The sequence below is a fragment of the Camarhynchus parvulus genome, chromosome 3, assembly GCF_901933205.1.
Source record: "Camarhynchus parvulus chromosome 3, STF_HiC, whole genome shotgun sequence".
Taxonomy (NCBI): Eukaryota; Metazoa; Chordata; class Aves; order Passeriformes; family Thraupidae; genus Camarhynchus; species Camarhynchus parvulus.
Genome location: NC_044573.1, coordinates 99036147 through 99180325, shown reverse-complemented (window position 1 = coordinate 99180325; position 144179 = coordinate 99036147). Strand labels below are relative to the sequence as shown.

Sequence of the window (144179 nt, the reverse complement as noted above, 5' to 3'; positions counted from 1 at the left end):
AGGCGGTGATGAGGGAAAAGCGCCGAGTGCGAAGCCGCCGGGAGCCTGTGGAATGCATCGCGCCGGGAGCGCAGCGTGTCTGCCGCTGCTCGCCCACCGAGGCGACACGCCAGAATTGGAGTTGATTCAATGTTTAAGCCCGGGGGGACTTGGACTGCAGCAGGTCACTGGAGTGCAGAGTGCTCAGCTCCCTTTTCCAACAAGATGCCTTATTTCACAAAACTCTTTTTATTAATCTTCTGCTTAGTTCTTCTCGTGGAAAGCAGAAGGCACAGGAGGAGGAGGTGGACGACCCATCCGGATGTGCAGAGGGCAAGGTAAGGGTTACTAAGCCATGTCTGTATCTTTTCCTGCAGCGTTACAAATACATTGCTACAGGCATATTAAAACCTACTCCGTCAATGTCTTCATGTATATTGTGTGTGCAAGCAGCTTTACAGATAATGTTTTTGTAACAGTCTCTGGTAGTATAATCAGTTTTGTGGGTAAGTGGACGATTCTATGGCTAACCTTGATTAACTGTGAGTGAGGCAGATTTTGCAGAGAAGTTGACTGCTTCGGCATGGGTTGTGGTAAAATTATTCTTAGCCATACCTGCAAATTTCTGAGGGAATTCAGAGGAGTTGCAGTTAACAGAGATGGTCAAATGTGCATACTGTTTAATGTTTCAGCACTGTTTCGGGGCAGGTTATTCACCTGCTTGCTGCAATGTCCGTGTTACTTATGTTCACTTGCCCATTATGCTCTGGCAATTTGAGATGGGGATGTTGGTTAGCACACATTGTGGTAATTGATAACAAATTAAATCCTGGAAGTTAGCCAGGGATTGTAAAATTAATTTTTTTTTAAATAAACACATGGAAGCATAAAAAAATTATTTTAAAGTTAAGTGAAAGCACAAGAATGAGTTAAAGGTCTTAGTAAAGTTTATTAGATTTACCGCTGCTGAGATTTGTCTAGAGGTTTACATTAGAAAAGATAATCTTCCAAACCTGCCAGACAGTCCAAAGTATGTTATCCTTTTTTGTGGTTATGTCATCTAGTGGCAGTTATATCTTACAAGACTGTTCATTGTTTGAAGGGCTCACAAATAAAATTGGGTTAATCCATCTTATTGAATGGTTTTACTGTGGCTGTAAACTTCAAAATTCTCATTTATTTTTGTGGACTTTTTGGTTTATCTCAACACTTTTTATAGAGAGTGTTGTTACTCGAATGTTTTGAAAAGAAACATGATAAATTAGAAGCAAAGAAACCATTATATGCTATCAGATTTACACTACTTATTGAAAAAATACAGTGGCATATGCTTTTAGTGACGTAAATGTTAAAAAGCTGAAACAGCCAGGGCCTGATCCTGAAATCCTATAGTCAACTGAAGTTTTACCATTGAAGTTCACAGAATCTCAATTATTGAATGAGATCTTTCATTGAACTCTGAAAATATTCCAATGCCTATATTCTGAGGAATGTGGGGGCTTGAACAGTAGCACTTCCTTGCAAGCCTTTCTGTGTAGTAAAGATCACATATTTTGAAGTAATAAAATAGTGTAAATCCTTCTTTAAATATCAATTTACCCTGAAGTAAAAGTTTCTCTGCTTTAAAAGTTTTGTGCTTTATTTGAACTTGGAGAAAAGTTCTACAGTGCCGATATTTTCATGAGTTGTAACGGAGTGAAAGTTGCACTGCTAAAATTATTTTTATAAATATACTACAAAGAGTAACAATACTATTTTGTATTCTGTGGTGTAATGATTTAAATGAACAATTTTCTCTCTAGGTAGGATCTGAGGACTATATAGACACACATACATATGATTCTTATGCAGTGTAGTTATTAAAAATTTTATAAAATCTTTTTAGGGATTTTCAAATGAGAATGACATTTTAAATACAGAGAATGATGCAATGTTACAACAAAAAGAAGTGTATGGAGCAGTGTTGTTACTATTTTAATTTTCCTATTCAATTATATTTCAATTTTTATATTTCAATATTCAATTGTATTTATTTTAAATTTCATATTCATTATCAATTAAGTAGATAAAATTTAGTTGTCTCTAAAACAACAATGAATAGTGGACTATTCTAGTAAAAGGAAACTAAAACTAGTTCCTAGGCTGGTTTCCTAATCATGTAAGAGAAATTGAAAGAATGATCTTTTAAATAATTCCATCACATTTTCTGCTTAGTATTTCTCTTGCTGACTTATCATAAGAAACAGTAAATTTTACAGTAAACTTTCCTTATTAAAGAAAATTTATTCCTATATTGGGGAATCTACAGCTGGTAAGTTTGATATTTTGTGTCCACTAAGGTGATAAATCAGTCCGATCTAAAGATCTTTATATGGACTTCAAGAAAATCGCTTGGGTTGTGCAGGTGCAGAACTCCAGTGCTGCAGTTTCTTGCTCGGACATTGCACAGGGGTTCCTGGGTGCAGAGGTCCTTCCCTCGGAGCTCTGGGCACTTGGGGTGGCTGGTCCTGAGCGCTCTGGGACAGCTCTCTGCCACCATGCTGTGGAGAAGTTGTTGAGCCTGTGCCTAAGTGGGGAAGGAACAGAAAGTCAGGTTAGGAAGCCAAATTAAGAATTGCCAGGTTAAGTTGCCTGTGCATCCTTAATTACTCTTGGTTGTTTGTGTTCATACATTGTAACACATTATTTTTTTCCATGTCCGCTGCCTCGCTCAGCACGCTGAATGGATAATCCTTGCTTGATTAGAAACTGCCCTGCATTTAATTTTCTCTTACTCTTGCATCCCCCCCTCACTGATAACACATCTCTGCTCCTACAGATTGAGATATAACATAAAGAAACAACTGCCTGGGTGCATCACTGCCCTGACTGTTGCCCGAGACTGCCTCATGTTATGCTCTGGAGAGCCCAGGCTTTGTGTAGGAAATTGGGGTGTGCTCATTGAGTAGCAGCTCCGGCCTTCATACTTTGATAGTAGTTTTTCACAATTTCCATGGTGTACAGTCCCTGCCACTTAGATTGAGAAACTGAAGGACATCAGTGATACTTGTTTCTATGAAGCTGAGTGTTTCTTGCTGATGTGCAAGACGTACAAATAGTGCATGAAACCAAGGGCTCTAGAACTGTAAGAGCATTGTTGGTTAAAAATTTTGCATTTCCTTTTGTTTGGAGAATTCAAGTGAAAAATGAATTGCGAAGTACAACATTTTGTTGGAGTCACCTGTGACTGCTGGCAGGGCACGTTTGCCCCAGCCTTACCTGCACACCAAAGAATAAATTTACACAGAGGAAGAACAGCCTGGTGCTGAAGGAAACTGTAAATATGGAAAGCTGCAGGTGTGTGTGTCAGATGGTCTGTGTTGCTAGGCTGATATCTCCAGGGAGCTGTGTACACAGTTTGAGCTTGTGCTGCCAGGGCTGGTCAGACTTGCTGAGGGTAGAACTGGCTGTACAGTGTATGTAGCTGCGCTTGCATCTTCCTCAGAGCATCAGCCTTATCCCAAGTGCCAAGCAAGTGCTGCTGGAACGTCCAGCACTGAGTTTTTGAAACAGTTTTGGGTACTCTTCAGTAGCTCAGCAGTGGCTGCCTCTACGAAATGGTAAACAAATGCTGGCAATCCTGCTAGATTATCCAGCTGGACAGAATTTCCAAAAGACAAAAAGAAACAAAAGACAAAAATTAGAGGTTTTGTTAATAGTTAGTGCTCTATAAAAATTGCTGGTAATGCTTTCGGTAATGCTTATTGCTCTGCATAAATTGAGAACTCAGGAGCCATTTACCATCTCTGTTGTGCCAGTGAATGCCATGTTTCCAGTGACCCATGCCCACCCTACTCTGAGTCTGCCTGTTCCTCTCTCCTACCAGCCATGTGAAGCCTCGTGCTTCAACAGCAGAAAAACTGCCTTTGATACAGAAGTGGCTTTGGCCTGTTCTTAGCTAAAGACTTCCTGCCAAGGTTTTTGGAAGTGATCAGTCCTCTGGAGAATCTCATTAGAGATGCCATTGTCAGGGCATGCTACATGCCAGCCTTAGGCTGGGACCCAGAAGCAGAAGGCAATCACCAGGACACGGCAGCACAAGGCTCAGCACACAAACTTTTTCCAAACATCATTCCACTGGAGCAAGCAGTCTGGTGATCCCTGCTGAAACTGCTGCTGCTGGCAGTGACTTCCCTCTGTTGCCTTGTGGAGCTGTGTTTTTCCCTGTTTTTCAATGGATACTGCAGACACATCCTCCAGCCTGTGGTACTTCCCAGCCCTCACAGATCCTATTTGCTCTATTGGCAGTCTCTCAAAAATTTGGAGTTTGTTGGTGCTGCAGTGATTAAAATGTGATAGCCATTCTTTACAGGTGTGTGGCTGGCCTGGGGCTCAATCCAGGGCACTGCTGAACCTCTGGTGCAGGGTTTCATGTCTACTGAAGCTTTTTTCCCAACACTGCAGCATCAGCCATGGCCAAAGAACAATGTGAAACAAAAGCAGGGAGAGAATGTGTATGATAGCAGTGATTGTGCCCACCCTTTGAGTTTGTTTCCATCCTTTTTCCAGAGTCAGATTTAGTTTTTCCAGAAATCTGGCAAGGAAAGTCACTTTCCTTTCCTTCCTGCTCCCAGCATAGACCCACAGATGAGCAAGTGTGAAGCGTGTTACGTCCAGAGGTATGGGAACAGAGTCTGTCTTTCCTGAGACTCTGGAAGCAATAGAGACTGCTGTGGCCACCCAACCCAAGGCAGACCTATCTTGTGGAGATGCCAGGCCTTCCTGGGCAGCTGGGGCTCCTAAAGCACTTGAACTGGTGGCCCTGACAGGCACTGGAAAGAGACTTCACCTAAATCGAGGATCTTGATGTTCCCCGTTTGTCAGAAATTTCTCAACCATATCTGATCCCATATGATCCATGCATAATAAGATTAAAGATGCACTCATAACACAGTGGTGAAAATATATTTGGAATTCTCATCTAGGAGTGAGCTAATCATTATGACAGTTATAAACTGTTCTCGTATCTTCTCTTTTTAGTTCAGCTTCTAGGGCTTTGTGTTGCAGCAGTCACATGCTTTGGTGGTTAGAAAAACAGGAGGCCTTGTACCTTCCTAGGTGCTGGGTTTACACAGTGTGCATCTCCTGCAGCTAGCTGTGGCTGCTACAAAAAATAAATGATGCCTTCACCTAATGCATTTTGGGTTTTTTTTTTTCCCCAGAGAATATGCTGAAGAGTTGTAAGATTTTCACTGAAACTGTAGAAGTACTTCTCTGCATCCCAATATGTAACTGGAACCAAGGCCCCATGGCCATGAGTTACCATCTTGTGACCAAAATCCATCCTGAATTCTCCAGGGGAAGGTGCAGAAACCTGCCAGACTCTGGCTGCCAACAGCTGAGCCATGCTCAGGGTGGAGACCATGTTTCCTTTCAGGCTCACCACATGAGCCATTGCCTCGTGCCCTACAGCACAAGGAGTGTTTCCAATCTGAAAGTTCTTCATCTGGCTCTCGAAAGGTCTGAATGTCTGCATAGACATCTGCTCTTTTTTGAATCCTGCTGAGCTCTTATCTGTAATTTCTCATGCCATCAAGAATTAATTCTCTTTGATAGAAAAAGCATCTATTTTATGCAGTTGAGACAATTCTGAATAAAAGTGACTGGAAAGGAAAATACATTTTAAAAAATTAGGGCAATAATACAGAAGGCTTTGCAGAAGCTCAATGAGTTGTTGGTCACCTTCTCTCCTCTTTGAACAGAAACAATTCTTCACAGGTCAGACTTATCAAATTTATGTCAATTGAATGAAATAAAAACAGCAATAAAATTATATATGAAAAATGGGGAAAAAAAGACAAAAGGAGATGGGTGGATTTAAACGAATTGTAGTGAACTGCAGAGAATGCATAAAGCCGAAAGAAACCCTGACAAACCTATAATCAGAAATGCTAAAGACCATAAGTACATCAGGGAGGATTTATGAGATACTGGTGATCAGATTGTCAGTAAAGGCACCCTGTGGGCAGCAGTGTTCAGAGCACCCTTCAGCTCCACAAGAGCACTGGCAGCGGGTGTCACCTTTGCTGCAGGTAATGAGATGCTCCCTATGCCAAACAGCAGTGGGGCTGGCATGGGGTACTGCCAGAGAGGGGCAGGAGATACAGCACAGCTGATGTCAAATGCTATTATAAAGAAATTTTTTTTCAAACAAACTTGGTCTTGAATTGGATTAAATAGACAAAAGTAGTAATAAATTTTAAAGGCGGTGTAGACTTCCCATAATTAAAAATATTTCAATACACAAACACTGTAAATGGATTAAATTGATTAAAAAGGGACTGTCAGAGCTCTTTCTGTAAAATCTGAATTGGCCGTCATAATACCTGAAGGATTGGGCATGAACTGATGATTAAATGCAACCTCTGGCTCAGGATGTGCCTGAAAACCTCTTTTCTTCCTAAAACAGTATCCATGTCCCCAGCCAGCCCTCTAAACCTCTGCAGCCACAGACTGCTTTCAGCAACTCTCCTGTGTGCTCTTTGCTGTTTGATGATTTTTAAATAATTGATCAAAATGTAACATTTCAGTGAGGCTGAGCCATTGATTTGCAAGATAATACTGCCAGGGTTTTCCATACTAATTCCTTGTACAATGCATTCCAGTGTTTTATTGGATTTTTAATTTGACTTTTTCACCTCCTTCTTTGAGGAGAGAGACTTGATTGAACATTCCCTGGTAATTTGGCTTTTCCCTGATAATTCAAGTCGAGCAGACACAGGAAGATCCCTTTTCTGGACTTGCAGCTTTTCGGGCACAGAAGCCGTGCAGTGCGTGGTGAAGTGGAGCGCTTTGGCAGCTGCCCTAACTCTGCAGCAAACAAAGCTTCCCCCCTGCAGCAGGCAGTTAAAAGCCAAGCTTTTGCCTCCGAGCATTCCCATTAATGGCTGTGCTTGGTTTTACACCCCTGCTTTTAGGTAACCATAATGCAGCCCTGTCGGGAGGGCGCTTGCCCCGGCTGGCTCTTTCTCACAGCCAGCAGGGAGAGAAGCTCTGACATCCCAAGTGAAATAGGAGCCCAGAATAACCTGAGGGACATTCCACCCTTCCTATGTAGCATGTGCCCTGGGGTACAAGGGGTTATAGTCCTTCAAAACATCTATTTGATACAAGTATTTTTAAATTCTGTTGCTTCCTTTTCATCTCCTTATTGGAAGGAAGTGGGTTTTTGATGTTAGCTGCAGCTATCAACACCCTTTAGGTTTCATAATTTCTTTCTTGAACTTAGTGCTCTGGTGGGAAACTATCCTTCTGATTTGTGATTTATGCTCCCTTTGGCTCATATTTATAGGGCTTAATATTTTAATGAAGCTAAGAACAACCCTTTCTATACCCACATTTATGAGTGGGGTGATTGTTTTGTATTCTGAGTTCTTGTATTCTGAATTCTTGATCAAGACTTTAAGCCTAAGTAGTCTCTTTATTTTTCCTCTAAGATTTTTTGTTCTTTATTTTCAGTCATATCTTTTCCATACAGGAAAAGGAACCTGAACCTTTTGTATAAAGTTCTTTCTATTTATCATAATTATTTCCAGTAAGTTACTGGAAACCAGCTAATTGTAGCAGTACTTACAAGGTCGTCAGCTCTTATGTCCAGAGCAAAGGGATTGAGGAACCTTAATGTTCCAAGTCTTCACCTCACACCACTGCAGAACAGTCAGGGATGCTGATCTGGATTTTTTTCCAGAAGTGCATGCAATTTGTTTGTCTGCTGGTTAGTTACCCCCTTATAGGATTTTAGTGACTATCTTGCACTTTTCTCAGGGGTTTGTTGTCATCCCTGTTCCACTGTTATCATAAAATATCCCAAACAAAAAGTTAGAATTTTTCCTACCTTAATGTTCAGGAAAGTGAGGGACTGAAGGCTTCGTTAGATAAAACTCTTCTCTTCCTGCTGTTGTGGGGAGGAATGGGTGGTTTTGTTGCCACTGAAAGCCAGAAGACCCTCTGTCCACACAAACTGAATTGGTGAAGTTAGTGGGCAGTTTCCAAGTGGTGTATGACATTGCGTGACCAGCGCTGCAAAGAGCTTTTTCATGACAATGTTGCCTTGGTACCTGGCCAAATCCTGGCCAGGTAACGTGGGGCACCCAGCTGCTTCCCCTGGCGCCTTCTCTCAGCTGCAAAGGCATTCCCTGCATGCAGCCCCCCTGTGACATTCTGTGCCTCGTGCCTCCCTGGGAGTCAGGGTGTCTGGGGCAGAGGGAGCACCACGTCCTTGGAGGGGGCAGAGGGAGCAGGGCTGCCTGTGGGGCACAAAGGTCTGAGCTGATGCTGTGGAAAGGCAGCTCTGGGTCTGTGTTTTGGTGCTGGCAGTCTCCCCACAGTCCCTGGGGTTGTGCCTGCAAAGCTGCTGCTCCTGTGGCTCCAAAACTGGGCTGGCAGTTGTGGCACTTGGGCACAGAGACATCAGAGCAATGCTATTGCTGTCTTTTGCAGTCACATCTTGAAGAGGAATCGTGACTTGACCAAGGCCTGGAAAGGAAAGACGGAGCAGCTTCTCAGAGTGGACGAACACGACTTCACCATGAGGCCGGCCTTTGGAGGTGAGGATCAGGTGGTTCTCTTGGGTCTGTGCTAATCTAATTAAGATTAATCTAATTATCCAATTAACAATCTAATTAAAAACCAAGCAAACAAACCTCTGACCAGATGCATCAGTGTGAAGGGAAAAGAGTTGGTGTCAATTCAGAGAGGCCTCATGCTCATCCTCCTTGCCCTCCGTGCTCTGTACATTTCCTGCATTCCTTCCTGTTGCTGCAGTTGGCTCTGGTTTTGGCTGGCGTTCCCCAGAGTTTGGGATGGACCCTCCCAGTAAGTGTTTCACTCTGTTGAGAAGAGGGACAAGCTGCAGGTTTTAATATTCACCTATGGTTGTGAAGTTGCAATGAACTTTTCAGCTGATGTGATTAAATTGCAAAGTAAAGAACTCATTGGGTGGATCACAGCCCACCATAACTAGAAGAAAACAGAATACTTTTGTCCAGAAAAAAATCTTGTCTCAAACTCTCATAAGCAAATAAAAGAGTGGGAGGGGAGACCTCTGCCAGCTTCACTTCTGCCTCTGGTCACACCCAGTTACAGGAGTGTGCTTGCCTGACCTTTCTAGACTCACTACTGCAGAGAGAAGACGGTACCTGAAAAATACCTGCTGCAATACCAGTATGGCAATCCCTCTTCTGATTTCATCAATAACCAAATCCTCCCAGAGCTAAGGGCAGAGTTTTCTGTAGTTTTCACTGAATGACAAATGCTGCATCCTCTGTCAGTTGCCATTTAGGGTGAAGGGCTACCTCTCCCTGCCCAGGGTGACACAGATTGTTGTGCCCTTTAGCCCTGGTCCATAGAACAAAGCTTCTCAGACCTGCCCATTCCTGGTGTGGCTGAAAAGATGTTTCTTGCCCCTCAGTGCAGGTGTGCCATTCTGAGAGCACAGTGCTGACCCCTGCTCACAACTTAAATATATATATATATATTTTCAAACTCCACAATTCAAAACCTGTCATAACCAGAGTTTCCTGCCCCTACAATGTTATTTACCAGCAAGTGCAGTCCAGCCCAAACATTGGAGGTAACGTTTTTCTAATCAGTGTTGACTTGGTCTGCTGCTTCTGGGGTTGAAGAGTTTGCCTTAAATTGCCCTCTGGGTGGAGCAGGGGCAGATCTCCCTGGGGCTGGGGGGAGCACACCGAGCCCTGGGTGCAGCTGAGGCTCAAGGATGAGGTCTGGGAGCTGGCTCTGGAGGCACTGGGTTTCTTTACGAATTGGCTGTAAAAGTGTGAATTCACCAAAGTGCACATGCCTCCCTAAATCCCAGGTATGCCCTCCCGTGCTATGAGGTCAGAGGATGCTATCTTTGGTTTTATGACCTTTTTTTTTAATTTATTTTTTTTTAGCCAACCTCAATTTTTATATCTTGGCTGTTGTCTTCTGAGTGCCTGATATGGACAAACTGAAGGTGCTGATCTGTCCTCTCTGCAGCTGATCTGTCCAGGACAAAAGACCTTTTGGTCTGATGGGTGGGATGATAGGGCTTCTCTGGGAGGAAACCTGGGCTCCCTACCTTGCCTCAGTTGGAGTCAGCTGGGGAGCCATGGTGATTTTTGAACATTTTTCCCCCTAACTGGATGTATGTCAGGGCATCCTGCCTGTTTTGGGGGGAAGCTGCAGGGTTTTGTTCTGTTGTGCTGATGGTTTGACAACCAGTGACACCCTGCACTGTAATTCTGGAAACATCTGAATTTTACTGTTTTCATCAGTGTCACAGGGTCCTTGAAGAACGCATTTGAGCACAGGTCACACCAAACAGACACATGTAATTACACAGACACTCTTCTAGTGTTAATGGAACTGCATTTTAATCTCTCTTTTGCCTTGTTCTCCCATGCTGCCTCCCATCATGGCATCAAGACTCTTCCAGAGCCAAAATTTGGAATAATGTTTATAAAACTGACAAATACCCTCAGAGCCTTTGCTGAGAAGGTTCCTTTTTTAATAAAGGAAAAACATGATGGGTTTAAATAATTTTTGTTTAAAACCTCCTTAACTTGCAGAGATTCTTGGGACAAAGATGTGGCACTAGCAAAGTTGTACTGAAATTGCATGGGATGAGGAGCAAAGCATGGAAACAGCTTTGCTGAGGCTCCAGCCTTGGAAATCCTGACTCAGATGCACAGGGACAGCAGGTGCCACAGGTTCTTGCTCACTGCAGAATTGCATGGTGTGTTTTTAGTGACAGATGATAAGCATAGTGGAAAAAAAACAAAGGAAAGGGAACAAAAGTCTGGCAAGAGGTGATCCTCATAGTTTTGTCTGTAATGTTATTCATCAGGCAGTCACAGTGATTTGCTGTGCACCATGAGTCCTTCCAGCTTCTGGCTGTGGCAGGGTCAGTCAAATTGATGTGGTCTGACCTGGAGAGGATAAAAAGGCTTTTGTACTGCCAAAGTGGAGAAGAGGAGCCTGTGGGATACACATGACTGTAACTGGTTGCTGCCCTAAGACCCTCTCTGGTCTAACTGAGATTCCAGTTCTATGGCATTGCACTGGGCCTGTGATGTTACCTTGCCGGTGGGAAAGGTGCCTCAGTTCTGGAAAATTAAAATAATACCATAAGTAAATGGTGAGTGGCATTAAGACTAAAAGAAAGTCAATACTGTTGATGGTTCCCAAGTTTGGTGGGCCAGCCTGCAATTCCACCTTTAGCTAGAAAGGGGATGGGGTATGAGCTGTTTTATGGTGGCCAGGTGACACTTGCTGGTCTGCAGAGGACAGCCAGCAGCTGCCAGCCCAACACAGCTGTGACCACTGGGCAGAGCAGGCTGCGGTTATGCAAGGTGGAATGAAAAAATCTCAATGTTAGACAAAGGTGAAGGGTTTTTCAAGAAAAAGTATCTTTGTAAAGAACAAGTGAGCAAACAAATGTTGTGTAAGCTGTGTTATTAACAGCCCAATAAGCATGGCTGTCTTGCCTGCCCTCAGCCCATTAGACAGGCAATTGGGCACAGAGGCAATGACAAAGATTTTTGCTTTGATGATGGTCAAAGACCATTCATAAGCTGAAAGGGACTGCAGGGTTTTTGACCCTTAGGGAGTTATCTCCGTGTCAGTGACCTTGTTCTAGGTAGCAGATGTTCAGGTATTATTTACTATTATTAATATTTAAAGATTATGTAAATGTTTGTTTTGTTGCCTTCCTTAAACACCCATTTTAAGCATTTCATTTATGACATCTCGTATTTTACAGGGAGCCTGTGAGTAAGCAGCTTTAGTTGATACTTAAAATAGCTGTATCTTCTTTATTGAGGACCAGCCTAATGCTTTAGTTTTATTATATTTGCTCACAGCCGAGTAGCCTAACATCAGCTGGTCCTTGCTGCCCTTTCTGGGCAGTGCTTTTGCCAGGATGGATGAACAGTGGGACGAATAAAGCACCAGTAGTTCACTGGCTGTTAGTGACAAGGGCTGGGACAGAACTTGCTCCCCTGCTGATGAGCAGCTGTGTGTGAGGCGCAGAGGGACGCAGCCCTGCAGCCAAGACGAGGGTGATGAGCATGTCCTGGTGCTCCTGCCTGGGAGCTGCCCACACCTAAGAGGTCCCACAGTGGTTTGCAGTCTCTCTGGCTGTGCACAAGGTACCTGTCAGTAAGGGAATCTCAAACCCACTCATTTCTCATGTACATGTTTTTATCTTGGGGTCTTCATCTGCCTCCCTCCTTCAAAGATAGATGAGTGGACACTGTCTCAGAGAGAAACAATGAGCCTTTGAGAGAACTGCCAAAGAGAAAAATTGAAGAGGTGTCACAAAGCTTTAGTCTCAGAGGTGGAGCGGAAAACTGACTTCAGGCATCTACATGGCAGCACGCTCTTCCCTCTCTTCCAAAGTCTGCTCCAGTGCTCAGAAATAAAAACCACGTTTGTGCCCAGTTCTGACTGGGAACTGACTCACACTTTGAAGCTTTCACGTTGCTCACTGGTTGGTGTTTTTAGGTGTGGAGGCACACTGGGATGTAACAGGCTTCAATGTTGGGCTCCTTCTGAAGTTGCTCCTGCATGGGACTTGTGGAAACCTCCTGGGTTCCCTGGAGAGGTTAGCCCAAGGCCAGACATCCCATTCAATCTGGGGCAGAGTTTGATACTCAAACTGGAGTTTTTGTAATATGAAACAAGACACAAAGTCTTCTTTTTGTCAGAACCAAACCAAAATTCCATTAACTTGGCTGATACTTTACAGAGACTCTACAGTATGGCTTGAAAAACTCTGCTGGATTGCAGGCTTTGAGCAAAGCAGCACTGCTTCCTTTTACCAGCCATATTCCCAGCTTTCACATGGATCCATTTAGCTTCCTGTCCAGCAGTGAACATCCTGGAGAGGAGCCCGAGCTTTGAGATCTCTCCAGTGTTAACATGTTCAAGTCTTCATTTGCTTATAATTCTCTAGGATGATCCTAGATTTTCTATATTGATGTTTTTCTATATTTTCTCTTTCTGCAGAAAAAGTGAATATAGATAAAATATTGTTTATGACAAAGAAAGCCTGGTTGATGAGGGCTTTTTTGCATCTAATGCTGTAACCAAAGTTAATTGTTCTGTCTACCAGATCAGTTTGTCATATACCATCTGAGCTGTTCTTGTTCCCTCACATTCACACCCTCCTCATACTCTGCTCCCTCTCAATACAGAGGGTTTTTATTTTTGCTCATCCCTAGTGGCATTTGATGAGGAATTTGGCAAAACACCCTGAGCTTCCATGGTTCAACTGTTCAGTTGCCAGAGGGACAGGATTAAAAAGCTAGCAGTTCCTAATTGACTCCATGGGTTAGAGAGATCAAAGATCTCCTGACATTTCTCTCTGGGTGATCAACAGCCATTTAATTCAATGGTATGTGCTGCAGCCAACATGACCTTTTAAGGAAACCCAGGGTTTGTTTCTGTGGTTTAAAGAGGTCATTTCTAGACAGGGCTTCTGCTTTGCTTCAGAAGCAGCATGCACTTTCAATGTTGCTTGCATCAAGTACCTCTACAAAAGTGCATCTTACTTGATGTTTTGTAGAGTGATGGGCAGAGTGAATATACAATTATCTTTATCCCTTATGCTTATTGCCAGGAGCAGGACATGGTGATCCTTTGATTCCTGTTGCTACCCCACAAACAGCAACATTTGCACTGGCCCTTCACTCACCCTTCCCTGCTCAGTCCAGCTTCTTCTCCAAAATATCTTTGTGTCTCAGTGGATCCTCATCCCATTTGTGTGCTCTCTCATTGCCTCAGCCCCAGGTGCTGAATGAGAAGCAGGAGAAGGAAAAAGCAGTGATTACTCCTGCTGATTGTAGTAGGAGTTTGCCCCAAAAAAGGGAGAGTAAATATTTCTGCTGATAAATTGGTTTTACAGACTCATCTTTACATTTCCGTTAATCTTTACATTAAACACTAAACATTTCAGTCCAATGTTAAAATAATTTCTCCCTCTTTCTATTACAACCACTGTTTTATCATCCCCCAAATTTGTGAATAACTGGAGAAAAGACGCCTAATCCAGCTTTGGACCACTTCTCTCAAGAACTTCCCAGACCATCCAGCTTAATGTGGAACATCCTTTATTTTGGATTTAATAAAGCTTTGTGTCAGTTCCAGACTGAACCTTAGGCTTTGTCCTTGCAATGAGATAACTGCTGATTACTGAGTGTTTGATGCAGGAACATGAACAAAGAAAAGAACATGGTATTTTATTTTCAAGGGCAGATAGGGAAGGAATAGGAGAGTGGGACAGATATCAGCCTGGCAGTGTTCTTAAGTTTATGGGTTTGGTTGTTAGCTGTTTGTTGTTTTTCTGGGTTTTTTTAATCTGTGATTAGAGTTCAGAGAAGCATAGAAATCACAGTAAATAGACTTTGTGTGGGTGTTGATTTCCTGAATCAAGGCTAAATTAAGGATTCATACACAGAGAGTCTGGAAGTCGTGGGGGGCTGCCCAGCATGTGTTGGGCACACAGCCCTCGGCTTGAGCTATTTCTCTGTTGATTGTACTGCACATCAAAGTGTCTCTTGTCACCACAGATACAGTGCTTTTTGCTACCTTGTTAGGTACCCAACAAACCAAATCATGTTTTACTGAGCAAGAGAAATGCCACAGAAAAATTCTTTCTCTTGGTTGCAAATGATTGCTGGCCATTTTTTGAAGTATGCAGTGCACAGCTGTGTGTCTGAATGTGACATGTAGGTGTTTGTAAGCATCTGGGAGTCACCTCAAAGTGCTGGGTTAGACACGTTTGAGCTTCCCTGCTGGGGGCAACAGCCACTTAAACTGGAATTGGTGGTTCTGGGGAGCCTGGTCCTGCTCCACAGGGCTTGTTCAAGGTGCCTGCTCCCAGCACTGCTGCTGACAGGCACCGTGGGCAAAACAAGCTGGAGCTGTGTGTGTGGGAAGGGGACAGTGCCATCACCATCAGTGTGCTCTGCTGTAATCAGTGGGGCTGGCTTACCCAAGCCCTGGCAAACCTGCACTGGGGCTGCTCACAGCTTGGCTCATGGCCATGGGGATCAGCCTTTCCCTCCTGAGGCTGAGCTGGTGCCTCTTTCTCCTCCAGCAGAGGCAAACATAAGGCTGTGTTCAAAAGCCCTGAGGACGTGTGGGAGTGTACAGAGCATGATGGATAGCAGCTTGCAAAATGTGCTGCTCTCTCAGCAACATTTCTGCTCTCTGGTTGGACTTGTAGTGCATTCAGAGCTTTGATGTGGTCTCCAGAAAGATGCTACTCCAGCTAAATGTATGCATGCAGCAGGCCCTGCTGTTTGTGGCACTGCAAATATGGGTCTGAGTCCGCAAAGGGATTGTGGTGCACCTTACATATTATCTGACTGCTAATAAGGTTCAAAATCCAGGAGATAAAGGTCTTTGCAAACTTTCATGGGGGCCATTGTGGTCCTTGGAAAATTAATTTCCGCTGGACAAGTCTCAGACATGTCTGCAGAGCTTCTGCTTCCTTTGGCATGGTCTGTCTCACTGACAGTGCCCAGGCTGAGGCACGCCCTGGACATCATCAGTGTGAGCCCTGTGAGTCCCACTGCCACACCCTGGGAGCACCAGGCAGCACTGGATCCACCGGGACCGTTCCTGCTGAGCTGCCCTGCTGGGCCATGCTTGCTGTGCTGGTCTCAGTAGGCCCTTATCTCCAGAATTTGGGAAAAGCTGCATGAGGGCACACTATGGGGATCTTGAGCAGGTCCTGGTCATTAGTGAGCAGCAGTCTACAGTGAAGTTTTGATACAGGGTTTTTAGTAATAGAGGAGTGTCCATTTATTATTTGATGTTTTATGCTTATTTGCTCTTTGTGAGCTCTCTGATTGCTAATTTTAAAATTATTGTGGAAAACTAGAAATATCATCAGTGAGTAATAGGAATCAAGATGGTGACAGGCTCTTGAGAGATTAATGTGGTTTGCCTTGTTCATAAAAAATGAGAAACCTCCAAGGAAGAGCTCGTTGCTTGCCATGTCCTCATCTCAGTCCCCTGTCCTTGGGGCTAAATTTGTTCATAAAGGCCTACAATTTAAGATAGTATGGCTCAGTTTTTAAAAACATAGGCAAATGTTTCATCCAAGCTCTGGGCTAACTAGCAAAGTGTCAACATTGCAGCATATGCCAAGGGGAAGATAAGTCAATGTTTCAGAAGTGCCCTTACGTGGTTATTCACTAACTCATTCCCAGCCCCTTCCTGAAGAACCATTGACAGAAATGCACAACATAAGCTCAGAAATGTTTGCATGTCACCTTAGAAGTGCTAATTAAATGCAGATGATATGAAAGAACATTTATTTGCATATCTAAATCTCATTCTCTTTCAGGCCCTGCGATTCCTGTTGGGGTGGATGTGCAAGTTGAAAGCTTGGACAGTATTTCTGAGGTTGACATGGTACGTAATGCTCTTCTAAGCCTCAGCTGATTCTCGTCATAAAAGACCTCCTGACTTGAAACCCATGGGCTTGCAATCGTTGGTCAGATGAAAGTAATAGCAGCATCTCCAAAATTCAGAGAGGCTGATAATCAGAACCAAAGACATGATAAAACCAGAAGATCAAAGCCTTACCTTTCTACCTCCAGAGGAAAAAGATTAAAAGCGTGAAGAGAAAAGGGACCTTGAATGGGAGAGTAATCAGTGCTGTGAAAGATCTATCACAACTAAAATTTAAGCAGCTGCATATGAAGGTTTGAAGCTATATGGTAAAATTCACATAAGCTGTGTTTGCTGCAGGAGTTTTCTTCCTTAGGGAACCATTCAATTCACATGAGTGTCACAAATGCTTTACTGTGTGGTTTGGGGTTGTTTCATGGGTTTTTTTTTATTTTTAATTGTAGGAAATTGAATAAAAACAATTGAAAGAGAAGTGGAAAAGGGAACATAGAGGAAAAGAGGAAGCTTCTGGGCTCCTTCCTCTTTCCTCCCTGTTCTTGTGCACCTTTTGTGGTCTACACAAAATGTAAAGACAAAGGAAGAGCTTTAGGTTGAGTGTTTTTTAGTATGCAATTACATCTTCATGCCATTTTGGAGGGGTTGGTTTAGATGACCTTTAAAGGTCCTTTCTAAACCAAAATATTCTGTGTTCTGTGATTAAAACCAGGCAGCTTGCCTGCCTGGATAGTGAAAGAGGGAGTTTGGGGGTATGCATGCAGTGAGGTGTGTGGGAGGGGAGCACAGGGAATGGCTGCCAGGAGGAGAACTGAGGCTCTAATATATCAAGAAAATGTCAGAGCAGCAAAGAGGCCTAATTAGTGCAAGTAAATAACTCACAGTGCTTTCTGTCAGGATTCAATGAAAATCTTGCCTGTCAGAAGCCTTGGAGGTCAGTTCTCTCCCTTGGCTGTCGACAGTTCCTATTTTCCCAGCTCATGACAAGCACTTTCTACAGCAGTTGCTGACATATATTGGAGTGGAAGAATGTTCTCCCAGTTCAGTCTGAGTTATGTTCCAGCAGGCTGTCCCAGCATGGGTGTTTGCAGGGAGGAGAGTGGGCAGCAAGCTCCCTGCATGGCCAGGGGACAGGGACTGGCTGTGCCTGCAGCAGGGAGCCCTCCTTGTCTCCTCTCTGCAGGCAGGGCAGAGCTGCAGGCAGGGCTTGTTTCAAACTGCCCTGAAGTGGCCCTGAAAATCAGCTACCCTGGGCTGGGCTGGCCTCACCTATCACTGCTTGAGCAGGCTCCTGGTGCCCCAAAGAAGGACTGGACTGAAGCATCACCAGCTCCAACCTGCTGTGCATGACAGTGAGAGCAGCCAGGGGCTGTTTAAAGCATGTGGGTTTAAAACCAGTGCCTGTCTGGTTGATGTGGATGGGCTGCTGCTGTGTGCAGTGGCAGGACATGCTCTAAAGGCTGCCTGGAGCTTGGAACAAACGTGAAATAGGCTGCCAAAGTTGAGGTACTTTTGTAGACTCACTGGCTGTGCCTCTGGCAGGTACTATCGTTCTCCCAGTTTGTTGTAAACCTTGTTTTCCAAGGGACTTTCCTATTTGTGGGTGCTGAACTAAACCCCTTTTCTTGCTTGTAAATAGTGTGTGTGCTGGTCAGAAAGGAACAAGCGGTCAGCACACTGCCTCTTTTGCATCATGCCATGAAAAAGCCTCCTTAAGTTGGATTTTATACTTAGAAGCTGTTGTCAGCTGCCACTTTGTCTCTGTGTTGGCCACATTTGGTGCACCAGGTTGGCCATTGGAGGGAGAGGAGAGTTGGCCATTGCAGAGGCCACTGTGTTGGCTGTTTGGAGAGAGGGAGGGGCTGAAGGTGAAAGATGAGAAGCTCCAGTTGGGTAGGACAGGGAGAGAAGTGGCCTGCAAGCAGTGAGTTCCCCCCTTGCTGTGCCTTCAGACAGCCTCTTCCCCCTCCTCAGGAGTGGCTGTAAGCAGTGCTGAGGGTGCCTGGCTGGTGGTCCCCACTCCCCCATGCTCTGATGATGGAGCTGCCCAGCGGCATTTTGCAGCCACAGCCTCAGGCTGCCTGGCTGTCCTGATTCGGGCTGGGATAGAGCTAATTTTCTTCTTAGCAGCTGGTACAGTGCTGTGTTTTGGATTTAGTATGAGAATGATACTGATAACACAGTGTTTTATTTGTGGCTCAGCAGTGCTTACCCTGAGTCAAGGACCTTTCAGTGTCCTGTGCTCTGCCAGTGAGGAGGGGCACAAGAAGCCAGCAGGGAGCATGGCCAGGACAGCTGACCTGAGGTGGCCAAAGGGATATTCCAGATATTCCACACTACAGAACATCATGCCCAGTGAATAAACTGGGGGGAGTTGGCTGGGAGGGGCTGATCACTGCTGGAGGATTTGCTGGGCATCTGTTAACAACTCTATTGTGCATCACTTGTTTTTCTGGAGTTTTGCCCCTCTATCTCTTCTCATCTTCCTTTCCATTACTCTTCTTATTACTATTTATTTCAATTGTTAAACTGTTTTTATCTCAACCCAATTTCTTCTAAGTCTACTCCCTATCAGATTGGCTGGAGGTGGTGGGAGGGAGGAGTGAGCAAGTGTCTGTGCTGTACTGAGCTGCTGGCTGGAGTTAAACCATGAGAATGGTGCTCCTCTCCTGCAGCCCCATGTCCCTCTGTCTCATGTCATGGCCAGGCAACTGGCAATCCTGAATTGCCAGGCTCTTCTTTACTCCTTTTTTGAGTTTTACTATAACCTGCTCTGACCCCTAAGAAAGCAGCAATGGTGCCTCTTCCTTGGTGTTCTTTTTCCCAGCTCTAGTCAAACTGATGAGCTTGATGTCCGGTCCCTGAGGCTGACTCTTCCAGCTGGGCTGTAACCTAAGCTCTGCATTGGCAGTAGTTGCTGGAAGTGTTTCTTTGGGACTGTAGATGTAAGGGGAAGGTGGCCAGTGTCCAGTAGGGAGCAGGAGCTGGCAGCATCCCTGGGATGAGCAGTGAAGGAGCCTTGGACCTGTCTGATGAGGTGGGGACTTGCAGGTGGGTGAGCAGAAGTGTCCCCCTGGCCAGTCTCTGCCATGGCCAGAGAGGTCTGGCCAGCTCTGTGCTGTGCCAGGCATCAAGGTGGGAACTGGCACCAGAGCCTTCTGTGACAAATTAATGAAAAACCTACTGGCAATGCATGGCCATTGTGAGACAGCCCTTTGAAGCAGAGAGTCAGGGTAACTGATTGTCACTGTCACCAAACTGATTGGCTGTGGTTTGAGAAAGTGGGTTAGAGAGAAACCCTGGCCTGTGTTGCTGCCTGCTCAGACTTAGCAGCTGCAGCTCCCATAACCACTTGCTTAATTTGGAATATAAAGAAAATAAGTGTATTTGATCTCTCGGCATGAGAGTAGATTCAGCTCTAAAAGCAGCAACTGCCAGGTTGGGATCAACAAACAGATGTTTTCCTTTATGTCACTGAAGTTCCTGCCCCATCAACAAACCTAAAAGGGAACTGTATTTACACACTTACATGGTAGGAAACACAGTTCCCTCACTTGGTTGCTGTTTGCAACAGTTTAGTCCTTTTGGGGATAAATTGCTTAGTGTTTAGCATGATCATTAAGCTAACTTTCAGTTTTTCCTCTTGATCATCCTATTGCTACCATAGTCCTGTAAGATAATTTTGCCAGAACTGAAGAATCATTTCTTCAGGGCATTGCTTCTCTTGGGGCATATTTATATCCTGGGGTACTGTAATAAATTCAATAGTTGGCTATGCATTGTTTTGGCTGAAATTATTTTGTCAGGAAAATCTACTGACAGAGAGCATTGGCCTAGGAAAGAATCAGGAGTTGAGACTGGAGAGATCTCATCTATCTGGTGGGAGTGAGTTTTCTTTCTGGTGTGTCCTAGTTTAGAGTGCAGCACTGACAGACCTCTCTTCCTTTATTGGTTCTCTTCCCTTTTTTGAAGGATTTCACCATGACCTTGTACTTAAGGCACTACTGGAAGGATGAGCGTCTCTCATTTCCCAGCACCAACAACAAGAGCATGACCTTTGATGGCAGGCTGGTGAAGAAGATCTGGGTCCCTGATGTCTTCTTTGTGCATTCCAAGAGGTCCTTCATTCATGATACCACCACAGACAACATCATGCTGCGAGTGTTCCCCGATGGGCACGTCCTCTACAGCATGAGGTACAGAGCAGCCCTGGGGCTTTGCTGCCAGTTTTGCTCTAGGCTTGGCTTTGGTGATCACCAGGACTGCTACTGCCAATCCTGCTACTCCTGCTGCTGATGCAGAGCCCTGTTTCCAGAATGTCCAGTACAAAATGTTGTCCAGGAAACTCTGAGAACCCATGCTGTGGGCAGTAACAGGGTAATCTCCTCCTGGGGGAAACATGCCCCCAACTCTTTGCACTCAGTGGAGGGCTTAGTCAAGCAGGAATGTTCATCCCAGGGTCAGTGTGTGATTAAACTGGAAGCTGCTGATATACCAGATGGTGACCTCTATAATTATCCTATTTTTCCTCTTGTTTGTCTAGATTTTTTTTTCAGTTGTGGTGCTTTCCTGTTGATGTAAATGTTTGGGTTTATTGAAGCTGAAATGGCAATATGAAAGACATCCTGGTTTTCTAGTAGATTTGTTGGCTGGAGGAACACTGAGGGATGCCTGTCATGACCTGGAGGGTATCCATCCTGTGGGTGTACACGGATCCTGACTGTGGGTTTGCAGGATTCTGTAATACACAAGGACATGGAGGCTTAATCCTCTAAACTTCTCTACCTTTATACAGATTATCAAAAATACCACAAAAATCACCACTAGCAAGCAAACTACCACAAAATCACCACTGACAACTGCAACCATGATTAATGAAGTGACTGTATATCTGCATCACTCTATTGCAAATTGCTGTCAGCAGTCAATAATTTAGCATCTGTCAGTCATGTGGTAACAGCCAATAACTAACCAGGGTATTTCCTGTTACAGGTTACTTTACATTACATGAATTTGCATTTAATCCACAATATACCCTCAGGTACCCTTAGGACAGGTTGCTTGTGCGGGTGCACAGCACTGGTATCAAATGATACCACCATCAAGCGATCCAAATCATCCAAGGGATGGAAGGAAGGACAAACTGAAACAGCCTCCAAAGTGGGCTCAGAGGGGACCAGTGAGACAGCAGTGTCTCATTTCAGAGATGCTCTGAGTCACAGGGTGTGGAGTCAGCCAGGAGTCCTTGGTGGGTGTCCAAGAGCTGGTAGAAAGTTCATGCACCGAATTCAACCTTCTAAGGAGCAGAAAAGTGTGTGGAGCATGGAAAGGTCTCAGAGGAAGGCTTCATTTTGGATAAAAATTAAGGCCTCCTTATATCTAGAGAGATAAGAGGGTGTAGGATGCCACCAATTTGAATAGGCAATAGATGCTGGTAATTTTTATTTTTCACCTGTAACAGCCAATAGATAATGAAGTTTTCTGTTCTCTCAGACCCTTTTTTATTTTCAAGATAATTTCCTACCTTTTCTAACAATAAAGTGCCTGTTAAAGCACATTTTTTTGGCAGTTATTGATGGTATTTCAGGATGCCTCCAGTTTCTAGGTACCCTATCCGCATGTCAAAGAGGCCAGCTGAGCTTCTCAGGGATTTGTCTTGTTCCCTTTCTCTGTCCATATTTTTCATCAGACATTTTTTGCTCACTAGTTTCCCCTTCTAACCAGCCCACCTTTATGACTGCTCACATCAGCATCCCAGCAGATTTAATTTCCTTCAGCAAAATGAAAAAAGAGAAGCAGAGAAAAACACACTGCCAGAGGAGAAAAGCTCAAGAGCCCAAAAAAATGGATATTTCCCCAGGACAGAAAATATGCTCTGAGTGTACAGTGACCTTTGAATATTTGTAACCAAGGATTTCTGTTCTAGGATCTTTCTGAAACTTATTCATTTCAGCCATGGTAAAATGATTTTCAAAAACTTGGAAAGGTTTTCTATTAAGTTTGCTTCTGTGGTCTGTTGAGGAGGTGATGTGACTTTTTAATGCCAACCACAAGAGAGAAGTCTGTGAGTTAACCACAGCCAATTGCACAATTGTTAAATTGATAATTTGATATGTAAAATCCAAGGAAAAAGAAAATCTCCATGGTATTTGGGCCTGTTGGTTTTTAGAACACTCAGAACAGTATCCAGCTGAAAAAGCATGGGTGTCCAGCAGTGCTGGGAATGCCCTCAGGTATCTTGAGACATCTACATGGGATTGGCAGTGGACTGGGGAGCATTTCATTCCTGTTTTGGGCCTTGGGCCTTCAAAGCCACCTGGACACTGCACTCTAATTGAGGAATATCATACTGATGAGCCGAGTTTCTGTTCTGCCCCTGACTAACAAACTGTTATTGACCACAGGTTGTGCCACAGTTCAGGTGACGCCAGAGAAAGAAAATAACACACTTTAATGAGACTGAGTTATAAAATGCTTAAATGCTGCACACAGTTAGGGGAGGCCATCGTTGCAGGATACCTTCTGGAGCATATCCCCAAAAATATTCTTTAAATTTTGCTCAAATGGCGAAATTTTGCTGTAGTTTATAGTCAAAATGAACAGCATGTGCCTTTCAAGGGTGATGAGTGTGTAGGTCAGGGTAGGATTTGGATCACAATCCCTGGAACAGAGGAAAAGTCCTTTATCAACATCTGGAATGCATCTAGAAAATGGTCACAACCAACGTAAGTTGGCCTCTGAAACGATGAGTCACAGCTGATTTGCCCCTCCTAAATCGGGAGCTCCACTGCAAATCCGTCTGCAGGGAAAGTTCACTGACCCACTGGAAAACTTCTTATGTAACGTTGTGCACAACTGGACTAGTTTAAAAACTGGAGCTGTGATTGCTGCAGCTTTTTAGCTAAGACAAAAACGTAACAGAAGCAAATCTCACTTGCTGAAAACCAGCTGCACCCATCTTACAACCCCTGCCCCAGAAAAACACCCCTCAGATTAAAAGGGTTTATTGAGAGCTGTAAGAAACTGTTTTTGCCTTAATAATATATGTACTGAAAGAATTGTGTGGCTTGCAATAAGGATGGTCATATTCCTCAGGCTTGGGTCATTCTGGGGGTGACTATGGTAGGAACTGAGCCAAGAGGAAAATGTGGAAACCTTAATTAAACTGCACATAAGGGAATAGTCAAATGTAAATGGTGAAGTTACTTTACATTGTAGTCTTGTAGGAAATAGTTGGATATAAAACACAGTGGAAATATCTATACTGACATTATTATAATAGTAACATCCAAGATTGTGCTTTAGTTCCTTGATATTGAAATTGCATTTTTGGAATTTCTGTGTATAATCCATCTAGCTTGAACACAGAGAATTAGGAGGCATTTTCCTGTGGATTTTTTGCAAACATCATGCAATATTTCTGGCTTAAAAGTTGCAGAATAATTATCTGTGATAACATTCTCTCTTGATTGCTCCTCATAGAGACCAGCTTTTCTCATTTTTGATTTCTAGGGTCACAGTGACAGCAATGTGCAACATGGACTTCAGCCGCTTCCCCCTGGACTCTCAGACATGTTCTCTGGAGCTGGAAAGCTGTAAGTTTTATCCGTGTTTCTCGCTAGATGTTCTCCATGGCTGGCTGCACAAACATTTCACTGGACATGTTTCAGAATACTGTCTATTTTAGAGCCTGAAATAATAGCTCATCAGAGTTCCTAGGAGTCCTGTTGACTCAGCAGTATTGTGTATCTAGTCCTTGTGCTGCAAGACCAGAATTTGTAAGGAAAACATCCTATGACATAATCCTGATCCTGCAAACATTGTGATCTGGGCTCAGCTTCTTTGGTGGAGAAAGCAATGTGAACAGTAGGATTTTTTTGTAGACTTTCTCCAGGGTATGACAAGACTAATATCTGGTTGTTTGAGGTCCTCCCAGCTATTTAACTGAATGTTCCTCTGCAAAAATCAGGATCAGAATCAGAAGATAATTTCCACTGGCCTTGAGGTCAGCTGCTCCAATACCCTGCTGAGAGCAGGGGTTCTTCATGATGGGTTGCTTGGAGCTGTGTCCAGCTGGGTTTTGAGCAAGTTAATTCAGCCTCCACAACTTTTCTCTGCAACATGCTCAAATATTTGACAGCCTTGATCCTGAAAATGTTTCCTTTTACCTGCTTGGGAACAATCCTCTGCTGAGACTTGCAGCCTTTGCCTCCTGTCTTTTCGTTCTCCATTTTGTCAAAGCATCTGGGAAAAGGCTGCTGCCACCTTCTCCATGAGGGTCAGCAGTTCAGCAGCTGGACCCCACCACAGACTGCTCTTCTCCCAGCTGAACAAGTTCCCCCAGCCTCTTGTCCCTAAGCCATGTGCTCCTGTCCCTGATGATCTTAATAACCCTCTTCTCATTTCCCATTCCTGTTACTTAGTGAATAAATTCTCTGTGTTCTTCATTTACAGTTTTAACATATTTATTTTGCTTCTGACCTGTCCCTTTTGCTTTTATCATTCTAAGACAGTTTGAAGTGTCCACACTTCCTCCTTCCTCTAAATTAAGGTGTTTTACCCATTATTATTTCCTGAGCTATTATCTATTTTTAATCTGTGATGTTCAGAAGAGTGCCATTCTGTCATTTCAATGTGAAGTAAAAAGAGGATTTGTTTTCTTGAACATTGAATCCAGATTTTAGTTGTTATATTATATATAGTAGATATACAGTATATTATATGACAAGATCTTTTGAAATCCTTAGTTGTTGGCAAACTTACCTGTGGCATTAGTTCATGCCAAAGGCTGGATGTATTAACTTTTGTTGAACCTCTAAGCTAAAGTCACATCACACGGTATTTCTTCTTTCACTTAGATGCTTACACTGATGAAGATCTGATGCTGTATTGGAAAAATGGGAATGAATCTCTGAAAACTGATGAAAAAATTTCTTTGTCTCAGTTTTTGATACAAAAATTCCACACCACATCAAGACTGGCTTTCTACAGTAGCACAGGTATTGGCCTTTCCTGATGTCATACTATTGCTAAACCTAATACTGTATTAACTGCTTTTGAGAGGGCTCTTGGGATTATGTCACTGAACTGTAGGCTCCACAGTCTGTTTGAAAACCCAGTTTCTTGTTTTACTAGTCTTAGAAAGAAAAGAACCAAAGAAATATCTTGTCTCTCTGTACCTGCTGTCCAGGCTGGTCTCACTGATTCTGCCTTTCCTCCTCTCTCAAAGGTTGGTACAATCGACTTTATATCAATTTCACGTTACGCCGACACATCTTCTTCTTCCTGCTCCAAACCTACTTCCCTGCCACTCTCATGGTCATGCTGTCCTGGGTGTCCTTCTGGATCGACCGACGAGCAGTTCCTGCCAGAGTCTCTTTGGGTGAGAACAACTGCAACAAGCCATGGCTGTGTGAAAAGCTTTGAATGTGAAGGTTTTGGCAGGAAAGGGAACTGCTTGTTTTGATGGTTGAAGATATTGTGCAAGCAAATGGTGGTTTTACCTGATGATTAATACAATGTATAACTTGCACTTTGTCTTGAGTCCTTCATCATTTAGCAGTCTTCCTCACTTATATGTAGCTCAGGACAGAAAGTGGTGTGGTCTTAAAAATGAAGCTGTAACACAGAATGGTACAGCTAGGAAACAGGAGTCCTTGTCACCACTGGTCTGAGCAGACCTGATCTTAGGATTAGGTGTGTAAACGTAAGTTTTATCAGCATTGTGTTTAAACCCTGCAGTTTAAGGAGGAAGTTAAATGCTGTTTGTTAAATGCAAAATGTTGACTGCTCCATTGCTCCTCAAAACTCAACCCATCATGAGCACAAAAATGTAGGCAGGAGAACAATTCTGCATTAGCTGAAGAGATACTTTACACACATTTATCTTGTACTGAACATCTTTCAGAACATCATGTAGGCCATAATTTCTGTTTCTCTAGAGACAAAATCCCTCATGGACTGTATCAGTCAATAACATTTCTTTCTCTTGGTTCTCTCCAGGGATAACCACCGTGCTGACCATGTCCACGATCATCACTGGGGTGAATGCCTCCATGCCTCGTGTTTCCTACATCAAAGCAGTGGACATTTACCTGTGGGTCAGTTTTGTGTTTGTCTTCCTCTCGGTGCTGGAATACGCAGCTGTGAATTACCTGACAACGGTGCAAGAGCGGAAGGAGAGGAAACTGCGGGAGAGGGTGAGAAACACTTTTGTCACTCACTTATTCCTTTTTTTTTTCCCTTACATCTGATCTGTCTTTATATTGACTGTCTGTTAATGGGAAAACATTGACAACCATGTGTGTAATTGGGTCTGTTTAGACAGCTCCACCTCAGGCTGAATTGCTAACACAGAAAAACAGGATTTGATCTTATGGATCTTCAAAGAAACATCAGAAAAGGGAGTGTGATCTGAACTGGCAAAGAGTGCAACCTGGAAATGTGAGGGAATGGCAAGAGGGGAAGGTATAAAATCTGATGCTTTGCTGCAGCCACTATTCTTGTTTAGTAAGATAAAGATCTTATTTGGTGCAAATTACTTTCCTTCCTCTACAGGTAGCATTTCTCTGGGAACTGGATTTAATGGATGTAGTAGTGGAGGTGTTTCCCATCACCACTATTGGAGGTGTTTCCCATCACCAAGCACAAACAACAGTCAGCCAAGTTTATGCTTGTACTTAATGTGCTATAAAAGGTCTTATCCTGCATCCCAGGAATGTTTCAAGACCTGATACATCCTGACCATCTTGGCCCTGCTATAAGCAGGACGTAGGACTAGAGATGCCCTGAAGTTCTTTCCAGCCTGAGTCCTTTCCAGTCCTCTCCAGACCTCTAGGCCTTCTTTGTGATTAAACAAAGTGCCATTGCCTTTTGAACACTAACGCTTAGAACCAATTTTTTTTCAGTCCCCATACACCCAGGACATCACCATGTTTTACAGTTTCCTTCTTCCCAGTAGGAGCTCACCACATTAGTCTACTGGTAATACTGGTAACCTACTGTCTATGAATCCTGGAGAAATTTGTATAAGCTTGTTGGAAATGCCAATGCAGACATCATCTTTCATACAATCTAAGCATGCTATTTCCCTCTATGAACTACCCTTTTAGTTTTGCATGTCCTTCTCTTTCCCTTCCTTTTCTCCCTATGACTTTCTTGAAGAACAGCACAAGCCCCATAACAGCCCAGCACCCTTCTCAGTTGGCATATCATAAAAAAATTGTAATTAGATACATTTAAAAAAAAAAACTGGATAAATTTACCAGACTTCTGTGATGAGATTTTACCTCTCCTCAAGGCCTTCTCAACAGCATTATAATTCTGAAAAGCTGCCTAAACAAGTGCTGAGTGTCTCAGTTTATCCATGTCCCTCCTTGCCCCCACCTGGGGCCCAGCAGTTCTCTGCAACCCAAGGCAGAGATGCTCTGTGCAAGCACAGTGACTCCCAGTGTGTCTGACTTGCTGCATGTGAGCAGTGTTCTGTGGCATTTTAGCCAGCCCTGCTCAGGTATCCCATGTCCAAAGAATATGGTGTCTTGGCAGGTCATGGGAAGTAACAAGAAATATCCTTGCTAAGTTTGACTTGCCTAGAACAAACATGTATTTTTTTAAAGATGAAAGCTCTTCTCCTTTATTTTTAACTGTACTGGGGGGATAAAATGAACTTAAGAGGGTTCGTTAATTTTCTGCTAAGTTTTCTGGAATGTTTTGCCACATCCAGTGATGGTGTAGCTTGTTATTTATATAATAAATCTGCCTTTTATTGAGTCTTGTGCATTGAATTCTATATTCAGCAAATGCCTTTTTACTGCACAAGGGAAAATATTGTACTCAGTCTTCAACCTGTGACAATATTATTCTTCAGTAGGGGACATGGGAACAGAGATAATAAATAGCATTATTTGAGGAAGAAGCTCTTGAAGAAGCAGAAGAGACATTTCTCACAGTAGATGTAGATCTTGTCAGCCAGAGCTGCTCCCCTATGAAAGACCCCAAAAGTTCTGGTATGAACATGTAAGGTTGCCCAGAAGCGAGCTCTATGTTATGTCTACATTAAGAAATTAAATATGCCAGGGACAAAGACAGGCAGTAACTAAAACTAAATCTTCTCTCCCTGAAGATCACAGGAGCTGCTGTGAAATGCCTGTGGCAAGGGGTCTGTGGCCCCATGCTTATTGCCAGCTCATACCTGGGAACTTTTCAGTGCTTGCTGGGCTGAGAGAGACCAGACACCTTTCTGACACTTTAATAGTGCTGTCAGCTGCATTCACATGTCCAAGGAGGCTCTTTGGCAGTCTTTGAATTATTATTGTAGACAGAGGCTAAAAGTCCTGGAGGGTGAAATTACGTAGTGCACCTCTGCATGTACGCCCATGTGAGGATGAATGCAATTTTAGGGTCTGTGGAGGTGGGTTTCTAGCATGTCAGACTCTCTTGTCCATAGAGGTGGCTGTCATCACACATGCATGAAGCCATGGGAACTCTAATTTGACCTGGGGGCTGACAGTAAATCTGCAGAATTGCTTTCTCTGCTGAGTCCTGCAGCGATTGGCTTGTTATTGTAGCTGCTGTCCCTCACACACAGCCACCATCTCCTGGACCTGTCAGTTCCTGATAAAGAGCCTGATGTGTAATTCTCCCCTGTGGTTTTTGTGTTGTTTGGTATTATTCTGGTTTGGGCTGGCATTGTGTTAGTTTCTTTTCAGTAGCTGGTACAGTGCTGTGTTTTGAATTCAGTGTGAGAATAATGTTGTAACACACTGATGTTGCTGCTAAATTGTGTTTGTCCTGAGTCAAGGACGTTTTTGTGCCTCATGCTCTGCCAGTGAGGAGGTAAACTAAAAAGGCTGGGAGGGAACATGACCAGGACAGGTGACCCAAATGAGCCAAAGGGATATTCCACACCATAGAACACATTTCAATTATTAAACTATTCTTATCTCAATCTACAAGTTTTACATTTGATTCTTCTCCACAACCTTCTGAAGTTCAGAGGGAAAGGTGGGTTGAGTGAGTGACTGCATGATACTTATTTGTCAGCTGGGGTTAAATCACAGCAGTCTTTTTTGGGGAGCTGCACTCTAGTTTTGTTCTGTTTTGGTTTGGTTTTGTTAGTTTTGGGGTGTGCGTTTTTCAAAGTGTGCCTGCTTAGAATAAAATATGTCTTAAAACCCAGTTGATCTTCAGTTGTACTCATGGAGTGATCAAAAAAAGTAAAGTAAGAAGGATACTAACTTCTCATGTTTTCCTGAACATAACATGCTGATACCAAATCTTTTGGTTATGCCAAGAACACAGAAAACAATCCTTAAGTTGATTTGAAGGTTTCCAATAAGCAAAATTATCTTGTTTAAATAATTCCAGGGAAAACCTTGACTGCAGGGTTTTCCAATGGCATCCTGAATATTACATATTGATTTTATATACATTTTTACATATATATGAATTCAGATATATACATTTGTTTTAGCTGAACTTATCCTTGAAAACTAGTTCTTGGAAAACCCACACATCAAAGCTGGTGGAGTATTATTGAGTAAGGAAATTGGTCTGTGGGAAATCAGAAAGGAACTCCTAACAGAAAGGACATTTTGGAGTCCATTTTCCTTGCATGCAAATACATAATCCATATTGCTAGGAAAGGAAAAGGTTTTGAATGGTCAAAGACTGCATCTTCTATTCAAAATTCTATCTGTATGCATTGGAATTTTTTAGACTTGTGGGATGCATGCTGGTGCTGCTGAAATCAATACAAGTTTTGCTATTAGCTCCAACTGGGATTTGACATTATGCTTTTAGCTGGCCCTCTCCTTGGTTTAAAATCAGATTTATGAAAAAAGCATGTGTATCTGTAAAACCAGAACTTGGCCCTTTTCTTCCTGTAACGTGTACTGGATAAGCCATTTCCACAGATTAAACTGCATCTTGTCCATGAATATTTATAAACGCAAAGAATGAATAATAAGGAATCTCAAGACAGTAAGGCTGAACAACAACTACCTAAGAAAACCTTTTGCTTAGACTATATGTCTGCTAAAGCATTTTTCTAATCTTTTCTGAAACTGTTTGTCCAAGCAGTGGAGATAAACCCTGTTTCTTCCTTTTGAAAACAAGCAAAAAAAAGATCTTTTTGTTCAAAGAGAAACTTAAAATATCTCAATCAAAATTTTGAACTCAACTGTTACAAGCTGTCTGTTAATAGAAAGGCATAATTTCAGTTGCTTACATGTTTTTCCAATATTCAGCTATATTTCTTGTTTATGTCTCCAGTTTTCATGTTCGTGTGGAATACCTCACTCGAAAACTATGATGCTGGATGGAAACTACAGTGAATCTGATGCCAACAGCCTGGCAGGGTACACAAGAAACCAGATGGCACCAGAAGAGGAAAAACCAGAAAAGATGGTTGTGCATCTAGCCATGAGCAATGAATCTAATTCATCAAGGAAGAGAGGCCTTAAGGGCCACGTGGGCTTGCGCATCATCCAGAACACTCATGCAATCGATAAATATTCAAGGTTAATATTCCCAGGCACATATATATTTTTTAATTTGATATATTGGTCTGTCTTTAGCTAAGCATGCTGGCACTTCTGAATCAGAAGATGTCAACAAAACACTCTTTTGTTGGTACTTCTTTTTTTGTCTAATCTGGACACAAAGCTAGAAACCTGATTATTGTATTGCTTCTTTGAAGTGTAAATGGGAGGACACATCACTCAGGAGGCAATTCCATGTGCAGGCCTCATGGAGGAACTCTCTGTGCTGGTTGGTTTCCAGCCCACCCCTCTGCTCCCGTGTGCTTTATGACACATGTCATTTCTCATACTTGAAAATACATGTCCACCATACAGCCAAAAGGTGCTGGGTGCTCGTTTGGGGCTGGCCACACTGGTGGTGCCTGCTGTGCAATGGACAACCAAAGACAATGCTCCTGTGAGCTCTAAAGAATGAATTAAATGCAGCTTGTGTGGAGAGGTCTGGACAGTGCTTCTCCTGTAAGGAGACTGAATGCTTTCCTTTACTTTTGAGAAAATTATTTTGTTTTTTCTTTGGCATGTAAACAATTTTTTCCCATTTTTGTGAAGAACACCTCCTTTAAGGGTATAGATTCTGCTTTCTGTCTGGACAGGACCTTCATCAGTACCATTAGGACAGCTGGCTGGCCAGGATCAGCTGGGCTGGTTATAGAGCACAGGTGGGATGTTTGAGTCAGGGGTTTTTTTCTAGATTACAAAGTGCAGCCCACAGACAAACTGTCCATCCCAATGTGCCTCTCCCAGTCAACACAACGCCCTTCTGTTCAGGCATTTGGGATCAAAAGGGATACATGTCTGCCAGAACCTCTCTGCAGAAACAGAGGCATGTCAGAGATTAAATGGCCAAGGATAACACTGTGGGTCTAAGGTTGATGTAAGTCCTTTGAAGCTGCTGCACAGGATTGTAACACGCTTATGTGCTTGGCAGTTCTTTTCCTATCCTATGATATCTCCTTTGCTAACAACACTGACAGCAAAACCCAAATGTAGAAACATGATAGGAACATGACAGCGATGCTCAGGTTTGTGTGCTCCTTATTTTAAGAAAACACCATGACTTTTTGGCTGTTGTGGAGATTGTGTACATCAAAACACTTGTTTACCAAGCTGAAGCTGAGCAGTGGGGGCAGAGCTTGAAGTGTGAAGAGCCAGGACTGAGGTTACAATAAAGAAAAAGCAAACAAAAATACTGCTGTAACCATAATTATTTGTCAGCACATGAAATTTTCTGCTTACATAGCAGGAACTCCTACATCCTAAATCTCAGGGGATGCAGAAAGTAGCAGAGAAATGTCAACTCTTCGCTGTAAGCAATACCCAGGTTTTCCCTTGTGCCTCAAACATTACTGCCTAAGTCAAGCTGATGATAGCACTGATTTAGAGGAAACAAAATTGATGAGAGAAGCTAAAATTAACAACTATGTTCCCCTTTAATCAGCCATGTTAATAACTGACATGAATGGAGTTCTGTCTGATCATAAAAGTAAGAAACCACAGCCCTGAAGTTGCTGGTGAGGAGAGGAAGGACAATGTCTGAGGGGCAGGATTGCCTAGCCTGCCACTTGTCTCCTGAGCCACCAGGAGAGTGCGTTTACCACTCATTGCTCATGGAGCTGAAACCTGGATACTCCTCACATTGACAGGTGGAGATCACTACAAGAAAGACACAAAAAATATTAAAGAAATAGACCACTCATCTTTTGAGAGGTTAAACCCAGGGCATAACTTCAGCATTAGGTTAAAGCATTAGTGCATTTTTCAGCATTAGCAGTTTTGAGTGTAAAACAGGAGCCAATGTCCCAGCTGGCAGCAGGACAGCTGCAGCAAAGAGACCTTTGCTGGGGAGAGGCAGCACAACTACACCATGAAACCACCAGAGAGTTCAGGGGGTGAGAAGCTTGGTTCCTGTGTCCCCCTGTTTTGCCAGTCTTTGGGCATTACCCATGGCACGTGCCATTTAACCTCGCAGTACCTCGGCTCCTCCATCTAGGAAGTGAGGAGCACTAGGATTTGCCTACCTCATAAGGGGCTCAGCAGGCTTAGATAGCACGTGTGTGGGGCATGCCTATGATTTCTGAGCAGGCCACACAGTGGGAATCCAATTTTGTGTTAGTTACCAGTGAGTTCTTCAAATGCATGCTCTGAACCAGTCCAGCTGGAAGAAAGCAGGTATCTCTCCTGCCTTATGCTGCTGTTAGAACTCCCCTGCATTACAATGATATTAAACCAGGGATAAGTGTAGACAAACAGCCCAAAAGTGGGTGCTGTCAACGAATAATGACTCTTGGCATACAAAACCCAGGAAGCCCTAGTGCTTTACTTTGCCATTTCTTTTTTTACACCTCCTGTTCCCTTAGAAGTTATGTGAAGGCAAAGATGTCCTTTAGGTCCTATCATCTTTGCACTAGCATTCCCAGTAGTTGTAATGTCCAATAGGCATCTTTTGGAGAGGATACCTTACTGTTATTTTATTTGGATGTGTATATTGAATATTATCCCAATATTACCGGATGGAACGTGCCTGGGCTCGTCTGACCCTTGCTGCTTGACCAAAGGCGGCAGCTGTGGTGTTTCACCTCAGAGACACCTTTGGCTGGCTGGATGCTGCAGCTAGGCACTTGGAGCAAGTCCAGGCATGCAGGAACTCAGTTTTACCTCTGATGGAAAGGCTTTAGGCGAGGTGAAGAGGAAAAGAAGATGGATTCTGCCAGAGGGTTAATCCAGAGTTTTATTCCAGGGTCACAGATCTCTGAATCTTGGTAACAGCTCCAACAGAATGGCAACCGCGTGGTCTCAGTGTCCTTTTAAGCTCAGGGGGAGGGGGAGGAAAGGGGCAGGTATGGCACCAACCAGGTGGGAGGGGGGAAGTCTCAGGGGACAATGACACCTAGACGGGCCAATGACACCTAGATGACCCCAGGCCTGAGAAGCATCTTTTGAACTTTAGCCAACCACACGACGCCCTTGCTGGAATGTCAAGATTAACAGACAGCACTTAGCAGGAGGCAAGGGGAGGGGAAAGGAGAAGGTATTGCCACACCCAGGAAAGGACTGGGATAGCTAAACCAGGAAATTGCATCATACCACAACATGTGTACATAAGTGATAAAAATTGATGTCTGCTTTTTTCAGCCTATAAAACCATCAAGAGGGTGTTTTTCCACTAAAGTGAAAAGAAAAATCCCTCCTCTATTTTAAGCATTACTTAAGCTCATTGTTAAGTGAAACAGCAAATTAAAAGTATAGATGCAAATAAAGCCAAGTCTTCTCCTTCAGTCAGCATTATGAATTGTATTTTTCTGTTTATTCAGAGGAGAGTGGCTAGGCATGCAGTTAGAACAGATATTTGAAGTCTGGTATTGACAATGTATTTCACCTTTGATTTCCCCTGGATTACAAGGGACTCCATGAGCATTGTCTAACTTCCAGTTGCTAGATCCCAAAACCAGTGTTTTGAGAGAGTGCCTGAAGCTGGGCTCTGAATGCTCTTTGATGGATACAACCCAGTTCTCTGAAGCACTGAGCAGATGGACAATGAACCCACTGAAAGAGAGGATTTTCAGAAGTGCACAGGAGATTTGGGCAAATTGAGGTCACTGATGAAAATGCCTTCTCTGGACAACTTGGTCCAATTACAAAGACAGAAAATGTCAGCTCTGCTCATTCTAGGTTGGCTCCATTGTAATTTTATTTCAAACCAAATAATGTCTTTGAGAAAAAGTAACTATATAGATATGTGCACATATGAATAATGTGTGTGCAAGCATAATGTATAACAAAGGAAAACACTGGGATGTGTACCTATATTAAATAGTGTCCATATGTGAAATTGTAACATATTGTATGTAAATTACCATTTATTATGCCCAGAAAACTTACTATGTTGAATGGAAAAAAGGCTCTTATTGTCAATCAGGGGCCAAGAGATGAGGTATTGGCAAAAATATGGGTTCTCTTACATGATTTTTCTGAAAAAGGAGGTATTGAGAAGGATACAAGCAATGCTGATGCTAAACTTGTGCAGTGGGTACAGTCCACTGTGCTGATTGCTGTAATCAAACCTGATAATAAAATAACAGATGGAAAGGGTGGATAAGAGTCAATTTCATGGTGTGAACTTTAAAATGTGATTTTAATTCTGTTTGGAAATTTGTTACCTATAAGCTGATACCCAGGGGCAAAGGATTTGAATAAACACCTCATTTGTAATTGATTTCAAGTAAAAAACCATTTCAAAAGGTGAACTGTAGTGGAAGCATGCGAGTACTTTGAAGTATGCAAAGTTCTTTGAGAAATGGAGCTGTTAATCACAGTTATAAACTATGAAGACCTTTTGTGAAAACTGCAAACCACAACTGAAGAAAGTTTAATAATTGCTTTACAGTTAATGGCACATTTTCAAAAGAGCAAGTGGCAGGTATGTATCTCAATCTCCATCTGACTACAAATGAGAACTTGTCATTTAGTTCCTGCTTTGTGCCTTTGAAAACATTGTCTCCACACTTCCCAATGGAAGATAAAACTGCTCTGAGGTCCCAGTTGCCAGATCTCAGCTATTATCCCTAATGCAGACGTATGGAACTAAAATAAATGTGCATGGGTGAGGCTGATGCCTGAACCACTGAATAATGGTTATTGTCTGTCATATTTCCACAGTGGAGAGATTACAGCAAGGTACAGCCTAACTAAGTGAGATACTGCCCTGCTGAAATGTAAAAGAGCAGGAAAATTTATTTAAAGAACAGCAAGAATTTAGCACTATTAAAATTAAACTGTAATCCCGTCTCACATTAAGCTGATTAATTACTTTGCACAAATGACATTTGAAATAATGTATCAGGGTCATTACTTTCCTGGTCAGAGGAATTATCTTTTCAGATGAGAGAGAAGGGAAATTGCACACAAGCATGGAAAAGGCGCTGCTCTTGGCATCCAGCTCTTGTGGAAGGACAGGAGCAACAACCAGGGTGAGCAGGACCTGCTGTGGAGGCAAGGGCGAGGGCAACAAACTTTCCCAAGGTACTCAGCGCCTGGGAATCACACATCACATGTGGCACTCTGATTTGGGCACAAAAAGGTTCTCCTCTGCCAGAAGGGGTGGGATCCCCAGGAGCCGTAAGGCAGCCATGAGAGGTGGCGCAGTGCAGGCGGTGCAGCCATTCTGGCCAGAGGTTTGGGCTCAGTTCTGGCCATGTGTGTCACCAGCTGGTCCTTGGTCAGGGTTTCACACAGAAGCCCCAGGCAAAGTCCCGTCCATACCAGACAGAGACACATGCCCAGCTTCCAGGTGTGCCCCCTGCAGCACTGAAGAGATGGGGACTGCATGGCATGGAATGCGTGCCCCAGCCCTCCCTTTGCAAGGCAGCCAAGGATCAGAACAGTCCTGCACTGCCCACTCCCCCAGAGCAAGCAGCAAAGCCCTTAAAAGATAATTTGACACCTGATTTTTAATATTTCCTGCCTTTGAGAAAATGCTGAAGACTCCTTTTGGCCAGTTGTCCAAACTGGACTTCTTCCACAAGTGTTTTAGGGGTCCCTGAGTGTGCATATGTGCACTTCCAACCACAGAAATCAGCTTAGGAGAAATGCCTGGCAACTCAACCCGTGCAAAATGCATATAAATGATGTGGAAAAAAAGAAGGAAAGATTTTACTGCTCTACTTGTCATGCAGATTTATAGAAGAAAATTGTGTGTTTAGCTTAGAGGCAATTCAGAGCAGGAAATGAAAGGACAAGTTAATTGTAATGACAGTTTGAATTACTTGAACAAATATATTCTGAGAAAGGGGACAGAACATTAGAGCTGTAAAACTCTCTAGCCTCCTGGTTCTTTCTATTTTATCTGGATTTTTAATAGGGTCCAAATTAATTTCAACCATGAAATTTTAAACCTTTCTTATTAAGCTGCATAATGACCACATTTTTATTGATACAGATGGGAGGAGACCTTCAGTGCTCTGCGCAGACTGTAATTGCAGCAGCCTCCAAGAAAAAATACTGCTCATTTTGCATCTAGAGTTTCAGGAGAGCTGCTGTTTCACAAAAGAGGAAAGGCAGAGTTATTCACCTGTTGGGCAGGGACACAAGACACTCTCCAAGGAGCTGCACAGGAGAAAGATCCCATCATTTGCACCAGAAAGTGGCCTTGACATTTAACACATATTGCAGGGTGCTCAGGGGTAGTGCTGGGGGGGACTTTGTAAGACTCTCTGAAGAGCAAAGAAAAGGAAACTCCTGCTTGGCCAGATCTGGAGGCACTAACCACCAAGGTGGTCATCACCCTAACCACAGCCCCCATCCATGATGGCACCATGGATGCAAACTGCCACTCTGGAGAAGGTGACAAAGGATGTTTCCTCAGGGCTTGGTCCAAGTTCTGTGCCTCAATGAGATACTTTCTTTACGGGGTCAGTGTCCCCTTTCCCCAAAGGTCTCTGAGGTGCTCCCAGGGCGGCACACTGAAAGAAGTTTCTCTTATACTGAGGCTGAGGTGGGAGCTCTCTCTGTGTGTTCCATCCATGAGGGAGGTTGGTGCTCAATCTGATAAGGTGGTGTCTGTTTGCAGGATCTTCCTGTCAGATTCCTGCTGCATCAGACCTTCCTTTCATCAGTGGTGACCTAGGAGAGGAAAAGGAGGAGAAGCTCTTGCTTCGAAGGGTCCCTTTGTTTTGGAGAAGGGCTGGTGTATGAACAGAAATCAAATGAAAAGATTGAAATGGGAGGCCCTGCTGATTACTTGGGGTCCAATGATCTGCCCCAGGCTCTTGGGCACTGTGTGCCTTAAATGATAGAGAAGATGCAATTCAATTTTAAACTGAGCTGCTAAATGGAAATGGCCCTTGCTGAGCTGCCATGAACCTTCACCACTTCTCACACAGAGTAAGGCTGGGGCAGGAGCTCTGTGTGGGTGGTTCTGTAGCTCATTAACCTGTACAGGAACGCCTGGAGCTCTCTGGTGGTGATGGTACCCAGCAGTGATGCTGCCCAGGAACAATGCTGTCCATCAGCTTCCCCTTCCCCATGCTCAGCCTCCCATGGAAGGGGTCTCCCCTCCTCTTACCCACCCTCCTGCAGATGCAGCTGTGCAGTGCTTAGCAGAATATGGCCTCCTTTCAAAAAGAAGAAAAAGTAGGGAAAGAGGCAAGAAGAGGAAAAAACTCTTCCCTCAGAAATGAAAAGAATTATTTTTGTGACTGTGTCAAAGGCAGTATTTTGCCAAGACATTAGCTGCTCCTTGGTTCTCCAGCTTTTCTTTAATCACAGCTGTAACGTTAACACTTTCTCTTCCTCAGTTCTGTGGCAGCTGACATAAATATTACAGAATTCAGTATTCTTCCCACGTCTCAGCTGGTGACAAAAGACACCAAAACAAGTGACTAACAGCTCCAGTGCAAAACCTTTGTACTGGTGCTTTGCCAAGGGAAGGGACCATTGAGGCTGATTCACAAATACAAACTCTATAAGGTTTCCTTATGATATGAATCCAATTAGTTGAAGCAATTTAATCAGGAAGAGGTAAAACAGCCTTGTAAAAATAATAAAAATTAAATTTTTTTTTGATTTCACAGAGGAGGAGGCAGCCTCAGAAAGAAGTCCTAGTCTTATTTTCACTTCAGGTCTCAATCAAGGCTGTGTGGATGCACAACACACAATGGTGAGAGGAGTCATGGCCTGGCCAGATGGTGGGTGTAGGTCCAGGAGGCAGCCCACAGGAGGACCACCAGTGCACCCAGGACTGGTGCAGCCACCCAAGGTGAACCTTAGACCCAGAGTTTCATTCCTCAGTCACTCTATCCCATACTGCTAAGCAGCCACCTAAACTATAAAATGCTCACAGTTGCTTCCAGGCACATCCATTTCCAGGATGGAGGCTGCCCCAAAACTTCATGGCCAGTCCAAGGCATGGATTTGGACTTGGACTCCAGTCTCTGGGGCCTGGCTCAGCCTGTATGGAGCAGAATGCCTCGATATTAATATCTCATGAGCCTTTGGGCTCACCTGCCTATCCAGACACTCTGGTGTTAAACTGCCCCGGTGTCACTTCCCAGCTGCCTCCCTGAACCTGGAGGTCCCTCAACACCTCAAGCACCTCACCCATCTCTCATCCCAGCCTCCCCACCTTCTGCAGTCAGTAGAGCAGCTCATGGAGTGAAAGGCTTCATGTGCAGTTGCTGCCAAACAGACACCCCTACAACTGTCTCCTGGTGTCTACCCTGATCCTCGTTTCTGCTCCCCATAAGGCTGTGACAGGAGATCAGGAGTCACCCAGAAACAAGCTGAAGAGAGAAAGGGGCTGAAAAATGTTTGTCAATGATCAGGAAGAACAAGGAGGGTGAAGCTGCTGAGCTGAGTTCCCCGAGTGCTTGGGTGGAGCACACACACTTGGCACTAGGGCTCAGCCAGGTCTCAGGCACAGCACAGAGAGGCTCAACACAGCTCCAGTGCTGACACCTTTTTGGCCAAGGACTGATGGTCCTGGGGCATGTCCCCACCACCAGGACAAGGCTGCCTTGCCAAGTGCTGCCACAACACTCAGGCCAAACAGGGCTGGGAGGGACCAGGCAGCCAAGGCTCCTGTGCCTGAAGGCATCATTGACCACATTTAAACCATTTCTGGCAGGGGCTTGTGCAGACTGCTCTTAAAAACCTGCAATGCCACCGCCTCCCCAGGGAGCTTCTACCAGTGGTTAGCCAGCCTTAAAATTAGGAAGTTTTCACTGATAACCCAGCTGAATCCCCCTTGCTGGGTCTGTTAAGCCCTGTGGGTATGAAGTAAAGTTTATGTACAGTTTATGTACCTAAATTTGTGCAAATACATCTCATGTTTCTCCTGCTCTTCACTTCCCTGGACTAAGTGGCCTCCACTTTGTCTGAGATCCTCCTCAGAGTTCCTCAGTTTGTTTACAGGAAAATCTCACAACAGCTTTACTTCAATCACAGAATGGTTTGGGTTGGAAGGGGCCTTAAAGACCGTCTTGTTCCAACTCCCCTGCCATGGGCAGGGACACCTTCCACTAGACAAGGTCACTCAGAGCCCCATCCAACCTGGCCTTGAACATCTACAGGGTTGGGGCATCCAAAACTTCTCTCGGCAACCTGCTCCAGTGCCTCACCACTCTCACAGTCAAGAATTTCTTCCTAATGTCTAATCTAAGCCTACCATCTCTCTGTTTAAAAATGTTTCCTCTTGTCCTACTGCTATCAAGTTATACAAGCCCTGCTTGCATCCACCATTTCCTTCTCCAGAAGAAGTGGCATGATTTAAGATTGGAATTTGATTTTTTTCTTGGTTGATTTTCTTTTGGTTTGCTTGGGGGTTTTTTGTGTATATGTTTTTCATCTATTTCATTAAATGTTTAATTATACTGCAGAGAGGTGGTGACTCTTTCATGAACAACAGTCCCAGCTTTTCCATAACGCCTGTTAAGATTACCTGGTAGCCCAGAAGGGACTCATTTGGCACATCTAAAAAACTCCCACCAGGCAGAATAAACCAATGACCTGACCATCAATGAACTCATGCATTCCATAAATGCATAGAAGGGCTTTTCCATGCCTACAGCATTGCTGCAAACTTTGATTCCTGACATGGAGGCAAATAATGCTCCCAAGTATAATCCAAAGCAGGACTTTTTACAGACAGGTCTCTTTCATCAGCTGGACTGCTGGTGGGCTGAGGTTTCACCCTGCAGCCAGGCAGCAGGGAGGCAGGAGGATGGCTGAGGCCCTGCCCTGCCCTGCCTGGCTGCCCTCACTCTCCTGCACCAGCACACGCGTGGGCAGACAGGAGGAAAGCTGGGCCGCGTGAATGCCTGGGATATGGATAAGTGCATTTTCATATTACATCTAATGTAATAAGTCAGTTAAATGCCCCTAGTCCAGAAAAGGCAGCATGTTAATAAAGGGTCTTTACCAGCAGCTGACAGTTGGTTAGCACAGATTAATTCTTAATGAAGAAAAAAACCCTTTATGTAATGTAATGCTTCTGGCTGGGGATCAAGGGTTGCAATCATCCACCCACAGCAGACCTTTAAATCCGGCTTTGTTTCTCTGTGGGAAAAATAGACAAAAAACCCAAACCCTCCTATTTTTTAAAGGTTATGATTCAGCCAGCATCACTCAGATTCTAATTCCAGGAGTGCTGAGCTTGTTTCCCGAAGAGTACAATATGTTACACCATGGCCTGGTGATGCAGATGCGGCAGAGGAGGTGGTGTGAGACAGGAGAAGGGCACTGTGTGGACCTTGTGCCCCAGGGATGCAGAAGACGTGTGGGGACACACCAAGGCTCTCACAGCTGGAGGGATGGTGCCGACCCCCTGACCTCAGCCACGGGGGTTTGGGGCTGTCCCATGGGTGTTTGTGTTACAGGAGAAAGGTGCAAGGAGCAGGAGTGCAGCTGAACCGGGCTGTGAGATGGGCTGTGAAAAGCAGGAGGTCAAAGGCAGCTTAAGCAGCAGAGGTTTTGGCAGGGGACAGTGCAACTGCCCAGATCCGGGCAGCCGATGCTGCGGTGGATGCACACAGAGACTTTCACCCTTGCAGCCGTCAGGAGGCTCCCGGGACCTTTATTTCCACTTGCAAGGCAGCAAGGTATTCCACTGACTCATGGATTTTCCTCTCCCTCCCTTGAGACATTCCCTGAGATGATGCCTTAGGTGCTGGCTCCTGAGCTACTCCACAGGTGCCACCTTCTCTCCAGGCTGTGCCAGCGTCATCCTTGTTGAGGGAACATGCAGAGGTGCTTGCACCCACCCCAGCAGAGGGTCTGAGATATTCTGCCAAAGTCATGGGACAAAAAGCTAACCTCACTGAAAAGCTAAATCCCCTGGAATACAAATAAATAATGTCAATAATTACCAGTTAGAAAGTAAAATCACTATAGTTTACCCTGTGACCTAAGTACATGGATACAATAAAGCTGCTTCACATGCAGAAGGTAATTTGTACTTGTGAGGTCTGTTTTTCTACTACATCTAGTTTTATTCATTATCTGATAAGAATCTTCCTACTAATTTACTGATGATCTGAGGTATTTTAAAATAATGTCTTAAAGGAAGAATTATTCCATCTTACTTCAGCATCTTATCTTTTATGGAACACTGACTTACACAAAATAAATGTGCATAATGCAGGAGAAGCTCCACAGCTTGTGACGCATGAGCAGCAGAAGGCAAAGGAGACCCATATCTCCTGAGCAGCAGGGATGCTCAGCAGGTAAAATGGGATCTCTCAGATCCTGAGGTCTTCTTTCATCTATTTTCTGTTTCACCTTGTGTTTCTGCAGTGATGACAAGCTGCAGAAAGCAGATTAAATCTGTAAGAAGTGTGAGAACAAAGTAAGTTCTGTGCGGGCAAAGGACTTCAAACAGGGAGAAAGGCTGGTGGCAGAGATACTGTCATAGGCAGAGACTTCAAAAGAGGCACAGCAGGTGATTGAATTTGCAGCTGAGCAGCGTGGCCAGAGTGAGGTACACATGAGAGAGGCTGAACACTGCAGATTTCTATTTAAAAGGCTCCTTAAAGATTTTGCCATCTATGTACACTGGTGTTAAGGGGACCTGCAAGAGCCCTGTCTCATGTCTGGGAGCATGATGTTGCCCCTGAGGCCATCTCTCCAGCTCCTGAGGATGGGAGGACAGGGGCACCACCAGCTGTACTTCCAGTGCAACAGCCCAGACAGCAGCACCCCCAAACTGCTCTGCAGCTTAAACTACACACTGTGGCAGATGAGAGAGGTGGAAAGAAACACCATGGGGCTGCTGCCCAGGGAATACGTGGCCAGAAATCCCTAACAACCAAAGGTCTGTCAGCTGACAGTACCTGGGTGTGCAAAGGAAGCTTCCCAGTAGGCTGCCATGCAAGCAATGTGGGTTGGGTACTAATGTGAGCAGATAAAGTGGTCAACAGCCCCTCTCTGAGCCTTTTTCATATGCTGTTTTTTACCAGTTAAGTCCCTGAGCAGCTTTATGCTTCTTAGCACAAAGCAAAATCTAACTGTGCTTTACTCATGGACAACTCTGCATATGCTATAATGGAAATTACAGGACACATTTATAGCCAAGAGAAAATTTGTGACACCAATACAAAGTGACCAACGAGATGAAAACATCAAATTATTGACATCAGAGATGAAACAGCCCCATTAGATCATCTTAATCATCTCTCAAAAATGCTGAATATTTTCAAGTACTTTTTCTGGGCTATGAAAGAGGTTACTGTTAAAGGGATGCCAGTCTAAAGATAGTTCATGGCTTCTTTTGCTCTGGCACACTGGACAGTCTCTTTAATGTCAAATGGAGAGATAAACTCTCATAAGTAGCTACAGAAACCATGTGCAAAAAAGCACATACAGATTAATAACAACCTCCAGCACTAGAAAAAGACAAGAAAACCCCAGACAACCTTTTTTAGAAATCTCAACATAATCTTGAGTTTTGCGATTTTGAAAGAAAGAAGTCAAAGAAAAGTTCACCAACATATTCTGTCTTGAAACATGCTGCTTTAGATATGTCTTCTCTATATTTTTTGTCTTTTATTTAGTTTTTTTGCCCAGCCTTTACTCAGAAGCTGGGGAAATGAAGAAAATCAACAGAACAAAAAAGTTTGAAAAGCTTTCAAGAAAAAAGCTTGAAAGAAATATTTTATTGTAGAGGGGAAGATTCCTGGACTGTTTCTGGGCTAACATCAGCATGCTGTGCTGCAAAGCCATCAACTTGCTACTACCCATGCTAATAGTCTGCTTTTGGGGTCCTTGCCCAGAACATCTTAAACCACTATCTCCCCTTCTATTAGCTCTGGATTTCTCTCTGAAATAACGACATTATTTTCCTTTAAACATAAACCATTCAAATACTATTAGTATCAAACCTCTGATAACAAATTCACAGTTGCCAGAGAAGGAGTAGGAAGGATTTAGCCTAAGAAATCAGAGCCCATTTTCTGGTGCCTGAGAGTTCAATGGAGGAAAGAAAAACTGCCATTTAAACCAAAGCCATTAATGCTAGGCAGCTTTCCACAGCTAGAGAGTGATGCCTTTTGAAGAGGGAGTGAGGAAGGAAGGATAGATATATTTTATTTTTGAGGTTTTTTGCATCTTTGGGTGAGTTTTGCCACCCATGGGAACCACTCAGCTACTCTCCTGAAGCCTCCAGTTACCCACACATTGGAGCGAGTGTGGACTGTGGCAATCTGGATCTTATTTCACACTTCCCCCACCCTGGGCAGCGCGCATCCTTTTCCAATCCTCTGCCTAGCCCCAGAGGCTATTGGGAAGACATAATTTTCTTCCAGATACAAATACACATCTGTTTATAGTCTCTTTCATGCTGGGATAAACTCCCCTGATACACCAAACTGCAGAACACAGACCTCCCCACTGACCCACCCTGGCCCCAGGGCTTCACAGTGTGGTCACTCCTGTGAGGTCCCCATCTGCTGGGGTGGTGTAGGGGGATACAATATGGGTAAATGAGGGTGGTACAGAATGTAATCTTATCCCCTAAAGAGTTGCAGCTGAACCAATTACTAAAGATTAGGAGCAGGCTTGATGTTAACAGGCCACACCTGTCGCCAATAAGAAGAGTTTTATAAAAGAGTGGATTTCTGGGAACTGGAGTCAATTGGCTACTGTGAGGACAAGGAAGAGTCAGTGCTAGAGGAGCTGCCTACAAGAAACATCAAGGAGGTAAGAAACTAGCAATATGGAACCCTTGCAATATAATGAAGGTAGAACTCTTGTAACGTATATGACAACAGGGTGGCGCTGGGCAGCTCGGACAAGTGGCTGTGGAACTGCTTGTGGCCAGCAGGTGGGAGTCTGCCTGCCTGCCCTGCCCTGCCGCTGCCTGCCTGCCCTGCCGCTGCCTGCTTTTGTGCTGCTGCTACTTCCAGCACTCAGCACCACAGCCACTGCCTACCCGACTGTCACCCTGTCCCCACTCCTTCCCACGTCCCTGCCAGTCCCACTGCCTGTATTATGCTCCAAGAGGCAGAGATCTACTCTTGGTGAGAGGTGTAGCTTCCTAATGCAGCTGCCTATTGCAGTCTTTGAGGCTCTGGCAAAGAAAAAACGGATTTCTGCAGAAAAACACATGAAGAAATAGAGTGAATGACAGCAAGATTTTCTTCTTTCTTTTCCTTAACCTCCATGTCTCTGTGCTCCAATGGAAAGAAAAATTGCAGGTGATTTTGTTCCCCTGACTGCCATTCCAGGATTTGATCTGTCTGTGCAGTGTTGGGCGTAAGGCGCACCCCCATCCTGCCTCATCCCCGAGGTCAGTCCCCAGGTGGGACACAAGCAAATGGCACTGGTGGCAGAAGTGGGGCAGTTCTGATGTGGACACAAGTCCTGGGGACAGGCAGCTGCTCAGGGCCGTGCTGTCCTGCTGCTGCTGCAGCTTGTTCACTTCTGCTTACTCTGGCTTGCATGTGCCATGGAATGAGAGCAAGAGGTTGAACTAGGGAATGTGCTGGCTGTGAGAGGCTAAAGAGGATAAATGTGTGGAAGAAGAAATATATGCAGAAATCAGTGATGTGAGAAACCAAAATGGTCATAGCAAGGACGGTATTAATTATGTTTGTGTTTTTGACAAGGCTTTCCTCTTCTATGGTCTAATACTTTTTAAAGTCTGCCATCTGATAATGTGCTTGCATCAAAGTGTACATTCATTTTTTTCTATTTTATCTGAAAATAAAGCCATGTAAAGACTGCCTCTTCCATCTCTTCCACCTCAGTGAGCTGCTGAGACTTTTCTGATAGATCTTTTGTGCCTCAGTCCTCCTGGTGATGTGCCTTGTGCTTGCTTATATACTTCAGTGACTCTATTCAATGGCCACCACACATGATGGCATTAGTCGTACATGCATGGATTCATATAATTGGCATTGACCTGGTTAGGAAGGGGGAAAGAAGAAACCATGGTGAAATTGTGTGGAAAATGCTAAAAAATAAAACAGCGGACTTCTTCTGTAGCACAGCTCACCTAACATGTTGCAAGCCTGACACTGCACACCTTCATTTTCAGTATCTGGCAGCCTGTTGGCATGTCTGGCACCCTGCACATGATGGCATGCCATACCTTTTGATGGCTTTCACTTTGTAAAAGATTGATTTTTGAGTTGTCATTTTCTTTTTTTTTTTTTCAAGTATCCATGCCATGTCCTTCACATCCTCCCCTCAAAGTTGTGTCTTCTTCCTTTTTTGGGTTTTTTTCAATTGCATTTCCTTTGCTGGGATCTCCATTCCAGAGTGTTTGTAACTCCTTCTTTTCTTTTCCCAGGATTTTAATGGATCAGTTTTGGCAAGCTTTGGTCCATGTCCCTGTACTTGATGGCATCCCATGCCTTTTTATGGCTTTCACTTTGTAAAAGATTTTTTTTTATGTATCCATGCCATGTCCCTCATATCTTCCCCTCCAAGTTGTGTCTTCCTCCTTGACTTTTCCCCCTGCTTTTGCAACATCTGTCAGGTTAGTTTTAGCATGTTTTGGTTCTTTTCACTACACCTCATGTAATCCTAGTCCATTTTCTTGTAGTCAATAAATCTCCTGATTTTTTTTTTTTTTTTTTCAACTGCATTTCATTTCATGGGACCTCCATTCCAGAGTGTTTGTAGGTCCTTGTTTTCTCTTTCAGGATTTCAATAGATCAATTTTGGCAAGCTTTGGACCATGTTCCTGCACTTGATGGCATGCCATGCCTTTTGATGGCTTTCACTTAGGGGAAGATTGATTTTTATTTTTAAGTATCCATGCCATGTCCCTCATATCATCCCCTTAAAGATGTGTCTTCTGCCTTGATATTTTCCCCTGATTTAGCAACGTCAGTGAGGTTAGTCTTTGCATGTTTTGGTCCTCTGCAATGCACCTCATTTTCTCCCAGACCACTTTCTTGTAGTCTCTAAGAAAAAAAAGTAAAATGATATCTTCCCATTGTCATAACAATGTAATGAGATGGATGCTGAAAACTAAAACATCTCAAAGCAAGTCCTTAGCAGTGCTGTCCCGTTTGTGATTTGTATATATACACCCAGCCGATAATGCTCTGAGCTCTGTGGCTTTTGAGACCCTAACCCTAGGCAGTAACAGCAGCCTTGGGCTAAGACAGGTTGCGAGGAAAAAGCTGTGGAGGCAGGCGTGTTGTTGCAGTTTTGCGCTCCCCTTGGGATGCCTTTTGCAGCTGCAGTGTGCCTGGAGCTCAGGGCTTCCTGGTTTAAAAAACCCTAACCCTAGGCGTAACACTAACCCTAACTCTAACCCTAGGCAGGTAAAGAGGCCCAGGGTTAGTGATGGTCCCAAAGAAAATGCTGTGGAGATAGCAATGTTCTGGCAGTTTTACGTTCACCTTGGGATGCCTTTTGCCCCTGCAGAGTGCCTGGACCTCAGGGCGTCGTGGTTTAAAAGACCCTAAGCCTAGGGGTAACCCTAACGCTAGGCAGGTAAATCAGCCTAGGGTTAAGGATGGAGCCATAGAAAAAGTTGTGGCGGCGGCCATGCTGTGGCAGTTTTACGTTCCCCTTGGGATGCCTTTTGCAGCTGCAGTGTGCCTGGAGCGTTGGGCTTCCTTGTTTAAGAAACCCTAACCCTAGGTGTAACCCTAACCCATACCCTAGACAGGTAATAAGGCTGGGGTTAGGGCTGGACTCAAAGAAAAAGCTGTGGCGGCAGGCATGTTGTGGCAGTTTTGCGCTCCGCTCGCGATGCCTTTTGCAGCTGCAGTATGCCTGGAGCTCAGGGCTTCCTGGTTTAAAAAACCCTAACCCTAGGCGTAACACTAACCCTAACTCTAACCCTAGGCAGGTAAATCATCCTAGGTCTAGGGATGGTCCTACGGAAAAAGCTGTGGAGGCAGTCATGTTATGGCAGGTTTGTGCTCTCCTTGGGATGCCTTTTGCTGCAGCAGTGTGTCTGGAGCTCTGGCCTTTGTGGTTTCCAAGACTGTAAGCCTCATTGTATCCCTAACCCTAGGCAGGAAACGCAGGCAAGGCCTAGGTCTGCTCCCAGGTAAAATGCCGTGGAGGCAGCCACGTGTTAGCAGTTTTGCGCTCCCTTTTCGCATGCCTTTTGCAGTTGCGGTATTTCTGTCCTCTGGGTTTTGTGGTTTCTGGGATGCTAACCTTAGGTGTAACCCTAAGCCTAGGCAGGAACAGGAGCCCTGGCCTTGGGCTGCTCCCAAGGAAAACGCTTTGGAGGCAGCCAAGTTGTGGCAATTGTGCGTTCCCCTTGGGATGCCTCTTGCAGCTGCGGTGTGTGTGGAGCTCTGGGCTCTGTGGTTTTTTATTTGCTAACCGTAACCTTAGGTGTAAGTCTTCGTTTTGTATTTCACTTCATTTCGTTTCCCTTCCTGAAAGGAAATGTTATTTTACTTCCGGAAGGGAAGCTAAATCTTGTGATTATCGATGGGGATCAATTGGGCAAGCTTTAGTTTGTGTCCCTGTACTTGATGCCATGCCCTGTCTTTTGACGTCTTTCAGGATTTTTTTTTTTAAGTATCCATGCTATGTCCCTAATACCTTCCCCGCAAAGTTTTGTCTTCCTCCTTTATTTTTTCTCCTGCTTTTGCAACGTCTGTCAGGTTATTTTTTTCATGTTTTTGTCCTTTGCACTACACCTCCTTTTCTCCCAAACCACTTTCTTGTTGTCACTACATTTCCCCATATTCTTTTTAATTTTCCTTGAATTGCACTTCATTTGATCATATCTCCTTTTCAGAGTGTTTGTAAGACCTTCTTCTCTCTTTCTGGGAACTTGATCAATTTTGGCAGGCTTTGGTCCACGTCTCTCCACTTGAAAGTATGCCATGCATTTTGATGGATTTCAGTTTGGCAAAAGATTGATTTTGATTTTTTCTTTTTTTTTTAAGTATCCATGCAATGTCCCTTATATCTTTCCTTCAAAGTTGTGTCTTCCTCCTTGATTTTTTCCCTGACTGTGCAACATCTGTCAGGGTAGTTTTGGCATGTTTTGGTCCTTTGCACTGCACCTCATTTTCTCCCACATTCTTGCAGTCACTAAATCTCCCAGTTTTCTGGTTTTGGGGTTTTTTTTCAATTGCATTTCATTTGATCATCTCTCCTTTCCAGAGTGTTTGTAAGCCTTTCTCTTCTCTTTTGCAAGATGTAGTTTCCCTTCCTGACATGACTGGAATGGAAGGCCATTTGAAGTTCCATAATTTTTCCTTGGAACCAGCCTTAGCCCAAGGCTGCTTTTACTGCCTAGGGTTATATCTAGATTTTCTCTGCCTCTGCACTAGAGTCTTGGAGAGGGGATTTGGGGAATAAATCTAGGATTTGTAAGCTCTGTAAGTAAGCCCTGTAAGTGGAGCCAGAGAGATTTAGAGTGTCACCGGTCAATGTGACCATTGTTACTCCCCACTTAAATAAATTAACATTGAGACCATATTCCAGCTAAAGGAACCCTTTGAACATCTCTTCCCTGCATAAGTCATGCTTTACTCACTTGAGAGCCTGCAGAAATTTAAAGGCCAGCTCAGAACATTTACCATGGTATTTATAGTAAGTTTAGAGGTATCTGTACATTTTAGTCAGAAGTAAAATCCCGGTATAACCTGGATATCAAGCTTTTAAAGAAGTAATAAAAAACAAGGAGAACTGCAAAACAGAAAAAAAAGAAATAGGAATTGGGCTAGGAATTACACCAATAGACTACAAGAAAAGATTTCTGAAAAGGTCAGTTCAGTGAAGGAATAGAGTTAGACAAGGGGAAAATATGTGAGTAAATATTTTGAACAAACAAAAGTTAAAAAGTCTTTTGAGAAGAACATTTTAAGAGGTGAAAAGACCAAAAGTCCAAGATATTAATGCAATATATTTGAAGACTGAATTACATGAGAATTCAGTCAGGCTGATGATGCGTGCAGTAAGATTGTCAATTAACAATAAGAGCTGAAAGAGAGCTGGAAGGAGGGAAGGGACCTTTTGTGCTAATCACTGCCATCCACAGAGATCCAAACATCCCAGACATGAAGGATGAATGGGGTTTGAAAGACAGACTACATATCAGCATCACCATATTTACACTTTTATTAGCAGATGTAGTTAAACAGAGAACAACTGGGCTCTGGCAGATTAGCATTAGGCACTCTGCTAGCTAATATAACAAAAGTGGGAGTAGCAACTGTGCAATCATACATATTTAATGCAAATAAGGATTTTGTGTGTGTGTCTGTGTTGACACAGGCAGGCAGCTGGAATAAGCAGAAAACCACAGTTAAAATGCAAAGAGTAAATTTATTGCATTACCTTGCTAACTGGAAGATCCCAAGGCAACACCCTGGCAGAGACACACAAGCAGGAAGGCAGGCACTGTTAGGCTCAGTCCATCGAGGTGAAAGGCAGGCCTGCTGTTTGCACCAATTTATCAAGGGTCCTGCACTTGTAGTTTACCAGCATGCTGTGATCTCCTCTGGGCTTTTTTTATGATCTCTGAGCTTTGACCTTCTCTCTCCCAAAACCAGGGAGCTTAAGCATGTCCATGAGAGTGCCTCCAAGTCTCTCAAAACACCCATCTCTGCACAGAAAAGCTTCTCAAAACAGAGTATAAACAGTAGACATAATACACAGGCCTCCTCTCACTTATTGTCCAGGCCTTGACACTCTCAGCTGCAACGTCACTCGAGTGAAGTCCTCATCCTCCTCCTCATTGCCATTCTTCCACTTTTAACCCTGTCCTCCCAACAGTGCATTAATTAAGCAGCAGAACAGTTTGGGGTATGCTGAATTGGACTGTGTTTGCATGGGATGATGGGGGCAGCTTGACAGCTGAGCATATGGATGTTGTTGTAGAACATTTGTGAGGTGGGTCATTACAAGATCAATAATTGTCTTAAAAACTACTTCAAAAATCAGCCCCCAGTGGAAATGTAACTGGGAGTCATGAAAATACATTTAGAAAAAAGTAACCAAAATATAGTGCAAAATATCACCATCTGTAGGTTTCAATAGATGCATCAGTAAGAAAGTTTGAAATTGGGGGGGAGGGGTTTACCCCAAGGTGAAAAATTTTCACTTGTCTATTTGCTTTTCCCAAGAAAATGATTTTTGTGTGAAAGGGTTAAGGTCTTGAGTTGTAAGTTTTATTTAAGTGTAGTAATATAGTAATTAAGTCTAGTAATATAGATGTTAATTTTGATTCTTAATTTCTGCTGGAGTAATCTTTTTGCAATGCTGTTAGTGCCACCAGTTAACTAAAATTTAAAAAAACAAAAACTAAACAAACAAGGTAGATCTTCACCTACTTGCAGGCAATTTGGGGATTAGTATTCAGCAAGAAAGGAAAAAATCCCTAGAAGTAAAATAAACAGAAGAAAACAACATATGTAGACATAGCTGCTGACCTGTCAAAAATCAGCAGCACGTGGCTCAGTAGAATTAGCGATGGACAGCAAACTGCAAGCCATGGTTTGCAAAGGTGTGGTGCTGCTTGTGTGCCAAACCCTAAACCATGAGTAGAAATGAAATTAAATTAAAATGAAAAGCATCTCTGGTTTCTGCTGTGCTCCTCAGCATTGATGTACTTCTTTCTCCCCCTCTGGGCCAGGCTGGGTACAGCACTCCGAGCAGATGTGGGACCTGATGGAACTCCTTGACCTGCTCTGGACAGTGCGTTGCCAGTCTCTGTAAGATCTCTTGGGTATTAACACACTGGTCAAAGGCAAAAGCTCCATCTTCTTCCAAAAATTAGGAGGATTTTGGCAGATGTACTCCTTACTCCTAAGCAACTCAGGCGGCAGCCAGGTGATGAAGGGAAGAAACTGTGTGGGATGAGCAGTGGCTATTTGGAAAAACGTTGCTTCAGGTTAAAGCTTACATATATATACACATATATGTATATATATATGTAAAGATAAGAATTTGCGGTTAAATTCTAAATATTACAAAAATATAAATACATAAAAATATAAATAGTATGTTTTGCCCTGGAAAATTACAGAGGAGTCTTGGAGAATGAAACTTGACTTCCTGTCCTGCTAAAACGTTCCGATACTGCCGTGGCAGTGGTTTGGCCCGGACCAAAGAGGAGACGCCGCAGAGAATCAGCAGGAGCACAGCAGTACGCACTGTGGGCAATGTGGATGTGGCCACATGCTTTGAAGGTGGAGTGGATTTTCCCTCTCACCTGAGCTCAGCACCACGTTTGATCTGTTGGTGCAGAGGCAGGGTTTGTTAAACCTGCGCTCTGTCAGATCTCCCAGGGCAGGGTTTGTTAAAGCCGCGCTCTGTCAGATCTCCCAGGGCAGGTTTGTTAAACTCGCTCTGTCAGATCTCCCCGGGCAGGGTTTGTTAAACCTGCGCTCTGTCAGATCTCCCAGGGCAGGGTTTGTTAAAGCCGCGCTCTGTCAGATCTCCCAGGGCAGGGTTTGTTAAACCTGCGCTCTGTCAGATCTCCCCGGGCAGGGTTTGTTAAAGCCGCGCTCTGTCAGATCGCCCGGAGTGTCCCCCGAACGCGGGACTAGTCCGTGTCCTGATCCATCATCCTTTCGCTGCTCTTAGGAACCTGGCAGCCTAAACTACTGATTTTCCTCACTTTGTTGGCACAAACTGTATGCCAGTTCTGATTTCCCGCTCTTACGCTCCGAACTTCCTGCAACATCATAAAACAACTTCCAGGGAAAAATTGATAAGTTGCACTTTGTGGCAGGGGCATAAAACAACATAGCTCAGCTGCGGCAAAATTGCCAACACAGCGGCAAAACCAGCAAATCCTGCAGTTCTCTTGGAAAAGTGAGAATATTATAAAACTGTAGAACAGTGGAGAATGTGCCAGTGCCGGAAGGGGCCGTGTCAGGTGTGGACACCTGCCAGGATCTCCCAGCTCGTGCCGGGGCCGCCATGCCGGGTGTGGGCACTTCCCGTGCCGGGGCCGCCATGCCGGGTGTGGGCACTTCCCGTGCCCAAGCTGCCATGCCGGGTGTGGGCACTGCCAGCACCGCCCCGGCATCGCTGCAGCAGCCAATGGGCGCCCAGGAGGCGCGGCTCTGTACGGAAGTGGGCGGGGCCGGTGGAGCGCGGGAAGCCGGGGCGCGTCGGGCGGGGCGGCGGGAGCGGGGCTTGGAACGGGGCTGGAGGCAGTCCCGGGGCGAGGGACATGGAGTTCTCCAGTCGAGCGAGGCAGAGGCTTGCGCGGCTGGCTGGAGACCGGAGGGAGCAGTACCCTCACAGCCTGCAGTTTTACCTGGAGCCCCCCACGGAAAGCATCTCCCTGGTGGAGTTTGAGAGCTTTGCCATCGACCGCCTGAGGCGTGAGTAGCGTCTCTCTCCCTCCCTCCTTCGCCTCCCCCTTCTCTCGTTTCCCTTCTCCTTCCTCCCGTCCCTTCCCTCCCTCGGTGCTGTGACTCCTTCCTGGGGTGGCTGTGTGTATTCCTGGCAGGCCTGGGAGCTCTGTTCGCCTGACACGAACGGGAGCTGAGCTGGCTGCTCCTGCTCCCACCACCTCCCTCCCGTTAAAGGCACGCGCGTTGCTTTGGGCGTTGCGGAGAGCTGAGACCGATTTCACAATGAGCGTTTATTGTAGCTCTCGGGACTGCGTTGTTCTGGTTTACACGGGGGGGGGGGTTATGAGCGCGTTTCACATTCTGTAGATGTTGTGACATATTTGGTGTCTCAGTGTTGCATTTCAGGTCATTGTGGCTGGCAGCCAGGAGTTCCTCCGCAGTCCTGAAAACTGGATCCAAATTTCCATTAGAGTTGAAACCGATGTTCTGAGACTGGTCCATCAGAGCTGGCTGTCTCCCTTTCCTTGTTGGCAGTATGGATCCCAGAATTGGGCCAGCTGTTCAGGACTCACGGGCCACACTTTATCCTCCCTATTTCTCACCCTTTTGCTCCTCATGCTACTAAAAGCAATTCCTGTGGCCTTACTCCAGTTTGTGCCTTTCCCAAGCTGTCATACATTTAGTTTGATTTCAGCATGTTGTCTCTAACATGGACGTTTTCTTTTTCTGCCCAGTCCTTAAGGTAGTTGAAAATCTCGGTGTGAGCTATGTAAGAAGTTCTGATGAATACAAAACTAAGTTGGAGTTTGAGCTCCGGAAACTGAAGTTTCCCTACAGAGTAAGTAAAGATCAAGACACAGAATTCTCTTGCACTTTATTTTCTTTATACCGTTCAAGAATAACAAATAAAAGTAGAGGTGATGAAATGGTGTTCTGTCATTTTGTCAGAGGTGTAGGTTTTCTTTGGAGTTTTTCTTCCTTTAGGGTAACCACCTTCCTCAATGAGTTGGCATTTATTGTCTAAAAGATGGCTATTAATACACTGTTGAAAACAGCTGTAAATTGTGAATTTTTTAATCTGGGAGAGTAATAACCATATGTTCTACAGGCTTTGGCTGAGGATGATTATGAGGCAAGAAGAAAAGATCATATCTCTCATTTCATACTCCGCCTTGCCTACTGCCAGTCGTAAGTACTTTGTGGATTATGCTGTACTCTTGTTATTAATTTTAAATGTATAGAGATACTGTAGTGCTTTATTATAGACATTGCAGATGCTGTAGAGTTGTATGGCTACTAAAGAGAGAGGTAGGCTCAAGGGGAATTTTTTGCTATGAATCTGATGTCAACTGTGATGAAAAAGGATATGTGTAATCAATTAAGATCTAGATTTTGTGCTAACTAATAAATTTACAAACTTTTGGCTTTTAAACACATGCAATTGGTTTGAGTCTCTTGATAGCTTTTTTCTAAATGAATGCACATTATTAACTGTTTGTCACACACTTGCAGCATAGTTTAACTTCTCTATATACTAACTGTTGATAACTGACCAGAGACCTGACTATTTAAATAGGCTTTGTACTGCTGTATAGAGAGCACTATTTCCGACTGACTAAAAATATCATCTGAGCTTGAGGTTTCATCTACTGCCGCTGTTTCTTGTCCATAGTCATTGCTGTGGCTGGTTTCACATTATGTGAAATTTCATGCAAAATATCGATTTTGTAAAGTGCATTCTTTTGTTTCCCCTGTAGTTTTTGGATGAAATTAGAGGTTGTCAGTGCTTCATGTCTGCAAGTAGTTTTGGTATATGTTTGTGTGAACTTCTTATCACTGTGGTCTTTTTAGAGTTAAAACTGGCAGATATGAAGTGTGTTGAATTGTTGATTCAATTGCACTTAAGGCTGCATTACAGTTCATTTTAATTAAGTGACTGTGATGGAATGCATATTATGATGCTGTGATAGCTGACATGACTGAAGTGCTGCTATGGATACAGATTTGTAAGCAAAAACAGGCAGGAAAGCTGAGTAGGAGGGATTGTGGTCTAAGCTGGGATATGGAGCTGGAATGGATGGGGCTTTTCTTTGCAGTGGCTTTGGCTTCCTGCTGCAGAACATCCGATCAGAGTAGGAAGTAGCAAAGGTCTCAAAAGTCTGCCTCCAGATGGATGAAACCTCACCATGACATGCCCTGGGTGACTTTTAAACACTCTGAAATCTTCCAGATCATTCATGTCCTATCCTGTTGTCCTTTCAAAAGGCGTCTGGGCTGTGCTGAAGACAGTTTGGCAATGTGTGATCCATGAGCCTGCTAGATCCGTGATGCATTTACCATGAGGAACAGGTTGTGGGTAGAGAGATCAATACCAACCTTCACTCCAGTGTCTCTGATAGCGTAACTCAAAATCCTGAAAGAAGGGAGCAGAACGAATAACAGAATTGCAACTGAAATCCTTTTGTATTCTACATGTATAATTTGTGATTGTGAATAATAAGTGTAATATTGCCTTCTTTCTAGTGCCCCGGTTTGTTACATTTTTATAAACTCCCTTAATCATACTAGTCCTGCTGATTTTGACAATATCTTTCTTTACATGTATTGTAAGTTTACCAAAACCCCCTGAAAGGTAGTATCCTCAAGTAGTCTGGGGTCTAAAAGGCCCCTGAAAACATAGTGGTTTGTATTAGTGGCATTTTGAATAATCAATTTGACTTAATTACAAAGCCAAAACTTTACTTTGAACATTTTTTTATTATTTAGACCATTACTTTTTTTTGTGGGAGGTGAGGTGCTTTAAGGGTCTTGGTAGTTGATGAAAATTCTGCTCTTATGGAAGGTGAGAATTTGATTTAAGTTCTCCCATAGTAAATAAATTGCAGATACTGTTCAAACCCTGTGTTTCGGGAAGTATCTTAAAAATTAGACTATAGGCAGGGCAGAGATGGGCAGCTTAATGAAGGTGAACTGCTGTGCAGAAATGGATACAAGCTATTCTGGGCCACAGGAAAGATCCTGGCTTTGTAATCTGGGGGAAAGATGTCTTTAGAGGAGGGGTTTTGAACAGAGCTCTGGAACACTGTTTAGGCAGCTTGCAGATGCCATTTTGTGTTCCCATTTTTATGTACTTGCTGCATTTTGATAAAGCAGCTTTTGGTCAGCTTTTTGGCTTTCTACTTGTACTTTGAAAAGGTGGATTTAATGCTTACTCATAACATCAAAAATAGAATTCTAAAAACTATGAGGTGAGCCTACAGCCCAGTGTTCTCTATTCTGTCTTGAAAAGCAGCTACTGTGGGGATATTTCTATAATCTACAACTGGCAAATTCCCAAAAGATAAAATTGGGAGGCAAATAGAATATACTGTACTTCAAGTTTTTATCATACTAGGTCAGAAAAATAAGCTTGGCACAAATCATTAGGTTAATGGAAGAAATTTGAAGAAGAAAGTAGGAGTGATTGAAAAAGTGTGCTGAAATAGACATAACTGTAAACTAGGTTGAATTCAGTTCCTGAGGCAGCTGTGTGTACATGTGCTTACATTTTCCTGTGACAGTGCTTTTTAGTTGGCCAACAGTGCCATCCAGGGGTAAAAGTTTATATCAATTTTTCTTTTCTAGTCTCTATTAGTCCTCATTTGGAGGACTAATAAACTGGATTATTTTGAATTGGTTTTCACGTGATCTGAAGTGACCAGCTCCACCATTCTGGTCAGTTAAATTTGTAAGGTAGTCATTATCTCTTGGCTTTTCTTCTGCTTTCTGAAATCCAAGACTTGAAAGCACATTTCCATATGACAGGGTATTTACAGTCTCATCATCTTTCACACCTCTTCTAATGTCACTTAAATCTGTCAAGAGCAGGAAATAGAATAATCTCAATTTACTTTCATGGCAGATGCAGATGTAAAGATAATTTTATTTGCATGTGGATGGGAGTGTGCATTTTTGCTTTACTGCAGCTCTTGTTACTTCAGCAAATCAGCTATGAAGAACCTTGAAAGTCACAGAAGCATAATTTTCACTTTACTTTCTTAAGATGGAAGAAACAAATTTTACCTCTGCTCTGACAGCAAAACTCTTTTACCCAGGAAACTTTCAAACATATTTTTGTGCCTTTTTAAAGTTTTTTTTTGTTTGATTTGTCTGTGTCACATAACAAGGACATAAATTCTGTTCTAGACTTAGCAAGGCCTGTTCACTGCTCCCCATTTTTTTTCTAAATGATAAATTAGACTTCTCTGCTGAAAAAGCTCCCTCTGTATGTTGAGTAGCATTTCCTTTTGTGTGTTATCTGTACCCATGTTCCCCTTGCTGTCTAGTCTTTAAAACTTAAACTCTGAGTAATGCATTAGTGCTGATTGCCTAGTAAAGCAGTGATCTGGCCCATGCCCAGAGTTTTCATAAATCACTGTTAAGTTGTTGGAGCTCTTGTATTAATTGTGGAATGGGAGCTACCAGTCTTAAATTCCAGATTTACCTGCATTTGCATGCCTTCCCTAAAGTACTTATATGTTCATGCTTCCTACCAATTATGCTGATTTTTCCTACCCCTCCTTGGGGTGAAGAGTATTTCTATTCCAACCCCAGCCCCTCAAGTGCTGTTCCCTATGTGAAAGAGACTGTTTTCTTATATTATTTTTAAAGTTGGGAATCTATGAACTGGTTTAAACTGCTAAGTAATCTGCACACCAGAAAGTTAAGTGGCAAAAAGTGAGGAGTATTCCTAACATCTACACTTCAGTGACCTGCTAGTCCCTTAACTAACCAAGCTGCTGCTGAAGCTAGCTAATGACAGTGACATCGCTTTTCAGTTAAGCGTGGGGTTTTGATAATAAGTATTATTCCTTAGTATGAATTTGAGATGAGAGTGTACAATTTTTTTTCATGTAAATAATGAGTGTAAAATATAGTTTGGCTTTAGAAGTGATGCATAATGCCCTAATGATGATGATCTTAGGAAAGCCAGTTTAAAAGTATTTGCTGGACATACACAGTAGTGTGAGGTCAGCTTGTCAGCTATTTTGTCAGCTGTAGGAAGAATCCACATAGGTGTGTGTATAAAAGATAAAATAGTATTTTCTTGTTATGGTGACTTAAGTGGATAGGTGGGATTACAGCCTTTGATCTGCTTTCCTGAAGGAAAGGAACAACAGACTGGCTGACCTCCAAAGAAATTATATATAATCATGTTTGTGGTTGGTTTGTTTGTTTTTTTTATGTGTGTGTAGTTGTGGTGTTGTCGTTTTGTTTGGTTCCCCCAACAGGAAAACAAATCAAGGAAAGTGGAAAAAATTATCACATCCCAGGATTTAACTACAGTCCAAGATAGCCACAGAAGAACTACAACAGATCAGTCATTAAAGCATTAACTTCCATTTTTAAGTTGCACTGATTATTATTACATCCGAAGCACTGAGACTGTCCACATGATTATATTTTACAAAGCATCTTAACAGCCTTTCTGTTTGGCTGTTCTATGTAATAATTACTTTTCTTCGAGCCATATTTCAAGCAGAGGTTTATTCCACAAAACCACAAACAACTCTGTTGTGATTCACATGTTCCCTGTGGGAAAAGATGCTTAAATGTTGTAAAGAGAAGATATGTAAGACTGCAGTATTTCTGTGCTCTGTGAATTCCAAGGGCAGTGGCTCACAGGGTAGCTCTCAGAGGACAGTTTAAGAGAGTGCCCTGTGGCAGTGAGATGCAGCATCATCTGCATTCCGTGCTTGCACATGTGGGGTGGCTTTTTTTTTGGGTACCTACTTACTGTAGCTTTGAGTAATGTGCTGGTGTCTGGGAATCTGAGCACTAGGATGTGAAGAGTTCCATCAGTACTTAAAGTACTTGGATTGGCTTCAGTGTTGTTTTATTTTGTCTTCTGACTCCTATCCCTGTGTTCCTATTTGTTCTTCTACTTGTTCACCTGCAGTTGCTAAACCCCTTTTTCTCTTCTGTCAGGAATTAGATGTTATATTTGTGTTCCTCACCCAACTTCATTGCCATATATTTTCCTTTTGCCTGTTTCCAGGCTATTTGTTGCCTAGAATAGAGTGTCAGCTGGAGATACAGCAAAAATGAGAATTAAAAGAAGTAGCCTTCAAAATATATTTGCCTCATCACATTAATTGTGATGTTGATTGTACAATGAAGAAATATTGTGCCATGTTGTAGAAAAAAACTGTCCTTTAAATACCAAGGGAGAATGTTACCTACAATTATTTTTATCCAAAATGAGTAAAAAGTATTGTCTCTCCACAAGTCTTTCCTGAGTGTGCATTACTGAAGGTTTCCTGCCTTTACTTCCAAGCTTCTCAGTGTATGTGGCTCACATGCCTAAGTCAGCATTGCTGTTGTGTTCACTAGGTTTTGGTCTAGTTTTCAAGCAAAAAAAAGTACATTCAGAATTTTTTAAATTTTTTTTTTTTCAGTGAGGATCTCAGGCGTTGGTTTCTTCAACAAGAAATGGATCTCTTCCGATACCGCTTCAATGAACTAACTGAAAATTTAATGCAGAAATTTCTAGAACATGTTAACTTATCATTTGAAGCTGTAAGTATGTTACTTTCTCTATTTATGTTGCACATGTCTGTTGTTTTTTAAAATTCTCATTACGATAGTTTTAGCAATCACATTTTAAAGATAGAAAGTGCAGTTATAGTTTTAAAAATCCTAACCACACAGAACTTCTAAACTTGGGGAATAGTGTGTGTGAGGATTAAGTGATGTGGTTTTGTGCTACAACAAGAGAAGCTCAGTCTGCTTCAGTCTACAAACACAGCTGAAAAAATGTGAAATTACACAGGTAAGTTAACAAGGTTTACTAAAGCTGCTAAGCATTTTTGAATCAAATTTTGGGTGGATTAGATTGTAGGTCATAGAATGGTTTGGGTTGGAAGGTACCTTAAATATCATCTGGTTCCAGCTCCCTTCTGTGGGCAGGGAATCTTCCCAGTAGACCAGGTTGATCAGAGTCCCATCCAACCTTGCCTTGAACACTTCCAGCAGTGGGACATCCGTGGCTCCTCCGGGCAGCCTATTCTAGGACATCACTGCCCTCACAGTAAAGAATTTTTTTCCTCCTCTAAACTTACTTCTAATCTAAATGTACTCTCCTTCAGTTTGAATCCATCCCCCCTTGTCCTGTGACCGCATGGCCCTTGTGAAGAGCCCCTCTCATTCTTTTAGGCTTCCTTAAGTGCTGGAGGCCACAATTAGGTCACCCCAAAGCCTTCTGTTTTCCAGGCTGAACAATTCCAATTCTCCTAGCCTTTCCTAACATAAGAGGTGTTTTATTTCTCTGTCATCTTTGTGTCCCTCCCCTGGCCATGTCCTTCCTGTGCTGAGGAGCCCAGAGCTGGATGCAGCACTTCAGGTGCAGAGTGGAGCAGAGGGGCAGGATCACAGAACTGTTAGGGTTGGAAGGGACCTCTGGAGATCATCCAGTCCAATCACCCTGCCAAGGCAGTCACCTAGTTACACAGGAACCAGGTGAGTTTTGAATGTCTCCAGAGAGGGAGACTCCACAACCTTCCTGGGCAGCCTGTTCCAGTGGTCTGCAACCCTCAGCATTAAGAAGTTCTTCATGTAGAGTTGAAACTTCCTGTGTTTTAGTTGACCATTGACTGCTACCCTTTGAAAGTAGATGTCCAGCCAATTCCTTGTCCATCGAATGGTTCTCCCACTGCATCCATTTCTCTCCAGTTTGGAGAGGTGGATGTAGTGGGGGACTGTGTCAAAACATTACAGAAATGTAGATGTCATCTGTAGCCCCTTTCTTGTCTGCTCATGTAGTCACTCCATCATAGAAGGACGCTCGTTTGGTCAGGCAGGACTTGACCTTGGTGAAGCTTTGTTGGCTGTCCCAAATCACTTTCCTGTTACCCTTGTGCCTTAACACAGCTTCTAGGAGGATCTGTTCCATGATCTTTCCAGGCACAGAGGTGAGGCAGACTGGTTGGTAGTTCACAGGGTTTTCTCTAAGCTTTTTAAAGATGAGTGCAATGTTTGCCTTTTTCCCTTCACCTGGGACTTCTGACTGCCATGACTTTTCAAATATCACGGGGAGTGGCTTGGCAACTACGTCATCCAAGTCTCTCAGGACTCTGGGATGCATCTTAGCAGGTCCCTAGTTTGTGTTCTTCAGATAAGAGCATAGTTTGGCTTCTTCTTCTAAGTGCTTACCTACCTTATCTGGCCATCTGGACCAAATTACACTGATGTTAAAAATACCTTGCTTTCTTGGTGAATTGTGTGATAATTCACCCTAAATGTTTCAGTAATAAGAAAAGTCATGGCTGCATTTGATTCTTACTTGAATTGAATGTGCAGTCTGTTCTCATTACATTATTGACTTCAGTTGAAAAATAATTGTGGTTAAAATATGTTTTTATTCATAAACTTTGCTCTAGAACCTTTACAATTTTCTAACTATTAAGATGTGGCTTCTTGCTATAGAAACCACAGCAAACTACAGTGACCTGGGGACTTTGTGCATTGTTCCTTTTGTAAACACTGACTTCTGGAAACTGTATGGGAAAGAAAAAGAAGTGCATTCAATGAATGGTTATGATAGCTGTTGAGAATGTAGTTAAATTTTATTAATCCAAGTATGAAAATCCTGTATGGATTGCTCAAAAATGTAGCTTTCTGTGTTACTGTCACCATGGGGACATGCAATGTTTGTGCGTGCTAAAAACCATTTTGACTCTTCTTGTTTGTGCATATTATGGAGTTACTGGAGCTATAGATATAAAGAGCTATAGCTATAAAGACCATGAGTTAGCTTAAATAACACAAAATTAGAGGCTGGTGTTAAATACAGTAGCTACAAATTGTGGTTAAGGATTATTTATATTTTATATAAGGATTATTTAATGTTTATAATTTTAAAAGAAATTATGTACAATTATGTTTCATTGTAACTTAGACTTTATATATGCACATGCATGTAAATTATCCTATTTTCTTTTAATAGACAATTTGAGTTTTGCTCATTAACTACGGGCTATGGAGAATGCAGAATATAAGTTGTCCTAAATTCTGTGAATGCTCTCATTCCACAGTTGTTGTTTTATCATTATAACTTAGATTTAAAACTTCTTCCCGTTTGACTTAAACTTATTCTATTTCTTTTGATGAAAAACCTTGAAAATGCAAAATCTGTTTAGACAAACAACTATTGTTGGTATTTTAGGGATATTACAAAGGAGTTCCTGCTGTTATATGCTGTTTTGTTTGTCTGAGTTGATGAAAGGAAAATGTCTATTGCAGTGTCTTCAGTAATGATTTTAACAGTGTTTTGCACTGCAGCTATGAACTGTTTTGTTGGGAAACTCCAGCTTTGCCTGTAGCTCTCCTTGTAAACTTGAGTGAATAAAAATTAACGTGCAGTCATCACTCTACTGAGAAAGCCTTTCTCTTAAAATGCTGCTTATTAGAATAACTTAAATATTCTGAGATATGTGGCTGATGTCTTTCTGGACTGAAATATCTGGTGTCAGTGCATGTTGGTAAAATAGGATTTGTGGAGTGTTAAGAGTAACAGAGGCTTTCCTGTGTCTTTGAGAGACTATTAGAAATGCCATTCTCTGGTTCAAGAGACCTTTCAGTGAAAGGTGTCTTTGTGGAGCTGTATTTTTGTTGCTTATTCCCCAGCCTCATATTCTCCTGTCACAGTTTCGGCATTTGGGCTTGTAAGAATAAATAAATGTTTGCAGGTTGGTGGAAATAGCTGGGAGTATGGCTTGATTCCGTGCTACTGAATGTGCCTTCAATATGTCAAAATGATTAGGATGGTGTTATTTCCTTACTCCTGTTGAGGCAAAAAAGCATCATTTCATTGAAAATCTACTTCCCTGCTTCTGCTTTCACCCTCTGCTTCCAATTCTCATGGAAATTTAGGCAAAACTAATCCTTCCTTGCACTATCATGTATAAAACATTTGACTATTACTAATGAGTTCCATATGTATTTGGAACAGGTCTAAATGCTATGGAGCTATGTAGAGGCCACTACAAAAAGTAAGGCCACTCTAAAAGCAGTATTATTTTTCTCAATGTTCTATTTGTAAAAGGAGACTCTTCCTTTGAAAAGGAAATTAGGATGAACTATTCTCCTCATGCTTCCCTGTTAGAATGTTTTCATGCCTTATTATGCATAAAACAAGACAGAAATCAAACTTTGGGCTCTACCTGTTAGAAAAAAAGGTGGTCTTCAGAAAAAGGAAGTAAGTTCTGATGTTACAGTCTGTTTTCTACAGGGGTAAATGGATAGAAATAAAACTTCTATATTTCAGTTGCTTATGATGCACTAAGAAACTTGTAGTTAAATTTCTTTAACCAGAAGAGAGGTGCCTTGCATTTTCTAGATACTGGTTCTGGTTTCAGAACTGTAACCTGAGAAAGGTCACAGCTCCTAAAGCTTGACCTTGGTCTAGTCTGGCATAGCAATGTTAACAATTCGAAGAACCACTGTAAGAAGTGATTCTCAGTATTTATTAAAAGAGTCAGCTCTTTTGTGGGGAGGAGGAATAAATGGATTGTCTTGTACAGTTTTGTCACCATTGTCATCTTTTACAGCACCAACCAAGTGAACCTAAAATTGAGAATTCAATAACTGCCCCCTCTCACCTTTTCTTATTTGCTTACATGCATGAGAAAGTGATACTTGCATACTTATTTTGCAGACTAATTTCTGAGATTTTTTGAATTGTGGATTGATAATTATTGCTTTATAGAATCAAGAAATCTTCAATCCCACTTTTGGATAATACTTATGAAGTTGTTAGAATCTTTCCGTATTAAGGGTCTTTGAATACTTAACGAAAAGGTCTTATTTAGCAGATTTTGGAAAGAGTGAGATTGTTATCAATTAGAAGAAAAAAACCCCAGATTTCCAAAGCTTTTTTATTTGATAGTAAGCTGTAGAGGGTTTGACACGATAATAGTTCTCATCTCATGGTTAAAGAAATTTTTAATCAAAGAGCAAGAGCTTTCTGTAATTAAAAATAGAAACTGAGTGTAGGGAAAACTAATGTTTTAATTTTTTAATAGGATTTCTTTTGTCTAGTGGCTGACATTTCTATTGCTGATGGAGCAAAATATATGCCACAGTGTTTATTACAGTTAGTAAATGCCTGCTCTGGGGAGCTTTACCTGATTATAAAGATGCCCTTCACTTGAAAAGGGAAGGCTGTAAACTTTGTGATAAACAAGCTAAACATGATGACTTCAGTATGATGAATATGTCTGAACATGCATAGGATTATTACAATTCAAAATTTTTACAATATTTGTGAAAATAAGCTTCTCTATATTTAATATAAATTATGGAAATTTGAAGGTTATGTAAGTTCTTCATTGGAAAGTTTTTACAAAGCTGGCACTGGATTAAGTTAGTCTGTCTTTAGTATTCTGTAAGAAGCCTCTGGGACCTGGATTTCTTGGGGAAAAAAAAATGAAGCTTGATTTGAGTTTGAAGTTGAGATACTTTTTTGAACTACTAACATGTAGATTGCATTTTAATCACTTGTAGGAAAAGCTTTGGCCAGCCTGTTCTCTGGCAAGTATGGAAGATGCCTGGACTGGTGCTGCCCAGCCTAGTGGAACATTGCTTGGGTGCTCAGAATTCTACAGTACTCTGAAATATTATTGTTTATACCTACCAATGTATGCCAGCGTGAGCAAGAGGTAGAGTGCATGATATTGAGTAAAATGTCAAGAAAGGATGAGGGTAAAAGGAAAGCAAGAATAAATCTGTGCTTCAAGAATATTTTCCCCTGATATGTTGATTGGTTTTCTATCACAGTAAAAGGAGAATAATGGAGTGGTTCTGAAGGTGTTTCAGAATGTTTTTAGTCTGTTCTATACTTTAAGTATTAAAACAAGGAAAGATAAAGGTGTTTAATGGATAGTACTCTCATCATCTAGATAAATATGGAAGCTTTTTATGTATGGCATATTAAATAGTCTATGTGCAAAGTCAGTCACGGAGGGAACATCAGAAATCCTTAAGCAGGACTCAAGAGGAGTAAATGCTGACATTTCAGGTGACAGAGCCCATCAAAGAGAATATGCAAACACAGGTGTGCAGTTGAGATTTACATCAATTTAGGAGATTAAAGTATTAAAATCTTACTGAAAATGAGTAATTACATCAATGATGCCTGACAGTTTCTGGCAGTAAAATGCATTAACAGATTTAAAGATATTTAAAAGAAAATTTGTGAATATTTTAAATATTATAGTCATGGAAGAAAATGTTTTAATCTCAGGATATGAAGGAATTATATAAAATAAATGGTTTTACAGGTAACTAATACTTGGACTTCAACTACAAAGCTGATTTTGGCATGGTCAGAAATACCTCCTTTGAAGCCCTCAGAGTTTCAGCCTTTTGTCTGCTTTGCCTCGCATAATTTTAAGTCTCCAAGACCTGCCACTTCTTCTTAGATATCAAATGGAAGATTTGTCCTTTTAGCATCTGCAGCTGTAGGTCTGTGATACATCTTCTGCTGATTTGGAGCATCTAATGAACTTCTGGGTCTGTTCCACTTGGTGCTTGTGAAAACTTGCCACAAAACCTGTTCAGGTTCAGCAGTCACACTTTCTCAGGGGATGGTCTTAGGGTCTTTTCTGTTTAGGTGGACAAAATGTTTGGTGGTTACTTTCAAAGTTCTGGGGGGGGGGGGTGTTTGGGTTTTTTTCCCCTTCAACACTTTTGACAGCATTTTGAAAATGACAATAGTTCCATTTGTCTTGTCCATGAAAATGTCACAGCTTTGCTTGCAAAGTTCCCTGCGTCTGTATCTTCAAGTCTCACAGTGGTGGTCATCATTCTGCTGCTTTAGTTTCCTTTTAACTTTTTAAAAATAATGTCAAACCTAACATATTTCTTCTTATTCTATCCACTAGTTGAGAAGGGTAGGGCTTTTTTTTTTTCCTTTTAGTTTGTTTGTTTTTTTCCTTCTCTTCATATTTGCCTTCTATCTATCATTGTACTTTCTTGTTTCTTATTTAAGCCTTTCTTTGTGTGGTGTTTTGTCATTTCTGTTAGTGTCCTTTGCCATTTTTACAGCCTTCAATTTTAGATCAGATTTTTCTTCTCTGATCCCATTCTCTAGAGCTCTTGCAGTGCCTCCAACCTCATGGCATTTTAGTATGTGATCTGCTCCTGTTTTAATATACAGGTTAGGAAGTTGAAGTATAATTTTAATTTGGTTGTGGAACTTGGCTTAAGACATCCTTTTTCTCTTTTGAGGTAAATTCTTCTACACATGTCTTTTCCAATGGGTTTTGAACCCAGGTATAGAAGATCCACAGGAACTGTTTGGTCATTTGCATATGCAGGTGTATTCTGATGACTTCAAGGGTGTTGACACAATATGATACCTGCTTTTTTTTATGCCCCTGGGGTCTGTGCACTGTGATAAAGGCTGTGAAATCAGCTTAACACAGTTGGAATTTTTGGACACAGGTGCATTGCTGCTTATCTCATTTTTTTTCCTAAGTATTATTAGATGCTTTGATTTGTTGCCACACCTTTCCAGGAATTTAACTTGCATACTGGAATATGGAGTGGAGTAGAATGCAGAATTTAATTTTGAATTTATTTTTTGGAGTTATTCTGGTCATCATTTTGAATGTTCTGGTTTCTTTATCTTCAGACCGTTAGTACCTCTTTGTTGCTTCCAGAAGAAATGAAAATTAATAGGCATTATCATGTCTTAATCTGTGGTATAAGGATGTTGTATAATTGGATTTATATTTCCTGCAGTGCTTCTGTTCACTGTTATCTTTCTGCATTGTGCAAAATAAAAAAACTTCTAAGTGTAGTATATTTCATTTTGAATACATCTGCGTTGCTGTTTTCATTCCACAGAGCAGAAAAAAAATAATGTTTTAATTGAACTTTCTTACTTCTGAATAGCCTCTTGAAATTTAAAAAATATTACGACGTTTTAAGGCATCTAAACTAGAAGTTATTTATTTTTTGGGTAATAACCAGTTATTGCAGAATCAGATGTCCTAATTTTTAGATGCTGTTATAAGGCACAGTATTTTAAGAAATGATTTGGATCATAGTAATGGGGAAGGAATGGCAGATGGGAATAGTCAGCTGGGGGAGCTAAAGGTCTTCAGTGCATCTGCAGGCATTTGAGAGGAAGGAATGAGAACTGCAAAATGAAATGGAAAGAGCAAAATGCATTAGTGATGGAATTTTTTTTTTCTACAGTAGCTCTTTGATGCAGTTGAAGTGCTTTTTTAGCTGCTTTAAGCAGTAGAAATTAAACTTCTTTAATTTCCATTTTTATGATCAGAGTAGTCCTGTGAGAGACTTTCTGATATCACTATTATGCTTTCTTCAAAAACATTTATCTTGGTAGTAGGGCAGTTGTATAAATATTCGTAGTTCAGCTTCTTGGGAAAATGTTTTGACGGCCTTTATTTGGTACAGAAGATCCTAAAGTCAGATGTGGATTAATGAGAATGGGAACTAGTTTGTGTCACTATTAAGGACAGATACATTTGAGAGAATACTCAATATCATGTCTAACCATTAAAGGACTGTGACTATATCCATTTTGGAACAGGTGTTTAATCCAGAATGTTCTTCTGATAGGGTTTATGGCTTTTCATTTCAGGGGCATCAAATAATATTTCTTCCTTTCCCAGACAGGATGGGGAAAAGTTGAAACTGTCTGGAGTCTATATTACTGTGGGGAAACTTATACCAAGATAAGACAATAACTATGCAAGCAGGCTATGGTTTACATTTGCTTAGGAAATGGTTCTGAATTGTATCTTGCTTTTCCACTACTTAAATCTTGTATTTGTCCCTTTGCTTGAAAACCAATGATGCTTATATTACAGTCGACAGCAAAAGTCATAAGGGATGCATACCTAAGTGGGAAATGTGCCTTACTGCCAAAAGTATGTATTCTGTCGTTTAACTTCATGCTTAGAGTCATAACAGAAACAAAATTGTATGTGGAAAGGCTTAGGAGTAGGGTGGCTTTTTAAGTGCTAGAGTTTGGTAAATAAGACAGTGAGACATACACTATTAGTGCTTTAACAAACATAGTGAGTTATTCTCATCTAAAAGTAATTGGGTTGATTGCCAAGCAGCCTGGGTATTCTAGTGAGCTAACATTTTGAGGGATGGGTAGATGGCATGAGGTTTGATTAAAATATTTAAGTTTAAAATAAGTGGTAATGCTCTCTCACAGACTTCTAAAATAAAGCTTGATTTAAAAAAAAAATAAATTATTTTTTGGTGCACTGGCAGGATGTATGGGGGCTTTACTCTTCTTGAATGGATCCTAGGGCTGTAAGAATTACTTTATTATTAGTTATGGAGAAAAGTGGTGCATTTTGCTGCAGTAATTCTAGTTGCATGTATTTATTTGCACATATGGTGTTGGTGAAATTCTATGAAATTGTAGAATTGAGTAATAGATGTGATTAAAGAATGTATAGCTACTAGGGATGTCCTTTTTCACCTTCATAAACTTAATGAACAACAGTTTGTAAATGATGCAAAATGCTAATTAAAATTTTAATTTGGCAATCATCTCAGTTTGATTAGAAGCAGATGCTGATTATCTGCAGAAATCTAAATGGACCCTTAGAAGGTCTTCCTTGCTGCTTAAAATTGACTTGTGGAAGTAAAGTCAAACTACACCACAAAATGTGCAGTTACTTAGGCCCATTTAGAGCACTGGGGCACTATGATTCTCACTAAATAGCTTTGTGTAATTCATCATTTGAGTTAAATAGGAACTTTACAGACCACTGTAAGGCTGAATCCTTTTGCCCTAGGTGCTATATATGCTCTTTCTGGATGAAGTACATTTCTAACTGCTTTGAAAAAGTTATGTGCTTTGAAATAAAAGTTGCAGAAAAGGCTGCAGTAAAGATAGGATGAATAAAAACATTCTTCCTCTTAATCTAGCTGAAAGCAGCTAGACAACATTTGGAATACAGTCTGAATCCTGAGGCAGATGTTCTGCTGTAACTCTGGATTTCTAAAGTAAAATTGAAATGGCAGCTGTGCCAAAAATGTAGTGGAAAATAGGATCTTGTACACCAGGCTCTTGAGCTTAAAGGTAGAAGTGGAAAGGGCAACCACATTACTTGTGTGATTGTGTGCTCTAGCACTCAGTAGTTGAGCAGATCATACGTGACTGCCATTTATCTAAAGGCTTGGAAAATGTGAAAAAAATAGCAAATCCTAACCTCATCCTTACAGATTTTCATTTCTTAGCAGTTGGTAATTTTGGATTCTTGGAAGTAACTTAGTATAGACAAGCAGAAAGGTGTCAAGTGTCTTCTCTTTTTTATATAAATATTTTAGAGATTCTTTTGGGAATGAGAAAAGAGAAAATTGGGAAATCAATAGTATATTTTTAAAAGTGATACCCATATGTTGTACAAGAAGAAATTTTTTTTTTAATAATCAAGGTGTTAAGTTCTTTTGTAGTGGTTAAAGTTCATCATGTTTGAAAAATGAATTTTTTTTTTACATAGCAGTGAATGCAGTAGCTTTGGAAATGTTAATATCGTTCCTTAATACAGCAGCAGAAAAGCTGATGGGATGGTTTCTGCAGGATGTAATTACTCTGCAAGTAGAATTTACTAGCTGCTGTTTGGGATAAGCTTCAGAAAATGGTCTGCCAACTTGGAAACACTCTTCCTGGCTAATCCTGTGATTGAATCTAGAGAAACATTTGTTAACAAGTTTCTTTAAAATTGCATCTGATGTTACTATCCGGATTTTTAAATGAAAGAAAACTTGTTGATATTTTTATCAGAAGAGTCTTCTGTTAGCTCTACAGTCATGTGTGACTCTAATTTGTATGTGATAGTGTTTCTAGGTAATTCTGTAGTAATTGTTTTGTTCAGCTTTCCTCTAAATGGATATTAGGAAATGTTTGTCAGGAATGTAGGAACCTGTATCACTGAGTTTCTCTGTCATTGTGGTAACCATGAATGAGCTGCATAGTGAGGCAGATCATAAAATGTTCTTTCTGTGCCCACTCTTGACTCTAAAAAAAAGCCCAAACGATGTTTCAATTGATGGATAAGAATAGATAATTCCAAGTACTGCCCTTTATATTTTTATATTTTTAGGTATGCCAGCAAGCTGAACTTCAGCTAAGATATAAAGTTGTAGTATTTTGGAAGATAAAATTTTCTTCTTAATTTGTGCTTGGCCAAAATGAAATTAATAATCATCAGGTTTGTGAATGACAGATTTACAAGTCTCTGGAGTGTTTTCTTTAACGCTCTCCATCCTTTTAATTGGTGGGAGAGCTGGGAATGCTGTCCTTTGCTAATCAAGCAATTCATTAACTGGCTGATTACACTTTATATTCTCAAATTTAATGGTATCTAGGTTAAAACTTTGGTATTCTAGTGCTAACTTGGTTTGTAGTGTGATGTGTGGCAACAGAGAAGATTGATTAGGAAATTATTATTTTTTCTGCTTCGTGCCTAGAGTTGCAATTCAGCAAAGTACAGATTGACAACACTTGTTTTTGGGAAGGGTGTTTTGCCACTTGAGTGTCAGGGGCTTTGTAACTAAAAGCAAATTTTAGGAACTTCACTTTCTAAGGGCACTGATGGCATGTGCACATAAATACCTGAAGCTGAGTCTTGGAAAGGGAAAGAACTTTGTGCATGGAGTTCTTGTTCCTTTCTAGTGTAAGTAAAACTGTGTTGCACATATATAGCAGTATAATGTGTGCGTACATCTTTATCTCTTCATTAAAACAGAGTAGTGATATCGAATTTATTTTGAAGTTTTTGGACTACCTCACTGACTGTGTTTGTTTAACCAAGCCCTGCATATTAAATTATTCATATTTTAATCTAAATTTATGTGTCTTTGTGTTTCCAGGACAGTTCTGTGATTAAAAGTCAATGAATAAACTGCATGTAGAAAGCAAGAAAACTAGAAATAATGGAACTTGTCCTGAGTACTTGCTTCTTTTCCTTCCTCTCTTTTTCTATCTTTATTTTACCAAAGTCTCAGGAATTTGCAATGAATTGTTGAATTGTGTCAAGCTATGATACCTGACCCATGTCACTGAAAAGGGAAGATCCTTTTCCTGGTATTCTTTGCTTGTGCAAAGCAGAGTCTGACACAGTGATAAGCAGCTTACTAAACTGGCTACAGAGCTACAAGGCAAAACTAGTGAATTCTTTTCTGTGAGGTGAGTTTAATTCAGTTTCTCTGTGGAAGGTCAGATGATGACCTGGTGAGACCCCCAGAAGGAGTCTATTTTTTTATTAAAATATTTTGAGCAACAGTGTTTTATCTGGTGAAGATCACCAAGTTCTGTCAGAAGTTAAGCAGCTTGTTTATCTTTCTAATCTTGATTAGAATCCTAAAAGCTGTATTTAATTATATCTCATTTTTTAATGATTACTGGAATGTGTATTTGCAGGTGCTATTTTAGGATGAAATTATTAAATATACAAACTGTAGTACTCTTATTTAAATAATTAAAAACCCCAAAAGCAACAGTAAAAAAGAAGCTTTTCTAGCTTCTGTGAACCAAGAAAAATTGGGATACATGTTTCATGATGCTCTGGATGCAGCAATACAGGCATGGCCTAACTGAAAGCTTGAGTCTGATTTTAGACTATGAGTAGTGTATTTCTTTGCATTGCACCTTCAGTCAGTCTGATGTGAAAATGGTGAAATCATTAATGCAAATGGAAGGTTATTTTTTGTGTTTCAGTCTTTAGGGAAGTCAGTTTTATTTTTGAATGCCTTCTGGAGTAATTTTCCAGCTTTAGGTTGGGGCTAGGATTATCCTTGTTTCTTCTTCCTCTTTCTCTCTATTAGCTGAAAACACGAAGGCATTGTGAATTTGGTGAAAAGGCAAGGAGCAAGGTGGTTGTGGGGGTGCTGAGTGTTTGCCTAACCTATAAGATACTTGAGCCTTTAAGAAGTAAATGATTTAACAGCTTTATGTGTATCATTTATGTATATCATAAATAGTGCTTTGCAACAATATTTGTGTTAGTTAAAAAAAATTTCGGATAAAGATGTATTTTTGGTTACACTGTCCACAGTCTTATCTAAATCTTTAGTCTTGGCCCATTAACCTGTTTTCTGTGAGGGTTCACCAGAATCACTTTTACCTCAACAATGTTAAATTGTTTGCTAGTGACATGCAAGAAAATCTAAAATGACTGTCACTGTATCAGTACAAAATTGATACAGTCAAATTCCTAATAAAGAAGGATGTAGTCAGCTTGTGAGGTTTAGAATAAATCCCCCTTGTAATCAAGTGTAATACTGAAAAAAATGGCTTTGTTGATGAAATTAAGTTAATTTGTTTTGGAAGAACAAAAAAAGGAGGAATCCTTGCCTTTCCCTCTTTTTGTTCTCCCCTCAATATTGCTGGTCTGTCTGTAAAACACTTTCTAGACTCCTTTAATAGCTCTCTGGAAAAACACTCCACGCTGTCCTTGGCTTGGTTTGATGGAGTTATTTTTAGTAAGATATCCTAGAAGAAATAGTGGAATTGTAACCACCATTGCTATACAATGTGTTATACTGTTTTTATTTGGTCAGTGTATTTACACAGTCAGTGAGGGTTGGGAATGACTTGGTGGGCAGGCTCTCCTAAGGGATTTCTAATAAGAATGCATAAAGCTCTTACATTTGAAAATGGAAACCACTATTTTGGAATGAAAATGAAAACTTAGGTCTCTGGTAGGTGAAAGGCAGGCTACAGGCTGCAGTGACTTAGATTTATGCTTACTTAGACAAGAAATAGATCATCTGGAAGGAATAATGGAGTTTTGGTACCACTGTGTGAAATTTGTATATAGTTTCAATGTGTCATGAAAAGCAGGAATTTTTCAAAGTCTAACAAGAATAAGACTGTAAATGAAACGAGAAAATACTTTCTACAAAATGCTCTCATTAACAGAAACACATGTAATTGTTTTGATACAGCTACTTTGTTAAAGAAGAATGCTTTCTTTACAGGCTGCTGAGCTTTACATTTTTACATGCAGAAATATAAGTGCTATTGTGTATTTCCTTTCTCTTCAGAGCTACGTTCTTCTGCCTTGCTGGCATCTTTATTATTTTTTAAAGCTAATTTTCCTGGGAGAGTACTGCAGATTGCATCAAGATGCAGACAGGGTAACCAACATTGCTGCCTTGGCTATTTCATATGCATATATCAAATCACTGTTTTTCACTGAGCTACTTGTCCAAGTTTGAAATTAAATGGTCCTTCTGTGACTTCTGAGACAGGTGGGGTTTGTTTTTGTTTTCTTGGGTTTTTCAACTGAGAAGGAAAAAAGTTTTGTTGAAATGCCCATTTAACTGTGTCAGTGTTGGTCAATAAATTAGATATTCTGCTCCATTCAGAGAATAAAACTGCTTAAGCACATCCCCTCCCATGGAGAGGAAAGACATTGGGTGACTTTATCTTGCATTTGGAGTCTGCACATCTGTTGCATGTGGTGGCCTGGGCTTGGTTCCTGACTAGTCTCTAGAAACTGCCTTGACTGCAGCCTTGTATCAGCTCTCTGAAGGTGTTGGAGCACACATCCAGCTCGTGGAGAGCAGTGTCACGCAGTGTGTGATGCTTTGGTGATGCTTCTGTCTGTCTACGTTTTGAGAAGGTATTCTGCCTTCCTTAACATTTAAAATGCTTGCAGTCAGGGACTACTCCCATTATACTTCATCAAAAGCACGTTATGCAAATGTGTGTGGGTTTGGGTGTCACAATATAAGAAAGATATAAAGTTATTAGGGAGTGTCTGAAGGAGGGCCACGAGGATGGTGAAAGGTCTGGAGATGAAGCCATATGAGGAGTGGCTGAGGTCACTTGGTGTGTTCAGCCTGGAGGAGACTGAGGGGAGACCTCACTGGGGTCTGCAGCTTCCTCCTGAGGGGAAGAGGAGGGGCAGACACTGCTCTCTTCTCTGTGGTGAACAGTGACAGGACCCAAGGGAATGGCCTGAAGCTGTTTAGGAGGTTTAGGTTGGATATCACAGAAAGGTTCTTCACCCAGGGGGTGGTTGGGCACTGGGACAGCTCCCCAGGGCAGTGGTCACAGCACCAGCCTGACAGAGTTCAGGAAGTGTTTGGACAATGCTGTCAGGTACACGGGATGACTCTTGGGGTGTCCTGTGCAGGGCCAGGAAGTGAACTTGATCCTGATGGCTCCCTTCCAACTCAGCATATTCTGTGATTCTATGATGTGTATTTATGCATATGCACTCTTTAAGTGTTTTTATTATGAAATGTAACATTGTGATTTTCAAGTCCTTCAAGTTGTTAAATTAGAGCATTGCTGCTTTACTTACTTGTTTCAAGAACTGCAAAAGCACTAACCCTTAAAGGACAATAAAGATACCATTTTTCTCACTCCTTAGAAAAAGGAAAGTTAAATTCCTGAATATAAGATTAGATATAGTTTTGTTAAATCTGTATTTAAAAATAAGCGGAAACTGTTCTTTTTGTTAAAATTTGATGAAGTCCTTACTAACTCCCATTTATTCATCTTGCTTTGTTTTAATGAATACCTAGAGACAAGCAAAGATTGTCACAAGTTTTATTTTACAGAAGTTGACTTCTAAAAAGTGTGTTTTACAGTTCTTGGTAATGTTTAAAATTATTGTAGTTTAAAATCTGCCCTTCTACTTCAGAGGTAAGGTTGCTTAACATTGACCACTTATGTTTTGCTGGTTTCTGCTTAATTAATTATTAGTGATCACTTACTGAATATGTAGCCCTTTTTTCAACTAAACTGATAATATTACAAGTTAAGTAATATTTTAGATCATGCTAATAAAATAAAGAAGCCTTTATCCTGAAGTATTTTAGCAGTTTTAAAACAAATTCTTAATTTTAGATTGGTGAAGACCTGAAAAATCAATTGGCTGATGAGCTGAGTGCGTCAACTCCTGGCTTCACTCTGCCTAAAGTAAAAGAACAAATGTTCTATAAGGTAAGTAAAAAATTGCTGAGTCCCACAGATCTGCATTCATTTTCTCAGTTAAATGCAAAGTTACTAATTTTAAGTTTACCTAATAGCCACAGTAAATAGACGAATGAGAGTTCCTCTACTTCATGTGAGTATAAGGGTGGAGGGAGGGACTGGGAAAATGAAGGAAGCTTCAATCTACTGATAATGTCTTCTGTCCTCTTCTGCCATCCCTTACTTTTGCCACAAAAATGATCTTAAGTTTTAATGTTCCCAGACAAATGACTTAATTTACCTGGCTGTCAGATTGTTCAGGATGAAGACATTATCAAACATCTGTTGCTGAATTAGGTTTGGTCTGATTGTCTTAGTCAGAAATTTGTTTTGCAAGAGAGCAAGGGGAGAGGAAAAAATTTGTAATGTGGCCCATTGGTTCTTTGGAGTGAAGCTGGTTGGGTGCCAGAAGGGCTTGCAAAACCTTTTGTACATAGCTTATGTGAATCAAATATTTCCAGATGTTAGAAACAGAAATCCATTTTCAAATATCAAATCAGTAAGTAATGAAAAGCTACATAATTGGATCAATACTTGTAGACACAAAAAACTTTGAAGAACCTTATTTTGCCTAGTTGCATGACTCTGTAAGCAAGCAATATTTTCCCACCAAAATAATGATTAGCTATTCCTAAGTCAAGATTTAATTTCACAGACTTTTGAGTTTTGCCTGGAGACAATGTTAAAAGACAGAAAATGGCTTAAAGCTTTACTGGTCCATCTTGAATCCTAGGGCTGTAAACATTCGTACTGTGTTGTTTTGCTATTCCACAATGTGGGTTTTTTTCTTCCTTCTCAGGTTGGACTTGCAGATGCTGTGGATTTATTTAGAGCCAGAAGAGTATTTATTAAAGATGGCTTTGCCTATGTGCCGTTTAAGGAGATTGATGTGATTGTTTTGAATAACTACAGAACAAAATTGTCTAAAGCACTGGCGGTAAGTCAGATGAAGTCTGATTTTCACAACTCACGTGGTATTGCTTGGTGACACTCCTGGACAATAGCCTTTTTGGGTTTAAAATGTATATGTTTCCATCTGGAGAATACCAGAAACCTTAGTACAAGTACTGGTAGCACTAAAACACGTTTATCGTGAGCTGTGTCATTAATTTCAAATGATGTTTAGCATATAATGTGCATTCTAAAGAAATTTGTGTTAGAGGATTTTAGCAATTGTTTTGCACAGAGATAGTAACATGCCCTTTTATTCAGCATCTTAGCTTTCTGCACACAACTTTTTTCTGCTAGTATCTATCTTTTCTTCCACAACATTTTCCAACAGTTTTTTGTTGGAACAAGTGAAATAGTTGTGGATTTTTACTCTATGTTCTGTTAGCTTACTTGGTTGGAGCATGGTGCTAATAATGCCAGGATCATGAGTTCAGTCTCTGTACAGGTCACGCATCTAAGAGTTGGGCTTTGAGGTCCTTGTGGGTCCCTTTTAACACTGAATTTTCTATGAGCTCAAATGAGGATAAGCCAGAATATGTCAGGCAAAGGTAAAGTTTTTGTTGCATGAACATTTGAGTTATCATATCTAGTTAGAATGTCTGTGGTAAACACTGTATGTGAATGTCCTTCTGTTAGTAATTTGGTGATCAGTTCAGGAATTTCTTGTTCTACAATATCTGAGACTCTCCACAGGGTTTAAAAGGGGGTGATCATGTCTAATACACAAAATTTTAGTCATAGAAAATGCAGCATTGCACACGAAGGCAGATTGGATTGCTTTTCAGAAATGTTTTCAAAGCCTTGTATTGTTATGTTACATTAATGCCAAGGTTGACTACAAACATTTAGTAAACAAACAGTGGGAAGCAAAAATGCATTCCTTTATCAAATTAGAAAATTAGCATACTGCAGTCTTATCAATTTTGAATATAACTAGAGTTTGTGTAATTTTTTAATGTACAGTGAAAATTTTGATACTCTTATATGAACGTTTTCATTAGAACTCTTTAACAGAACTGCAACTAGAGATGCCTGTATTTGAGTTGATGCATAATGTTTTTGCTGAAAGCTGATAACACTTGTGTGGCATTTAAAAAGAAAGAATGTATTCCACAGAAATGTAGCTAAGTATACACATGATCTGCATATATTCAAAATACTTTTGAGAAGCTTGGTGAATGTCTGAAATTTGTGTGTTGTGTGAATAGCTGAGAAGTCTGAAAAACAGTAAGAACTGCAATGAGTAGGCCCTGACTTAGTTTGAGGAGAAATCTGAGAACACACACACACTATCTTACATATTATTCATTTCACCCAGATTGCTTCCTTAAAGGCAATAAATGCATTATAGGAGAGAAGTACTTCTTTATGTAATATTCAGTAGTCATGGTTTAGAAATTTGAACACTCATGACCTAGGAAAATGATCTTCTACAGAATTGCTGTATTAGAAGTTATTGCAGTGCTTCACACTGGTCTTGGTTCACATTAGTCTTTTAATATGTCAGCTTTGTTTATTAAAGTTCACCATGTTTTCTAGGTAAGGGATAAAAGATTAGTGATTTCTGTCCTATTCCAAAGCTCCTAATTGAACTTGGACGGTTTTGATTACTAATTTACTAATTTAGAAACTGTATTTACCAAACTGTTTCAGCTAATTTTAGCCAGGAGAGTGCCCAGCTGAGAGATGCTGGGGATATTATTGAATCTTTGGAAATGAAGGCTGAAGTTCCAGCATGTTTTACTGAGGTCAGTCTAATGTTAACTCTGTTACACCAGAGGCTTAATTGAAGCGTGATACTTGTTAGCTGGATACCTAGTGTAGTTTTCACTGGAACAAAGCTACAAACATAACTACATTTCAGTGAAACTGTATGAATACACTTTTAAAGAAAGGATTGTGTATATATAAGTCCAGAGAATAATCTTAACAATTTTCCTCAGCTATATCTCTACTGAAGAGGCAGAAGTTATGACACAGTAGCACAATTCAAGTATTGTTTGTGAAAAGTAGTTGTTGAAATACTATTTGATCTAGGCCCAAGTTCTGCCTAGATCAAATAGTACTAAAAAGTACAGCTGGTTTAGCTGTGCTTTTTAGGACATGGGTGCTTTTTGGTGTCCACTGCAAAAGAGCAATCAGCCAAGAGAAATGCGTTTCAGTTCATGTACTCTGATGATACAGAGGTCTTCATAACTTTGCACAGAAGTTGTGCATCATGGCCAGACTTAAGTAATAAAGCCTTGAACATCATCACCTGTTTTGTTGTTTAATTTGTCTCTTAATGAATATATCTGATAACATTGCCACTTTGGTAAGCATTACTTCTGTGTTCTTTTTGGAGTTGTTTTAGTGGTTTTGCAGCATCTGGGTGTTCACGCTTTGTTCTCAGCATTTTCTTGTGGACAATCCTTGTATTGGAGTTTGAGAATTTAAGACTGTAATGGTGTCACAATCTGAATTAGGTATATGCTATTTCTAAAGAAGGGGTTTGTAAAATTAGGTTAAAAATTTTGTCTTTTGTTACATATTTTGATGTAACTGGCTTAAAAATTGCCTGGACGGCTGGGTCCCAACTGTGGTGGTGAACAGAGCCAGATCCAATTGGTGTCTGGTCACTAATGGTGTTCCCCAGGGCTCAGTATTGGGCCTAGTCCTGTTCAACATCTTTACTGATGATCTAGATGAGGGACTCAAGTATACTCTCAGTAAATTCATGAATGGCATCAGTTGGGTTGGAGTGTGATCTGCTGGAATGTAGGAAGGCTCTACAGATCTGGGCAGGCTGGATAGATGGGTGGAGATGAGTGGCATGGGGTTCAACAAAGCCAAGTGCTGGATCCTACACTTGGCTCACAGCACCCCCAGGCAGTGCCACAGGCTGGGGGCAGAGTGGCTGGAAAGCTGCCCTGCAGAAAAGCCCTGAAGGTGCTGGTTTACAGCCAGGTGAACATGATCCAGTGTGTGCCCAGGTGGCCATGAAGGCCTTGGGCATCCTGGTTTGTATCAGCAATAGTGTGGCCAGCAGGCCCAGGGCAGTGATTGTCCCCCTGTACTCAGCACTGGTGAGGTCACACCTCGAGTCGTCTGTCCAGTTCTGGGCCCCTGAATTCAAGAAAAGACATTGAGGTGTGTCCAGAGAAGGGCAACAGAGCTGGTGAAGAGTCTGCAGCACAAGTCCCACGAGGAATGGCTGAAGGAGCTGGGATTGTTCAACCTGAAGAAATGGAAGCTCAGGGGAAACCTTATTGTTTTCTACAACTGCCTGAAAGGAGGTTGTAGCAAGGTTGACCTCTGCTTCCAGGTGATTTGTGACAGGACAAGAAGACATAGCCTCAAGCTGCACCAGGGGAGGTTCAGGTTGGATAGCAGGAGGAATTTCTTCACTGAAGGGGTGATTAGATATTGGAGTGGGCTACCCAGGGAGGTTGTGGAGTCACTGTCCCTGGAGGTATTTAAGGAAAGACTGAACATGGCACGTGGTGGCATGGTCTGTTTGATGAGGTGATGTTTGGTCATGGGTTAGACTTGATCATCTCATGGGTCTTTTGTAGCATAATTGATTCTGTGATTTTGGGCAATACTTCTGGTTTTGACAGTCTGCTGCATACTTCTAATGGACAGAATACCCTGGTTACAGATATTGGGGAGATGGTTTTTCAAGCATGTTGTTTCTTACAGCTCTCATTAGTGGCACAATTTTTCAATGTTAAAGCACTATAGTTTTCCAGTATGGGTTGTTTGTGCACTATTATTGATTATTGGTACTTGATCCATGTTTTACTTCATGGAGCTGATTTGGTGCTACTCTTAAGTAGTCACATGCACAGGTTTTTGGAAGGAGTTATGCCTATGCAGAAATGATATTATGATGCCCTGCTGTGTCTTTTCCAAGGTGTTCTGCAACACCTTGGAATGTGCTTGTGCTAAAGATGCTCTTCTTAGGTCTCCAAAGGATTGAATAATTTGGGTGCTTGCCTAGCCTTGTTACATTGCTCACTACATTGCAGATGTATGTCACCATCCTGCCTACTAGAGTGATTCTAGTTGGGGTTGTAAGGGAGGAATAGAATGAGAGTGAATTGATGTGGTGACACTGAGCTTTGAAAGAACAGTAAATAATTCATAGCACTTACTTTTTAAAAAAGTTTTATGTTGACACTGGCAGAAATTCAGTTCAGTCAGTTACACTTTAATCACTTACTTGTCAAGCCCATGAAGCATTCAGATGTTCTCTTTCATCATTTAAAAACAAGTTTGACATCCCAACTGTGGCTATTTCTTGAGGTTTCATAATAAGAGGAATTGATATTAGTCAAGCCTTCTTGGCAGTTCCAAGTACAATTGAAGATGTTAATTTTATGTGTGAAATAAATACTGCAAAGGCCTTCTGTATGTATTCTCTGACCCATTTGATAGTAAATAATTTCCTTGTGCCATTAGTGTTGATTAAACTGTAGAAACATTTTCTGTAACATGTGAGCTGTAATGTTAGCTCAACAATTGTTTTATAATGTAACACAATTTAAATTCACAGAAGTTTGCTTAATGTTTTATTCATGAGGGTTTCACTGTGTTTAGACTAACATACAAAATTATGCATCTCATGTTTGAGGAAAGTAGTTTTAAATTTTGATTAAAAAAAATCAGAAGATTCAGCTTAGTGTCATGGCTCAGACACTAATCACAAACCTATATCAGAGCTGTATTGGACTCAGTACTGCATAAAAGAGGATTGCTCCAGAGAAATCTAAAGTGAGACAAAAGAGGGAGAGGATGGAAGAAGCAGCTGACACATGGACACAGGATGGAAGGAGGAACCCACACAGAAGCAGGTGGAGAGTCCTGAAGGAACCACAGCCTGTGGAGAACCCATGCTTTGAAGCATTTTTGTTTTCCTGAAGGACTGTATCCCATGAGAGAAAGCCCATGCCAGAGCAGGGGATCCTGAGCAGGCAGGAGCCGTGGAGAGGAGCTGTTCTGGACCTGTCACAGCTGCCCCTGCTGCCCTGGGGGAGGTGTGGGAATCCGGGGTGAAGGGGCACAGTGCAGCTGAGGAGAGAGGGAAGCAAAGGCCTTGTCTCGTTTGTCTCTGCTCCTCACCACCTAATTGACAGTAAATTACATTTGTTTCCCTCACATTGAGTGTTTCACTTGCAGTGGTAATTGTTTATCAATCTTTATCTATCTTTATCTGTGTGGGAATTTGGCCCTTAGGTTGGGGTGAGTTATCTGTAGCCGTTGCAGTATTTTGTCATTTTGTAGTTCTGCTGGGGTTGGATACTGGCGGGAAGAAGGCTCGGCACTCTGGTTCCAGCTCACACAGCCATGTTAGCTTCTGTGTTTCCTGGGCTCTTTCTCTGGAGCAGCTCCCTGATAAATTCAAGATGTGAGGATCTTACGTACTGAAAAACCCGACTCTGACTGGGATGCCTCCCAGTAGTGTTTGAATCAAATAGATCAAATCTTTGTTGTTTCACCTTAATTCAGAAAATGCTTTGTCCTAAAGTTTTAGTGGTTTTTGAACAACATATTTTAAAGCTGTAAGCTGATGCTTGAGACTGTGTAAATATTCCTGCTGTGTGAGTGCTTTTATGGTGTGTTGAAGAGTTTATTTTACAAAGACTTGAAATTATCTATGCTAGCATAACTGAGACATAGATTTATTATACTTGTTTTTAAATACTTCCCCTTTTTTGCCTAGCAGTTGCAGTAATAACTTGGCTGGTCTCTAAATTACTGCAAAAAAGTTGCTTTTGTGAAAACTCTTTGTCAGAACATCATATAACATCTTACTGTTTGCAAATTAAAATAGAACCTCGAAACAGCACTAATTGGTGCCATAAGAAATTGATTCAATATTAATGCATACAATCTTGATAGAGCATTTTTCTTCTTAATTTAATACCAGCACTTTTTTACTTTGAATTACTATCTTTTGTAATCTGAAAAAATGTCTACAAATAAAATTGCTGGGTTTTGAGGCCTCGCTGCAAAAGGAAGACCTCACTGGTGTTTTCTAATTTTGTACATTTTTTCTTGATTCTGTTCCTGATTTGGCATGTAATCTTTTAAACAGTTAGAGATGGGAATCAAATAAGTTGCATTACTAATATTTGTAATGATTTGTCTTTTAAAATGAAATATTAGTCAAACAAATATTCTGTTTTGGTTGACTTATGCTGTAGTTTCAAAGAATCTCCTAATTCAGAGAAGTATCAGTATACATAGCACGATCTGTGAAACATTTTCTTCCTGAAACACCTATATTTTGAAGCAGTGGAGCAGAAGGCTTTATGTGGTGGCATTAATGTTGAGAAAGTATGATTGATGATGGTTTTGTCACTTGAAATTCATTTCAGGTGTTGTGTTCCCAGTGTTAACTTAAAGTAATTCACTGTAACATAAATGGATGATTTTTATAATATGCACATACAAGGTTAGTGAGGTAATAACTTAGGCAGTGTAAGGTAAAACGTGATTACAGTGACTTTGTCCTCTGAATCTTTCAGGTAAAGTTTGCAGTGAGAATTTTGCAGAGAAGCAGCTGGTCTTGGTTTCTGAGTATTACAAGGTCATTTTCTAAGGCACAGGTCAACTGAATAAAATGGTGATATTTGGAGTGGGAGAAGTGATCTTCAGGGATATTATTTAGAGAGTGAGCGTGTGTTAAGAAAAGACGGAAGCTTGTATGTGGACTCATTACTGGACTTTCCTTTGTGGCTTTTTTTTGGCCATTGTCCCATTGCTATTTTCTGAAATACATCCTTCAGTGTTTTATCTCCTCTACTAATTGAAGTGCATGTGTTCCTTCTAGAGACCACATAGATTGTTAGCATAAAGTAATTATAAATAATATTAGGAGGCTAAATGAAATTTGACTGTATTCAGTATTTTTTCTATTACTTCTCTTGTCTTCTTGCATCTTTCATACAGATTATAAGAGTTTGTTAAATACAAAATTTGCAGCATAAACAATTGCTGTGGTCTCTGCACAGTCCTGTCTGGTTTGATGTGTATGAAAATGCTTCAATCTTCAAATCCACATGAATATTTCGTTATACTCAAGCTAACAAAACCAGATTTGCAGTATTTGAAGCATGTGGAAGGCTTGCCTAACTAAGTAAATTGTTTCCCAAATTTCAGAAAACATTTGGAATTGAATATATTAGTTGCAAGTGCAATTTTATTTCTGTGTTGTGTGGTAGTATGATAATGTGGAAACTCATCAGTTAATGTGGCACTATTAAATGTCATTTATTAATATGCTGGTAACAGTAATTTGTGAATTATGCACTTTAGTCAGTGAGAAAGAACTGCAGTGGCAATATGCAGTTGGTGAGTAAACAAAGCCTGTATCTCAGGTTGACACTGTGCTACAAATTTGCATTTTTCCTGATTATTTTCTCATGGTGGCCTGTGACCCACAGCCATTGGCTATGTGAGAACTGTAGCAGTATCTGTCTGGAGTTAATTTTGTCCACTGTGCTCTGGCTTAGCAAGTTTATGGAGCAGGCAAAAAGAAATGGGTTGAATCACTAAAAATTGTGATGACTATGTCTCCAATTACATGGGTTTTTTTTTTCACGCATTTTGTAATAAAATATGGAGAATGGCTGTTCTCCTTAGTAACGTGTTATGATCTTCTAAGTCAAGGAATGTACATTGCACATGTGACATTAACATGTTTGTTGCCATTGCTACTAATGATAAAGATTGGCTGACCTTTGGGGAAGGGCTAAATTTTAAATTATTTTTTCAGTCAGAAGGAAAAATTGGAAATGACTGTCAGTAGATCAAAATCAGACTTGAAATAAATTGAACACCTGGTAGTCATCTCAGGTCTTGGCAGATGAACTTAGAGAATCTTTTTAGAGGTTGGAGCACTCCTTAAAGCAGTGAGTGTCAGAGGGAAATATGCACAAGTTTTATCTCAACAATGCCTTTGCCAAGATGTGTTTAAAAGAAATTATACTATAAACTAATTTTAAAAAGCCCCACTAATTTTACTGATTACACAACTCAAGTGTTTTGAATGGTTTTAAGAAAAAAGTAGCAATATGCTTTTCGAACTTAATGAATATTTATTTTCAGACTTTAAATATAAATTAAGTGAATATTTTTAGAAATGCTTGTCACTGTCATTGCTACTGCAGCTAACTTCTGGGTGGCCTCATTGTATGACTTTCCATTTTACTGCAGTTTCCCAAAGGATATTTTATCTGTTAATGTATTGCTTCTTCAGTTAATTGCTAATTTGCATACCTGTGCTATAGAGGAAGTGGACTATATAAATAAATAGAGATTATTTTTCAGAATAACTTTTTCCTAATAATAGGAAAGTAGGGTATATTTCAGAGGCTGTATATTTGAACAGAATTTTTACAACAGAAAATATTCCTGAAACATGATTTAATTAGGCTTCAAATATGAGCTAGAGTAGTTAAACTTGGCTTTAGTAGCATTGGAATCCTGTCCCCCTCCCTTCCCACCTGTGGCTTCATTTTGCACTCTGGCTTGGAAAGCAGCAGGTCCCTGCTTGGATAATGACTTGTCTCCAGGAAAGCATCAGATGCCTCTGCACGGCCTGTGCTCTGCTGCCAGGCTCCTCCTGGATCATCACTTTCCTTCTAGTGGCCATTGGCTCACCTGCCTCAGGAGTGTACTGCTGTATCCCTGGATGTTTGGACTGCAGGGATGTTTTTAAGTAGGGTAATCATTGATTTGGGGCTTCTTCTGATTGGATTTCCCTTTGGATTATTCCATAGATCCTACATGAGTTTTGTACATTTGATAGTGTCAACATACATAAATGTTTTCTATCAGCTCATTGGTCTGATGATATCTGTCTGAGGGAGGAGACAGCAAAGTACTATAACATAGATATTTTGTTGTAAAAATGGATTTTGGAAGGTGATGATGTATTTAAAAGCCTCCAGTTCTATGTAAAAATTTGTAAAATCTTGCATGTGCTCTGTAGATTTTTGCAGGGACACTGAATTAGCTGTCCAGTGTCTGAGTTGTAGGAATGCAGAAAATAAGGTGAAGTCTCAGGGAAAAACAGTCCAATGAAGATACTCAGTTCCAATTTACATGTAGCTTGTGAAAGATCTTTTTGGTTGTAATTTTTTTCTGTATTTATGTAAACAAATTCCTTTTCATGTAAATACTAGTATTTCTCTGTTTGTAAGGATTGATGTTGAATTTAAATAATCTGTATTCATGAACAAATATCAGAAAGCAAAGGTCTTTTTATTACCATCTGTTGCAAGTTAAGCAAAATGACTTGGTTTATTAATGACTGCAGCCTTTGCTATGTATGTACACATAAAAAAAAGGAGTAAATTTGGATGTACTGCTTAGAGCTTTAAGTAACAGAAAAACCAATGCATTTTCCCTGGTTTTTGTAGCTACGATGGCAAAGTGAGATGAAGGTTGTTCTGTTACCAGATTTCTTAATCCCAAACGCTATTTATGTTTCTTTTTACTCCATCCTTTTGATTTATAGACAGTAAAAATAAAATTTAAAAATGTGGAAATCCTAACACACTGCCCCCCACCTTCTCTCTTTAAAACTGAAGTATGAATCAGGAGAATCTTCTTTGGGGATGGTGGAAATGTAGAATTACTTTTTTTCAAAGTGAGAAGAATGCCACCAGTTGTCAGAGTAAATGAATAAAACTATTAATCACTTCTTACTCAAGATGACAGGCTTTTAAAGTAATTTTTGGAGGAGTTGAGTCTCCCAGGCAGTATTGTAGAATGCTAGGCATGTGACACCCCTTGTTGACAGAAAGCAAATACTTGTTTTTAAATAAAAGTTGATGATAGCTCATATTGCATGAGCAAGTAAATAAAAGAAATGTAATAGGAAAAAATAAAAGCTATGAATTAATTTAGCATATATTTAAATTTAAAATCAGTCTCTTATTTGTCACAAACAATACATTTTGTTGTGTTAGACACTTTAATGTGTGATTTCAAAGGCAAATTACACTATTTCTTTTGAAATATGATTCTAAACTTCACTGAAATTTTTTCTCTAGATTGTTGCTGCTGAACAAATATCTTGGGGTGAATCTGCTTTTAAATTTGGTATGATCTCTGATGTTACTGTCTAAGAAACAAAAGGATTTGGAGAGCAGGCATCTTGATGCCCATAGTTACCCTTTCTTTCTTCCCTGTCAGTGCTTCATCACTCGTAGTACAACTAGCCAGTTTTAGACTAACCAGTTTTAAATAGCAAATCCAGCTGGACATTTGATCTTAAGTTATTTCAGGAGGAATTAAGAGGGGAGTTTAGTGGTTCATCTGATGATGTGCTTTTGCCAAAATTTAGGCTGGGGAATAATCCCTGGTTTTCGTCATTAGTGCCCTTTCTAGTGGAAAACTATTAGACATTTTTATTAATCTATGTATTTTTTTATGTTAAAGGATAATTGCTGTTAGAGCCTGCAATAAGAACAGAGATGATTGAACTAATAATTAGTGAGGCAATAATAAAAAATATTCAAACTACCTGTTTTTCAAACCAGCACCATCTTTAGGTCTGTGGCTTTGGGAATTTATAATAACTCCAAGGCAATGGGTAATTCTTATGAAATGAAGTTCACAACTTGGTACTCGGCTTTTAAGAGAGTTGGATTTTGTCTGGCACAGATGTGGGATACTTGAATTCAGTTGGTGCAAGGGAGAATACATCATATAGGGTGTGAGCATAAACCTGTGCTCTGCTGCAGAGGGATTCAGCAGTACATGTGCAGTAGTGGAGGATGAAAGCTCCTGTCCTGCTTGGTGCAGGGTGCTCTGCCAGCGCTGCTGGCAAATCTGTGCAGAAGCTGTGTGAGGGTCATTGTGAGCACTTCCTTCAGGTGGACAGCCTTTCCTCAGGCATGAATGCTATTACAAGCAGGAGAAGGATATGGGATATTTGAAAAAAATAAATACATTTTATTTTCTTTCATAACATCCTTTGCCTTTGTGACAGTGTCTAGAAGCCATAGAGAATGTCTCTGGGAAAGAAGCAGCTCTTGGTTTTGTATGTGTTGTTTGGGTTTTTTTTATTATTATTTTTAACATGTGGCTCACCACAGAAACATAATACTTTGTATAGCAAATGGTAACATACTCTCATCTGACAAGTGATTACTCTGAGCTCAGGATTAGTTCTTCAACTCTTTTCATTATTTGTTTTTTTTCTGAATGTTGGATAGCACCATTGAAATCTAAGTCAGTGTCACCAAGATTTTCACTGGTCACTGATGTGTGTTCCTTCAGCCTCTTAAATAGCATAGCAAAAGCAACCACAGTGGGATTATGTGATGCTGTTGCTTAAACTTTTAGTACAAGTGTTGCAGTTTGGACTGAGTGTAGTTCACGTCTTAGCAAGCAGTATCAGTGTAAGCCAACAAAGCGCCCTGGCAGCAGAGAAGGTCGGCAGTACCTTGGGCTGTATCGACAGAAGTGTGGCAGGTAGGTAGAGAGAACCGATTCCCCCTTTACTTTATGCTTAATAGACCACATTTAGAATATTATGTCTAGTTTGGGGGCCTGCAGTGCAAGATGTTGATAAACTGGGGCAAGTTTTGTAAAATTCTACCCTCTGTGTTTTCTACCTGTCTTTACTGCCAAAGTTGAACCTACTGCTTAGCAGATTTTCAGCTCTTTTCTGGAAGAGCTGTTCTCCAGTGAGTTGGCCATCATCCTGTGTAGGGGACTTCTCAGTTGTGCTTGGTGAATTTCAATTGCAAATAGTCACCTGAATTTCTCCTGCAGCCAAGGAATATGGTTGGCACAACATAAGCCCAGGCAACACGTACAATGCAGAACAGTCCAGGCTTGGCTTACTCAGGTTTGCTGTAAATAGAATCCTTAGCTGCTTGCATTTTACAGTGAGCAGTTAGCTGGTTAGCATCACTCCAGCCTTCCAACAGCTTTTCAGCCATCTAATTTAACCTGGACTATAAAGTTGCAGCTTAAATACAGAGATCCATTATCAAAAGTCTTGTCAAAGCCAAGGCAAATGAGATCCGCTGCTCCTTACTCACAGATTTACTTGTTTTTGTGACAGAAGGCAACCATGTTGGTTAAAAACAAATTCATTGTAAGTGCATTTGCAGAATTCTAAGCTCTGTGACTTTCCCAGGGTCTAGAGGGAGTTTGCCTGGCCTGTTCCCCACTCATCCTTACTGCTCCATCAGAAGATGGATGGAGGACTTGCCCTTAAGTCATAGGGAGCCTCTCCTGATGAGTGTAGCCTTCCAGCAAAGGTGGAGAGTGGGTTCATAACTTCATCTCTCAGTCCCCCAGGTACATCCTGTCACGTTTCACAGACTTGGCATTAGATGACATTTCTTGGTAGATCTCTTACTGAATCCTTTTTGACTGCTTGGTAGTTCTTTGCTTCCTTAAATAATCTTTATAAGATATCAATGTCTGGAAATTTATCAGTAAAGATAAGTGAAAAATGTGATGGTTAGATTTGCTCTCAAACTTGCATTTGTCTCTAATTTGCGGCATTACCCTTAGAAGCTAAAATACTTAAAATCTAATTGATTTCTGTTTACTTTTGGAAATTTGGAAAGTCAATATGCAGTACTCCTTTTTTTTTTTTTTTTACTATGTCCTGTCACTTAGCAAACGTAATTAAACTATGCACTTTAAATATTACATGGAAATGCTATAGCAATTAAATGTCAGTGACTGCATAATTGGACTCAAAAGTTTCCTGTATTTGCAGGATTCCAAAGGCAGAATGTGGGAATTTCAAAATACTTTTTGGATAATTCTGTCAATTTTCAAGTTAGATTGTTTTGCCTTCTGAAGTCTTTATTCAGCTTGTTAAAGTGAGCTTTGTGAACGCACTGTTTTCTGCATTGGGCTTGAATTTAAGGAAACTTTCAGAAAAGCAAGCTCAGGCAAAACACTAAAAATCAGATTCTTTGTATGAATTTTCTCTCCAGGCTGCTGTAGTCCACAACCTACATCATGTGTTCAATTGAACATTTTTACACACCGAGTGTGGAGTTTGGAGTGGCTTCCTCAGTTTCATGTTTTGTGAGCTGACTCTCTTTATAAGGCACGGTGGCAGGTTTAGTTCTGGTCAGCACACGGGTGATGTGGTGAGGTCTGGGAGCCTCTGCCTTTGAGCCTGGAGTGGCTGCGGCAGAGCCTGCCCGAGCGCGTTCCCCGCGGGAGGCCCGGCGCGTTCCCAGCAGAACAGGGAAGCGCCGCGGGGCTCGGCTGCGGCTGCAGTTGCCGGGCGCGGCCGGCAGAGGGCACGCTGGGGCGGCGCTCCCCGGGCCTTGGCGCATTCGTCGTCTGTGGCTCCATCTCTGACATCTGGGACAGTCAAAGTTTGCAGTGTCCTAGGTAATATTTCGTTTTGTCCATGATGCTAGGACTATACAGGTTAATCTTGCAGTCACTGGACTTCATTCCAAAAGACTTAGCATCAACTAAACCAAGTATCTGACCATAAATGAGCAATGATATTTTTCTTGTTAATTATTGTTGAGACTGCTTGCCATTGATTTCTGCGGTCAATTCCTTGTTCTTATTTTCTTTCCCTAGTGTTTTAGTTAATTTTCTTCCTGATTTCATAGTTTTTTTACTAAATGGACATATGTTCCTTTTTTAATAATCTATGTAAAAGCTTTTTGTAATTTTTAAAAGATGGGTGGTTCTTTCTCTCTGAGTATTTTTCTATCAGCTAGTGTTGATCTTGAAAAATAATGCTATGTGGATTTACCAAAAAAGCAGAAAACTGTTACTACTTAACTGGCTATTCATTTTTTTTGAAAACTGCTTCTGTTTGCCTGTCTTTTCAGCTTTCTGAGGTCATTGCTTGAGCATTTTCCCTCAAGTCCTCTCTAAGCTGAAATATTGCAGATGTATCATCACCAGAGGACAACTGGCTGTAAAAGTCATCCTGTCTTCAGATCATTGTTTTTCATCTCAATGTGGTTATGTTCATCACACCTCACCTTAATATGACCAGTATTCTAGTTTTAGATCTGTCTTTGATCTTTCCTTGCAAATATTGTGTACTGGATTTCCACAGATACCATTTTACCAGCTGGATATTTAGAGCATTGTCCTGCATTCAATATTGTAAGAAGAGCACAGCCTATTCCTGGTACTCTGGAGCCACAGTGGCACAGGGGTTCAGTCACAGATTTTTGTTCTTGTCAGCTATGAAATTGTGTGTCAAGTTCCTTGTAGAAAAGACATATTCCAGCTTTTAGCTAATATCCCAAGGTTATGTCTAAAACTTTTCAAGGAGAGGATGTAGCATCTTACAATCTTATTTCTCCCAGACTTGTATTGTTGAATTCTCTTCATTGTCAAATCAAGCTTATGTTGAGTTGTGTGTTCCCTGCCGGGCAACAAATCCAATTCTTCAGCAAGCTTAAAAAAACCAAACCACAGTTCTACTATAGGCTGCAATAAAAGAAAATAAAGAAACCATATTACTTATTCTTTGTAGAGCCGCAGCCTTAAAAAATGGTTGTGCTAGGTGGTAACTGTGCAGCTTTCTGCAGAGGTAACAGAATTAGTGACATGTGGCTCTATTACCTTTCACAGCATATCTGTGTTACGCCAAGCTATGACTGAGAAGTAGATGAAAGTAACAACAGAGTACCATGCTAACATGATTTTATCCTTAGGACTTGTGGTGGTATCCCTAGTAAAAGCTCTGTGTGTTGAGCACATGTGGAGGCATGTACATTCTGAAAATCATTCTACATAATACAGCTTTTCTGCTTGTGAACTTTAATACAGCGCAAATATGGTTCAGATTTGCTTCTACTTCAGCTCACATCTACCTGATTTAAATGGCAATATAAATTTAGGTTGTCTCACACATCAGGAACAGGCTGAAACCCTGTTACTGTCTATGTTCTAGCTGGTAAACCAATGAAGAAATAGAGACTTGAGTGAAAAAATATATCAGTTTGGAATGCTTCTGCAGTTGTCTGCTCTTGCTGCAAGATAAAGCAATAAAATAGCTTTGAAAAGTATTTGACACATTTTCTGACATAATTTGTCTGTAAGCAATGATTCCTATATAGCTCAGTTTTGCTGTTTTCCTCCTGTAACAACATTTCTTCCTGCAGTTTGCAATGTCTTTCTCAAAATAATAAAACTAATAAGAGGTATAGTACTTCCTGAGTAGTAGAGAATAAATCCTAACCCTGTTAGTGATACCTTCACAATAAAAATTGTTTTCTGTGTTTTCCTGGACTGGTCATTTTAAGCCTTGTTTGTGAAGTTTCAGTCAAAATAGCAGTGCTGTATCCACTTGTGTGCTGTGTTGAATTTAAAATATAGTTTAATCAACTCTTATGATCTGGTTATGCAGCATTAAATTAATCAGCCCCACAAGTGTTTAAAAACAGGCATCTGTTTAAAAAACCACAGATAACTGAAGATACTTTGAGCACTTGTAAAGATTTTTTCATGCTTCTTGCTGACCACGGACCCATGAAACTGCAGGTCTGTAATGAAGAACAGTGTCAGGTATACTTACTTACTTGCTTTTCTTTTTAAAAAGATTTTATTTATCTGCAAGATGAAGTAAAAGATCTTTGGTATATGAAGTGATTCTAAACCAACCTTAAAACTACACTGTGAATTGAGACAGGTATTCTGTTTCTCAACTTAGTCCTAATAAATTATATTTCTCTTACAAAAAAGTTAATTGCTGTTTGTTGGTGTATCTTACAGTGCACTTAAATGCTTGTAATGACTAACTGAGTTTTTAATATATATGTGTGTATATATATACACACATGCAAATATCATATTTTATTCTTGTGGTTTAGTATTTAAAACTTGAATCAAAAGAATATGTAATTATGTAATTTTAGGGAAATTAAACAGACCTGTCAGTGTTGTCACTGAATTTAGTACGCTGTTAATTAAAGTAGAAGGTACGTGTCACTGCTGTGGTCAGACAGTCATTATGGAGAAGTCAAATTCACTTAGTGTTTGAATATTGAAGTTCTGGATTTGTCAGTCCTTAAACAAGATTTACCTCATTAATGAACCAAGGTGACTGGTGAGAGTGGTTTATGTTTTTGTTGGCTTATTTTACCTTTTCACATTACCCATCAATCCTGAGTATTTTTCTCAAAAAAGGCGAGGATTTATTCGGTCTTTTTTATATCAACTAAGTAATTAAAAATTCTTAGGAACACATAAGGAAGATTAAATCCAAACAGACTATTTCAAACAACCATTCCAACATAGTTCATTCTGTGAACTTAAAGTTTGTGGGGTTTTGATTGGGATTCCTGGTTTTTTTTTTTTTTTTTTGGTGCGTAATAGACTGTTATGTAAAGCTCATTTTGTTTTGAATGGAGGGGTTTTTGTTTGGTTGGTTTTCTGGTGGGTGTGTTTAAGTGTACTTGGTTAACCATTAGGACTATATGAAAATTATAGTTGCATTTTTATTGAAAATACATATGGGAATTGACAGAATCTTGTTTCTGATTATTAGGTGATATGCAAAAATTAAGCATGCTATTTTAAACATCTTTGCTGTGTTTTGGTTCAAAAATACTTGAGATGTTTTTAGGATTTGAAATGTAGTATTTGAGTTAAGCAATGATGTTTTATGGATATTTTCTTGGTTTTTATTTTAAATTTTGTGGCATCTAGACTTGACTGTTCAGCCTGGTATAACTTGTGTTCTATCACCTTCTACCCAGAAGCCCTGATGGAATTCTGTGATTTCCTTGCATGTTGCTTTTGGTCTCTGATCTCTTTTGGTCTCTTAGATCCTTGTTTGGTGCAAGGTGTGCACATCTTGCTATCCAGTTGTATTTCCATAGTGGTGATATTCTTGAAAAATATTGTTCTGGCCAGTGGTAGCTTCACACTGTTGAAAAATGCTTTAGCAATGGTCAGCTTAAGAGCAAGGCAAATGCTCCCACACAGTATCACTTTGTGCTGTAGATAAAGGGGCCTAGTTTGGTGAAAATTGTGATCCTTGTCTTTATCCAAGCTTCAGACTGTCTCAGGCAAACAAAATTATATAGTTCATGTACTCATTGCCTTCTTCATCTGGAGTACGTTATAGGTGTAACATTCAGTGAAGAACAACTGAAGTGGCAGGAGGTGTCAGAGACTGAGCTGAAGTGGCTCTTTCTGAAAATGAGGTATTTGGCCTTGGCAGAAAGCAGCTTCTTGCCAGATATTACAGAAGGGCCAGTGATCTTTAATACTGCTTCACTGGTAGTAAATTTTCTGTACTTTTTGTTCATATATAGATTATATAATTGAAAAATAAAAGAAAAATTATTGGCTAATTAAAACAAAACAAAATACAATTGAAAAATCTGCATGACAATTTGGTATATCTTTTAGAGCATATGGTTAAGAACATTGCAATCTCTTAAAACACTGCATGCTGGTTTTGATTTACTCTGTTCATTTTCCTTTCACCCTGTACCACTTGGGAGGGCTGGGTAATGAAATTGGGAATACAGGAGTGAAACTGAGCTTGGGAAGGAGGGTCACAGCAAGGTTGTGTTTTGGATTTTTGTCTTTGTTTCCCACCACCCAAATCTTTTTTTATAGATATCAATGCACGAGCATTTCCCCAGGTTGAGTCTGTTTTGCCCATAATGGCGATTGATAAGTAATCCATGGATTTTTAGATGTATTTTCTCCCACCTTCCTGTTGAAGAGGGGAAGTATGTGAATGGCTGGGTGGGAGTTTGGTGCTTAGCCAAGGTCTACCCACCAAATGGTCCTATGACCAGCTCTCACATTCTTTGAAGAAAAGAGAGTTACATCAAACAAATCTCCTCTTGTCAAGCTGTGGCTGGTACCATGGACTCTGAGCAGGGCACTCCCAGCAAGGTCAGGTCTTGGCTGGTGCCTTGGCTTCTCTGCATAGTGCCTCCCTCTTGGGCTCAGCCTTTTGCAGTGTTCAGTGTTCATGGGTGAGTCACCTCCTGCTTGCTATTCAGGGCTATTATTTTTTATTTATTTGTTGCATTCTAATTTAGGAACTTGGCATAAGCTATCAGTGGCCTCCTTGGTGATGTTGTCTCTTTGACCTTGCCTATATCTAAATCCCATCTGCTGGTGTTACCTGAAGTGCTGTCATTGGTTTGCATTTTGGCCCAAGTGTCAGAATGCAAAGCTCTTAGGAGTTCATCCATTCTTCTTGTTCTTGTCCCACCCTGACCTAAACCATTAGAACAAGGTAGATGTTGTTCTTTGGGCAAGCTTACACCAGTCATCTGACTGGTATCATTTAAAGAAGTAGAGCTGGACAAATGTAATCAAATTCCTGTCTTCTGAGTGACACTTCCAAGCACACTTGGATAATACACAGTTGTTTCTGTCACTTCTTGAAGGCAATAGGAGCAGAAGGTTTGAATAAAGGAAACTAAGGATATTTTGTTGCATGTGTTCTTCTATTTTCACTTGAATTGACCTTAAACAAAAGAGATAATATTTTAGATAATTTCTCATTTAGCTTTGCTTTCTAAAACAATATTCTATATAGGCTGAGGAGTGACTGTGATTGCTCTGGCATTTTGTGGGAATTGTTTTCTGTTTTTTCCTAACCTCTTCCATTACCTCTTGCACATAGATGAATACAATATGACTTTCCCAACGTTGGTAACCTTATTGTCCCAGATAATTTTACTCCTGCTTGAGTATTCTGTACAGGCTTAGTCATGGTACAAAGTCACAAGTTGTGTGAAAAGAAGCTAATTTTCTTATGCAAAGTGGACAGTGGGCTTTCACATGATTTTCAGTAGCCATTAGAGAAAGTGTTGTAAAAAGCAAAATTAAAGAACTGCACAGGTTTGGAATCTGCGTTTTTATGGTCATGATGCAATATGCTTAGTGCTGTAGGAAGTATGCTTAGCAGGACTTGTGAACACTGTTTCAAGAAATAAGAAAATAGCTAATGGGTATATATAAAAAAAGTGTCACTCAGTTCACCTGGTCCCAGTTTAGTGAGAGCTTTGAGGCTTTTTTGGTGTCCAAGGGTTGCACCAAACTAATCTGCAAAAAAATTAGTAAGCTGACTCTCATTCGTAAGTGATGTTTTAATTTTTATGTGCTGTTGCTATGTTGGTAAACTGCCCAGAACATGACTGGTATGATATGTATTTGGTTCTAGTAACTTCTAACTTTTAATTGTGTATAGACCTTACTTGTTCTATACTATGGCTTTGCTGAACTCTGTAGAAAGTAGCTTTTTATGTACTTTATGTATGCTTTCTCTACATGAGTTATTTTCTGTTATGAGAGCGTGCTGCAAGTAATTGTGAGCAGCTTAGAGATCCTTTAGGGCTTTATAATTACTCGGCAGCCATAGTAAAACAGATTTGATGCTAGCAGCAAGAGTTCCTTGGCTAATATAAATACTTGAACTACTGATTACAGCCTCTGATCCTCTGCCAGTAGTAATTACATACTCTGTTTCTCTGCCCTGAGGGTGCTGAACTGGTGTGGCTCAGGAGAAGCCAAACTTCTGCAGTCTGTTGCCAGACACTTGGCCAATACCATTGTATATTTTCATGGCTCCCAATGGATCATAAACTGTGGTTTGAAGAATGTTAGACTGATACAAGAATACAAAGGATATTTGGTAACAGGTTTTGCTTAACAATATGTTCTTGCTTCAGAAAATGGATACCAGATATGTTCAAAGACTAGTGTTGGGAGAGTACATTCTTCATAAAAACTCTTTTTTAGTATTTCCTGTATTTGAAGGCATTACTGTAAAGTAGCTTACCTTACCTTCTGACATGCACTTGCAGTACCTGATGTAGTATTTGTTTGGTTTGGTTTTCCTTTGCACGTTCATCTGGCTTCAAACAATTTATGTCTTTCAATCCTGTACTTTTGGTTGCTGGACTCCATAGTCCTTGGTGCCTGGTTTTGTGTGTGTGGAGTTCTTGAGGTGGCCAGCAGTCCCTGCACAGTGTGTGTGTGTATGAGGAGTACATGGTCAGCCTGGCTGGGGTCAGGGGCTAGGAAGGAGAACATCCCTGGGGCTTGAAGCCATCAGCTTCAGCTTCCCTTCAGCAGCTTTCTGTGTGCCCTTCTGCTCTGAAAGGCACTGAGCCATAGACCTTCATAAGGGTCAAATGGAGGTCCCACTTCCATGGTTATGTTCTAAGGCAGCAATATTTCTGTTTTATAGATAAGTAGCTGTTTTAAAGGCTTGGTTTTCTGCTTCGTGAAATTTACTCCTGGGGGCAGTGTTCCGATGTCAGAGTGTATTTGTTTATTCAGAACATTTGTAATAATTGTAAAGGCAAATAACAATTAAAAAAATTAGAGTGTTGCATGTCATTGGAGTTGATAGTAGTTTTCCTTGATACAAGTGTCTTTTTCTGTTTTGGAAAGAAAAGACTTAAACATTAACTCTTATTCATGTCTGAGGAGTTGTTACTGACATTTGAGAGGTGAGATGAAGTAAAATGTTGGAAAATGATAAGTAGGCTCAGATTAATGCTGGGTTTTAGCCATTTGAAGTTTGAGTGCCTGTCATGTTTTAAACTCTACTCACTAAAGATAAGAATGGTACTTGAACATATAGGAAACTGGGGCTTAAAACTCTATCAAAGGCAGGCAAGATTTGATTTTGCTTCTTAATAACAGATAATCAATATTTTAAAATATGCACAAATGAGCAAAACTGTTCCAAATACCTTTTTACTTTTAAAAGATGGATATTTTACCAAGTTTTAGCAACAAAACAATTAATTTTCAAGCAGTACCACATACTGAGAAAATGAAACAGTTGAAATTCAAATGCTGCCTTCTGAGTTTTGAAAGTAAGAGATTGGTGTCATGCAGGCTGTTGTAATAAATTCTTTTCTATGTTGTTTGTTTCTAAAGATCAGGTATGGAATTCCTAAGGATTATTTAAACTTACTTGAAATTGTATAGTAAATTTGTCAAGGGAAAAAAGTAAATATATGGAGATTGAGAAGCTCATTAAACACAGAAAAATGTTTTTCAGTAGTATACTTTTTCCCTAGATGTTAGTGTCTCTATCTTATGTTTAAGGACTGAATTAAGAGCACAGCCTTGACAAGAGGAAGTACTTCTGGAAGTACTTCCTGGTCTTTCGGAACAAGTGATTTTTAAGATCTTTTGTTAATAATTTTTCCTTTAAGGAAATCTAAGAGTAAAACGGTCTTGTTTCCAAAAAAAATCCCTTCATTTCATCCTCATGAAAAAAGACTTGACAATCCTGATAGAATTTGTCAGGAAAACCACCAGTAATATTTAAAATTTCCCTACAATGCAGATGAAAATGTGGACTTTGGAGGCTGCTTAGAGAATGGAGGCTCTTATATGCAAAACAGAAAGGCTTAGGAGTTCAGAAATACTTGGTACTGTATTATGGGCTGTATTATGTATTTGATTTTTAGCAGGTTACCCAGGGAGATTGCAGAGACCCCATCCTTGGAGATACTCAAACCCTGCCTGGACAGTTCAGGTCAAACAGCTCTAGATGACCTTGCTCAGTCTGAGGGCTTGGACCAGATGCTCTTCAGAGATGGATTCAAACCTCAGCCACATTGTGAATCCCAGCTGGTGAAAGCCAAATGGACAATACATAATACAGACAGTCTTTCTTGGTGTTCAGATGGGATCTCCTGTGTTTCAGTTTGTTGTCCACATTTCATCTGGTCTTGTACACTGGTAACCCATGGGAAGAGCCCGGCTCTGTCCTGTTTGCACCCTCCATTCAGGTGTTCATATGCATTGGTAGAATCCTCCAGAGCCTTCTTTCCTTCATGCTGAACAGTTCCAGCTCTCCCAGCCTTTCCTCATAGCACATGCCCAGTCCCTCCATCTGTGTGGCCCTGTGCTGGTCTTTCTCTGGTATGTCCATCTCTCTTTTAGAGGGGAGCCTAGAACTTGGACACATAATCGATTCCCAGTAGTAAAATCCTATTACTAATAAAATCTAAATATCTCTTCTGAAGTTCTGTAATAAAAGTGATTTATAGTACCTGATTTTTATGCAGTAGCAGACATTTATTTCCTGTAGTACAATGGGGCTTTAGTAATGGGGTTTGTAAAGATAAAACACGTAAGAGTTTTTAACTGAAGGTTTATATGAAGGCCTACATTGATGAAGCCCTGTAGTAGTAATGATGACTATGGAAAATGAGCTTTTAATCAAGTATTTTCAATGGGTATATAGAGAGTTGTTTCTTCTCTTTTTGACAATACAGTCTTCAGTATCAGAGAACTTTTGCTAGTATGGTTGTTCTTAAGACAGTTTTGGAGCACGGTGCTGGGCTGATGAGGTCTGTGATGGGAAACACCTGCCATTGTTTGTGACAGTGACTTTGAGGGTCTTTAAATAATAATCTTTCATATGTTCTAACCAATTACTTCTTATGTGATGATATTGGCTAGTAGCTTCTACCAAGAAGAGATTTTATGATGATTTTGGCTTTCTTAATTTTCTTCTCACAAATGAAGCGCAAGGGGCAGGGTGTGTGTGTGAAACTTGAAAATCATAACATTGAGACCCTGGGGAAATCACTGCTGTCTGAGTTACCTTCTCCCACATCAGTAATGCTCCATGGATGCAAGTTAATTAAAGCATCACTGTATAGATGAACTGAGGAATACATTCCAGGTTACTTTAGAGTACTGGTGTCACCATTTAGTCTGTGAACCTGGGAGAAGAACTGGAAAAGCAACAAACTGTTCATAAATAATGCCAGAAGAAGAAACAAAAAATCTGCATGCAGCTAAAAAATAGTAAGCAGTAATGAAGAGATGAAGAACTGTTTGTACGAATCAGAAGTTCATGGTGAAATAAAATGAAATAAAAGAAACAATCTCATTTTCCATGCTTGCTGTGAAGGCGAGTGTTCCAGGATATCCTGTTTATTTGGTTTGAAAATAACTAGGGATCTGGAAGTTGATACTAAAAAAGGACTCAGGACTAAATTAAAAGTTGAGAATGCTCTCTGTAAAGGCCGAGTCAGTGGTGAAACAGTTGATAAAATCACTGAAGAGCATTCACAACTATGGGAAGCAGTATTATTTAACAGAAGATTTGGAGTTTGCTGACAAGGTAGTTTAAATGTCTTCCTCAATATACATATAATTAAAGCCTGAAACACACTATGCACTATTGTAAGAAAGGTGGAATCAATAACTTATTTTGCAGGGAAAATATCTAATGAGCATCTTCATAACTATCAACTTCAGCTTTATTTTAGTATGCAAAAAAGTACAAGAGATGAGTTCATTTGCATGCTGTCACCATCAAATGCAAGTGAAATTATTATATGCAGAAGTAATAATGTTACAAAACCCAGCAAAGTTTGTTTGGCAATTAAATAAGGTTTAATGATTGAAAAATTTTGCTTATAAAGACTAAATATGAGACTCTAATCCAGGTGTTATTTATACCTCGGTGTGAATATGAAAGCCTAGACATTTCCAAATGGGAAAAAGAAATCAATTACTTTCAGAAGCAAGTGCCTCAGGAAAACATTAATTATTATTCTGAGTGCATTTGACAAATGCGGAGCTGAAATTAGTGGACTTCAGTTTCTTCAGAGTTCTTAAAGCATTAGGTAAATATCTAGGACATGCTAGCAAGGACATTTCTCACAATTCTTAATTTGTTTCTTCTCTTATGGAAAATTTTTCATTTGACAGCTTAAATTAACTGGCAAAATGAAAAGAAGAAATAATATATATAATATTTATAATTTAGAATATATATTTTACAACATAATTTATATTTTATTATACTCGTATATAGGTTTTAAATGTTTAGATACAGCATCTAAGCAACATTGATAACTACTGTGCCCTGCCTTTTAGAGTCCAAAAAGAAAATGAGAGTGCCAATAATATAACTTTAATTCTTTTATTTGTTGGTTTGTTTTTTAAATAAGTTAGTTGCTGCCTTTGTTTTGCTTTCCTTAAACGTAGAAGGCCACTTAGTGTTGTGTGTTATTTTCTTTTGGCTAGCTTGTGTTACTGTGAACCGGGTGTGTGTGGGTGTGAGGAGTTGGTGAGGAGTTTTATGTAATCAAATAACAAAACAAAAACAAACCCACAAAACCAGTTTCAGCCTTATATTGACACTCATATCATCCACTAGGGATTTAAGAGGGAAATTTTTTCCTGTTCTTCAGAAATGTCAAAATTGTTACATTTGTACTAGAAGCCCAGTAATGCTAGTCTATATTATTTCCTTCCTTTCATTAATTTGGTGGTACTAGATGGAAATAATCTAAATGCTTTATGTAGTAAATTATATTGACCAATTAAAAAGTTTCATATAGTTGAAAGCAATTTTTTGCATAATTCTGTTAGTTATGAAGAATGTTACTTGCTGTTGTATAAGTTGTGTGTTGTGGAATAGATGTAACATGAATTGTTTGGTGTAGTTTTTATTGAGCATATTTCAGTGTAAGTGCTGCTGAAATAACTTTTGATAGCTGAAGAAGCCTTGGCAAAAATTACTTATTAATTTTGTACAGTGCTTGAGATTTGTAAGATGCTGTGAAAGGTTAAGCCCCAACTTTTTTCGAAAGAAAATTGATCAGTGTTAAAATGTCAACTGTCTAGGTACAGCAGCATACTGGCATGCAAACCCTGCTCTCTCATTCCAGGTTCCCCAGCTGCATAGCATTTGCATTGTGACATTTTCTAACAACATTAGCACCATAGCCGATGTTTCAAAATCAATCAGTTTCTGTTGGTATGAGACAGCCTGCCCCTTAGTTGGATGTTGAAGGTGTTTCTCTGGAGCATAATTAACTTGAATTCTTGGGTTCTGGCAATATCTGCATCTCATGACTTCCTACTGCAAAATCATACAAACCAGATAATATAATTCTGAAATATCTTAAAAAAAATAAATAAAGGCAAACCAAAGTAATATTAAGGTTTTCTCAGTACAAAACCTTTCTAGACGTTGAGTCTGAAATTTAATCTAAAGCAAGTATTTTGGTGCCTGGTGCACTAAAATGCCTTACTGGAGAGTTCATATCCTTTAATAATACACTTTAGAAAATACCCAGCTAAAATTCAGGTTTTGTTTTAAAATTTTAGAGTTTCTATTCATCAGCAATGCTTCTAATCAGAGAGAAATGCATTAAGAAGTCTTTTGTCACTATTACTTCCTCTATTTAGGCTGAATTCTAGAATAAAATGTACATGAAAACTATTTTTTGTTGCTGAAGGCAGATTGCAGTGTGAAAATGATTTTACGTGAGTGATTTATGTTTCAAATGTCAGTGTGTGGTAGAGTTTCCATTTTTGTATAAAGGCTTGGCTTTATATATGGACTCATGGACTCTGTGTAAGTGGAACTGAGACTTAAAGGCCTGATATTTATTATAATCTTGCTGGATATTTGCAGAATTCATGTTCAAGACCAGGTTGAATGGGGCTCTGGTCTAGTGAAAGGGGTCACTGCCCATGACAGGAGTTTGGAGCTAGATGAGCTTTAAGGCCCCTTCCAGCCCAAGCTGTCCTGTGATTGTGTTGATTCCATAAATATGTAAAGAGTACTCTGAGACGTGTGTAGTGTATCTATAACAATATATTGAATATTATGGCACAGTCTTTAAGTGAGTAGAACTAAAATGCTTCTACCGAATTATTTTTAACCTGTTCCATATCTTAAAATGGTAATGAGGAGAGGAAATCTTCCCTAGGCATTTTTAGCATCTCCTGATGATTGTTTTTTCTTTTGATCAAAAGTATACTCCAGAAGGATCGCTAATCTAGATAAACTAGGGTTAAGGACAAAAATCTGGAATTAAGGTAAAAACTTTTACAGAAAACATCTTACTGTCTTCTTTTGTTTCTCAGTTACTCCCAGTGAAGGGGGAAAGCTGGGATCTGTTATTCTGACTTTCAGATATGGCATGGCTACAGTATACTCAGTAAAAAAACATGGTTTGGTTACATAAAATTTGATATTTTGTTAGATTGGTTACATTTAGAAAACATCTTAAAATGCTGGCCAGACAGATCTTTGAATAAAGTTTGTCTAGTACTAATGAGTTAGTTGGAACAAGTCTAGTGCCTATTAATGTTAAATAGCTATCGCTAAAGGCAGTCTCTATTTCAAAAAGTTCAAAAGAGAGACCTGAATAGGTAGTGATGCATTAGTAGAGCAAAAAGTAATTTTATTTCATTCCACGAAAGATAATTTCTAATTTTATACCATTCCTTTAGATGAGTTACTGCTGCAGGTACTACTATGATGTCATATTTTACTCACATCTTTGTTTCTATTTTTTATGGAAAGAAGATTCTACCCTCTTTCCCTCTTGCACTTTGCTACTGTGCAGGCTCATACTCAGCTGGGTGATGCTTTTAATGGGAACAGGTAGCCCATTGTGCCTTTGTTGGGCACAAATAGGCCAGGCAGTAAGTTGGGCACAGGCCCTGCAGAGCGACCTTGACAAATTAGAGGGCTCGGCAGTCACCAGCCATGAAATTTAACAAGGGAAAGTGCCAGGTTCTGCACCTGGGATGGGGCAGCACTGGTTGTGTGCATATACTGGGGATGAGAGGCTGGAGAGCAGTGCTGTAGAATGGGACTTGGAGGTCCTGGATGATGGAAAGTCAAATCTGAGTCAGCAGTGCCCTGGCAACCAGAAGGGCCAACCCTGTCCTGGTGGCATCAGACCCAGCATTGCCAGCTGGGCAAGGGAGGGGATTGTCCCTCTCTGCTCTGAGCTGGGGCGGCCTCACCTCCAGTGCTGGGGGCAGTTTTCGGTGCCACAATGTAAGAAACATTAAGCTGTTAGAGTTCAAAGGAGGCCACAAGGATGGTGAAGGGCCTTGAGGGGAGGCTGCGCGAGGAGCAGCTGAGGTCTCTTGGTCTGTTCAGCCTGGAGGAGACTGAGCAAGACCTCACTGCAGTCTTCAGCATCCTCATAAGGGAAAGTGGAGGGGCAGACACTGATCTCTTCAGTCTTGTGACCAGTGACATGACTGGATCAAGGTAAAAACAGTTTATTAAATGAAAAAGGAAACCAAATCAAAACACCCCACGAGCAATGCTTGCCAGCCAAAGACTGATGCCCAGCCAGGTCCTGAGCAATGGCAACTTTGGAAAAACTACCCCTCAGTTTATTGCTGAATGTGAGGTTATGAGGTCACCAGCTCAGCTTAGCTCTGAGGTGTCTGTCTGCAGCTCACTCTGCCCCCTTCTCTGATCATCCAGGCCTTGGGACTTGAATTATCTTAAGTCAGCAGTGTTTTATGTTCTCTGTAAATTAAACTGCTTCAACATGATCACAGTATGGAGCTATGCTCTTTACTTGACAATATCTTCATGTCTTTCATGTATCTAAAATGTCAAATGTCATGTTTTTGCATTTCTTTCTCTGGTATGACTATCTTTATGTTGAGTGTCATATAGAGATAGAAGCAAGGCCGTGCTTGCAGGAATTTGTCTAAATTTCATTTCAGAGTCATTGGAAAAAGTATTCAGAATCTTCAGAATCTCAATTTGGGATGTGTAATAGGGATCATCTTCTAGAAAAGTGCTATTGAAAAAGCTCATAAAATTCTTAGCGGTTTAAAAACACCAGCAATTATTTTCCATGACCTTTGTCAAAGCTGCTTTTATTTACAATGTGGCTCTGTTAATAAAAAGTTGAGGTTTTAAGAAGAAACTTTATACTTGAAAATATTTCTTTTTTTTTTTTTTAATAATCCAGGCAAGTTGAAGGAAAATGTGCCCTTCCAATAAAGTTGTTCAAATATTTTGATGAGGTCTCCTCAGCTATGTTTAAGGAAATCTCTCTTTGGTGGTAGATAGAAAAAAGCATTGTCATGAGGATCGCACATCTTCCTGAAATTAAACATTTGAAATAACTGGACTAAGTGTTTGTTCTAAGATTTGAAAAGTATTAGATCTTATTTTCACAGATAATGTGAAAATAGGATGGTCTGTAGAGAACATTACCTTGTCCAGGCACCCTAATAGAGGAAAATGGGGAGTCATTTTGCTCCTAAGATTTGCAGATTCAGAAAAATATTGGCCATGTGGATTCTCCTTTGACTTCAAAGTACTGTGTTTTGCCCTTTAATGGCAGATCCTGAAACTGCCAAGCATAGCCCACCTCTTCCATATTCTTTCATTGCAATGTCAAGAAAAATCTTGGTTAAAGATCACTAGGTCTTGGTTCTGCCTCAATTACTACAAGTCTCCTAAATTAGTTTTAAACCAGTTTCTATTAATTGATAGTGCTTACACAGAAATGCAGTTTATTGTATATACAACTTGGATAATACTGTCGATACTTTTTCAGATTTTGAATGTTACTTTTTTTTGCTGCCTACATCATTGTCCAGTCAGACTGTCATAAACATCCTGTCACAAATGCACGCTTTTTTTCTGATGAAATGCAGTATTTCAAGTACTGCATAGAGGAAAATACAGTATGCTTGTCTTATGTAAAATTATACCTATGTGTTTGTGTGGAAAATTTTCAAGAGAAATATAGGTTGGATGTTAGGAAGAAGTTTTTCATGCAAAAGAGTGATCAAGTACTGGAATTGTCCTCCCAGGGAGGTGATGGAGTCGCCATCCCTGTATGTGTTTAAAAAAGGACTGGATGTGACCCTTGTTGAGGTGTTAGGGCATGGGTTGGACTCTATGGTCTTGAAGGTTTCTTCCAACCTTGTGGTTCTGTGAGTGTGCACACAAATACTATTTTCTGTATCTCTTAAGTTAATAATGGAGAAAGAAACATACTGTATTTCAGGTGGTTCTGTCTGTTCTGATAACTTTGGTTGGTGTTTAGAAGGCTTCCAAGTTTTTTTCAGAAATAATTTCTGATTTTCTGGTTGTGTTTAAAACAAAGTTGGAGGGTTACTTTATAGGGGATGTGAATATAGAATCCTTATGTTGACCTTTAAAACCCTATAGTAGGACAATGAGGGTTTTTTTTAATTAAAAGAAACTTCTGAGTAAATGAAGAGTTTACTGAAGTTTTAGTGTATCATGTGCATCTCAGTCTAGCTCCATAAAACAAGGGAATGTGGATCATGCTGTAATTGCCAAGACAGCTGCCTTCTTTAAAAGGAGGATGAACGGGTTGCTGAGAGTGCCAGGTTAATGTTTTCTGCAGCAGTCAGGTCGGATGAGTACATTTGGCACACCTGGGAGCCGTGTTGTGAGACAGTGACTGCTGCAGTCCAGGGCTCCCTCGGCAGCAGAAATGGCCCCTTCTCCTTCCCTGCTGTCCCTGAGTTCAGTGGCTTCAACCTTCCCTTGGCGGACAGCTGCTTCCAACCTCCTCTCATTTACTTGGTGGATGGTGCTGTGAGCTGGAGGTGCACGTTTCAAATTCGATCCCAGTCTGACTTCTGCCCAGCAGCAAAGGTTGTGGGATGGATGTAACGAATGGGTGGTCTTTCAGGAGTTACATATTTCTAATTAGTATGCATAATAATTCAATTAAGTAATACTGTATGCTGTTTTTGAGTGACTTGTAAAATACTTAAGACCTTGATGTTTATTTATACAGTGTGAAATATCTTGAAATTCCTACTTTGTTCAGAGGTAGTTTTCAAAATACAACCTGAGAAACATGACAGCCACAGAATCATGAAATGCACATTTATATTCAGTATTTTGAGTTAGATGTATGTCAGAATATCCAAAGAGCTATGTTTGTAGCTTTTATAGGTGAAGGTAACCACCTTATATACAGATACTAAGCAAATTTGATACATGCGTTTTTCCAGTTATTTTCGTTAATGCGCCAGTCAACTAATATTCTACCATAATGTGACATACAGATTTCTGGGTTTATTTTTGCAGAAAAAGTTGATTTTTCTAATTAGTCATATGAGTTAGAAGAAAAAAAATGTTTTAGAACAATCAAATTGTAAAACATGTTATGCCCATTTAAAAGAAAACAGTGTACACAGAGGCATGTTTATATAAAAGTCACACAGTGCTAAATACTATGTAAAATTGCCTTTATACAAATATAAATTATATATAATATGACTTCATGATTTATATTTACATTGGTAGAAGTCTGTCTAGGCAAAACATCACTTTTAGTTCAAATATGTTTGGAAAAACGTATACCACTTTCAATGATGTCTTGCTATTTAATTCTAATAGCATTTTAATTTTAGAAAAATGATTTTTCACTGTTTGTTAACTGGTAAATATTTCTGCTAGCTTCAGATTCTGGAAGGCTGTGCTTAGTTACTTTTAATAGGAGAAATTATGTCTTACCCAATGTTGTATAAAGTTGTAACAATGCAGTGTGACTTCCAACATAATTCCTGCCTTGTGCTATCAGATTTTTTAAGCTAATATTTTATTAATTGTACTCATTTTTTCTTCCAGCTGACAGCACGATCACTACCTTCCATACAGTCCGATGAGAGACTTCAACCTCTGCTTAATCATCTCAGGTAGTATAAAGTGAAAGCATGACTACATTCCTTCATACAGATTAAAGTAATTGTCTTGGTAGAATGCCTTAGGTACAGGTTTTTTACAGACCTCATCTGTGTGATTGGCTTTGAAAAAAACCCCAAAAGTATTTCTTTGACTTAACAAAAGCGTTATAAATTACATGGAACATAGTTTATAGGACTAGTGTTGCTTCTAAGTAACAAAAAATAGTTGTAGCTTTTATAAAGGTTGGTTTTGGGTTTTTTTTAATAGCAAGTGCAGTGTTGTTAAGCTCCTTTATAAACAGAAACAGATTCCAAATTACAGTGCTCAGAGCATGGTCTTCCTTGTTGCTAATATTCAATGCTCCCTGCTCTTTTTGGAAGATTTTACTGTCACTGATGAATGGAGTACTGATTTGTTATTTTAATGGATTTATGTAGATTGCTGAAAGTGCGAGCCATTAGAGTAAATAGTTTGCCTCCCTCTTAGTTCTCTGTGTGTGTGTGTATATATATGTATATGTATATATATGTATATAAGCTTTCTACTTTATTGGTAGGTAAAGAACTCTGGTCTCTTTCTTATATGTATATATATGATTGCTTTTTACCACTTTATATGGGAGACTTTTCTTACTGTGGTCATATGCAGGAGGACAAGGTCCATACAATTAAAGAGAGCTGGTTTAGTATCATGGAATTATTTAGCTTGAAAAGAACCTCTGAAGATGATTTAATCTAGCCCGTGTTCAATGCAGATCTGGTTAGATCAGGTTGCTCAGGTATTTCTTTTTGAGAATTTTTAATGTCTCTAAGAATAGAAATTTACTTAAATATGGGATGTCAGCAATGAAAGCAGTTTCTGAACACATACATCTTGGCATTAAGATCATTGAAATTATGTTGGATGAATTAGAAATTGAAGTGTTGAGGCTCCATCGTGGCACCATTGCATGGGGAACTGGGATGCAGGTCTAGTTTGCTGGATCCTGCACCTTATTATCTACAGTGCTCTCTCTACTGCTTGAGCTATCTGTTTTCAAACCCTGACATTTTATTTTGATTTTTAAAAGTCTCATAATTTTTATTATATCAGAAGAGTTTTATGTTTGTTGTTTTTAGTGTAAATCAGAGTAGGAAAAATAGCTTTCATTGTATCTCTGCTTATTTACATATGATTGAACTTTGTTCAAAAGCAATGAATGAAAACAAGGATTGCAGTGTTATTGTTACTGTTACGTAGCTGGGGGTACTTCTGAATGCCAATAACCTTCCATGATTTTATTACCCTGTATCTTACTGGGGTTGTAAAAATATGCCTCAGTGGTATTCCTTTCTTAATTTGAAGATCAAGAACAATTAGGTTAGGTTTTTATAAACTGTGGTCTCTAGGAGTAATTACTGAGAAATTGAAAATTTCTTTTGATGTATGCTCTGTTCTATGTAAGTGGAACAGTCCTTCAGTATCACCATCAGTCCTGTGCTTTTTTTTTTTAGTATGGAAAAAGGAAAGGTTGCAAAAGAAGGTGCTTCAACAGGGATACTATACCCCACATTTATGCCAAATGGTATTTTTGTACATTCTTATGTTACCTTGGGTATGTATGTTATACAGCTGGTAAATCACTTCCATTTTGCTTTTTTGAAAATGGAGGGACTATTTGCAGTTTATTTTGTCACCAACCAAAAAAATGAGACAAATGCTTCCAAGTTGCCCCTTTGAAAGTTCCTTTAAAATGAACAAAATATATCAGACCTTGCAACTTGAAAAGCAACCTCTGGCAGTGAGCAGACAGGTGACCAAAGGGAATTTAGATGCTTCTATAGTAAAATTAGTAATAATAGACACATGGTTTAAATACTTCAAATTATTTATCCCTTTTGTGTGATGAAAAAAGATCTATTAAGTACAGTAATCCCTAGTGGAGTACCTAGGGTCCTGTCTTCTTTAGCCTCTACTTTATTGCCTTGGGTGATGGCATTGAGTGTGTACTCAGCAAGACCCACATGATATAAAACTGGGGGGAATGGTTTGCACCGAATGAGTGCTCTGCATTTCAGATGGACTTGGACAGGAGGGAGAAATGGGCTGCCAGGAACCCTCTGAAGTTCAGCAAAGGGAAATAGCAAAGCTCGAAGTTGGAGAGGATTACCCCATATGCTAGTATAAGTTGAGGGCTGAATGGCTGTGAGTGCAGAAGAGGACCTTGGGTCCTGCTGGACAGCAAGCTGTGAGCCAGCAGAGTACCTGTGAAACCAAGACAGCTGACAGTCCTCTTGCATGGCATTAGGAAGGGCACTTGCAGCAGGTCAGGGGACATGATCCTTCCACTCAGCCCTGGTGAGACCACATCTGCAGGGCTGTGACCAATCCTGGGCTCCCCAGTATGTACGAGAAGAGACTGAGAAAACTGAGGTTATTCAGCCTGGAGGAGAAATTTCAGGAAGTGTGTGTGTGCATTTCATCAGTGCATGTAAATAGGTGTCTGATAATGAGGAGTAAAAAAAGAGTGAGTGTTTTCTCAGTGATAGGCCAGGAGGCAGTGGGCAGATATACAGGAAATACAGACTGATATACAGGAAATTCTGCCTAAACATAAGAAAGCAGTTCTTTTTTGACAGTGGTTGAACATTGGAACAGGTTGCTCAGAAAGTTATGAGTCTCTGTCCTTGGATATGCTCAAAACCCAGCTTTATGAGATCCTAAGCAACCTGCAAGCTTTATGAGGTCCTAAGCAAACACCATTTTGAGCAGGAGTTGGACTAGATGATCTTCAGTGGTCTCTCTGATCTAAACCCTTTATGATCCCTCACCTCTCCTTTCAGATGAAGGGAAAGAGGGTTTCTTTGCTATGTTTGCTCTAATGTTTTATGACATTATTTTATGACTCATACAGCTCTAATGCTTTATGAGTCCTAATTACTTGGTTTCTAGTTTTTGCCTGATATGAAATATTTGCAGCCTATAATTGTTAAATTATTTTCTTTCAGAATTTTTAAACTTAAAAATATTTTTGACCTGCTTTAAATGATGCCATACTGTTTGCTTTCTTTTTCAGCCATTCTTATGTTGGCCCAGATTACAGCGTCCAAAAGAACACTGGAAAAATTTCTCTAGAGCAAATTGATGCTGTAAGTTGTGTTTCTGGAGTCATATAGGATGTTGAAGTACAACATTTTAAATTCAAGTACTCTATGTACAAACTAAATATAAAGCTTTTTTTATTCTTTTTATTCATGTTTGCTTTGTAACTGTTGAAGTTCAAGATGGAGCAGAATTAGCTGAAAATGCATCTAATCAGGATTCAGACTCAGAGTGCAGTTGCAGTGAAATGCTTAATATGCTGTTCAATTTTGTGTACTTTCACAAATACACAAAATGTAATTATAATTATAAGCAGAATACAACAAAATTTTCTTATTGAACAGTCTTGCAAACCATGAAGTTTATGATTACTGTGTTGCAGTATTAGTCTTTCCAATGCTGGTTTTTGTTTTTTGACTTACAGGCAGGGTTTTGAAAACAAGGAAGTAAATAAAATGGAAGTAAAACATGGGATGTAAAACACCATGCATAAATTATACACCATTCAAAACATAACTCCTTCATCCAAATTTTAGGAACCGTGTGTTTTCAGCATCCATCTTAACCATGATAGTGTTTCTCTAGCAGTGAATTAAAATCCCCTCTCCTTCCCCAGCCCCCAAAACTCTGTTAAGGTCATTTTGCCATTCCAAATGCTAAAAAAAACCAGAGTCAAGAAATACTGTAATGCAAGTGGGGGTGTATTTTTCCTGACAGCAATTAAACCTGGGTAACTTTGTAGCTGGAGACAGTCTGATAGTACCAGCTGTATCACTCTGTCCTCTGGATTTTGTTCTTGAGATGGTTGTTGAATTGGATAGTTTATGGACTCACTTGTGTTATGAATTCAGTCCCAAGGCTCTCTATACATGCCTATCTTTTCTTCCAGCCACTGGCATTTTCAAATGGAGCTAATTAATCACAGTAAACACATATCCTACAAATTAAATGATCAGTGTGCCTTAAACAGAAATTCTTCTCTTGTCAGCTCTCTGTGAAGTCATTCCCTCTGTGCATGCGGCAGCTGCACAGAGCCCTGCGTGAGAGCCACCACCTCCGTCACGGCGGCCGCATGCAGTACGGGCTCTTCCTGAAGGGCATCGGCCTCACGCTGGAACAGGCGCTGGAGTTCTGGAAGAAAGAATTTATCAGAGGAAAAGTGGATGCTGATAAGGTAATTGAACAAAATGTAAATGTGGGGATGTAGTTAAGTGTACATTGTGCTACAGCTTTGAATAGATGCTTTTTGAAGTAGAAAATTGGGCAAAAGGTACACCTTTTTAAAGGTGGGAGGGGTTTTTTTTTTTGGTCTCTTTGCTTATAGTTTTAGTCATTTTGTTGCGTATTGACCTGAACTATGGGTAAAATAGGCAAACCATAAAGAGACTTTTATAAGTGTGGACTAGAAAAACCTTACCAGTAAATTACTAGGAAACCAGTGTCCTTTATGAAATACAGGTACTATGTGACTAAATTAATTCACCAAGCACATCAGTGACCAAACCCAGTAGGTCTGAAAGACAAGGTTAAACTTTTTTGTTGTTTATTAAAAAATATATTAGTTGGACAGCTGTGTGTGAAGTGGTCTTGCCTTAGCAAATTTACAGTTGAAGAATGAAAGAAGAAACTGGGGACAGAAGACAGAAGAATGTGTTCAAGGAAATAGTGAGAAAATACTATTCAGTGCAATGGGAGGTATTACTGACATATTAGTCATTGGCCTCACTCTTGCCAATATTTTTGGGAGTATTGTGGGTGAGGAAGATGTAGTGTCTAATTTTTGGAGGATTGTGGACTGCTCCTTGTCTTGAACAATTCGGGTACCATGAGGCACGCTTCCTCCCTCATCCTTCTCTGCATGGCCTGTGGTATGTGTTAGAGCAGAGTTTCAGCCTTAATCTCTTTTGTGTGGAGTATGATACTTTGCGTTTAATACTGTGAGATCTCAGCCTTCCAGAGTACCGTGAAGTATTTTTGGAGTGCTCGGTAGACAATCTTTCCTTACATTAGGTTCTCTGGACCATGACTATTTATAGAAGATACAGGGCAAAAAATAAGGTCAGCTAAAATGAATTATGGTACATATGCCTCTTTCAAGACCCAGAAGATAGATCAACTCGTCTGCAAATTTTTTGGAAAGGAGAAAGGGATTTAAAGGTATGATTTGAATAAGTATCTAAGGCTCTGTTTATCCAGTTCCTTAAATATAATTTGATTTAAAAGGAGATAGGTAGTATGTTAAGAAAGCCTTCAAAATGCATTTTTTTTACAAAGGTCTCAAGAACATCTCAGAAGAGTGGCAGTAAATCTTGCAGTAGAATGCCAATTAATTACTAGTTGTATTGGGTTTCTGTGGCCATGGTAGTGCATGGGGCTGCAGGGTTAGGTTATGTGAGGAGCTGCCAGAATCTTCCCCCATTGTCCAACAGAGCTAAAGCCAAGTGGCTTCTAGAGGAGCCCTGTGGCCAGGGCTGAGCCCATCAGCAGTGGTGGGTAGTAACTCTGGGATAACATATTTGAGAAAAGGGGGTAAAAATCCCCTTCATAATAACAGCTTCAGCCACTGAGAGTGGGAATATGTGAGAGGAACAGCTCTGCAGACACCAAGGTCAGTGCAAAAGAAGGAGAAGGAGGTAGGTGCTCCAGGTGCCAGAGCTGAGATTCCCCTGCAGCCTTGGTGCATCCCATAGAGGACCTCATGCCAGAGCAGAGGGATGCCTGGAGCAGGCTGTGACCCAGTAGGAAGCCCATGCTGGAACAGGCTCCTGGCAGGACCTGTGGCCCCTTGGAGAGAGGAGCCCACTCTGGAGCAGGTTTGCTAGCAGTTACCATAGGGACTCACACTAGAGCAGGCTGCTCCTGAAGGACTGCACACCATGGAAGGGACTATGGTGGAGCAGTTTGTGGACAACTGCAGCATGTGGGAAGATTCAACACTGGAGAAGTTCATGGAAGACTGTTTCCTGTGAGAGGGACCCCACTCTGGAGCAGGGGAAAAGTGTAAGGAGTCCCCCTCCAAGAAGGGAGAAGTGGCAGAAATGTGTGGTGAACTCCCATTTCCTGTCAGCCTGCACCACCTGTGGGAGGAGGGAGAAAAATCAGGAGTAAAGTCAAACCTGGATGAGGGGAAGGTGTTGTAAGATTTGTTTTTATTTCTCACTTCCCTACTCTGATTTGATTGGTAATAAATTGCTTTTCCCAAGTCAAGTCTTTGCCTGTGATGGTAACCGATGAGTGATCCCAGCATGTGCTTGAGTCCTTCATTATATTTTCTCTCCCCTGTCCACCTCAGGAGGGGAGTGGGCACTTAACATCCAACCAGGATCAACCCACAACACTGCCTGAATTCAGGAAAATCCAGAATTTTCAATTGACATATCCTGTGTGTAAAAGAACTGAAAGAATTAAAACAAACTATTAGAAATTATAAAACAGTATCACATTAATTATTTCTGTTTTCAAAAATATTGGAGAGCACATCTGGTTCCATCTGCTTGTGCTTTGGCCAAATACGTACGTGCACATGTATGAAGACCTGTATGCACCTTGGATCCCGTTTTCAATCACAGGGTTATGACTTTGTATTATAGCATCTCTGTTGATAGGCCCTAGAAATAAATGAAGTTTTATGATCCTATGTTTAGCTTCAAGAGTTACAAAGCACATTGTGAATCAAACAAGGAGTTTGGTTACTACATTTTTCACAAGCAAACTGCTACTTCCATGTAATTTTGGTCCTTTTCAAGTTCTAGATAACCAGCTTCAATCTTGAATAAAAGAGAAAACTAATTTTTCATGCCTCTAACTGAGGTTGGTGGCCTGTGATTTTTCACAGTAGTGTCATACAATGTTTAATGTCCCGAAAAAAGGAAGATTAATGCAATTCTTATTGCTGTTTTCTTCTTTTGACATTTTTATTTTCTGGCATTCGTGCCATTGTTCCTTTCCTGTAGAGTGGAGATAATTAATTACACTGTTCCATTTTACTGGAGCATTGTGAAGATATATGCATGATACTTTGTAAAGATTATGGTTAATGTTGTATTACCTATTGACTCTTATATTGCAGAGAGGGATTGTTCAATTTGCTGGAAATGGTTATGATTTCAAAATTGTTTGTTCAGTTTTGTCTTTAATAGCTGCAACATCTATGGCAATTTTCAATCCTAAGAATTCTTGGCACACACCTTCAGTCTTCAGCAGGGAAGAAGTTACCATGAACACATGAGCAGTGAACTGGCTAAGCATGGTCTCCAGGCTGAGCATAGGCATATGGACAATTTGCACCAAAAAGAACTCCTCCTGTGCTCTGAATAACTGATTCAGGCATACCTCAGGCCTCATTGATAAAAACACTGTAGAAAAGTTTTTAAGAAATTATATTTTACCTTTAGAGAGGAATCTGTGACATATGAATGAAGTGTGAAATCATGAAGTCAGTGGCGAAAAAATCGAGTAACGTCTGCAAAGAAAGAAGGTAGAGATGCTCTGTTGGTGGAGTGGAGGAGGGAATGGTCATGTGTTGGCATGTTCACAACAGGGATAAATGCAGAATGCAAAATAAAACATTTTCTAATTTAGGCACTGCAATTAAAATTACTCTGCAAATTGCTAGGTTAAGAGTGCCTAAATGGTAAATTGTTGTTTTTCAGATGAAAGGATTAACTGCCAGATAGGAGTAGATGCATTACTTCTGAATGAATGGTTATGCTAGTTGGCTTCATAACTTCAGTGTTATTTTAAGACTGTTTTTTTTTTTTTATAAATTGAAATCTTACTCTAAACAGATATTGATTCTCATAGATTCTTTCACTATTCTTGCTTAAAAAAGTAACTCCAAACCTTGTCCAAAAAAAGAACCACCAAAAAATGGTGGGGGGATGTAACTCCACTGTGATTTGAAAATACAAAAGGTGGTAAGATGACAAGACAAGTTAAATAATTACAGTGCAGATGTAAAAATGCTTTCATAGCTGAAAATAAAGTCCTCTAACAGATATCATTGTAGTGGAGTTTGTTACTGTTTTCAGATATTTTTGTATGATTGACCTGTGAATGTGAAAAGGAAGAGTTGAAAGATAATGCAGTATTTCAAACAAAGGGAAGAAGGAATGCAGAATCAGTTTCTTTAAGGTGTTGTCCAGTTACTTCTTTAGTTAATAGCCTGGATCTGAGATTTTTATATAGATGGAAGGCTTTAAGGCAGCTCCTCACTTTTTGCTTCCCATTGCTGCATATACTTGTGATACATATTCTTTTTTCTCAGCAGTTATTGGTGTATGGTGGTACAAAATGCCCTCTTCTAGTACTGTGATTTTTTACCTCTTTGTGCAGAAGTAACAGTTGCTGGTTATACACTCCTGTGTTGAAAAGTAATTCCTTTGGTGCTGCAGTTTGATATTGCACTAGTTTTAATTATTGTTGCATAAGCTACTGAAGCACATCTTAAAATTGTGTAAGAGCATGGGGGTTTATTTATGCAATAAATCTCCAAAACGAAGTATTACTATATTTACAAAATTATCCTTGTGATAGAACATCTTTCTTGTCTTTTGTGACTTCTTGCGGCTCTTTAGCCCCTGTGTTGTAGGACTCTTTAGAGATGTGGTGGCAATCAGGCTGGCAAAGCCTCTTACTCATCCTGACTCACTCTTCCAGATTAATTTACTGTAGTTTCTATTGCAGTAAGTTATTACGTTGTTTCTATTATGTTGTTTTCTATTGCAGTTGATTGCAAATGGCAAGGAGCAGGTTGTTTTCTAGTTGTCTGAGGTAAGCCTCTCCATCGCTTCTTGCCAGTGAAGGTCCTCATGACAGATGTTTTGCTGGAAGAAGGAAGAGGAAAGTTCACTCAAATTCAGCCTTGCTCAGGGTCTGTTATTGGTAAAGAAGAAAACCCTTCACAGTGAAGCTTTTGAACTTGAGCTGATCATCAATATATTCTACATGTTTCTTCCACACACGGTGGTCATGTATGAAGCTGAGGACAGATAATGTGACAGCCATATACTGCATCAGTATGCAAATAAATATGTCTCCTACTCTGCTAAAAAACAGTGAAACTTTCGGATGACGATATATCCCAAATGATAGTTCCAGTGACTTTATTTTCCTGGCTCTTTGATTTCTTTTCCAAATGATCTTAGGAGGTTCTTGAGTCTGGATTCAGGAGTGACCTTTTACCTTGATTGCAAAGAGCTGGTGATGAATGTTTCTACCAAGGCTAACCAGAAATTCCTTGAGGGGGAGCATGGACTAGGGACCTCCTGAGGTCCTGTCCAGCCTGAATTACCCTGTGATTGTGCAGAAGGGCTGAAGCCAGGTAGAAGCCCGTGTTTGTCAGAGTCAGCCACTAGAGGGAGACAAGATAGTATGGAATAAACAAATATAATGTATAGATGTAAATTAGAAGTGTTTATGCTCTAATGTGTATAAGTCTATACAATGATTTTAAAAGCCCTTTGTATTTAAATGAAAGTATAAGTAGGCACTTGACAATCTTCAGGTCAGTGCTTTTAAGCACATACAACTATCCCCAGTGCAATTTATAATGCTTGGATGATATGGTGGTTCTTTAAAACAACCTGCACCTGCTCAAATCCTCAGGAATATTTTCTCTATCAGTCAGTTGGTTATGTTTGGGTTTGATATTTTACTCTCTCATTTCTTAGAGATTTCTGAGTTGTTTTGCTCTTAGATTTTTTTATTACTTGCCCCCTTTATATTGGGTATTGCTGGCTACTATTTTAGGAAAGTTTTGAGTCATAAATCAGAAAAGGATTTTTATTTTCTCATATTTTTAATTATAATTCTCTAATTGAATGTTATCTGCTATTTATATTATTTAATTATTTAAACTGTCCAAATCTGCATGGTAGAATGATATTTTGGACAGCAAGCCATTTAACATTTAAGAGATAAAGGTAAAATTGAAATGCCTCTATATGGATTAAAATCTCATTTTAAAAAAAATTTACATCAGTAGTACTGTAATGTAAATTGGTGGCCAGGCTTGAATTCTCCTGAGATGTATAAAGACTGAAATAGAACTTGAAGAAGGTTTTGTTTTCTCTTCTAGGACACATAAAACAAAATTGTAATAAAAGTGCAGCATGTATTGGCAGTAAGATCTTATTTCCTGAATTCTGCAGTGAAGGACTATGTCATGGTAACAAAGTATATTAGTGTAGTAAAGAATATTGTTGTTGCTTTCATTGGTTATCAGGGGCCTAGATATTCACATTATTGATTAAATTGTGGTTTTGTGTTAAACTTACCATAAAATCACAAAGTTCTTTTCCTTCCACCAATGACTGTAAAAATTAGCTTCAGTAGAAGCGCTTCTGTATTGGTCTTTGTAAATTTGGAATTTACGATTTCATACTCTAGTTGTAGTGAAATAGAACAAGTGAATTTTAAAGATTTTGAGTGAATAATTTTTATCATGTTTTGGCAAAATTGCATTCCATTCATAACATTATTATTTGTTGAATGGCAATACTTATGTAGTACAACTGTATGTTTCAAACAGTATATTTCAAAATGTGTTTTGTATTCTACAAAGTTAGCTCTTGAAATTTCTTTAATAGCAGGCTTTAAGTGATTTAATTGTCAGAAGAAACATGAAAATGCATTTTTCATTTACATGACTCATTTTTATTCCCAAACATACTGTTTAATTTACATTAAATCTTTTCCTTCAATGCAAGTTCAAAGAAAAATACGGTAATGTGCAGTTGTTAGGGGTCTCAAGACAGTAAGTAGATTGTCCAAAGCCTACATACTAGGCATGTAGGCTTGAACTAAATATTTAGTTTGAATTTTAACCCCAAAGGCTAAAGAAAAGAGCTAGGTAAAGAAAAGAAAGCCAAGTCTATGAAATCAGAATATTTATGCATAACTGCGAAGTGACTCGACCAAGATATTGAGTTATATTTTGAGATGGTTGTTAGGAATTGAACAGCCTCTGAGACAGTGATGCACTGAACACCAAGTTAAAAAATGATTCATGTTGGTTTCCAGAAATCAGCTTAATATCAGTGAATCAAACATCAGGAGATCTAGTCCTTTCATATAGCTTCCTGAGTGGTTTTTTTTGCATACAAATTGCAGCCTGGAGGAGAAGAGGTGTGTTGTTCAAATGGGACATAACTGTTTTGTAGGTGATATTCACATGAAGACAGATGGCTGCTGAGTTTGATGAGCTGCCTTGATCCTGGCTGAAGAGAATAGGCTGGAGTCCCTTTTGTATTTTAATGAGCAATGTGCAGAAGAGGTGTTTTGAGTGAATTTGTTTTATAGTAAAAATTTATACAACCTGACATGAGAATTAAAAGCATGACTTCAAGCTATAAATACATGGATTACTGGTGTTACATTTAAGTCAAGCTGAATTAGTAGTATTCTTGTGGGTTGGATTTGGAAAAAGATTCTGTTTTATTTTCCTTTGGCTGTGGTAGTTTGCTAATTAGCAGTGGAGAGGAGTAAGACTAAAGTAACTGAAAATCCTGAGGACTTATGTTGTGGGCAGCTATTGTTCTTCACCATTTGGTTCCACATGAATAGTTAGAGCTGAGCCTGACAAGTAGGATTTTCTTGAAAAACCTCTGTCATCTGGCCACGGAGTTTAGAAACACAGAATCATAAAATCATAATATCCTTCTTTAGCTGAATGAAAATAAGCTTCAATTGCCATTAAAATTGGGTTGTTTTTGGCTTTATACCTATCACAGTATGTATGTTACGTCTGTGCAAGATTCTTGCTGTCATATATTATTATCTAAAGTTGTGTTTTATAGGTGGGACTTTGTCCTGTGTTTCCTTCATGTCCTTTGTGTCCTGGGCACATTTGCTTGTGCTTGCTAGCATTCTGTTCCCCTTTCTTGTGGAGTGCTTCAGAATTGTGAAAGCTCATTGGAGTCCTGTTGGTGGATTACTGCCATGCTGGTCTGCATGGTTTGATTTTGTCAATTTGTTGTGTGTGCCTATTGACTACAGCAGTAGGAAGGAGATCAGTAATGGATTCTGGAAGTGAGAGGACTGAGAAAGCAGGCTCACAGGGGTTGCATTTGATTGTATTCCAAGAAGGAGAGTGCCTAGGGACATGGTTTAGTGTTGGATTTGGCAGTGTTAAATTTATGGTTGGACTCAATCTTGAAGGTCTTTTCTAACATAAATAATTCTGTGTTTTTGTGATCATACTAAAATAACTTCTTGCAGAGCCCTGTTAAATTCTGCTAGATCATAGGAAGGAACTGGGACAAGATTCCTTCCTTGCAGTATCAGAAGTAGAGATGATTGTAAAGATATAACTGTGGCTAGAGGGAAGTCCCTGATAGCGTTGTCAGTGTTACTTGTGTTTAGTCTTGTGTACACAGTGATTCTGGAAAGACTGCAGAAAATTAGCTCATCTAGTCAGAGCTAGAGATTGCTGTTTTTTTCCTGTTTAATTAAGCATAGTGAGATCAAATCAAAATCGTTTAAAGTTGTTTGCATCAGATAATGATTTTTATTAGGACTTAGATATAAATAATGGTATGGAATTGCTGTCATTAAAATAACATGCTGTGTTGCATTTGTGGATGTTGCTGCCTGATGTGATTAATAGTACAAGTTTTACAAAGCAGTTGATAACCATTTCTGCTTTCCTGATGGATAAAAAAATCTGACTTTGCTGCAAAGAGATTTACCAGTAGCATCTATGCTGTTCACAGTTCTCACACAAATATGATTGTAGGTATTGCTGCTCTAACCTCTCTACAAAACAAAAAAATACAGACTTGTTATGTGGCTTTCTCTTACAGTTTGTTTTACTTTTGGTTCCAAATTAGACAAATTAGAGCGCATCATAATTTCAGTTGACACATAAGTCAGATGATGAAAAATTAGGTTTGAATATAAGACTACATGTTCCACCTATTTCAGGAAAGTAAGATGAAAGTAATTTTTTTTCACCATTTCTTTCCATATGCTATATATGCGATCAACACTGTAAAGGTACTGTTAACTTACGTATTTATGTAAACATAAATACATATATGCACATGCACAGCCTTTCCAAGGGTAGATGCTGCGCCAGTTCCTTTTGGCAGGGGAATAATCTGTAACTTCACTTGATACTGTTTTCTTTCAGTTTGCATATAATTTGTATTTTGACTGACACACTGGAAGTTCTGAGCACTAGAAGGAATAAAAACAAAGCAAACCCTTTTTTACCTTTTGCTTGTAAGAATTTATTTTAAACAGCATTGCCTGACCTTTTAAACCCAGGGTGCTTACAGGTTTATCAGTGAAGTTAAGGATGCTAAGGAAGAAATGTCTTTGGGACATAATTATGTTTTAATTATGCCCTGTAGCTAATGTAGATGCAGATTAAAGTCAATCATATTTCTTTGTATTTTCCTCTGAAACTTTCCTTTCTCAAGCCAAAACTCAGCATATCGGTGTCTTACAGCTATCTAAGTTTAGGAATATTGACAAAAATCTGTTTCACTTTCATTTTGTAACAGTTTTCCATAAGAGAGTATTTTTGTTACAGAAACTTCTAATTAAAAGAAACACTGGATTTTGCATAATAGATTCAAAGTCTTAAAGCAGTATTTTTTAAATGAAGTGGATCTGGTATAGACCCATTATATTTCACCATAATTTTGTTTCATTGGTGTTATTCCAGTGAATCCCAACTGAAGATGAGGCACTAGAAAACACTGAAGAGTATTAGAATGTAATATACATGAAGGTTATAGTGTGCACATAAATATTTGAGGAAACACAGTAGTAAATTATACTAAAAATGTGTGGTCTTTCACTTCAAACTCAATCCCCTTTTCAATTTTCCCAATTATTCTAGTTGAAACTGGAATTCTGCATTCTTTGCTGTAATGCCAAAGTTATGCTGACATTAGGCTATGGTTATGCACTTTAAAGTGCTTTAATTTGTTCAGTATTTTTTTAACCTGTTAAAAATGTGTGATTTTCAGGTTTCATCTTCTAAATTATGTTAAAAGGGAAGATTTTGGGCAGTCTTTCAGCCTGTGGCATGTCTTAGGGGTAGAGAAGAGCTCTAGCTATAATCTCTCTTCCAGGGTATTAACGGTGCTGGCATAGTTTTAGTGATGCTTAACTGTGCTAGCTACCATAAAAAGCAAGAGGATCACTTTTTGTTGTTACATATTAGACACAGAAATCTGCATTTAATAATCTAATGTATGAGCTGGTTGGTGATAAGGTTCTTGCAGTGAAGAGAGTGAAAGCAATAATTATCTTTCCTGTACTAAAACTAATTTAGATCAGAATCTGCTCTCTTATGACTTGTTTTATTCTCAGCAACACACATTGCTGTAGATATTGCTTGATGTAGTGTCTTGTTAGAACTGCATGTATAAAAATGAATAATGAAGCCAGACCTTTAATTTTCTAAGATTCCTTTTGTAGTTTTGAATCACTTGTCAGTCCTTGCACTTCATCTGCAGTGTAGATGGACTGTACTTGTCAGAAGAGGTTTCTGTTTTATTGGCCCTTGCAGCAGCAGTAAGAAAGTCATTCCATGACATTTTAAGAAATGTAATAGATGGATTTGCCTATGTGGCTGATAAATTTCTAAGTTTAGGGGTAGTGAAGTATCTGAGTGTCACTAAATATAGAGCTTTTAGCAGACTCTTTTGAATGCCTTCTTAACCATACAGCTCTAACCAGCTGCTGAAAAATGCCTGCTGCACATTGCTGCACACACCACTGGTAATGTATTTAAGCTCTTTGGCTATTTACCCCAAGTTCTGAGATAGGGGTTAGTGTTTTTGAGATGCAAATCTTTTCATCCACATCTACCTACCAGGACAAGCTGAATGACACAGCAGGTGTCTTCCAGTTTTGTTCCCGTGCTTTTTGAACAGAAAAGTTTTGATAGAAATTTTTTAAATCTTGATGTTCTTAGTGAAACAATGCTTTAAAATAATTTTATCAAAAAATTCAGATATCCTGGAATTGTATAAACTGTTTACAAAAACAAAACTCAGGATTCTGAATACTTTTTTTGATAATGTCCATATAATTGCTGTAATATCATATAGCTGTCATATTCAGTCTATACTCAGCCAATAAATCATGGCTATGTTTCATATTCAGTCATCCAGAAAAGCAATATATTGTATCAAATGTGCACTCTGCTGATATATCACAATAGGCACGATGTAAATAAAAATGTACTTTTGGTTTCAGAATTGATTTAACATTCTGCCTCATGTCTTTGAAATCTGTTGGATCTCATGAATAAAGACAGAACAGCTTTTCATACATTATTTCTTCTGTGTGCAATTTATATTTTGGAAATTTAATATATTAAGATTTAGGAAAGGGAAATGATGATAGGGCTCAAGTATTTCAACGTTAGTGTTGCTACGACGTGTTACCACTTTTTGAAAGAAGGTTGGATTCTAATTTTGTATGAAATGTACAATGCTATTTAGTTGTGAAACTGAATTCCATAGGCTAAGCTTTTACATCTCCTTGCATTCCCTATTAAGTCCACTTACAGAGAAGAAAAGCAAAGTGTCCTTAATTATGGGGGTTTTTTTAGAGTTTTTGGGGTTTTGGCTTTTTTTGTTTGTTCATTTGTTTTCTGTTTCCCTGTTTTTCTTTTGGTCACCTGCTATACATGTAGGAGTGGAAACATGGTCTTTATGGCAAGTTTTGCTGTTTAAATTCCAATTTATTTTGGTTTTTTTTTTCATGTACTTAATGGATTTGAATTTGGATCATGAGAACTGGGGCAATACTAGTGAATTCTAACAAACATTTTTAAAAAAATCAATTACAATAGTTGGGCTTCTTGTACTTTGTTACCACAGTTATTTCCCTGTTTTTAGAAGTTTACAGCAGGCACTGAAAATGAGATGTGTGTTGCTTCTTCTGAAACAGTTCAGAGCAGTCTGGTAGTGGAGCTTCTTTATTCTTCCGTTCCCATTTTCTCTGCAGTCAAGTAATCTCTTAATCAGAAAAAACGTAAAAGGATGGGAAAATAGTCTTGTGTATTTTTGAAACAAGCTTTCTTTTGTTGAGAGCAGAAAGGCTCTTGTTCTAATTGCAGACTAGAGTTGAAATATGTCTTGATTATAGTGCACTTTGCATAAGATAAAATATAAAATGCTCTTTGTATGAAAGCAGTTCTCTTTATTATGACAGCAAGGGCTGATACCTGGTTTTCTGCACTTCTGTTTGATCATTATCGTAAAGTGTGATTTTTGTCTTTTATTGTCCTGTTAATGAATAAAAAAATCTGGTTTTACAGCAGAGTTTTTAGAGAGAGAATGCCAGTGATCTTGAGCCAAACTATGCTGTTAGGAGAGCACCAGGATCTGGTTTACTCTGTGTTCAAGAGGGTTAATAAACATCAACTATCCATGTACTGTTTTGTGTTTCATTGCCTTGCTTTTGTCATTCTTTTATGACTGCCTCAAAAAAGCTAAGTGTATATGTTTCTGGAGTAGACATAAGGAACATACTTAACAACCTGAGGAAATCTATTCATTACTCAGTCTCTTTGTAATTTTATTTTAAGAATTATTTGATTTTTTTCCCCAATGATCAATCATCTAGAAAATAAATCAATTTTTTAAATTTGCACTTATACTGAGGATTTGCTGACATCTTTAAACATGTGATTGGGACTTAATATCCTTTTGTTCTGTCATTGATCCAAATGGTTTAATCATATCTCAGTAAAAGCCATGGGTTTTTGTCACAGTTGTATCAAGTTTTGACAACTGTGTCACTTTGGTTGAAGGGATGTTTTTCAGCCACTGAATCTCTTTGAGTGATGCTGCCAATGTTTGAAAGTCTGAGGCTTAGGGTAAAATTCAAGTAAAATTATAGAACATCATATGAGAGCATTCTTGTTTAGGGAATTGATAGGGCTTGCACTGGCAGCAGGAAATTAGTTTTTGGGCTTTGGGTCCCTGGGCAGTCTTTATCCCTCTTCTCTGTAAATCTGTAACACACAGTGCTGTGGTATACATATAAGTATGGATGATACAGACATACTAAATTTCTTTTCTCCTAAGTATACATTCTCTTTATACTTGGATTATAAACTGTCATTATGACCAATAGAAATCTAGCCTATACAGTCAATAGTGTCTAGAGAATGATTTATTTAATGGGCCTCCAGAGCAAATGGAATTGCTCCCCAGACTCCTCTGATTGCATTGACCACCACTGATGATAATGAGAGATGTCTGGATTTACATGCTCGGAGTGGAATCTTATTTCTGCAGATGCAGTTAGTTACTATTCTACTTCTGTTGAACTTTCTTAGGTAATAAAAATAGAGAGAGGACCCCCTCCCTCTATCCCCACCTCCCCCTACAAATTACAAATGATCCGTAGTAAATGTGCTCACCGTGTGCTGAGCAATGCCCCCCCAGTCCCCAAGCAGTGACCAGCAGCACCCAGACAGCTTAGAGCAGTTTATGTACTGAGCATGATTTCTGTGGTCTGGAATATCCCTTAGCTAACTTTGGTTCTGGTGCACCTCCTCACTGGCAGAGCATGTGAAACTGACAAGTCCTTGACTCAGAGTAAGCCCTAATTGTGAACAAGCAAAACGTCAATGTGTTAACAGCATCATTCTCATACTAAATCCAAAACATAGCACCGTACCAGCTACTGGAAAGAAAATTAACTTTATCCCAACTGAAACCATCAGAATAATTTAGATACAGAAAGAAATATTGCAGTGTTTTGAAGTAGCTAATAAACTCTTTTGTAGGTGACCAAGCATGTGCCTAAGAAAAATTAAATTGTTATAGAGAGGGCTTTAAAATGTGCTGTGCTGATAATTTGATGCAGTCTCTTGAGGCAGAAGACAGCCTGCTGTGGTTTATGTTTTACTTTTCTTTTTCCAAGTCTTGGTGCATGTAAATGTGTGAAAAAATTGTGTACATAAATTGTGTATTTAGCTAAATTATATGAAGGCAAGCTTTGATTGCTGAAATTAAAATCTTATGGTGTCAGATTTTAGTTCATCAGCCCCACACTTCATGCTCATATGGGTAGTTAGTATACAAGGTGTTTGACTGATAGAAAAAATCTCTGATTTTCTTATAGTAGATAAAACCATCTCCAGTGCTAAGTGGTTCTTGCCTTATGTAGTTTGATAATCCTGGAACTGAAGGGGAAAAGGTTTTTTACACTGCTGTGAATTGGTCTGTGCTGACTGCTACACAATGTAATCGTTTTCCAGCTCGGTTTTAGGTGATGCCTCTGATCTGTACCTTTGAGGTAGAAATTGGGCTACAGGGTGGTAATTTAGGACAAATTTTTGTTGTTGGCAGATAGAGAAGTATTTATTTGTGCTCCTAAATACAACTATGCTTGCAAAAAGATAATCTCAAGTTGAGGTTATTTTAAGAATGAGCTTAAAAAAAGTTGCTTGGATAAAGATATGCCAACTAAGCAGTGTCAACAGTAATGATTTGAGTGACTGCCTAGGAAATGAATGAAAAAGAGAACCAATTATTTCAGCAGATACATGACTGTGTGTGATAAATTTATGAATCTGAAGCTGTTATCTACACAGGCTCAACAATTTTAGACAGGAAATTACCCAATGACTGTTACAAATAAAAGGTGTTAAGCCATTACTTCTTTGAATTTTGCAGACTTGGAACTAATCAGGTGGTCAGTCAAGAAGCTAGACAAAGTTAGTGCACGATTTTGCTTAAGTAATAGACTTTAAATAAATAAATTTCCCAGTACTGGAAGGAATAGATGCATAAAATCTTACAAGAATATATAAAAGTAGTTTTTACTGAAATATGAAAGTTTTGTGCAAGTGTGAACCTGAGCATACAGGGCTTGCAAGACCTTTCAGCAAATTATTTTCCATCCTAATATGCATGCTGAATATCAGATTTGATAACAAATTTAATAGGGCACCTAGTTATATTTACAGATACTAATCTGCAAATATGGCAAGTGATATGAGGAAGGTCGCTGTCAGTGCTGACATGATGCCTGTTGTTCAGTGACTGGAGTGGCTGGGGAATGTCATTTCTTGTAGCTTTGAAAGTGTATTCTGTTACATCAAACTGGTAATTATGGGGCAGACATGACCCATGCTTTCCTGCACTGTCTGTTGAAAGCTTTCCTTCAAGGGAGAGCATACACCTGCCAAATGGTCCTTTTGAGGTCCATCCTCATTCCACAGCTAAAGATCTTGTATGCGTTTATGTGATCAGAACTTGTTGAAAAAAGCTTTTCCTATCTGGATCTTTTCCTATCTGGAACTTCCTGTCTCGAATATGGGAATCTGGTATTAGGCTATACCAGTCGCAGATTTATAGGTTTTAGAAGTGTGTATCTGTTTTATTTCTACTATAATTTATAACTTTTTATATCTTCTAGTGAAGGCTATCTAGTACAGTACGTGTGTCCTAACTAACATTTATTAGACAAATTAATCTGCATTACCCAGATACTGATGTGAATGTACCACATAAAAGCAAAAAGATAAGTTCCTTGCTACAGTACACTTATCTATACCAAGTGAACTGTCTCCTAAGCCTCCTTGGTTCTGGCTTTGGACCATTGGCTTTGTCCCACTTATCATTACCCAGAGTTTTGTTTCTAATAGGGAGAAGTTGTCTAAGAAAGCCTCAGTGTCACCAGGATACCCAGTATCACCATTAGCACATTCAGTATCATACAGTGGACATGTCAGTTCATTATAGCAGACACTGGTGCATAAAACCTCAGAAATACCCACTTGTCTGGTCTGAAGTGACATCACCTGCATCCTGCAGCCATGCCTAAAGGAAAGAGAGGTCCCTAAAAAACTATCTCTTTAGTGATCAAGTTAAAGCTTGGAGAGTTGACTTGCAGGGTTTTTTAAAAACAAAAATTCACACTGCTGCTAATGCCTAGACTTGCACATTCCAAGATCCAAGTGACAATTTTTGGTAGGGCTGCCTTTGCTTCAGCTTCTTGGCCTCGGTGTGAATCAGTTCATTGCTTAAATGAGACATATTTCTTGATCTCTTTCTCCCTTGCCAAAGCCGTGCCCCATTCGCCTCACACATAAATTAAAAATGTGTTGCAGATTTTAGAAAGCTCAGAGAGCTAAGTAGAGGCAAAGTAAGTGAGATAGTCCTGATGGGGCCACACAGTTAAAAAGTTGGAGAGAGTCCTTGCTGTCAAGTGTGACCAGCAGTAGGTCATCTCAATAATGTAATGATGTTGCTTCAGTATTACTGTTTCATAGTAACTTAGGCAATTTCTGTCAATATTTAGCACAACTGTGGTGGAATGTGTAGAACATACTCAGCTTTTCTGTGATTATTTTTTTTGTTTTGTGGAAACTGTCACACAGAGTACAAGGGAAATGCACTTGCTCCTGCAGCATCATTACTGTTGAGCAAGTTCATATCAGGGTTCAATAAGACCCTCAAAAGTTCTTAAAAAAATCACCAAAAATATTTTGTGATTTTTCAAATCACTTAATTTGAGTCTGACCTTTTACAGGTTATTGCCATAATGCCCTTTTAATAGATTGCAGTTAGAATAGATGGTAATAGTAATTTTGCTGGTTTTTAAGCTGTTTCTCTAAAATAGTTTAAAACTAAGCAATTAGAATGATCCTGCAAACATCTACCTGCATGATATGTGCTGTCTATAATTTATTTGGTTCAAGGAACTTTAACTGAACCACTTCAATTTGCAGCGTTAGAATAAATAGGAAGGAACAGATCCCTCTGCCTTCTTGTTTCTGCACATTTCAAACATGTCTAATTTTACCTCGGTGCTTTTTCTAGCAAAATAGGTTGCTTGTTGTGTTTTGGTTTTTGTTTTTTTTTTTTTTTTTTTCTTTATGCACATCCTAGTGTAATGATATTAGGAAAGAATGAGGCTGACCATGGAGTTCACTCCCTAGTGTACAAGAAGGCTGTTCTGCAGGATGGTTTTCTGTAATGAAATGTCCCAATTCATGGCTTCTTCCTCTGAGTGACCACACAGTCTGTCAGATACTGGCCCTGCTAAAATCCTGTTTCCTTGATCAATGATAAGAAAAGCTGCATCACAGGGATGAGAGAGCTCTCAGTGATGTGTGTAACTGCACATGTGCCAACTTGCACCACGTAGTGTTCTCTGCCATCTGCCACTGCAAAAAGAGAGAACCAAACAGGTTTACAAGAAAGCAGCAAGAAAGTATCCAACCTGTCCCAAGGCTGTGTTGTGTTATTATGTAGCTGTTGTTTCTATTTACTGCAAGAGCTGCTTTTCAGCATAAAGTAATGAGTTAGGTACTAAAAGTAATTTCTGTGGACATTAAGGCAAGTGATGTGAAAAGTACAGCTCAAGATTTTAGTGTACAGAGCTGTTAAAGAGGGGTGTTAATTTTTTAGGAAACTAAGCAGTACATCCTGAAGCATTCATGATTGGCTTTACCCTTGGGGAAAAAAAATTAGTCTAATTTAATTGCTTGCTCAAATATCCTTTGTTAAGAAGATGAAATGTGCTTTAATTCATCTTTTGTAAAGGAGGAAATATTCCAGAGCTTCTGGGTAGAAGAACAGGTGGCTACAGGATCACATATTCCATCTTCAGTTTAACAGGTTCATGCAGAGATTGGAAATTAAAATGCAGACATCTTTGTATTTGATCTTTGCTGTTTTACAGGAGTAACCAGAGCATTTGCAGCTCCAACAGGAGCAGCAGCAGGACTTGGCCAGCAGCTGCTGGTGTCCTGTGAAGGGGTGGGGAGTTCTTCCCTGGCCCTTCTGAGTGAGAGCACACACCCAGGGAATTCTTTCTAATGATGAGTTGGTGAGCCCAACTCTGTTGCTGGAAAAAGTGATGATCATTTGCTATTAAACCATCCAGTTCTTTTATCTCCTGAGCAAAAATGTTCACTAGATAGGAAGGAGTATTCCCACCTGCTTGATCCTGCCTGTGGCTATGCTGGAAAACAAAATGCTATTTTTCTGTTTTCTTCCCCTTCCTGCTTTTTAAAAAGTCTTTTAAGTAGAGTAAAGTCACTTTGTCAAATGCACAGTATAGATTAATTAATCAATATTTGTTCAGAGCTTTGGATGTCTTAAGCCTTATTAGGGATGAGTGCTGAATTTTAGTCTTGTTGTATTGACTTGATTATGAGCAGCATCTTGATGGAGAAGTTTCTTTTTTACTCTTTGAGTCAGGTGCAATTTAGGATTTTATTCCCAAAGTTTGTGTATATTTTTATACACATTTATCATGTATATTTGCATACTATGTTACAGAGTTTTGAGTAACTATATTTTCAAAATCATTGAAGTGTTTTACATGAAAAAAATACATTTATGTTTCTATTTTGTTTTTGTCATCTTTAGGCCAGTCAAGAGATTTCATAGGTATATGAATATTCTGCAGTACTCTTTGGACATCCACAGGCCAAATAGGGACCTACTTTTATCAGTAGAAATGAGAATATCCTTGCAGTAGTAGTGTTAGCAGTGGTATGTTTGAATGATTTTTCTCAGTATATTACATTGTCTTCTATCAGTAAAATACCAGAGTTAGAGTAAAACATTAATTTAAAATGGTTTTTGAGAAGAAAACTTAAATTCTTATAGGTATTGTCTATATTTAGATGAAGAATTTGAGATTAATGCTATAATTTTGAATTGAGCAAGAGCAGAGTTGTTCCTTTTATGTATTGTCATAGTTCTTTTTTGAGGCAAAGAGAGACTGAAGAGGTGTAATTCTAAATATGATGCTTCATTATTTTATCATATTTGTGATTTCTAGAACTTGAGATATGTTATTTGGACAAACGTTCCTTGATGTCTTACAGTAGCTAACGCAATTTAATGGAATCTGTATATTAAGTAATCTAATTCGTCTACAGATTTTATGTCACCTATTACCACGTAAAAAATGACATGAACTCATGTAATTGAATGGTATCCACAGAACTTATCTAAAATGATATATTGATAGCTTTGTGCTCAGCTGTAAAGATAAATGTTAGATTGCATCTATATACTTTAGAAGATTTCATTTTGTTGGAGGAGTTGGTAGTCTTATTGGTAGACATAAGAGAAAATCTTTTTTATACAAGCAAAGTATACTTCATTTTAGAATCTGAAGAATTGAACTTCGGTGCTGAAGCAAAGTCTAGGTGCAGCATTATACTTTGGGAGAACAAGAACATGAACCTGAGTAAAGAAATCTGAATTTCTATTTGCTTTTTTTCCCCTGATCAGGCAATCAGTTGATGCACATTTGTGAAATATTTTAAATTACCATGTTTTCTCCATTTTCTAATACTGTGGAGTCCAAAATTTTGATCCTTATATCATCTTATCTTTAAAGCCATTACAGAATCAGCTGAAAAGACCTTAAATCAATGAAGTTACACACTTCTCTTGAGTAGTGTCTGTAAAGCTCATTTGTGTACAAATGTGAGTTTGTGTAATGTAAAACTCAAAGCTAGCAGCAAGCAACTAAGTTTTTATTTTCCTCAGTTGGAGTATGTTTGGAAAACTTATTTTGTTATTCAATATTTCTATTTGCAGGGAAGGTAGGATTACTGACCCAATATATAAGAATTTATTCTTCTGTTTTTATTCAGTTTGACAAAGGATATGCTTACAGCATTCGCCACAGCTATGGGAAAGAAGGAAAGAGGACTGATTATACCCCATACAGCTGCATGAAGATTATCATGTCCAATCCACCAAGTCAAGGGGATTATCATGGTGAGTTCCTTAAGGGGAAAAGCCCCAAGCATTTACAAACAGCAGAATCTCTTGGCTAGAGAAGTTACTCCCTCCTGTAGTCTCTTAAATTGTGTATTCAATTTCCAGACCATAGTGGTCTTGAACTATTTTCTTCAGATCAGACTTGATAACTGCTGTTTTTACAAAATTGTGTCGTGAGCTCAAGGAGACTTTAAATGTGCAGATACTTTAAGAAATGACCAATTAGAGGTGTTCTGAGACATGAATTCAATCGTACAGGAAGTCTGAAGTTTGCTAGGGTATTTTAAAAACTCATACAACTGTATGACTAGACATGGGAAAGCTACACTTCCTTCACTGTTGTTATGCTAATACTTAAGTCATTCATTCAGCTGTGTCTCAAAACTCACTCTAGGAAAAAAAAATCCACTTAGGTGGTGGAACTTTCTAAGTTACTTATAAGGTGATATTTTTACAATGGACTATGCTTTTAAAGACCAGTTGACCCTCATTACTTTTATTTTCTTGGGTTTTTTCCACAGCTATTAAATGTACCAACACTGTCATTGTTAGTAAGGAACTAATTTAAACTCTTTTCCTGTCAGTGAATAAGAATTGTGGCCTCTTTATGGTGGGATATTTTATGTGACTCTTGAGCCTGTGGTGCCCTGATAACTCTGCAGTAAAGTAATTATTTAAAGAAAAAAAAAAGGCAATTGTACACATGGGTAATTAACTTTCCTATTAATAAGCTGTTAGACAATTAGGAACAGCTTAGCTGGTCTCTTGAGTGCCTTACTGCACTAACTCCTGAGTAAACAGCCTTGTTTGTGAGCTTGCTTATTTTTTTCTGTCAGGGTGCCCATTCCGCCACAGCGATCCCGAGCTGCTGAAGCAAAAGCTGCAGTCATACAAGATCCCTCCCAGTGGAATAGCTCAGGTAAGGCATGTGACACTTTCATTAATAAGGCACTACTTTTCAATTTTACTTTCTATTTGTGTAGGAATGCCATATGCAATTTGTCACTGTGTATTGTGAAATATTTCTTCTTATAAAGGTTTTATACCAGAATTTTGGCTTTCGTGCTGCAGTGCTCCCACTGATGTGATAATTATTGTCACTACCTTTTATTGTTTAATATTGTGAGGAAGTTTATTCCAACAGTGGATACAATCCAGAATTTTTTTATATTTTGTTTTACTGCACTGTGATTAGAAAAGAAGTTTAAATGAATCTGGCAGTTTTTTAGAGAATTTATTTTTATTCTTGCAATGACTTGTGGATGACTACTATGTAGTCAGTACACAAATGTAATTATTTTCTATAATAAACTTCTAAAACCCATACATTCCTCATTATCAGTTGTGCTGACTTCCTTTGAACAAAAAAAGCTCATAAAACGTCTAATGAAATTAAGCAGAAGTTTTTATCAGCTGCTAAAAAACATAAACCTAAATTGAAAAATCCATCTTATGTAGCAAAAAACAGTGTAGGAATTGGAACTTTGAGATGTGTCCTGAAGAACTGTGTCCCCCACTGCATTCTCTAGCAAGATCTTAAGGCAGTAAGAGGATGTCATCATTTTCATTGAAAGAAGAGGTACTGGTGAGATTTAAGCTGAGACCAAACAGTTCTGTGTATTAGCTGGCTGGAACGTGCTTTAGATCTTTGGAAAAACCTGCTTAAAGTTGTTGTATTTGGTACATATGGAATGTCACCATTGTTTGTCAGGCATCAACAGACTGTTGTAGAAGATGGAAAAGAATGTGGGAGTTCCACTTAAGGCAGTCTCTCTTGGAAGGACTAATGAAGATACAAATTAAAAGAGAATAATTTCAAAGAGTTTGTTGTTCACTATAGTAATTCTTGACAAATTCCTGAAATATTCATACTTTTTCATAGGAGTATTTTTTCCTTTTTCTCTTTTTTCCCCTGTTTTCTTCTGGTTCATATCAATAAGAATACTTTCCTTTGGCTTTTTTTCCTTTTATATATGTATATATGTATGTGTATATATATATATATATATATATATAAAGAATTTATGCTGGTCTAGGATTTTTTATCCTGCTAATCACTGGAAAGATTAGTGAGGATTTACTGGTTTAGATCCCTTGTTTTAGTGTGGGTAGGACTTAGTAGAGGTTATTTCTTCAGTGAATTTGCACAGTGAAACAGTATCTTCATATTTAATGTAGTTCCTTATTTAATGTGAATTGTGATTTTATTTTTGTGTGTCTATGTGTTTAGGGTTTTTTGTTTGTTTTTTTCTTGTAAAGTAGAATTTGGATTCACTAGCAGTCTTATATTTTTTTTATCAAATGTGACCAAGAAAAACTGTCTCCATCAACATCTTCTCTGCCCAGAAATGGATATTGTCCTGTCAATGACTTCTGTGGTGTTAAGTGCAGTTAGGGTAAAGGGCTCTTCAGTGTCCACTCCTAGTGTTAAACAAAAAAAGACCCACAAAATTATACGCTCTCTATGCAAAACCTAATAAAAATAAAATAAAATAATGTAAAATAAAAAATGTTGGCTGTGCCTGGCTTCTGAGAAGTTAGTCTTTTACATCAGACAGTCTTTGAGGTATCCAGTAGGAGAAGAGGAAGAAAAATAGTTTCCATCAGTCTCCAAATTGTCATTATTGCTGCCCCTCCTTTTTGCTCCATTTTCATGGTCCAGTAGTGTTTGCGTGACTAAGATCAGGTCAGGATCCTTCAGTCCAGACAGGGCTTTTAGGAGTCTTCTCTGATGTTGATGATGGTTGCTGAGTATCAGAAATGTTTTTTTTTCCTTTAGCTCTGTGAATAGATATTAGGAGTGAATGGTTTACCAATCTTTCATGGTCTCATGTAGCTAGACTGGCATTCACTCAAACCATACCCTCTGACTCTTAGGCTTCCTGTTAGCTCCAGGTCCAATGAGAGCTCCCTTACAAACTGGTAGATACCTATTTTTAATGAATGGTTTGGAGCTTGACCTTTCAGCTATGTATTTCAATAAAAAGTATGTTTTTTCTGGGGCTCAGGACCTCTTATGCTCATGTCTTGCTCTGTTCCAAAATTCTGGGAACGATGCAAAAATTTTCAAGCATCTATTTTGAATTTAGCTATGCACTGATGAATTGGTTCCCCAGTGTGATTTTCATTGGGGTTAGAGTGCTCTATGTCTTCCCTCCAAACCCACAAACAAGGCCCTTCCTTGTCTTTGAAGCTTGTTCCTCATGGCTGTTATGTGAGCCACAGTGGGGGCTAGTGTCGAGCCCTAATGGCTGTGCTTTTACCTAAGGTGCTCAGTTTTCTAGTGCTATTCTCAGCCTTCTGTTTCTGGGGCTGTCCATACTCTTGACATGCACTCTTTCCTTTAAGGTTCATAAGAGTTTCTGAATTTTTCCAATTCAGATAAAGCATTTGATTGCTGCTTGGTAGGAACAAACCTCATCCTAAAGGGCTTTTTCACAAGACTGGGTGTGAAAAGGGAAAGATGATGTGATGATGGTAAAGAGCAAATACGGCCAGACCTCACATGACTTCAGTAGTCAGTCTGAGCATTAGGCTGCTTTCATTGCATTCATTCTGTAGTGCTGTCAGTAACGAAAAAAGGGATCAAAGTATTTGAATATGTGAATCTCCTCATTATGAAGTATTTGGATCTGACCTGTTGTTCTAGTCTAGATTTTCTGAGGCTGTATCTTGTCTAGGATTGTATCTGCTGAAGAAATCATCTCAAAGTAATGCAGCACATGACGTACGGGTCTTGTCTAGTTATCAAAGTGCTTGAAGCAGAGAGCTAATCCTGATTATTCCAAGAACTGAATTATTTAACTTGTATTAATTTCACATTTTCCTTAGGTTAGTCTATATTTGTGGTAGTAGCTTTTTTTTTCTTTTTTAATGCTTCTTGGAGAGAGAAGCATTGGCTGAGCATCTGATGTGTGGACGTGTAAGTGCGTGGCATTTGAATTTATAGTGTATAATTTTTCATTTCTCTCTCTGGTATACTGCTGATGAGGTAAAATCCTAATGAAATCAGGACTGATAACAGCTAATCAATTTGAAGAATATAAAGATTAAAGAATATGTTAAGATATGTTTTTACATATGAGACATTGAACAAGTGCATGTAGTGACAGGACAAGGAGGAATGACGTCAAACTGAAAGAAAGGGAGGTTTAGATTAGATATAAGGAAGAAATTCTTTACTGTGAGGATGATGAGTCACTGGGACAGGTTGTCCAGAAAATTTGTGGATGTCCCATCCCAGGAAGTGTTCAAGGCCAGGCTGGGTGGGACATTGGGCAATCTGGTCTAGTGAAAGGTGTCTCCATCCAGGGCAGGTGGGTCTGAATTAGATGATCTTTAAGGTCCTTTCCAATTCAAACCATTTTATGATTCTGTGATTAATACATCTGTTGTGATGCTGTACTAAATGCACTGTTATGTGTTGCCTGCACATCCTACATATAGAGAGATAGAAATGATAGGCTTTGAATTAGTTATTTCAAAATACCTATTATTTGTTTCAGAAAGTTTTCTTGCAGAAATGACCTTCTTCCCAAATCATGTCAATAACAATAGCAAAAGCAAAAAGTAGTAAAATTTCTGGTTCTACAAACAGGAGAAACAGAGAGTCTAGACTAGTTCTTTTTGCTTTTCTACTAGGAGTAAAAGCATTTTAGGAAAAAATACTTATGTCAGTGAACAGCAGATAACTTCAGAAGAAGGCTTGTTTTTTTTAGTACAATTTTTCTCTTAATTTAAAAATCTTTTTTTCCCCCTATAACTGGATTAAATTAAAGGTTTTGATTAAGTCACTCACTGAATTTTGTGTAATATTCTTCAACAGATTTAGTGTTTTGGTGGGTTGGAGATTCTTCACAGAGATGGAAATAAATAAACCAGTCTGTGCCTAGGCCTCTGGTACAGCTGGTTGTTTCTATGAATGAAAGAAATCCCATCAAAACACCGAACAAAAAACTGCCAAACCTGCAAAAAACCCACCACAAGACCACCACAGTGGAAAAAAAACTTAACACTCTCCCTGTTGATCTAATATCGTAAAAGTTTTAGGTTATTGCTGTCTGTAAAAATATTTTTCCTTGCAGATAAAGAAAGTTTCCAGGAAAAGTTAGAGATTAATCACACACCAGTGAGTCTATGGTAAAAAGATTTTCATGATAAGTTAATTCTGCAATGTAAAAAAACCCCAAACCTAAACCTGCTTTGAGTAAGTTGAAAATAGCAGTGTATAATTATAGAGCCCCAACTGTCCTGCTCTGCAACATCTTTACTTTGAGTGCTGAGGATCTATAAAAGCAGGTGGCTGCATACATCTGCCAAACATCATCTCAGCCTCATTAGCAGTCAGTAGAGCAGCATCAGAAAAGCAAGTTGCAGATGGCAGTGAAGAAAAAGGCACATAGGGACTAACAGGAAAAGTCCTTGAGTATGTACCTTTGCTTACAAAATAAAGCAATGCAGTATAAATGGCTTAATGTATGTAGAGGCAAAAGATTGCTGCTGTGAATGAAGCTTTGAGTGCAGGTCTGTTTCTGGGAAATATGAGCGAAAAACAGCTGCAAGCTTGCTTTCATTATGGACAGAAATGTAGTAGAAAAGATAATATTTATTAGGGATGGTAAATCTGTTTTATTTTAATAGTTTTTCTCATACAGAGGACTCCTTTCCAGCTGGGCTTTATTCTATTGCAGTGTTTAACCTTTTTTGTTTCCTCTTAGCAACTCCTTTCCTGATAAAGCAAGTAAATCTACTAAAGCTATTCTTCTTTAAATATGTTAAATATCCCCCTTATTCCCCCTCCCTTTCATATGTGCAGAAGGGGAGCCTGGTCCTCCATGATGTGGCCAGTTGAAACTTAGATATATATACAAACTTTTTTTATCTCTTAGGGTTTGCACTAAGAATTAGTGCATACCTGAGTTTGTTTGCTCAATTAAGGCTCTGAGATTTAAAATGTATTTACACCTAAATTTGAAAAAAAATTATTTATATCATTTTATTACATGTAATCTTGATTAAAAAAGAAGAATTTTGGAAAATCTTTAATATTTATGAACTAGATTGAATTAGTTGACTTATTTCAACTGGAAAATTCAGGTTAGAAAGGTCTGAATGCTACAGAATATCTTGAATGTTTCTTTTAACTAACCAACAGACAAATAGGTTTTCTGATAATTACTCCAGATTAGGTGAAAAACAATTTTTAACAAAGTATATACATATAACATGGTCAGCATTTTTTTTAAAATAGAGATGGCTCTTTTGTATGGCATAGATTGTATTGTAAAGAACAAACAAGCAAATGTAAGGCAATATGAAATTGAGGTGTTAAGAATAGATGAGTTTTTTCAATCCTTAACTACTAATTTTTTCAGTCAATTTCAAGGAGAGAGGAGAAAAAATGGAAATATATTTATGTACACAGATAGTGGCAGATTTCAGACTTCATTGCCTAGCTGGCCTTGGCCTTTGTGTTTTACAGAAGGTTTAGCAGGAGGTGGCAAGAGGGATAGAAATGTAATCAGTTGAGCTATTACAGAGAAATAATGGGGCTAAGTACTTTCCTGGCAGTGTGTTGCTGTTTTTATCCATTCAGCAAATGTAATTTATTTATATATCTGTCAATAAATACAAGGCACCACCCGATAATGAGTACAGCAGGGATTTAAGCTGTATATTGCTGTGTTTGACACAAAGGTCAACCTTGGGAAATGGCTTGAAATTAACATTTCTTGAAAACTATTTTTCGTTCCACTGAGGCTGTCTCTTAATTCCAGCAATTTTCTCTGTTTGATAAGCAGAGACAACATACATTTTGATTATATAAAGGAGGGAGAAGGTAATGAAACTTTAAAATATTTCAACCAGCATTGCATTTTGGTGATAAGAATGGGACTTCATGCAGCACAGAAGAGATTACCTGAAGGAGAATTGGAAAGCAAATTGTATTTACAAAAGATGGCATGATTTCCCCAATACGTGTTCAAAACAGCCTATTCACTCACATATTCTGCTGAGCTTGACTAGAAATAGCTTCATTTCTAAAAGGACAAATCTGATTGAAGGTAAAAGCATTCCCCTCTCACAGATACTTGTCTAAAGGATTTGCATTAAATTTTCTTGATGGGAGCACGGTAGTATTTTGCTGTGCATCTGCATGAACTGGCAATGTGGAAAATAAAAATACAAATCATGTCCTTGATTGCTTCATGCTTCAACCACTTGAATTGCTAGATTTATGTCTGCAATTATAGAAGAGATGTTGCAATATGATAGTTTGACAATAACTGTCACAATGATATTACCAAAATATAGATTCAACTTATTCTTGAAGTTAAGAGTATTGAAATTACATTTTAAGGGTCGGGCGTACCTTCCTGTGGTTTTATCTTGTTTTTAACGTAGCCAGGGCATTTTTAAAGTGTTGTCAGTTATTTGTAGGATTCTCAGGTGTCGTGTGCTGCAGGGGTCCATGAGCTGTTGTACAAGGCTGTCCTGGAGCACCCTGTTGTTGCAGCTATCAGTAAGTTGAACGTGTGCTGCTTGTGAGCGCGTCTCGTGTCTCTCCCCGCGCAGGTGCTGGAGCTGGTGAAGGGCATGCATTACCAGCTGGCCTGTCAGAAGTACTTCGAGCTGACCCACGATGTGAGTACTGCTACTCTTTGTTCACTTTGTCTTGGGGAAGGCCTTGGAAATCATGAATGAAGCCCAGAGACTGTTTTCAGTTTGCCCATGCATCATTAGCTGTTTTGCCTTGTTAGTTTTCTTTTCGGTAATTTCAAATACTCCTTTGTAATTTCTGCATTTATATATTGATATTATTAATACTCTCAATATTACAAGATGTTGTAAAATACTATGCTGTCTTTCTGAAAAAGTCAGTATGGTTGAATCTTATCTATTTCGAGTCATTTAGCTTTTTCAATATCCTACTTTTAATCAAATTTGTAGGTTTTCATACATTGAGCAAGTTTGATGTGTTTAGATAAAACACATAAAAACCTTAAAAAAATAAAGGGAAAGTATCTAAAACCTCTTAATTAAATCTCCCAGCATTTTCGTGGTACCTTTTGTTAATTTTTATTTAGTATTTTTTCACATTTGTAGTTGTGTGTGATTATTTTTTTAAATCAAGATGGGCATTCTCAGAGCTTCCCCATTTGCTTAATTGTAAGCAAAGTTATCTTAAAATTTTCTCCAAAAATTTTTAAGATAATAAATGGTCACTCTCCATCTCCTGTGTGATTTCTTGATTCAAAGAACCAGCTTTTTTACTGGTTCAAGATTACTTGTCATCAAAAAAAACCCCAGTGGAGCACAGCTCTTCTTATAGCTTTGTTCTCTTCACAAACCAAAAAATGAAAGCATCCCTTTCAAACAGCAGACTAGGGAACAGCCTTACTAAGGACATGGATGAGATTAAATGGCCCACCCAGAGGCATTTACCACTGACTTTTTTGTTCTTACTGATTTTCACAATTGATTTAAGTGGAGCTGTTTGTCTTCACATATTTCCAGAAGACATATGTATGAATGTATAAAGGTGTACCCTGAGCCTGTGTCCGCTGTTGTTTTTGGCAGCTGTATTTTGAGAGGAACACTTTGTCTTACGGTCTTAGAAAATGTGAGAAAAAGTCTGCTAATCTGGAAGGAAATTCAAAATAATATACAGTTTTAAATTTAGGTAACACTTGCTCTGTGTAAGCTCATGTCAGTAGAAATAACATTTTTTCAAGATGACTGTGGACCCCAAGGTCAACATTCATCAAAAGATAAATCAGTACTATGCATTTTAGGAAGGCTGTCTTTCCATTCTTCTATAGGAAATTACAGAAAAGCATGATTTTTTATCAATTTTGTGGTAATTTAAATATCTGTATTTGCTGCTTGCACTCGCAATCATCTTTCTGCTTTGCCCTTGATATTATTTCAGTAAGAGAAAGCAAAATATACACACACACACTGTAGTTTGAATGGCACATGCTTATGATGGCATTTTTTTTTACAGAATTTAGCTGCTTAACTTGTTACCAGCCTGCTTGGACTGATTTTTGTATTCTACAGCTTTCTATTCTATGCTTTATTAATGTTTTTGGGTTTTTTTTTTCCTATGGGGAGGTAAAAGATGTGTCTCTGAAGCTGGTGACCTTTACTTGCAATCAAGCCTTTGCTTTCCTGTATATCACTAGCAGAGTTTTTAATTGAAGGAAATTTCACAAGAATCAAGTAGCATAACTTTGATTGTTTCTTTGAGCAGGGAACAATCTTTAGTAAAATTTTCATGGAATTAATGGACTTGCTCACATGGAGAATTTTAATTTAAATTATGTAAAAATTTTACAAAGAAAGTGTTGGATATGTGTTGGGAAGAGCTGTTGGTGTTGCCTGCAATTCTTAAAAGTTATGGTGTATATGTGGGTAGGATTGACTATGAATGAATTTGTAACAGAGACATTTTAAAGATTTTATTTCTCTAAGTTCACAGGGTCAGCTTCAATAGTCTAGTTGGCACCAAGACTGTGCTAACACAGGCAGACTAGAGTGAGGATGCTGAGACACATTTTTGGGGGGTGGTGATGGGGGTTGTGTCCTTGCACTTCAGTGCTGTGTTCGAGCAGCATGGGCTAACAAAAAACTGCTGCTCTGTGTATTCTGTATAACCTGGGCTTATTAACTTCAGTGCCACACCTCTCCTGAACTTTGGCTGCACTTCTTCACAACCACAGAACAAAAGCAAACATCATTTGTGTGGCCCAGTGCATGGACCTGGCAGGAGCTAAGATACATGTAGGCAATTTGTTAACTCTTCAGTAAGGGTGCAGAAGGAAAGCTCTAGCACCATGATTGCTCCACGTGGTTTTTCTCTAATACCAGCTGTAGCATTATCAGCTGTCAATTTAAAAGTTCTTGGTTAAAACCCAAAGATGTTACAGTTTCAAAATGATTCTTTCAGGATTTTCAAAACAATATTTGCTATAGCGGGAATATTAAACTGGAGTTTGTATGAGAGCCACTATGTGCAAAATGTGCTGAATCCAAAGTCTTGTGTTAGTATCACCTACTTAGATGGATTATATGGTTGTGTCTGAAGTGCCAGGTCTTTTTGCTTGGTTAAAAGCTTAAAGTTTTAAAGCTTTTGCATGTTAAAAGCTTAAAGTTTTGACCGCACAGAACATATATTTTACTTTGGCTATGGTGGATTCCAGATAGATTTACCAGTGTGAATTGGCAAAGCTGTTAGAGAAATCTACTTTCTCTATTTCTTGTAGTAAGTCTCAGCTAACTTACAAACTAAGTTAATGATGAGGCTTTTAAAATTAATATGCTTTGATCTTTGTTACTTAAAAACATTGTAAAACTTGCATAAAGTTGTATGAGCAGTCTAAAGATTGCTTTTTTTTACTGTAAAAAAAGACTTCCATTTTTGTATTCAAATTTCTTGTGAATTTCCAGGCAGAGTAGAATATTTTTATTCAAAGAAATGCTTTCTGAACCCTGTTGAAAATTACAGAGAACAGAATTCTTTCTATATCACTATATCACAAATGAAGATAATGAAAAAATCTTCCCCCTTCTCTTTTAAAGCTCTCAGAAAAACTTAATGGTTTGAAACTCTTTTAATTAAGAGTTGTCTAAGCTTCATCTGATAGAGTTTTATTTAAGTAGTCTTCAAGTTTGAAAAGGAAAAAATGGTACATGGAATCATCAAATCAACAATTTTAACTAACAACCCATAGATAACTTAAAAATACACAAATTAAAACTCACAAATACCATCAGTCACCTCTGAAGACATGGTTGTAGGCTTCATTCATACAATGAGCTGCTTCTACAGCTTATTCCAGACTGTTGGGGAGAGAAGAGTTTAGAATAAAATTAAGAGTTGCAAAATAACTCTTAAGTTGGTCTGATGAGAGCTGAGATTTTAAGGTTAAAACAACCAGAGCTCATTAAGAGCTTCTAAAGGGAAAGCCAGTTTTTATCTATTTCACTTCTTTTTCAGCTTTTTTTCATGTAAAGAAGTAATTTAGTTCCCATGTAATGAAAATTGGAGCATGGATGAAAGCTGGCTGGATGAAACTCATCCGGATAAGACTAAAATCAAATTCAGTGATGACTTTGGGTTAGGTTTTTTGGTGTTTTTTTTTTCATTATGCCTTTGAATACCAAATTAGAGTGCTAGGACTGTTACTTTTAATATTTTTCAAGGAAGGTCACTGACTACAGTTGCTAATTCATGTCTGAATTAGATTTTGCTATCCATGTCACCATTTTCTAATGGAGCTAAGCTAGGCAGTGGTAATGCATTTAATCAGGGTTCCATTTAGAGCACATACTGATCCTCTGCTTTATGATTATTCACAAGCAGCTGAAATTTAAATTGATGGGGTTTGGCATATTAAATTAGCCACAGTATGTCCTCAGGAGACTCAGTGTGTGTGCAGAGTTGCTTATTATGCCTGAATTGGCCACTCCCTTCTGGGAAAAAAGAAATATAGTGGGAGCAGAAATTAACAGGTATATGAGTCTTAGTCTTCCATGGTGTGTTGTACCCCATGTTTGGTAAGTCTTCCAATGTATTTTAAGAGCAGTGGTTTTTTTTAAATGTTCCTACAATTCACATGAACTGACAGTTGAAAGGTGCAGGTTGCCTTGAACAGGAGGTGAAAGCACCTTTTAAAGTAAGCATTTCCAACTTCTGAGCCTCCCAAAAGAAATACAAAAGTTATAACTCTCATTCTTGGTCATTACATAAAATAGCTTCCTTTTAAAGCTGAAGGCTTTCTTGATTTGAAATATTTGAAGAGCATTAATTGAATGTTCATTTTTCAAATAATTCCAGAGTTGAAAGAATGCATCTGCTGAAGTAAAAAGTAGTAATACATATCTGCTGCTAGTTTTCTGTATTTTTAGCACTGAAGACTAAATGTTCTGTGGTACTGGTTGTGCATCTAGAGTCAGGTGCTGATGGTGGCTCTGATGGAGCAAGGATAAGTTTGATCTCTGTGGCTTCTGTCTTAGCTTGCTCCCTTATAAATATTGCATTTGTTCCTTCTTGGGAAACCAGGGAAAGACATGAAGCTCCCCTTTTCCATTTGCAGTTTCACACTGATACTTAAGATCTAGATTTATTTTGTGCAGTTGCTACAACTTCCAGCAGTATTTTTCACTTTCATTTGCATTCTAGACCTCTCCCACTCCCTCTTCTGGATGGTGAAAGTCCATTTTAAGGTGTAAGTTCAATAGTCCTAGATCTCTAAAGAATGCCATTTTACTTATGTGTTTTTAGATGCTTTGGGGTGTTATTTTTCTTTACTGTAGTAAAGACAGTGTGAAAGAATGTTTGAATGTGCAAAAATTATTTTATTTCTGCAATGAAGGAAGAACATTTCTGATGGAACTAGATTTGTGTTATGCTAACATTTACTGAAGCATTATTTACAAACCGATGCCTTTTTCTTAAACAAAATTGGAATTTATTAAATTGTTAATTAATCTGTTCTTGAATATAAAAAAGATTATTTTTAGAAATAAGTGTAATAACTTGGTGTTCCTTTCCTTTTATGTGCAGGTTGATGACATTGGGTTTTCTTTGAATCATCCTAATCAGTACTTCACAGAGAGTCAGAAGCTGTTAAATGGTGGTAGAGAACCGAAGAAGGAATTCAATAACTCGGGGAACTTTCAACAAAAAAATAATAGTCAGGAAAGCATAAATTCAAGTTCCACTCTCACCCCTTCAAATGAAAAAGCTGATACTGAGCTGGAAGGACTGGAAGCATACTTCACTGAAGACTAAGCAGCTGTGTTATTTGGGTTATTTTTTCTTTCTTTTATTATTTCCCTTCTCTAGCTGGATTTGTCTCTGTACTGAGGAATATGCACTTCACCACCTGGAAGACAGAAGCATTTAGTGCTTTGAGAAGGCTGAAAAAATGAAAGATACATATTGAAGCTGTAATTGCATCCAATATTTATTCTTACTGCTTTAGGAAGCTGTTTTATAGGATGTGTTTAAGGATGGGAAATGAAACATTCTTCACAATTATTAGGTCATTTTAGTCTGATTTAGCTTTTTTTTGGTTTTCTTCAAAAAGTTCAACTATTTTTATCCCCTTTTGTAATCACTTTTCTGTGTATCGTCTTAATAAAAAAAATTGCAAACCAAAAGTTTTTTGTGTTTTCTTTTTAGCTATACTGAGATGGTAATTAAGTAGGAGTTCTTATGATCAAAATTACCCTCTGGAGGAGTCTGTCTGTCTCTTCTATATGAGGAGCTGAGGGAAATCAGCTTCCCAATTTGTACCTTGGTACTAAATTTAGAGAGCCGATTTTGATACTTGGAAGAGAACATAATCAGACTTTAGACACCTGTATGTTAGAAAGTAATAAAAAAAAGATACTCTACCAACTGAGTTATTATGAAGAAGCTAAAAGCTTATTAGCATGTATTTCTGTGCAGCAGTCATGCTGATGTAGGAAGTAGTTTTCTTTCCATCCAACCTCTAATCTCAAATGTACCCCAGTTCAGTTGGGAGTTGGATGTTTCTAAAGGAATGCTGGCCCAAAGCTTGTGAGGTGCAAGCATCCGAGACAATAAAACGTCTCAAAGCCTTTCAGGATCTAATGATGAAGAGGATGTCACTGTTGGGTGTTCAGCAGAAGGAAGGCTGAGGAGCTCCCAGACTGAGTGAGGGTTTAAGTGCTGTGCTGAGGTGAGGACTGTTGCCCTGGCAAGGGGAATGACGGGAGCTGCCA

The 144179-nt window shown here is 39.6% G+C and overlaps 2 protein-coding genes across 2 annotated transcripts; both read left to right on the top strand.

The window, feature by feature from the left end:
- Window positions 1-98: 98 nt before the first annotated feature.
- Window positions 99-31002, top strand: LOC115902213 (gamma-aminobutyric acid receptor subunit rho-2). The gene is made up of 9 exons (XM_030945561.1): window positions 99-317; window positions 8458-8564; window positions 16361-16428; window positions 20395-20618; window positions 23935-24017; window positions 25281-25421; window positions 25652-25804; window positions 26425-26621; window positions 30694-31002. The coding sequence occupies exons 1-9, from the start codon at window positions 130-132 to the stop codon at window positions 31000-31002; spliced, it is 1470 nt and encodes a 489-aa protein (XP_030801421.1). The 5' UTR covers window positions 99-129.
- A 22065-nt stretch (window positions 31003-53067) lies between these two features.
- On the top strand, window positions 53068-143580 carry PRIM2 (DNA primase subunit 2). Its single transcript, XM_030945116.1, has 13 exons — window positions 53068-53221; window positions 53929-54032; window positions 54303-54382; window positions 59632-59752; window positions 75093-75188; window positions 76018-76155; window positions 106546-106613; window positions 109658-109730; window positions 110672-110857; window positions 130292-130418; window positions 131258-131340; window positions 137997-138065; window positions 142993-143580. Exons 1-13 carry the CDS (start codon window positions 53068-53070, stop codon window positions 143218-143220), a joined length of 1527 nt encoding a protein of 508 aa, XP_030800976.1. The 3' UTR covers window positions 143221-143580.
- The last annotated feature ends 599 nt before the right edge of the window (window positions 143581-144179 follow it).

Bases quoted from the DNA above. Each gene is read 5' to 3' on its own strand.
- LOC115902213 (XM_030945561.1), top strand. From the start codon at position 130: ATGTTTAAGCCCGGGGGGACTTGGACTGCAGCAGGTCACTGGAGTGCA. The intron at 16,429-20,394 runs GTACGTAATGCT...CCTTTTTTGAAG, and splicing joins GTATTTCTGAGGTTGACATG to GATTTCACCATGACCTTGTA. The intron at 24,018-25,280 runs GTAAGTTTTATC...TCTTTCACTTAG, and splicing joins TTCTCTGGAGCTGGAAAGCT to ATGCTTACACTGATGAAGAT.
- PRIM2 (XM_030945116.1), top strand. From the start codon at position 53,068: ATGGAGTTCTCCAGTCGAGCGAGGCAGAGGCTTGCGCGGCTGGCTGGA. The intron at 53,222-53,928 runs GTGAGTAGCGTC...TTTTCTGCCCAG, and splicing joins TGCCATCGACCGCCTGAGGC to TCCTTAAGGTAGTTGAAAAT. The intron at 130,419-131,257 runs GTGAGTTCCTTA...TTTTTCTGTCAG, and splicing joins AAGTCAAGGGGATTATCATG to GGTGCCCATTCCGCCACAGC.